This window comes from Heterodontus francisci, chromosome 6 (assembly GCF_036365525.1).
Source record: "Heterodontus francisci isolate sHetFra1 chromosome 6, sHetFra1.hap1, whole genome shotgun sequence".
Classification (NCBI taxonomy): domain Eukaryota; kingdom Metazoa; phylum Chordata; class Chondrichthyes; order Heterodontiformes; family Heterodontidae; genus Heterodontus; species Heterodontus francisci.
This window is the reverse complement of record NC_090376.1, coordinates 128,337,223-128,475,135: the sequence shown is the minus strand read 5'-3', so window position 1 is coordinate 128,475,135 and position 137,913 is coordinate 128,337,223. Positions and strand designations below refer to the sequence as shown.

The 137,913-nt window shown below is 42.7% G+C and overlaps 1 long non-coding RNA gene across 2 annotated transcripts; it reads left to right on the top strand.

The window, feature by feature from the left end:
- The first annotated feature begins 70,359 nt into the window (after positions 1–70,359).
- On the top strand, positions 70,360–132,802 carry LOC137371030 (uncharacterized). 2 transcript variants are annotated; one of them, XR_010975168.1, is made up of 3 exons: positions 70,360–70,632; positions 73,108–73,209; positions 130,954–132,802. It is a non-coding gene; the product is annotated as an uncharacterized lncRNA (long non-coding RNA). The 2 variants fall into 2 exon arrangements; XR_010975169.1 differs by lacking the exon at positions 130,954–132,802 and adding an exon at positions 75,113–75,187.
- Positions 132,803–137,913: the final 5,111 nt, after the last annotated feature.

Sequence of the window (137,913 nt, the reverse complement as noted above, 5' to 3'; positions counted from 1 at the left end):
AGTACTGCTGAGCAATTGCCTGTATTTTAAATCATTTGGGTTGGAATTTTATGCCCCTCCCGGGTGCGGGCTGGAGGTGGGGGTGGGCGTAAAGTCGAGTGGGAGGCGGTGGGGTGCCTACCCACCTGTTGCCTACCCACCCCCACTGCCATTTTACCAGCAGTGGGGAAGGTGGCAAATTGCCTGCCCACCCCAGGCTAATTGAAGCCCTTAAGTGACCAATTAGTAGCCACTTAAGGGCCTCTTCCCACTGCCGCTGATATTTTACCAGCTGCAGCCGGGCACCTCGACAGCTGAGAAGGCCACCCAGTAATACTAGGTGGCCTCCTTGCGGGCTTGGTGAGGGTGGACCCACAAGGGCCCCTGCAGCAGCACAAGCCACCCTCGCTATAGCACCTCCCCCTGCCCTCCTAATTGACCCCCACCCCCTTGCTGGGGCCCTGCCGATGGTCTCTGGAAAGGTCCAAAACCCCACTTACCTTTTTTAGGACCGACATCCATGTTGCTCCTCACACTGGGTGCTGTCCCAGCACTGGCCACCACTCCTGGTGGGACTAAAAAGCAGCCAGCCGCTGATTGGTTGGCAGTTCTTGGAGGCAGGACATCCTGCCTCAGAGGGGTGGAAGTCCCACCTGAGGCCAACTGAGGGCCTGTGTTATGCAAATTCGCTGCGTGGCTTCCAGGCCCGGCAGAGATGGGATCGCCCCAACTTTTAAGCCAGTGGGTAGGGCCTCCGCCTCCACATAAATTTCTGTCCTTGGAGGACAAAATCATAGAGATAATAAGCCAAATTTCTCTGTCAAATTAGCAGTGAGGCAAATGGCAGTCATCTTTATTTATGTGTAAATGGGACCACCTTCAGGCAAGGGACAAATGTGTGATTAGATATGAATATCCAAATTTGCTGCCCGAGTTTTTTTGGATTCACCGCTAGACTCACCAAAACAGAATTTCACTCTCTGCCTCACCATTGACATGCATTGAATGTCCTGAAGTTATATTTGTGTGGTTAATATGAATTAAATCTGCCGCAGATATTTAGGGCCAGTAATTGCAAGTGTAAGTACCCCTTTAACAACATGATAAGTGTTAATGACTGTTATTCAACCTCTCTAGGTCTGAAAAATCACTATTATATGTGTGGAGTCTCATTCCTTCAGATTGTGAATTGCTTTAGGGAGATTATAAAAATGGCAAATGTTAGATTTTTAAAAAATCTTACTTTTCATTACTATCTCTTTTTTTCTCTCTCTCTTAATCCAAACCTTCTTTCCCTCTCTTTATTTCTCTTTGCGTACTTCATTTGACATAGAATTCACCCCCTTTAATTTACCCTCATTCTCAGTCCTTCCGCTGCTTCGTGCCCAATCCTAAAATCTGATTGTTTAAGGAGATACGCTGTTGGTTGCCCTGTTCACTTCCATCCCAGATGCCCTCCTTCCCTCATTGTGCCATTATCAGCTCGTATTTCAGCAACTTAGTAGGCAAACATTCTTTGAGCTAAGGCCATTAGATGCCCTACGCCAGCAAAATCTGGTTCATCAAAAGAGCTAAAGGGCAAACACATGAATATCAGCTCAACTGAAGTCATATGGACACTACCTTATTAATGATGTGTTAATATTGGGTAGTGCCATATCACTTACTGGAAAAGAAACTATTAGCTATTAAGCTAATAGAGGCCAGGCTGGCAATCTTGGATATAATTAGTTTAAGTAGCTTTGTTATGCGTTTTATTAACTTCTCTGCATATTTTGCTTTTTGATCAGGATATTAAGTGGGATTTTCTTTGGAATTTTTTCCTCCAACTATTTCAAAATTAATGTAATTTATTATATGTTACGAGTTATCCTACAAGTAGAATTATAATAGGCTCCAGCTGTGCATTGTTTGGGAACTTAATGCCAGCAGTAAAGTACCAGGCAAGAAAGTGTGGAAATATCTTCCTGGTATGTGATCAGTACTTTTATGCCTGCAGACAGTGTGACTGCAGAGGTTAACCATGTCTACAACTATCCCTTCAATGGCTTTATTTATGAATCCATTTGGTTGCAGAATATAAGATGGAAATGACTCTGAACAACATGATGGTACAAATGTTTCAATCCATTTTTACCACAGTCCTCTCTCTGCTATTTAAAAAGCACCATTAAAATATTGGACAGAGGAATCTGGTATGATTATATTTAAGTGTTTATCATAGAATCATAGAATGGTGTTACGGCCAGGTGAGGAGGGAGTCTCAGGCTCCCCTCTAGCCCTTCCTCTTGTTTGACCACAACAGGGTCTATTCCTTTTTTAAACTGTGGTTGTGCTTACCACCTCAGTGAGTTTTTTACCTTTTCCTTTATAATGTGATTGTGAACAAAACAATTGGACTGGTTTTCTTGAGTTGAAACAAGAAAGAGGTAATACTTAACATTCTAACCCCGATTTAAAAATACTAAAAAATACACTACACATTCACACATTGTGGGAATCACACACACACAAATAGATTACAACCCTGATTTAAAAATACTAAAAAAATACGCTACACATTCACACATTGTGGGAATCACACACACACAAATAGATTACAGAGGGCAAATAGATTTGATGAAAGCAAAATACTGCGGATGCTGGAAATCTGAAATAAAAACAATAAATGCTGGAACCACTCAGCAGGTCTGGCAGCATCTGTGGAAAGAGAAGCAGAGTTAACATTTCGGGTCAGTGAAGGGTCACTGACCTGAAACGTTAACTCTGCTTCTCTTTCCACAGATGCTGCCAGACCTGCTGAGTGGTTCCAGCATTTATTGTTTTTATTATAAATAGATTTGATGGTTGGATTAAAGTCCAGAATAAATGGAACTTAAATACACAGTCTGTGACATGGGTGATCCGGTAGTCCTTGGCTGAATCTGTATTCTTGAAGTCCTCGCTGGTCAAAGTGCACTTTGTGGCTGGCTTGCTTTGCTCAGGGTTTTCTTGAAGGCAGGATTGTAGTTGGTTCTCTTCCCCTGGTCACTGGCTGTGGCAGTCTGTAGGCTTGGAGGATCCACAGTCGCAGACGGTTTTCAACCTTGATGTTTTCTGGGGAGAGAGAAAGGATAGCAGGCAGCTTTCTGCTGCTGCACACTCAGGCTGGAATTTTATCACTCTCAGTGGCGGAAGCGGGTGAATAACTTGGTCCCACTCTGTGCCTCGTTGCCGCCGGTATCATGCGCGGAGCATTCAATTAGCGGTTCCACGGCGTATTTCTGAGTGAAAAGGTCGCACACAGGTGGGAGACTGAGTATCGGGTGGCACGAGAGCTGGAAGAGTTTGCTGAAAGCCATTTAAAAGGGATTTCAGCAATCTCTGTGGCTCTGAAAGGTTTACCTGAAGCAAGGAGGACGTTGAGAGGCGACACTGCACATCTGCGAGGGAATAACAAGGCACTGAGGTTGAAAGAACTTTCGGAGGACTGAAAATGCTCACCAAGCCAACCAAGTTGAGAAAAAACAGAAGTCCACCAGAACCTGCTTGCAGCAATGGAAGGGAGAAGTAGCCACATGGTCCCCCACTTCTCAGAGGAATCCTTACATGTCCTCTTCCAGGAGGCTGAGGCAAGGCAGGAGGTCCTCTTCCCATCCGACAGAAGAAGGAGGCCTTCCCAAGTCACAAAGAAGGCATGGCTGGAGGTAGCGGAGGAGGTCAGCAGCTGCTGAGTAGTTCGGAGGACATGGCTCCAGTTCCGCAAGCGGTTCAATGACCTTCTGTGCTCTGCCAAGGTAAGGGGCATTCCGCATTCGTCTCATTTTAATGGGTGCTGATGCTGTAAGGTGGAAGCCATCCATGTTCAGTGATTGGCTGTAGCCATGCCTTGGGCCGCATAGTGACATATCTGTGACGCACAGTGGTCCAGATGTGTTCCGTCCATGCATTTCACTGGCTTTGGTTTGAGATGCAGCACTCAGCCCAAGGGATGAGTACGTGATCTTCCAAGTGATATATCTTAACTAAGTCCTTTATGTATACACAGGAGGAGAGGGCACATAATGCCCGAGAGAGGTCCCGGACCGATGGCGGTGTGACCAACCTGGCATATTTGAGCAGACTGGAGGAGGATGCGTTAATGCCAGCAGGGGAGGATGGAGGACGCGCTCTAGCTGGTGGTGAGGAAGGCTCACCTGGCCAGGAGAGTGAATTCCCTAGTGTGTGGTTGAGGGGCATCGGGGAGGGGTGGGGGGTGGGGGGGTGGGTGTGTCAAGCACTGAAATGTAAAATTGCACACGTGCCCCACTGCAGTCTATAACATGTCCTCCAGTCAGGAGTGCTGATCACAACTGATCATTCTGATTTTCCCTGCAGGTGAAACACAGCAGCGGCCAAGAAGGATCTCCGGAGCTCATCCGTCCATCTCTGAGGAGGAGGAGTGGATCTCAGCGGGTGCAGCGTCACATCCTCGCCCCGCACCAAGCACCAGCTCAGAGACATTCACCTTGGTTGGGATGCATGTCTACTTGCAATCGTGGTCACAACCTGGTGCCAGTACCAGACAATTGCCGGACCAGCTTCCAGAGGCAGTACCGGCCGATGCCATTAACAATCAGAGGACTGTGGGAGGCCAGGCCAGTGCAGAGCCACAAGCTAATGACGAGCCTCTGCTGACATCCATTCGGCGGGAGATGCTGCACGTGCAGCATGCGGTGTGTGAAGATCTGGCGGAGTTACCAGAGACTTTGCGTGCTATGAGATGTCCATCCAGGGCTTGAGAACCCCTCATTCTCTGTCATCTGTCCATCTATCTCCTCCATTAACAGATTGGCGGCTGCAGTGGAGGGGCCGATGCTGGATACAATGCATAACCTCACAAAGAGAGTGGCCTCCATGGACCAGAGTATTAGAGATATGACTCTGATGCTCAGGGAACAGTTTGAGGCTGCTCAACCCTCTGAGGTTAGCATAGAGGACAAAATGAGCCTCAGGAAGGCACAGGGGCAGCAGCAGATTTCAGATGGGAGCTCTTCTCAGGGTGCTGCTGATGCATCTTGCAGCTCCTTGTCCCCTTTGCCAGTGACATCAGCACTGCATACTCCCAGGGTGTCAGAGAGTGTTCCTGAGGCTTCTCAGGGTCACCTTGAGATGCTGCGGCCCACACCGCCTCGGGCAGGCGGAGGACGCCCGGACAGCCTGATCAGCCACCTGCCTCAGGTGTGGCTGGCAGAGAGGGATCATCCACAGGCGTGAACATTCGCAAACGTTTAAAAAAATCACAGTAACAGCACTCCGGGTTCACTAGTGAAATTTGTAAATATTTATTTGATGTATAGACACACTAAAAGTTATTACATTTTTCACTTGGCATTTTTACATGTCACAAGTCATTGCTGATGTTGTAGGCGAGCTGGTTGCTCTGCATGAGAAGGATTATTTGAGAGGTGACACATTTGGGCTGGGTGGTGTTTGATGGAATGGTGGCCTGGTTCAGATCAGATTTCCGCCTGAAGATGAGTGCCTTTGCCCTTCCAGCTCCTGTTAATGCCTGCTCTCAGACTGCCATGTCAGTTTATGGTTGATGAGACTCTGTTCAGGAGAAATGCCAGAGTATTAGAGTCTCCCAGGTCTCTCTTGCACTCAACTCCACCTGACCTTCAGCTCCCTCTCCCCACCATTCAGGTGGCTGCGGCCCCTCTTCCTCATCCATATCACCATCCTCATCTGAGGAAGCCTCGCGCTGACCTTGATCATCTTCCAGGGCCTCTCCCCTCTCCATCGCCAGATTATGTAAGGCTCAGCAGACGACAATAATTCTAGCGACCCTTGATGACGAGTACTGCAGGGCTCCACCTGGGTGATCGAGAGACCTCAATCTCATTTTGAGAAGACCTATAGTCTGTTCTGTGGTCTCTCTGATGGTCGCATGGCTCTCATTGTAACATTCCTCTGCCTCATTCCTTGGGTTCCTCACCGGTGTCATCAGCCATGTTTTCAGCGGATAACTCCTGTCGCCAAGTATCCATCCTTGCAGACATGAGGAGGACTGAATAGTGCTGACACCTGGGGGTTCTGGAGAATGAAAGCATCGTGACTGCTTCCAGGGTAAAGAGCATACACCTGCAATATTCCCTTATGATGGTCACAGGTGAGCTGAACATTCATTGAGTGGAACCCCTTGCAATTAATGAATGCCCCTGACTGACCTGCAGGTGCTTTAATGGCCACATGAGTAGTGTATTACGCCCTGGACCATGGGGAACCCGGCAATTGTGCTGAAGCCTCTGGCTCTCTCGGCCTGACTGGCGGTGTCCGTCTTGAATTTGATGAAATGGTTGGCACGGCTGAACATGGCATCAGTCCCAATCTTTATGCAGTGAGGCGCTGAAGCCTGGAATGAGCCTGATGCATAGAAATTCAGTGTTACCTACAGTGTGACCGGCATTGGATGGCCACCCACACAGTTTGAAACAACCTCCATTGCCAGTATCTCACACGGAGATGTGACAGTCTCCTGTAACAGGCGCAGTCTTCTTCGGCACTGGCGTTCTGACAGTTGCAGGAAGCTCAAACGTGGGCAGTAGACCCTGCCTGCTGGGTAGGCTTGTCTCCTCACAGGTAGTTGCACCCGGGCCACTCTGCCACCTTCTCCCCTTCCCCCAGTACGAGGCTGCACTTGGCCAGCAGGTTGCGTGTTCCCCTGGCCAGTTGTCCTCCTGTCCCTCCTTGGGGCGTAGTCCTCTTCATTAGATGAGCCGCCTCCAGAGTGCACAATTCCCGTTGCTGCTGTGTTCCAGAGATGCTATTACTTCAGGTATTACCAGCCTGCTGTAAGGACAGGTACACACAACCCCCTACCCTTCACCCAATTAATCAATACTGCTAGGGCCCGATCAGGAGTAAGTGACACTCAGATGAACACTGCTGAACAGGCTGAAACTACCACAAACTGTAAAGAGACATAAATAAGTAACAATGAATAAATAACCAACAAAACAGTGCCTCCAACTCCCTCACAGATACACTGCCTGCCACTCTTTTAAACCTGCTGGGTTTCCAAAATGCCCCTTGACTTGTTTTACGGCCATAAAATCTGACAGCCAATGTAAAATTGCTGTCGATTGGTGTTTTAATGAGCTAAATTACTCTTTAATTGATTGAAAGCGGACAACGAGCAGCACCTCAATCTCGCCCACCGTCCGATGTGCGTAAAATGGCGTTTGTGCATAATGACATCGGGGATCCGACCCGAAGACATCGACTGCCATTTTACGCCTCGGACGCCTGGTTGGAGTCCCGTTTTTCACAGGTAAAATTCCGGCCTCAGTTTCTCCTTGTCTTCTGTGAGTGTAACAAAACTTCTGTTTTTTTGAGAGATGGTCACATGGTTCTCTCAATCCCCTTTGTTTTTAATGAAATACAAGGTTCAGAATTGGCTCCACAGGTTCCAGGATGTCAATATTTACACTCGGAGGAGTTTGCTCTTTCAAAGTCAATGTGTCGTGCTAATGAAGCAATCCTAGCTAATTCAATTACTTACAGCAAGCCATTGTTCTGGGTCCAGGGCTCCTCAGACTTCTGTCTGCAGTTGGGCCTTTGAATGTGCAAAGCGGTTTCAGATGCAAATTGCGGTGGCCATCTTGTCTGCCAGTTTTTTAAAAAGTTACTTTCGGATTTTTTCCATTAAAAGTCTAATGTAAATTTCCAACCGATTAATTAATAATTTCTCATTTGGCATATGGGGTTTCTTGACAATGGTTACAGCACAGGAGGAGGCCGTTCAGCCCTTTGTGTCCATGCTAGCTCTCTGCAAGATCAACTTAGCTAGTCCCACTTCCCCACCCTTTCCCAATAACACTGCAATTTTTTTTTCTCTTCAGATGCTTATCCAATTCACTTTTGAAGGCCACAATTGAATTACTTCCACCATACCCTCAGGTAGTGCGTTCCAGACCCTAACTACTCACTGCGTAAAAAAAGTATTTCCTCATGTCATTAATGATAACATTGCCAACAGTATCTCTATCCTTCTAATGCACAGGTATTGAGTCATCATTCCAAAAAATTCTTCTGTCCTATTAGGACTGCAACATTTCTTCATCATTTGGACACATGAAGGCCAATGTTCCCTCATTTTCTGCCTGAGTAACAGTTATTTCCTGCAAAAAAATTAGAGGAAAAAGTGGTGGAGTCCTGTGACACTAGCAAAGTGATTTTAAATCACCATTCCAGGTGGGAACATGCGGCCACAGTTAAAATCATCTCTGAAAACTTACTGCTGTGTTTCCATTTGATTCCAACCCACTGCCACCTTAACTGGGTCCTTTATTTTTAAGCTGGCCGAGGAGCTGCCTGAGCCATGTGACAGTCTCGTTAATACATGGAAATCGGGATCCTTCAATGTAATTAGGAGCCCGGTATCATTAGGATCCCGATGGAGTGCCTGCCAAAGCCATTCTGCTCAATGAAATTTGATCTGCAGGAAAGTAAATGTTAAGAAAAGAACTTGCATTTATATACCACCTTTCACAACCACAGAATGTCCCAAAGCGCTCTACAACCAATGAAGTACTTTTGAAGTGCAGTCACTGTGGTTAAAGCAGGAAACACGGCAGCCAGCTTGCCCCACGGAGGGGCCCCACTCAGCAGCACTTGCCGCCCCCATTAAAACTGCCTCCCCGCTCTACCTTGCGACCCCCATCCATCTCGCCAGGGCCCAGCTGATTGTCCCTGGCAAGGCCCAGACCCCACTTACCTTTTCCCAGGCCAACATCTATGGTGGCTCCTCTCACTGGGTGCAGTCTCAGCAGTGGCCACCACTCCCAGTGGCGCTGCTGGGATGGAGGAGCTGCCGACCCCGATTGACCAGCAGCTCTTGGAGGCAGGACTTCCTGCCTCAGAGGTGTGGAAGTACCACCAAGGTCAATTAAGGGCCTGGGCCGTGTGAAATTTCTGCGCGGCTTTCAGGCCTGGCAGAGGCGGGCTCGCCCCCGACTTTTCAAGCAGTGGGTGGGGCCACTGCCTGAACAAAAATTCTGGTCATGGTCATTACCACTTATGCAGCGTGTGATTGACTTTGCTCCCTCCGTTTCCAAACATAGGGACTAATCAAGGGGCATATTCAGCACCAGACGTACACCAGGCCTATTAAAATGACCTAAACCCAATATTAAGGTTAGTGGGAGGACGTCTCAGGTGCGTTCTGCCTGGTGTAACTCCAGGTGGGAAAGGCAAGAGGTAGGAAAATCCGCCTTTAATCTCAAATTCCCTTCCTAAGCCAGCACATTCCTCTTCCTCGCTCTCTTCCTTTAAGAGGCTGCTTAAATCCTGCCTTTTTGAACAAAATGTTGGTCACCTCTTTCAATATCTCCTTATGTGGCTCAGTGTCAATTTGTTTTCTGATAATGTCTCTGTGAAGCGCCTTGGGCTGTTTTACGACGTTCAACTTGGGATGTTTACTACATTTGGCAAAAGTAGAGTTGAGGTCGAAGTTCAGCCATGATCTTATTGAATGCTGGAGCAGGCTTGAAGGGCTATATGGCCTACTCCTACTCCTATTTCTTACGTTGTTAAAGGCGCTATATAAATACACGTTCCTGTTGTTGCTTAGTCCTCTTTCCTGCAACATATTCTAAGAAATTGACACAAATGTGGAGCTTTGCGCCTGTAGTGTATAACTTTTCACAAGATTTGGCCACATAACTAAACACACATGTCTCGAACTTCCTCCACATTTTATACTTAAGCCATGGGCAAAGCTATAATCGTTACATGGCCTTGCCTGTGGGGTAAGGGTAAATTGTGGAGAATTTCCAGACATCAGTATTCATTTTATATATACTCTTTTTTTTGTAATCCAAGATTCAATGGGGCTTTATACAGTACACCAGCGAACGACACGCAACCTGTAGAGATGACACGTTACCTACAATGCTCCGCAGGCAGGAAACACAGCAGCTGCCCCTGGTGAATGAAGTAACATTACAAATTAGATTTCTGTGCAGCATCATTGTAGTTCAGAACACTTGCCAGTGGATTTTGTCGGTAAATGTTGGAATGTTTTTAAATAGCATTGAGATTCCATGTAACAGGTATTTAATTAATGGAGTTTATTCCTCTTGCCTTGGATTTTACATATCAGAATATTTCTATTAGATTTAATAGTCTCTGCGTGACACGCAATTACCTTCATTTCATTTACCTAGGTCTAGAATGTTGGGTTAATTTGCACTTTTGTTACCTTAAGGACGAAAATGCCTCAATGGTAACAATGATTACTGATCACAGCAGTCTATTAAAGTAAACATTCCTTACAAACTGAATTATATACTTCCTATTCAGCCTTCAGACATCTTTTATGTCCTATTAACCTTTTACAACATTTGTCTGGCAAATTGCTGTTTCTGTTAGAAGTACAACTACAAAATAACACACTTGATGAATTGACTTGTTTAATTGAGAACTGACTCGCTCTCAGAAAATTCACACTTGCTGATATGGGATCATGTTACATCTGGGCGTACAACTTACACAGAACATTTCAATCCTCATAGTCCGCCAGTGGAAAGAATATTTTTGGACTGATAGGCTGGCAGGGAAAGGTTATTGAGATTTCTAACAGAACTAGAGTATGACTCATGCAAAGCACATCTTTTAAATCAGACAGAGCCAATATTCATCAATCATCCAAGTGACTGTGATTTGAATTTTTTAAATATTGTGGTAACACTTTTTCCTTAACTAATGTACTTAATTATCTGACAAAAAGTCTCTATTAATATTTCAAGTGTTACCTCCCATTGGAACTGCTGATAGAAGACTGCCAGATGAAGCCTTAGCACATTTTTCACTTTCAGATGCTGACTGATCTGCTGTGCATTTCTAACATTTTCTATTTTTTTCAGTTTGGGGTTTTCCTTTCTCTCCTATTTTAAGTATTCCAACTATAGTGATACATCATGAAATATAAACCATAAAAAGGTTGATTTTAGTTCGACCTGTAAATATATAAGTTGGTAAGGATATCAATAGTCATCCACGCTCCTCACAAGACACACGCACACTCAGCTGGACATATCATTTCTGCATGTTTGATTTTATTTGCTTTATGTATAATTGTTCATCAAAGTTGAGAGTTAATGATGCTTGCGAGTGCAACACTTTTTTGAGCCCAGTTTTAATATCAGATACTCCCAGGTTGGGTAGAATACGCTATTCTATCCCAAGTAATGCATCCGCCATTGTAGCAGTTTGACATTTCCTCAAAATTGACAGCCTTGCCTCAGTGCTGATCTCTGAGTCAGAAGGCTGTGGGTTCAAGCAGCACTCTTGAGCACATGATCGGTCTGATACACCAGTGCTGTACTGTCAGAGGTGTTGTATTTTGGATGAAGCTGAGGTGCCTATCTGTCCACTCAGATATAAGATCTCATGGCACTATTTCAAAGAAGGGCAGGGGAGTTCCCTTGTTGTCCTGACCACATGCATCCCTCATCCAACATGATTCATTATTTTAATGATTAATAGTAGATTAGCTGGCCATTTACCTCATTGCTCTTTGTGCGATTTTGCTGTGTGTGCACATTGGCTGCTGCATTTGCCTGTGTCACACCAGTGACTACACTTCAAAAATACTTTGTTGGTTAGAAAACACTTTGAAGACGCCTTGAGGATTTTAGGGATTCTATGTAAATACAAACTGTTCCCTTTTGTGACTTTTCTCAATTGCCATATTAGGGTGAGAATCTCAAATAAGCCTTTGTTGCATGCTATTTAATTACATCAGCTCAAAATTGTGCCCACTCACACTATGACTGGTAAAAATATTATCACTTAGGATTCAAAAAACATCAAACAAGGAGGGAATTTAGCCAATGCTTCAGTTTGATTTGAACTAACACAGAGCTAAAAGGCAATATTGTGATCTAGTACAGTTTCAATGAAGGTTGTTCACAACTGTGTATATCCTGCAACTTTTGGAAGCATTATTCCAGAATTAAGTAAGATGACCATGTATGTTGCTCACTGAAATATGAGGCAGTCCTATTGGCCAAAGCTATTGGACGAAGCAATCACATTCTTCTAAACATGACTACGACATGATTAATTATCTGTCTGTTTTGCTTCTTTCTTCTAATCTGAAATCTTCATTGCAGCAAATTAATTTAGCAAATGACTTAGTCCCTTAAATAAAATGATAAAAGCAACAGTTCAAAGAGTTATCAGGCTTCATGCAAACAGACAGTTATTTCATCTGTGCCAGTCCAAACATCAGCAACCAGCTGCCATCTGCCAGATAAACAGAAAGAAACAGAGAACAAACCTAAATAAAGAATCTTTTCATTTTAATAGAACGTTCATGGAAGTGCTGGCAGCTTGTTACAATCACCCATCTGTTTGTTATTTAATATGTGTGAATAGATGGGGTAATGAGTTTGTTTCTGGAGCATTCGGTAACAATGGAACACAAGTATCCTTCAGATACACAGTAGTTTACATGAAATGATGCTCTTTTAATCCCACACAAAGCCAGTGACAAATGAAGTTTCATAGTTGATTCAGATGCACACTTTACAAAGTATTTACAGCACAGATACAGGCCATTCAGTCCAACAGGTCCGTGCTGGTATTTATGCTCCACACGAGTCTCCTCTCACCCTTTTTCATCTAATCCAATCAACATATCCTCTTATTCCTTTCTCCCTCATGTGTTTATCTAGCTTCCCTTATCATACACCTATGATACTTGTCTCAATGACTGACTGTAGCACTGAGTTCCAAATTTTAACCACTCCCCGAATTTGATTGCTTAGGAGTATCATGGTCATTATTTGGTGTCAAAATAATGGTGATACTACCAGCGCTCAGTGTTATTTATGTGCAAAAGCTACAGCAACTTCAAGCGAGGGCAGTTGTGCGATTAATTGTCAATGGTGAGCTCTATTGATAAGGAAACCCACAGACTTTAGTGGTGACTGACATTTGTTCGTCTTGGAAGTACTAATGTTAAATTCAGTGTCAGCTGAAAGAAAGACATTTTCTTTAATTTTGTGTTAATCATAATGAGAATTATATGAAGTTGCATATGTAAGAACATAAAAACAGAGAAATAGGAGCAGGAGTAGCCCATTCGGACGGCAAGCCTGCTCCACCACTCAATAAGATCATGGCTGATCTGATTGTGACCTTAACTCCACTTTCCTGCCCACTTCCCATAGCCCTTGACTCCCTTTTAGATCAAAAAACCAGTCTAACTCAGCCTTGAATATATTCTATGACCCAGCCTCCACTGCTCTCTGGGGTAGAGAATTCCAAAAATTAACGACCTCCTGAGAGAGGAAATTCCTTCTCATCCCTGTCTTAAAAGGGAGACCTCTTATTTTGAAACTGTGTCCCCTAGCACTAGGTTCCCCTATGAGGGGAAACATCCTCTCAGCAGCTATCCTGTCATTATGGCTAAGCATCATTTGCATCACATTTAAGACCTCAATGTGCTTTGTTTACTGATTGTGAGCTGGCTCCGAGCATGCTGTTGCTGGCTGGCTGTATTTTGGCATGGTGAATGAGTCAGGTGCACTCTGAGCTTCAGGCCTCTGCACCTGATAACACAGAGAGCCTGCCATCAGTCTCCTAGAGAAACTTCCACTGCACTCGAATAAACAGCAGTCAGTACAGGCACTTCATTCCATAACACTTAGCCACATTCATTTCAAAAAGTATTTTCTTGGAGACTTTTTTGGAGCGAGAAATTTAAGATAGCTTCATGATCAATTAGAGTTATAAATGATATATTTTTCATAATTAAATTTGGGTCCAAATTCAATGAAGCAAACCCATCAAATTTTAGATAAAAGTAATAATGGTATGCATGAGGAATTAAGTTGGTAGCAAATAATAAAATGAATACTATTGAGGTTGCAATTGCTCCTAATTGTAAATTTTTAACAATATTTTGAGTCAAAATGGAGGACTGTGTAGATCAGAGACTATTAATACTGATAAATATAATTTTAAAATAAAGAATATACTCAGTGTAGGTACAATTGAATTTTGTTAAGATGCAATATATTAGAACTTTGGAACGTGCAATTACAGTGATTAAGACACTTGTACAAAAGTAGTTCCAGGCATTTGGGGAATAATTCTCCTCAGGATCTGAATTTGAATACAACCAAGACTGATGAGATGGAAACTTTATTCTCTCTAATGTCCTAATTATAAGGTTACCAAATAAAATGAGCCACCAACCAGTTCTTATCGGATCCGCAACATCAAACTCTCAGTGCTAAAGTATCATGTATCTGCAGCTTGCTGCACGAGTCACAACGACATATATTTTTGATCAATTGTCCTTCATGTATGTAAAAGCACTAAGGATTGAAAAAGCACGGTAATGATGGGTTGTGCAGATGATTACCCATTTGTCTTTTGGCTTTGAAAGAATGACATTTCAGACCCACTGAAACCAAGTCTGAATTCATAATTCAAATAAAACTTGAACCCCCTTTGTGTTTGTGGTGTTGACTTACTTTAATACTCATCAACACACAAGCAGTAGCATTGCTCATTCGCATCTTTTTTATTCGTTCGTGGGATGTGGGTATTGCTGGCTAGGCCAGCATTTATTGCCCATCACTAATTGCCCTTGAGAAGGTGGTGGTGAGCTGCCTTCTTGAACTGCTGCAGTTCATGTGGTGTCGGTACACCCACAGTAAGGAAGGAAGTTCCAGGATTTTGACCCAGCGAAAGTGAAGGAATGGCGATATAGTTCTAAGTGAGGATGGTGTGTGGCTTGGAGGGGAACTTGCAGGTGGTGGTGTTCCCATGCATCTGCTGCCCTTGTCCTTCTAGGTGGTAGAGGTCGCGGGTTTGGAAGGTGCTGTCGAAGAACCCTTGGTGAGTTGCTGCAGTGCATCTTGTAGATGGTACACACTGCTGCCACTGTGCATCAGTGGTAGAGGGAGTGAATGTTGAATGTTGTGGATGGGGTGCCAATCAAGTGGAATGCTTTGTCCTGAATGGTGTCAAGCTTCTTGAGTGTTGTTGGAGTTGCACCTATTCAGGCAAGTGGAGAGTATTCCACTTAGGGGAGCCTGAAGATATCCCTGGATGAGGCTCGCCCTGGACCTTGACGCCAGCAGGGCCCAGCCCAATCCTTCCGGCAGTGGCGAGGCACCGTGGAGGCCTCCCAGCCGCTGGGCAACAGGACCATAATTTGAATATTTAAATCAATTAAAATAATTAATTTAAATAAACTCACATCGCTGCCTGATGTCCCGCTGGGATCTTCAGTCCAGCGGCTGGCACTCCCATGCATTCGGATCCCCGTCCGGGGAAACGAGATGCAACACTGGTGGGGAGGGAGGAGAGGTAAGATCCCAGTGTAGGGGGGATGGGAACGGGGTCAAATTAATGTCATGGGTGTAGGGATGGTGGGAGGTGTTGTAGCTTAAAGTTTGAGCAGGTTGGGAGGGAAGGTCAGATGGTAAAGTTAAGTGTTTTTGGGGGGGGAAGGGAAAATAATTAATTTAATTGTTATTAGGAAGTGGGAGAGGGGCAAAAGAGATGTATTTTTTTAAATTTCATTAAATCTTTCTTGAAATATTTAAATATGCCAGTAGGGCTAACAGCCCTTTAAAAATCGTGTCAGCGCCTGCGCACAGGCAGCTGACGCCATTGTCAGGGACAGACAGCCTGCCTGCTCCACGTGATCAGTGGGTGGGGCGGGACGGCCCGCCCCAGCTATTTAAATGAGCCGCCGCGCTTGGAATTGCAGCAGCTCTTTGGCGTGCGGGCTGCCATTTTTCTCGGCTTATAAATTTCAGCCCAATGTTTCTGCAAGCTTTTGCACTAGTTTTAAAAACATCACACTGGGGGCAGGCTCCACCCACAAACCTAGCCACACCCCCAGGGTGAATTAATCATCATTGCAAGTTTCTACTAACTGTTCTTGTCAATTCAATTCAATTAATTTCTGTTGATTGCTTTCTGGAAGTGCAGTGGGGTGGGGGAGGGAGTGGTGCCTCAACACTACACCCTCTGAAGATGCGTAGAATCACTGACAGCAACTTCTGGATTTCCGTATTATTGTGCGCATGTGTGACTCCAGGAGTACCAGAGGAGTAATGGCAGCGAATGCTGACAATTTCACTATCATTACCATTACTAAATCTGGGCCATTACATTTTTCAAAGACTAGTTAATTAAATTTTTTGAGTCCCTTTTATCATTCCTTGTTATTTTACTCCAAAGATCAATAGGACTACCTGTTGTGTTGGAGATGCAATAGTATTTAATTACAGTTGATTTCTGACCAGCTTTGAAAAAGGAAAAGAGAACTACCTCATATCCCTTGACATGTAGGATGCCATGGCACAAAAATATTCCACTGGTGTGCAAAATAAGACATCCTATTTGAATTCAGAACTTAACTATTGACAATTCCTAACTAGTGTAAACTACTTGACCCACTTTTCTCCTGTTGATAAAGAATAAATAATGGCATCTGCAGAGGTCACCTACACACGGGCTTTGCATATGTTTGTGGAAGAACCTACAAATTTACAGAGTAGTCCTCAACTGAAATGTCCATCATAGAGGCTTATCACTTGGATGTATGATTGAAAGGACAGAAAAATTGAAGTAACTTAACCACCCAAAGTCCTCTAAAGCACTTTCATGAATTATGCTGCAAAGCCAAGGGAAAAATAAATATAAACTTAAGAACCACAATGCAACATGTCAATACTCCTAAGGGAAAATTATAACCTGCAGAAATACAATATTCTACCTTGTGAATTATGGACTCGTCTCCACACACTGCATGTAATGCCAGCTCCCGTTAAAATGGAGCAGTTCTGGAATGCTTTTCAGCAGAAGAGATCCAAAACCTCATGACTCAAGACTTCAGGAGGCTGAAAATACATTAAAGAAATAAGGATATTTCTTAAAGGTAAGAAATAGCTTGATTTATTTGACAGAGAAAAACAGCAGAAGTTGTTTTTGCTTTGCTTTCTTTAACTTTCTCTTTATTATCGCAACATCACAGAAAAACAGAAAAATGCAGACTTCATTAGTTTTTTTTATGGTTACTGAAAATCTCCCCAATTCCACAGAATGTCTAGAGGGTTACATATAAAACAATTTTAAAAGCAAAATAAAGACACCTGCTGGAGTTCAGAAATATCCTGTAACCTGCTGAAAGAGAGAATTGAAACAATATGCTTTACACAAAACCTTACTTTTAAGTTGTAATATGTTCTAATGAAAAGAATATGACAAACTAATGAGACAGTGAAGATTTGGATAATTGTTCCTTTTAAAGTTGGTAACATTTCCAACATTATTGGCCAACAAAACAAAACTAATGGGGTTTATTAAACTAGAGGCAACACATCTGCAAAACATTTCCTCACATTCCTTTTGATAATCTTCCCTTCCTTTTTATAGTTTAATTAATATAAGTGCCTAGCACATTACTATAGCAGTAATGTATGAAATTCTAGAAGTACAAATTGTGTTACTAATGTCCTGAATTCTGAAATATCTATTTCCAACACTCATTACTATTCTTTCTCTCTGCCAGTAACAACAAAAGTGCCACCAATTTTATATACAATGGTGTACTTTTCCTTGAAATGGTTAGATAGTAATTATGAATTTCTTTAGACGATAAGACTAGAATGCAAATGAAGTAGTACCGTACAGAGAACTGTCTCAGTTGTGCTGCTGAGATATTTTAACCAATCAAAGATTTAAGCAAGTGACTATCTTTTGCCGACATATCAGTGGCTGCACTTCAAAATTAATTCACTGGTCATAAAACACTTTGGATCTGAGAAAGACAAATCAAAATATTCTCTTAATGGTAATGGACTAGGAACTGCGGAGGAGCAAAGAGTTTGTCTGTCCATCTACACTAATCAGAAAAAGTGGGCAGGTACAAAGAGGAATCAAAAGTGCTAATTGAATGCTGACTGGAATAAAGAGAGGAGGACATTATTCTACTGTTGTTCAGAGTCTTGTTCACACCATACTATGTAAAAATTTGGGCACTGTACTTCAGGCAATATATAATACATTGGCCTTGGAGTGGACGCTGCACAAATTCACTGGGATGATGCTGGGGCTTAAAGGGGTAAATTATGAGGACAGCTTGCAAAAACTTGACTTTTATGCTTGGTGTTTTGAAGGCTAAGGGATGATCTAACTGAGGTGTTTAAATTGATTTGATCAGGTAGATGCTTGTTGTTTTCTTGCTGTAGTCCCAAAAGACCACAAGCATATCTCTCCTTTCGAGAGAGATAGTTGGTAATGTATAGCTTGAGGGGCACAGCAAAGAGACAAGCCTCCACAAATGACCACAGGCAGTACAGGGATTGAACCCACACTGTTGATATCTCTCTGCCTTGTACTTATAGCTGAAATAAAAACAAGAAATGCTGGAAATACTCAGCAGGTCCGGCAGCATCTGTGGAGAGAGAAGCAGAGTTAACGTTCCAGGTCAGTGACCCTTCTTCAGAACTGGCAAATATTAGAAATGTGAAAGGTTATAAACAAGTAAAGTGGGGGTGGGGCAAAAGATAACAAAGGAGAAGGTGTAGATAGGACAAGATCACAGAACAGCTGACCTTCCATGACAGTGCTTCTGATATGATTAGATTAGATTAGAGATACAGCACTGAAACAGGCCCTTCGGCCCACCGAGTCTGTGCCGAACATCAACCACCCATTTTATACTAATCCTACACTAATCCCATATTCCCAACAAACATCCCCACCTGTCCCTATATTTCCCTACCACCTACCTATACTAGTGACAATTTATAATGGCCAATTTACCTATCAACCTGCAAGTCTTTTGGCTTGTGGGAGGAAACCGGAGCACCCGGAGAAAACCCACGCAGACACAGGGAGAACTTGCAAACTCCACACAGGCAGTACCCGGAATCGAACCCGGGTCCCTGGAGCTGTGAGGCTGCAGTGCTAACCACTGCGCCACTGTGCCGCCCCTTTTCCTTTTTCCTCAACCGAGGATTCCCCCCCCCCGCCCCACCCCACTGTGGTTGACAGGGTCCTCAACCGTGTCCGGCTCATTACCCGCACCTCTACCCTCACCTCTTCCCCTCCCTCCCAGAACCGTGACGAGTTCCCCTTGTCCTCACTTTCCACCCCATCAGCCTCCTTTTCCAAAGGATCATCCTCCGCCATTTCCGCCACCTCCAGCGTGATGCCACTACCAAACGCATCTTCTCCTCCCTTCCACTGTCAGCATTCCGAAGGGATCGTTCCCTCCGTGACACCCTGGTCCACTCCTCCATTACCCCCACCACCTCATCCCCTTCCCATGGGAATCCAGAACTAATGGGGCATGATCTTAAAATTAGAGTTAGACTGTCTAGGAATAAAGCCAGGAAGCACTTTTTCACACTAGGAATGGTGACAGTCTGGAACTCTTTACTCCAAAAGGCTGTGACTGCTGGGCAAATTGACATTTCTGAGACCTAAGATTGATTTTTTTAGATAAGATTATCAAGGGATATGGAGCAAAGGTGGGTAAATGTGGTTGATGTACAGATTAGCCATGATCTCATTGAATGGAGGAAGAGGCTCAAAGGGATGAATGCTCTACCCCTGTTCCTATGTTTCTGTGTCCCTTCATTCTAGACTCCCCAACCAATGGAAATAATTTCTGGAGCTCGGAGGGCTGCAAGTGGGCCAGTCCATTGTCAATGGTGAGATGAGAGTAGAGCTCCAAGAAAGTGCATGGCAAATGGATGAGCACAAGAAAGCCTCTGGGGAACATGAGACATAATGCTCATGTCTCAGCCACTGGTCATATGGAATTCCTCAGGACGTGATGGAATACACATTGCCCTTTAATCACTCCTCTCTCACGCAGGTCAAAGACAGGAGCAGCCAGCTGCAGTGACAGGGGGACAGCTGTCTATCTCTGAGGAGGAGGAGGGGACCTCAGAGTGTGCACCATCAGAGCATTTCTCCCATATTTTCCACAAGCCCAGACACTCTCAAATCTGTGGGTATCTGTCTGCACATCGATTCGGGATCACAACTTAGCGAGCAGAGCACAGATGCGCCCGAGCAGCTGATGGAGGCTGTGACAGCCGAGGCCACTGGCACCCTGATGACTGTGGGGAGGCCAGGGCAATGTTGAGCTTTAGGCTGATGACAAGCCTCTGGAGTCATCAATCAGGACACAAATACTGGGCCTGCAGCATGAGGTGCATGAATATCTGGCAGAGCTTGCAGAGGCTATAGGCACCCAAGTGCGGACGATGGAGGGGTCCATCTGGGCCATTAGTGCTGCCATGCCTCTGGTGTGTGTGTGCTTGGCTTCTTCCATCGTGAGATTGGTGACCTTCATGGAGAGCCACATCTAGAAAACCAGTCAGTGGATGCTGGAGATTTGCAGGGACCTGCATACCATTGCCACCTCCATGAGCTCCATGGAGCAATGGCTGAGTGAGAGGGGCCGAGGCACCTACAAGTCACCGCTAGGTCCTCGGACTGCTCAGCTGAACAGGGAGCAACAAGTGTGCCCTGAAAGGGAAGGGGAGTGGCTGCCTAATGCATTCGTGGGCTCCTCTCCAGGTGGTCCTGCTGTGGACAGCAGCTCCTCAGCCCGTCTGTCAGTGACACCAGTGCCTCACATAGCCACCATGACAGAGGTAGCTCCTGCACTTGTGCAGGAGGCCCTCAATGTGCTGGGGCTCTCCAGGCCTCAGGCAGCCAGAGGACAACCTCCAAGGTCATCCAAAGGTCAGCAGCCTGCCTCCACTGCAGCTGACCGAGCAGGGGGAGCACCATGTAGGAGATCACGTCAGCTTTTTAAGAAGACCACCTAGCTGCTCTTGGGGTTTACGGGTTTATTTTTTGTTAATGCATGCTGCCTTGCAATCTTTGTGCTTTCCAATAAATGTGTAATGTTGCAAGGCAATTGGAATTCTTCCAGTTCTTGTGGGCGGCTGGGCCTTTAGCTCCCTCAAAGGGTGTGTTGGGAAGGACCACGCCGCCTGAGATCAATGCATTCCCCATACCGCTGTATTAATGATGCAAGTAAATGACAAGGGCAATGAAGGAAACAGCAACAGTGCTGGAGAGTGCTGTAGCTTTATTGGATTGCATGGATCTGTTAGTAAAGATCATCTGAAATGTGCCTGTATTAGCATGACGCAAACCTCCCTCGCATGTATCTAATTGTGCCTTGCCTGTGGTTTCTGGGGTTCTTCATCATGCAACAACTGGTCAGCATCTTCTCATGACCAACATTAACAGTGGAGGCATCGCACTCCAAGATATCCTCATTATTCAAAACCTCTCCCCTCTCTAGCGACAATTTGCACAGAGCATAGGACAGCAGCACAAAATGCAAGACTCTTGCTGGGGAATACTGAAGAGGTCCACTGGATCTATTGAGGCATCTGAACCACATCTTCACAAACCCTATAGCCTGCCCGATGGTCACTCGAGTTATCCCGTGGCAGGTGTGGTATATCTGTATATCTCCTCTGCATCAGTGCTTGAGTTCCTCACAGGCGTCAGTAGCTGTGTCTTCAGTGGGTAGCCCTTGTCACCAAGTATCCATCTTTGAAGGCCCACGGGGATCCTGAAAAAGTTGGGCACCTGGGACTGCCTTATAATGTAGGCGTCGTGGCTGCATCCCGGGAACCGTGGACACACCCACAAGATGCACTTGCGGTGATCACAGACCAGCTGTAAATTGAGTGAGTGGAAGCCCTTCCTGTTGATGAAGGCTGTTGGTTGGTCCATGGGAGTCTTGATGGCCACATGTGTGCAGCCAATGACACCCTGCACCTGGGGGAATCCAGCGATGGCTCTAAACCCTGGAGCTCTTTCAACTTGACTTTCCATGTCAGTACAAAAGCACACAAATTGGATGGCCCTCTTGAAGATGACATTGGTGACCAACTTGATACAGTGATGAGCCACAGACTGGGAGATCCCACAGATATCTCCAATGGATCCCTGGAATTATCCTGAGGCATAGCAATTCAAAGCGATGGTGACCTTCAGCACTACAGGCGATGGGTGGCCACCACTTCCCATTGGCTCAGCTTGTCATCCAGCATGGTGCACAGTTTGGTGACAGTCTCCTTGTTGGGCAACCTCCTCTGCGCACAAGAGACCCATTGCATGCCGCTCTATACCCTCCTTCTCCATTTTCCCTCTGAGGGTGCTGTAAGCCAATCCCTGTGGCTGTCGCATTTTCTCTCTTTGATGCTGCTCCTCACTTGAGGTCGCAAAGCCTGAGTGAAAGAGGTCCATGGCAGATAGTTGCACTCAGTTTTCGGGGCCTCTCACCATCACCCCCTCCCCCCAACTCTGTTCAGACAAGTGCCACACCCGTGATGGCACCAAAGCAGTTAGCTCCCTCTGCGCTGGCAAGTTTGGCCCTGTTCCTGACTGCCACTGCTCTTGCTGTTCCACACCCACTGCCAAAGCACGCCACTATTCACAATGGCTGCTGTCTGGAACCAGAACTGACCTCCTGCCAATCCACCACCTCCTTATACGTGGTGAGGCTCTGAAGCCCCATTGTGCCCATTGTAAAATTAGAAATCCATGGTAAAATAACAGTTAATTGCCCATCAAACAAGCTTACTTACTTCCTTCCTAAGGTGGGGTCTAACCAGGGCTTTGTATAGCTGAAGCATAACTTCTATCCCCTTGTATTCTAGTCCTCTAGGCCAGCATTCCATTAGCCTTTTTGATTATTTTCTGTACCTGTTCATGACATTTTAATGATCTATTTACCTAACCCCCCCAGTCTCTTTGGACCGTCACTGTTTCTAACTTTTTACCATCTACAAAGTCCTTTTCAGGTCCAAAGCCGATGACCTCATATTTACCTCCATTTGAAATCCATTTTCCACCATTTTGCCCATTCACTTAATCTGTCAATATTCCTTTGTAATGTTTGGCTTCCATCTGCACTGCTTAAAATGTTGCCTAACTTTATGTTATCGACAAAATATGGATATGTGGCTTTCTATCTCATAATCTAAGTGGTTACTAAATACCATGAATAGTTGAGTCCCCAACACAGATCCTTGCAGGACACCACTGGTTACATCCTGCCGAGTAGAGTACCTGCCAACATTCTTACTCTGTCTCCTGCTGCTCAGCCAATTTCCTAACCAGGTCTATAGCTTGCCTTCAATTCCATCAGCTTTAACTTTAGCTAACAGTCTCTTGAGGGATATATCGAGTGGCTTCTGGAAGTCCATATAAACAACATCCATAGACATTTCTCTGTCCATTACGTTAGTCACCTTTTCAAACAATTCAATCAGATTCGTCAGGTATGACCTGCCCTTTACAAATCCATTTTGGCTCTTTCTGATTAGCCGAAAAATTTCAAGCTGTTCAATCATCCTACCCTTAATTATAGGCGCTGGTAATTTCCCCACAACAGATATTAGGCTAACTGGTCTATAATTCCCTAGTTTCCCTCTCCTGCCTTTCTTAAATAGCAGAGTGACATGCACAATATTCCAAACTAAAGATATAGATCATACTTCTCAGTTCATACTTCTCCAATTAGGAAGAAATGGGCTTCTGCATGACCACACTTAAATACATGCATAAAGCTGTGCTCTCCGTATCTGAATGACAGTGAATGCTTTAATGTTGCTATCATGTGCATTTATCTGACTTTTTATTAACATTAACATTTTATCATTCAGCAGCTTCTGTGAAGCCCAAATGGTGCATCATGCACTTTTGTCCTTCATAACCAATGTCAAAATCCAAAGTGGCAATGATTTGGTTGCAAAATAATGCACACCTTTTTAAATGTTTAGTATATTACAACTGCTGCTTTAAGAATGCTCTGAAAACATTAGTTCCTGCCAAGTGCATAGTAGGTTATCTAAGTGCTTTACATAAGTCCAAAACTGGAGAGTATTGGTTGAACTCAATTATGCAGTAAAAGTTCTAAACTCCTCATCTCAGAGCCTGCGTGTTGTTGTTTTATTAATCCGTTTGCATAAAAGACACTTGCACGCATTACAGTGGCAATGAAAGTGCAGCACCTGTTCTGAAAACATATTGAAAAGGAAATCAAGGGACAAACACATGCTGCCCGTAGCCTGCAAAAACATATAACTGGCAGAGAGAGAGAGAGAGAGAGAAAAGTCGTGATGCTTTTTCCTGACCTGCCTTCCTGCTTTCTTTCCTGGCCTTTGAAGTAGATGAAGAAGTTTATTGTCTGCCAAACACAGAGAATAAAAAGAACTATGAACAAGTGAAGGTAGCATTTACAAATAATCTCTTTCACAAGAACAGTCTTGACTTGCCTATGCAAGATGACTGCCATCTGTGAGTATATAAATGTGGATAACAAGATTGAAATTCATACAGTACAGGGGAATTTAGCAGCAAACTTTAACCGAGCTATTAGCCACCACTTGAATGAATCAGACATTGAAAGCAGAGGCACATCAAATAGAAAATATTTATATGACTGGAACTACTGTGCGCCAAAACCACAGGCCACTGCAAACAGGCTAGATGGACAGAGTCAGCATATGAGCAATACAAAGAGCAAGTGATTTATTGGGGTACAATTTTCTGTGACAAATCGCAAGCTTTTCACCCAACAGAACACGTTTCCCTATCGCTATCTCCACTCATCAGCAGCTTAACTTTAATCAGCCTCCCGTTTTAAAAAAAAGTGTTATTGCACATCCACCTTCAACTCGCATTAAAATGAAGGAAGTTCCCAGATGGTTGATGGTTGCACCAGCCGCACTTTAAGTCACAGTCTTAAAAAACAGTGCCAAGTGAGCTGACCATTGACTGCCTGGTGAGCAGCCTTCCCAGTAAGCAGCTCACACTTCCTTTACTTCTTGCTAAGCTGAGTAAGAAGAGGACCAACACTTTAAAATAAAGCCACCAATTAAAATTTAAAGTGTCGGTGAGGTCGAGCGTCACCGAGATGCCAGCAAGAGTACCTGTGCAGCTGACCATGAGTTCAATCATTTCCCTTCAACTGCCCTGTGATTTTCAATAATATGTTCATAATCCACTTTCCTTCAGAAGATACAAATGCTTACATTTCACTGTTTGTTGAAGCCTATCAGAAAGAGGGGCCATAAATATATGATAGTCACTAATAAATCCAAAAGGGAATTCAGGAGAAACTTCTTTACCCAGAGAGCAGTTAGAATGTGGAATTCACTACCACACGGAGTAGCTGAGATGAATATCATAGATGAATTTAAGGAGAAGCAAGAAAAACACATGAGGGAGCAAGGAATAGATGGAGATGCTGATAGGAAGAGGGTAGGAAGCTCGTGTGGAGCATAAACACCGGGCATGGACCATTTGGGCTGAACGGCCTATTTCTGTGATGTAGATATTTTGTAATACTTTTGGAATACCTGCTGCAGTCAATATCGTGGTGCTACCTTATGATTCAACACAAGCCAGGGAGAACATAATGGGGTAGAACAAAAGCAAAATACTGTGGTAGTTGGAAATCTGAAATAAAAATAGAAAATGCTGGAAATACTGAGCAGGTCAGGTAGCAGTTGTCGAGAGAGAAGCAGAGTTAGCATTAGGTTGATGACGCTGAATGTTCAGCCCTCAGCAAAAATCTCATCTCCTTAGGTCCGCAACTTAATAAATTTCGAGCCTGGCATGACACTGAGCTCTTCTTAAGCTGCCTTCATCTCCATGTCCACTTCTTTGGCCAAGAGTCTTCCCCCTACACCGTGGACCCTTTCTCTTTTCTTCAGAATTCTCATTCCACTTGGACCCCTCCCTCTGGCTTCTTACCCTCTCTAGATCATTTCATTGGGCACTGTCGACGTGTCATTGACTGTTTCAATTTCTCTGCTTGCCTCACTCACTCTAAGCTATGGGAAAAAGTTCTGATGAAAGGCCATCGACCTGAAACATTAATGCTGTTTCTCTCTCCACAGATGCTGCTGTTATGGGGTAGATGCTCACCTCAGGCAGTGACGCAGAACGGACAATATTAGGCCAGCCACCTGTTATACACAATGCCTGGTACTCTGTTCCTCTGCAGCCAACAGAATTAACTATCAGGCATTGTGTATAACAGGAAGCCATTCCAATATCGCCCACTTTGTACCACTGCCCGAGGTGAATTTCTACCCCTTTGAGTTTGAAGGAGTATTTTAAATACTAAGTGACTGCAGTATGAATGCGGAAGGAATTTTCCCAATCTACCTTCCCAGAAGTAGTCAATTGGATAACAGGCACAAAACATGGCACGAGGCTGAAGAATTCCACTGAAGCCAAGTTCTGTGAAGCCTTTTTAAGTGATATGGATGATTTATCTCTGATCGCAGTGCAGCGATTTTTAGAGAACTCCCAATGAAGCACCAGCCATGGCAGTGAATACATGAATATTGAGAAGCACTCAATACTTAAAAGAGAAAGTTGATAAGCGACTTTGTAACGGCTTACTTTGATACTTGGAAAGACCTGCATTGTTATCGCTGTCAGTCCCATGGGTCTCAGAGTGCAAATACAAAACAACATGCAAGCCTAAATCTACATAGGAACATAGGAGCAGGAGTAGGCCATTCAGCCCATCGAGTCTGCCCTGCCATTCAATATGATCATGGCTGATCATCCACTTTGATGCCTTTTTCCCACACTATCCTCATATCCCTTTATGTCATTGGTATTTAGAAATCTGTCAATCTCTGCTTTAAACATACTCAATGACTAAGCTTCCACAGCCCTCTGGGGTAGAGAATTCCAAAGATTCACAACCCTCTGAGTAAAGAAATTTCACGTCATCTCGGCCCTAAGTGGCTTCCCCCTTATTTTGAAATTGTGTCCCCTGGTTCTCGACTCCCCAACCAGAGGAAGCATCTTAGCTGCATCTACCCTGTCTATCCCTTTAAGTATTTTGTAGGTTTCAATGAGATCACCTCTCATTCTTCAAAACTCTAGAGAATACAGGCCCAGTTTCCCCAATCTCTCTTCATACGACAGCGCCGCCATCCCGGGAACAAGTCTGGTGAACATGATCGCATGCTCCTCCAAAATGTTCTCGCTTGTGTATAGTATAGAGTTGTCTAATTTTTATTGTACTTGGGCAGTCACAGAGTCACCCAGTCTCCATCACAAGTTCCTTGAACTACTTTTGAACATCCGTTCATCAAAGCCACCAGCTCACATTGAACAGTGGTTACTGAAATTTCAATGTTTATGATTACAAAGTGGCTGATTGATCAGGAAAGAATAATCCTTCTGGATAACCTTGTGAGGCATTTCATGAAGTTGTCAAGTGCAGAGTTTTGGGCAGGAATTGATCTTTCTGAAGCCCATGTTTGTTTCATCCTCCTGAGTATAATTCCAAAAGTCACGACAGTAGATGAAATCTGGAATGAAACCATCTGATCCCTATCTCTAGTCTGAACTTGATGCCGTTAGGGATGAATGGTAGAAGCAGTCACTGAATCAAGTGCAAAAAAATGCTTCTAAAAGGTTGAGCAAGTGTTTTCTTATGTAAAACACACAGAGAGGCGATTTTAATCCTTGGCAGGGGAAGCAGTGGAAGGGGATAACACTCACACAAGAGTCATCGTCGGCAACCTGATCATTTTTAACTGCCAGGTCTCATAAGAATGCCACTGGTGGGATACTTGGCTTTTCTTGGCAGAAATTTACCCAGCAGTGAGCAAACAAAGATTGTATGGCTTAAAGATCACTTGTCGACTTTGAGAGAAACCTGTCCGCAGCAATGTAAATACATGAAGCGGGGGTCACAATACTCTTATGGCTGGGGGAGAGGGAGCCCGAGCCAGCGGAGACTTGGACTTTCCTGGTGGAGCCTGAAGTAACAATTTTTTAAAAAAAAACCTTACTCAAGTGTCAGCATTGCTGGCTTCTGGACACCAGGACAGTTACTGCAGGCAACCTGTATATTAGAACATAGAATATAGAACAGTACAGCACAGTACAGGCCCTTCGGCCCACGATGTTGTGCCGAACTTTTAACCTACTCTAAGATCAAACTAACTACCTACCCTTCATTCTACTATCATCCATGTACCTATCCAAGAGTCGCTTAAATGCCCCTAATGTATCTGCTTCTACTACCACCGCTGGCAGTGCATTCCACGCACCCACCACTCTCTGTGTAAAGAACCTACCTCTGACATCTCCCCGAAACCTTCCTCCAATCACCTTAAAATTATGCCCCCTGGTGATAGCCTTTTCCACCCTGGGAAAAAGTCTCTGGCTATCCAAAATTAGAATTCCATTCAGATCGTATATATGTCATAGGGTCCCAGTTTGCATTGATCAATGAGATTTACCAAAAAGCAAGAGCAGTAAAATTGACGATCAGTAAGAATGGAGCCGAAAATGTAGCCGTTTCATTTTAATAGCTCCCCCTCCTCTGTTCCCACCAACATGGGACAATTAAAATCCTGCCTAAATTAACTGCCTCTCACAAAAGTGGCTTACGTCTCCATGGTAAAAAGCCAGTGCTTCCAAAGAAGTTACGGAGCAATACCATTTCTGTGTTCCATAAAGGGACACCAGATCGATTTGCTCAACCATTCCCCCGCCTCTGACTTTGATGTCCTTTTCCTCAGCAAAATGTTTACTCTCATGCATCCTGGTCATTTCCCTTTGAATGGCCTGAATCTTTCTTCCCTCATGTCCAAGGGGCTTAGACTATAGTGTATCTGGTGAACAATTGGTCTCCCCATCTGATCTGGTTGGACCACATGTAGTGCTACCAGGTCTCAATTCCCTCTGCCAAAGCCACCAACATTCCAGGATCACCCTGGACAGCAAAGATACCTCTGGCTTCTTTTCTCCACTATGAATCATCTCATTAAACCTTTCTCTCCTATCCTTCCGCCATACCTCGGTGATACTAAGGTAAAGTGCAGTGATCAAAACTACAAGAACTCAACGAAGAGTTATAAAAATGAACTTTTCTTTTCAAAAAGTGGACAATGTTCTCCAAAATGGCTGCCGAAGGTCAAAAGACCTAGCTTGGTATATTCAAACTGTCTACTGTCTAGTATGAACAAAAGAATACATTCAAAGCTAAGAGGTGTCAATTACATCCATACTGAAACCATCAAGAGACATTTTTTGAATTGAATGGGTTCTTCTGAAACAAAGAAGGTGTGAAGTAGCCACATCCTGGGCCATTGTTGATCACCACAGGGAGGAAAATCTTTGGCTCCCAACAGAGGCGAGATGTGAGAGAGTTTCGCTCTCTGGAGAGAGAGGGAGGGAGACCCAGGAAGAAGCATCACCAAAGCATGTCCAGCTGAGAGCTAGGAGAAAATGCAACAAGCAATAAAGGGGGGTGATCTGCTGTGAATTGTACATTTTCAACAGGTGCAGCCAAGAATTGGAAGAGATCCTCTGTCTTCAAACTGAACCTTCAATCAACAGATAAATTGACAAACACCTTAGGCCTGCAACTAAAGAGAATTTGACCTGCGAGAGAATTCAACAGGTTAACCATGAGCAACAAAACACAACCTCACTTCAAGCCACTTACCTTTTTTCCTTTCTCTCTCTTTTTATGTGTTTGTGTGTGTGTGAATGCTTGAGTGGGTGCAGTTGCAACAATTTTGAGATAAGGCATATTGCTCAATAAATAATTAATCTTTTGTTTTAAACCTACAAAATAACCTGTTGCTGTTTGTTTATTTGACAAATAGAACAAAAACCCTAATAACAAAGACATTTGCTGCAGTCAGGTGGGAGTTGAACAGTCCACACTTCTCATCATGTGGCCGTAACAGCTCCAACAACCCATGTGAGATGCTCCTGGACTTCTTAGTCACTAAGTTCATCTATTCAGCTGCCCCTACTTCTTCCTTCCCCAGACTCTCCCCTGCTCCAGACCTATACCATTCTGGTTTATCGCCCAGCTTTACTCATGCTCTCTCCCAGCTTATCTTGTCCATGAAACCCTTCTCCAGCTCCCTTGTTCTTGTGTACCTTATCTACCCTTGACACCACCAATACATTCCTAAAGCTGCCTCGGCTCCACACTCTGGAATTTCCTCAAAGTACACGCTCTGTTTTCCTTTCACACCTTTGTGAAATTCCTTGTGATGTTTTTCTAGATTCACCAATTCTAATGCAAATTGTTGTTGTGCCACCAAGGATCTCCAACATTGATCAGAAATAACAACTTCATCTATGGTTGAGCTGCATCAGCATTGCACCTCTTTGGATTTGCTTCCCTGAATTTATTCCAGTGAAATCAGACAAAACAGATTGAGTTGGAAGATGCAGCATGTACTCATCTGCCTTGGCGTGCATCCATTGAAGGCTGGCAGCAAAGTCTCTTCACATGTACTCTGAGGCTCATACTGGTGCCAGACTTTGTAATAAAGAGCATTAGCAGGAATTGCTATTCAAATCCAGTACTGGCAGAAAAAGATATTGCGCAAAGTGTTGACCCGATTAAACCCCACTACAACTATTTTCCTTTAAAAATAAAGCCTCTTTTCAATATGAGCCAAAGAGATGAGATTTTCAATGGATGTGGATTTGGCAGTTTTACTTCAGTTCTCTACAATAGTTGTACAAATCAGGACTGTAACAGTAGTGCTATGTGCCTGATTTAATGAAGAAAAATGAGGTGATGGCTTCCCTCAGGCCCAATTACTTGGAATTCTAGAAATTGTAGAAGGCGAAAAGCAAATTGGTTGATAACATGGTATTTACTGCTCACTTGTAAACGAACATTAATGTGCAATTAATGTGATGTTGTTATGTACTGTGATCTGTAGAAGTTCACAACAGGTGGAAAGTTAAACATCGAACAAATCCATTTTTGGTAAATCTCGAGGTAACAGGATAGCAAACAAATCCTCACAGATCCAAATCAGATGTGATGCATGCTTTAGTTAATTGGTCATCTATCATCTTTATCCAGTCTATGGGTAAAAAGTAATCTGAGGAGAAACATGCAGTTTCATTAGAAACACTCTATGGCTCATCATATGGTTGGTGATATGAGCTAACTAAGCATGAGGCAACAGCTTTATTAAGGACTACTAATTGATGTAATATTTCCAGGTGATATGAGTTCAAAGAGGCTCATCAACACCAGTCCTTGAAAATGATTAACCCGCATTGAAATACATAGTTCAATATAGCATGAGATTGGTTCCTTTACAGAAGTAATATAACTGTGCTTTGTTGCCCAGTGATTGGCATATTCTATTTAATACTTTGTTAACAATGTACACTTACATATTTACATACTTATATCATATGAAGACTCATATACCTGCTATCTGTTCGTACTTTGTGTCTACATCCCTTGACTCAGGAGATTTACAATGATGTTGCCAGGACTGGAAATTTTTGGCTCTGAGGAAAGATTGAATAGACTAGGGTTGTTTTCTGTGGAATAGAGTATGAGGGGAGATTAAATTGATGTGCCCAAAATTTGTGGAGGCCTAGTTAAGGTCGATAGGACGGACTTATTTCCATTGGCAGAGAGGCCAATAACCAGGGAGCATGGGTTTAAAGTAATTGGTGGAAGGATTAGAGAGGATGTGAGGAGAAATATTTTCATCCAGATGGTGGTGGGGGTCTGGAACTCAATACCTGAAAGGATGTTAGAGGCAGATACCCTTATCACATTTAAAAAAAAAACACTTGGCTATGTACCTTTGGTACTGTAACCAGCTGTGCTATGGACCAAGGGCTGGAAAGTGAGATTAGGCTGGATAGCTCTTTTTTTGTCAGGCACAGACATGATAGGAACACAGGAACATAGGAGCAGGAGTAGGCCATTCAGCCCACTGAGCCTGCTCCACCACTCAATGACCATGGCTGATAATCTGCCTCAATGCCACTTTCCCACATTATCCCCATATCCCTTGATGTCACTAGTATTCAGATATCTATCGATTTCTGTCTTAAACATGCTCAATGATTGAGCCTCCACAGCACTCCGGGGTAGAGAGTTCCAAAGATTCACCACCCACTGAGTGAAGAAATTCCTCCTTATCTCAGTCTTAAATAGCCTACTCCTTATTCTGAGACTCTGTCCCCTGGTTCTAGACTCATGAGCCGGGGGAAATATCCTATCTACATCCACCCTGTCAGGCCCTGAAAGAATTTTGTAAGTTTCAATGAGATCACCTCTCATTTTCGAAACTTTAGAGAATACAGGCCCAGTTTCCTCAATCTCTCCCCATAAGACAATCCAGCCAACCCAGGGATTAGTCTGGTGAACCTCCAATGCACTCCCTCGATGGCAAGTAGATCCTTCCTTAGATGAGGAGACCAAAACTGTACATAATACTCTAGGTGCGGTCTCACCAAGGCTCTATACAATTGCAGCAAGACTTCTTTACTCCTGTACTAAAATCTCTTGCGATGAAGGCCAACATACCATTTGCCTTCCTAATTGTTTCCTGCACCTGCATGCTACCTTTCAGTGACTCATGAACAAGGACGCTCAGACCTCTCGCCATTTAAGAAATACTCCACCTTTCTGTTTTTCTACCAAAGTGGATCACTTCACACTTATTCACATGTCTAGTTATCACATCCTTTGTAACAAATTCCAATATTTTTCCTACTACTGACATCAAGATAACAAGTCTGTAGTTCCCCATTTTCTCTTTCCCTCCTTTCTTAAATAGTAGGGTTATATTTGCTACTTTCCAGTCTGCAGGAACCTTTCCAGAATATATAGAATTTTGAAATAATGGGCCGAATGGCCTCCTTCTGTGTTGTAAATTTCTCTGAGTCTATATGGCAAATGCACATCTCCAGCTGGAAATCTGCATGCACTTCCCGTCTGTAATATTGGGGGCTTAGTATGCCAGCTGTAGGGTGAAATATGGTCAGTGCATATACAGATTGAGAGGCCTAATGCTTTAAAACAGTGACTAAAGTCCTTCTGTGCCACCTGGTCTAATCATACCACAGTCCCATTTATATGTATGTGTGTTTGTGTATGTCAGTGTGTGTTTATGTATGTGCTCCTTAACAAAGATTATAGAAATAAAAAAAACTAATAGCTTATTTGAAAATAAAGTTTAATTTGTTTTTCAATATACTTTACATGGCAGATATACGTTGTCTATTTGTAGTAGGTTGCACCAGCTTTTTGAAATGGATGAGGAACTAGGGAAAAAGGCAGGTCTTCATCTGAAGATATATGCCAAAATATCATTTAAACTCTTGTATCCATTGTATAGTTGAGGAGTTAGTGTACTGCAGTGTAATTGCCCACATGGGATTTCAAATATGTCATCCCTACTGAAAAGTAACACACTTGCCAAATGATTATATATTATAAATGATTTTCTTGTTGGGAGTTTTCGACTTACAGCTCACAAATTGTAGCTGATGTAACCAATTTATTGATCTTGTTGGTATTTCGTAGAGTGATGCAGAAGGTGTAAGGCTCATTAATTTTAAGTTTAGTGCTAGCAAAACATAATTCCTGTTTCTTGATGTTCAGAAATCAAGGTGCAGGTGGATTATTTGTGCAAAAGCTAAGACAGGAACTTTGGGCCAATGAAAAGAAAGGGATAAAGAAATGAGAGCAGAGTACTGGAGGAAACAAGAAAAAACAAAAGTGAGAAGAAATCAGAACTGTGATTGCCTTCACTAATAGTTGTTTATGCTGTAGCTTAGCTTTTTAATATTCGAATAGTCAGTTACTGTAGCATTTTCACTAATTTGTTTTATCATTAAATGCTGTCACAAAATAGAAGATATTGAAATCTTGGCTGGGATTTTGCTGCAACGGTGTTACTGGTGACAATTGGCAAAAGCAAGACCATTCTTTGACCTGATCCTCCAGTGCCAAATCACAAGAACACAAGAAATACGAGCAGGAGTAGACCATATGGCCCATTAAGTCTGCTCCACCATTCAATATGATCATAGCTGATCTTTAGGATTCAACTCTGTTTTCCTGCCCACTCGCCATATCCCTTGATTCTCTGAGAGACCAAAAATCTGTCTATCCCAGCCTTAAATGTATTCAACGATGGAGTATCCACAACCCTCAGGAGTAGAGAATTCCAAAGATTCACAACCCTTTGAGTGAAGTAATTTCTCCTCATCTCAGTCCTAAATGATTGGCCCCTTATCCTGAGACTGTGCCTTGTGTTTTAGATTCCTCGACCAGTGGAAACAATCTCTCAGTGTCTACCCTATCCAGCCCCTTCAGAATCTTGTATGTTTCAATGAGATCACCTCTCATTCTTCTAAACTCCAGAGAATATAGACCCAATTTACTCAGCCTCTCATAATAGGAAAACCCCTTCATCCCAGCGACCAATTTAGTGAATCTTCGCTGTACCGCCTCCAATGCAAGTATATCCTTTCTTAAATGTGGAGACCTAAACTGCACACAGTACTCAGTACTCCAGAGGTGGTCTAACCAAAACCCTGTACAACTGTAGCAAGACTTCTCTTTTCCTGTACTCCAATCCCCTTGTAATAAAGGCCAACATGCCATTTGCTTTCCGAATTGCTTGCTGCACCTGCATACTAATTTTCTGCATTCCTTGTACAAGCACACTCAGGTCTGCTTGAACATCGAAACTGACAAGACAAAATTTGCTGAGAAGCTCATTGCGCCAGAATTTGCTGGAAAAACAATGAGTTTAATGCCACTTGCCATTATTGATGGGGTATATCCTCCAGCGACTTGTGGCAAGGAAGATATTCCCCATGAATTGTGAATCACTACAAGTTGCTGAATGGATTGCATTGCTTTACCAGTAACCCTGTGGAAACTGCAGCTCCGCCCTTAACTTCTGCTGCCCTCACCAGGCAGTTATCAGCTCACACTTCTGGCAGCTTGAAGAGCAAAAAGTATTTGAGCTAAAGAGTGAGAGATGAAATCTGGCTAATGGGGCATGGCATGAGCTGCCCTTCCCCAGCAAATTCTGGACCATCATCATAAACACAGCAATGATAGTGGCTATCCAAGGAGCTTTGAAGCAGGCCAGCTGTATACACAAACCAAGTTCATCTGGAGGCATCAGCTCTTCCTCAGTTGGGATCCTACTGCTGTTTATAAAACAGAAGGAAACAGCAGACCATTCAGATTGGCACATATCAAACTTCCTTGCATGTTCTTGAAAAACACCCTTGTAGTTCTCTCCAGGTCGTTGTTGATATTCACAAATCCTTTAAATGGCAGGCAAATCATAGGTGTAATTAGAAATGATATGTACCTTTCTGTTATTGGTTCAACATCTTTAATGGTAAATCTGACATTAATTCTGAAACCTGAGCAGTGATTACCAGCATAGCCCATTGCTTGCACTGGCTTGGTTGGCTATCATTTGAATAAAGTATCACAGCCTACGGAGAGTGTTCTACTTTTAAACTGAGGCCCCTTAAAGCTTCAAAATGGCCTCTTTGGCACTTGCACACGCTTCCAAAATCGTATCTGCCAGACACCATATTGGACAATCTACAGCAGGCACCTCAAGGGACTGTAGAAATACCACCAATACTATCTCTGTCCTCCTCCCATAGTATACTGAGAGGCTGCAACCTGTGTAAAACCCCTCGGGCTCGATGCACCAAAAAAAGTTTTTGGTATGTTATACATATGTATATTGCATATAAAATGGAATGGCAAGAGTTGTGAGGCAGCTCATATTCTGTATCGAAGGAATCTGATCTCTATTGCACTTTATGAAATGTCAAATTTGAACTGTTTTGTAATGTATTTTTTACAAATTTTTATGAATAAAACATAATTTTAGAAAAAACATTTGTTAGCAGGATAGGGGGTCTAATGTCAACATCCTCTCCCAAGCCAATATTCCCAGCATCGAGGTGCTAATCACCCAAAACCAGCTTAGCTGGGTGGGCCACGTCACTCACATGCCTGACTCCAGCCTCTTGAAGCAACTGCTCCACTCTGAGATTTACTGCGGCAAAAGACTCCCAGGAGGACAGAGGAATTACTTTGGGGACGTTCTCAAGGCATCCCTGAAGAAATCCAACATATACACCGACTCATGGGAGTCCCTGTCCCTTGATCAGCTAAAGTAGAGAAGGTGCATTTGGGAAGGTACCGAGCACCTTGTTAGATTTCAACGGGTACATGCGGAAGCCAAGTACAGGCAGCGGAAGGAGCGCACAGCCCCCCAAGTAACTCACTTATCCAGCTCTTCAAACACCACCTGTCCCAATATGCTGGAATTTGCAGTTCGCATATCAGACTTGGTAGTCATATCGAATGCACTGAGCCAGAGTGTAATCAAGTTATCCTTGGTTCCGAGGGACTGCCTAAGAAGAAGAAGAAGAAGAAAGGGTTAGTATGTGCACGTAATATCCGCCAGAAGTACACAGAGCAAGCAGATGATTTTCTATACAGGTTAATCATTCACTGTCTTCCTGCTTATTCTCCACTCTATGAGCAGGTGACAGTTCTTGGGTATCTGAAAGGAAAAAGGAACAAGGATAGGGCTGTGATAAAGGGACAGGGGGAAGTATGTGCTTACACCATCAGCAGCTTCTCTGTCAGAGAAAACTGTGAGATAAGGGAGAAATGGGATGAGAGGAGGATTGAGTAATCCAATAACCTCATCTTCAATGAATTCTGCGCCACAACTGACCACAGCCTGAGCCCTGGCCCTAGAAGGTGCATTCACTGACATTGATCATTCGTGTGAGATCATTAAATTTTTTCTACTAGTGCATCCAGATCCTTGAGGCTATAATCCTGGCTTTGACCTTCGCAGCTTTTTGTTGCCACTGCTTTCTCTATCTGTGTGTAAGACCTCCTGGTCCGCTGAGGATACATGAGGATACAAGACATCTCTCCTCCTCCATCAAGACCTCGAGTGCAGTGACTGAAAACCTGGGTGCACGCACTGTCCCATAGTCAGCCATTCTCCTTTCTTTCTCAGGTCAGATTCAGTTGTGGAATGACTCCCAGCACCTGCTGCAGCCACAATGCACCTCTCCTTTAAAAGGTGTAGGTTAGCTTTAAGAGGTACATGATATATCAGCCAATGGGCTGCACAGGGAGCACTGACTGCACGCAAATATTATAGTTATCAAGCAGTACAAAATTGGCGCGCTGCCACTCAACAGGCACAGGTTAGTCGTGCATTGTGGTCCTGCACCTGTTTTTGGAGGCAAACCAATTTATAGCTCTGATATCCAATGTAGTGTTGTTGAAAGTATGATAAAGTGTTGATATGACATCAACTGTATTTAGTTTCATAAGTTGTCTATAAATTAAAATTGTGATTTGAAAAGCCGAGTTGTCCCAACATTCAATATTTCTACAATACAAAGATTTTCATTAGAAATTGTTTCTCGATCTGATTTATTACCTTAAAATTCAAACTACAACTGTCAGTGTAGCACAATTGTCCCAATAATAACAGATTTATTGAGCTCGACTCTGCAGCGCCTTTCTGAAACAGCGTTTCCACAAGCGAAGATAAACTTGGTCTGAATGCAGAAAATTGACCCTAGCAACTGTTTTCAATAGGTGTAAGTGTGGAGCTTGCAGTCTGATCCTTTGCAGGTTTCAGTGCTAATTCTGCTGGAGCAGAGCTGAAGTCCCAGCAGATTAAGGCCTTACTCAAACAGTACATTTAGTCCCTCATGCCATCATTTCCTGGCACTTCAGTGGCAATAGCAGTGACATTCACTGTTACTTCACTATTGCTATGGTGCTAAGGCCCAGCAAATTCCCAGCCATTAAAAAGCCAAAGGAGCACAAAATAAAAGGGTTGTTCAAAATGAATTCTGCTTGAAGGAACTCTGCGAACATTATGTGATGAATTGTGACATTAAATAAAATAAATCAACGTTATTATTGAATAGCATTTAACTGATGTTGATGTATGTAGAGAATGAAAGGGGATTTCTAGCCAAGATTTCTGTTTTCGATTAATGTTAGAGGATAGGATGTCAACTCAAAAGGAACAATATAATCATCGCCTTGTCATCGAGCCTTTGTTTCAACTATATGTGAAAACATTGCCTTGGTCATCAACACCTGCGATTATTTGAAGCCCTGTCAGATAAGACTCTTCAAAATGTCTTTCAGTTCTTAAAAAGACCCCTTGGGTTTAAGACAGAGGAGTAAAGAAGCAGCCATAAATTGACAATGTATGTTTAGCACAACAAAAATGCTTTACAGAATTCTTTCCTAAGGTTCGTTGGCAATCTGGACAGGTACCTATCCCCCAGGTAAACCAATCATCTCATAGAAAGAAAAGTTGACAAACTTTTTTTCTTCTGTTATAATGTAAAGCACTATCAGGCTTTACATTATAACAGAAGAAAAAGCCATCATGCATGAAATGCCAGCATGAAGTCAAAGTAGCATCAATTCAGCTTTTCCTTAACTAATTTAATGGAAAATCAAAACAAAAACAAGGTTTATTTTGACACAGCTATGTTAAGATGTGGAAGTATAAATGTGTACCACACCTATGCTTTCCTCATCGGAGAAGGCAAACAATTGTTATGGGTTGAAATTCCTCTGGGCAATATTTGGAGTGTTTCATCATTTTCCATTTGCGATGCCCCCTTTAACTTCAGGTGTGAGGTAGAACTGAACCTCTACCACACCTCTTACATCAAGCAAGCATATCTGGGGAAGTTCTCAGGGATCCAAAGGAAATTCCCCTCATTTTGCTCTTACATCAACTCTTGATGCCTCTGATGTCCCAAGACAAGCTTCAAAACCTCCTGAGAGAAAGCTAGTGAATCTTATGGAGACCGATTACCATTAAAATGCCTCCAAAGTGCTCCCTTAGGAACAAAAATAAACTTACCTATAGCTTTAATTTTAAAAATTCATCAATAAGAAGCACCTATTTTTAACCTTATTTCCCTGTTTCCATCTTTTGATACAAAACATTAGTTTACATTTGCTTTCCCATCAATATTTGTTATTATGCTATGCAAGAGTCTTCTAAAATCTACCCGGGAAAAGTATTTCTCATGTTTGTCGTTTATGATATTTTTAGATTTCGTGGAAAAAAATGTAATTGCCTCATATGTATCAGAGCTTTTCCATTCAACCGAAAAGCTTGGATTCCCCAACAGCAAGTTAAATGTGACTGATCAGTCTTGCTTTCAGTTATAAATAAAATAAATAAAAGCAAAATACTGCAGCTGCTGGAAATCTGAAATAAAAACAGAAAGTTCTGGAAATACTCAGCAGGTCAGGCAGCATCTGTGGAGAGAGAAACAGAGTTAACATTTCAGGTCTGTGACCTTTCATCAGAACTGATGAAACAAACTCTACCTCAGAAAAAGATCCCAAATTTCATAGTTCATATTGATTTTTATCCAAAAGAAATCCAATTACCTCACTTGCCTCTGAGGACTTCCACTCAATTGCATGGAGTGGAGTTTATTGACAGCAAATATTATTATAGAATCAAAGAATAGTACAGCACAGGAGGAGGCCATTCAGCCCATCAAGTCTGCATTGGCTCTTTTGAGGAGCAATCTGTTAGTCCTGCACCCCACTCTTTTCCCATATCGCCACAATTTTTACTCCTCCAAGTTTTTAAAGACTACCATGACTCTGTTTCCACCACCAGAACAGGCAGCCTATTCCAAATTGTTACCATTCGCTTTCTAAAAAGGTTTTTCCTTCTGTTAGCTCTGGGTTGTTTTGTCAATCACCTTAAATCTGTGCTCTCTGGTTATCAAACCTCTGGCCGTTGGATCTCTCAATATGCATTTAAATCAAATGGGAAATAATCTTTACTACATCAGAGCCAAGGATTTGGTACGATGGGCAGTAGCTAAACAAGAGGAACCAACACAATATTACAACATACATACTGTTAACTATTCATTCATTTAACTTTGTACTTTGGGCTGTCTCCAAAATAAATTTAAGTAGTTGGTAAAATGATAGTTGAAATATGAAACTTAGCTGAAAATGTACTCTTTAATCGGAGAATTCATTTTCCAGATTGGTTTGAAATAATTTGGAAAAACAAAGCAACTTAAATTCAAGTTAAACATTGCGAAACAGCCTCCTCTGGCAATGATGGAATCCAGCCGAGTCTTGTTGGAAACTGCTTCATTTGGTTAACTTGAACCAATTCTTTTCCAGATCGTTATGAGGTGTTGTGAAAAAGAAATCTCAAACTCTTCCACATTTACAAATGCCCCAAAAATCTCTTAATTGTAGAGCTCTAAATTCTTGAAAAAATATTTAGGTTATTGAAGCTAAGAGTAACTGTGGTCAGGTATCAAGTAATAAAAAGAAGTCATGCATGGTAAAATCGTTTAGCAAGTTATTAACAAGAGATTGGGCTGAATAGTTGAAACAATGGGTTATATTCACAAAACTGTCTATGAACTACTTTTGAAATATTTCCATAAATGGCAGAATCTTAATTCAAATGTCAATTTGGGGGGAAAATGAGATTTATAATATTTAAATAAATTACCAAAAAAGTTTATCATTATAATTCATGGGACTTGTATACCAGAAGTAGACTTAATGAGGCATTCATCTTACACTAGACTACCCCTTCCACTAGGCTAACTGTAATAATGCAAAAAACTAAAGTATCAATTTAGCCAAGAGGTCATCTGGCTGTAATCCATGAACAGAAATAATGGGTTTTCATGGAATTGAGAATCATAAGACAGGCAAATGGTATATGCATCAAAGTTTAGAGTAATACAAAAGCATAACCTATGACAACTTTTATGAGGAACCCCAAAATAACCAAGTTAAAATAAAAAATGTCAGGATGACAAGTTGGGTGATGACATCCGAGATACTGCTTTCAATTACTGGTGACACGATGTTGCAGAAAAATCCAGAATCCTGATGACATATAGGGGAAGAGATTTGTTTGTGTAGCAACACTTCTAGTGGCACTACGCAGTCTATGTAAATCCCCTGGGGGGTGGGAGTAGGGGCATGCAGTGTTGTAGGTCGCTGCCTGCATGGTTCACCTGGCACTCGTCATTGATATCAATGAATTTTTCCTCCATAGAGATTTAATAATGTAACATAGGAACATAAGAAATAGGAGCAGGAATAGGCCATATGGCCCTTCAAGGCTGCTCTGCCATTCAATAAGATCATGGCTGATCCCTGACCTCAATTCCACTTTCTCACCCAATATCCAAATCCCTTGGTTCCCTTACAATCTAAAAATCTATCGATCTCAGCCTTGAATCTACTCAATGACTGAGCATCCACAGCTCTCTGGGGTAGGGAATTCCCAAGTTTCACAACCCTCTGAGTGAAGAAATTTCTCCTCATCTTAGTCTTACATGATTGACCGCTTATTCTGAGACTGTGCCCCCCTAGTTCTAGACGTTCCAACTAGGAAAAACAGCCTCTCAGCATTTATGTTAAACCTGTTCAAAATCTTATATATTTCAATGAGATCATCTCTCATTCTTCTAAAGTCCAGACGGTATAGGTCGATTCTACTCAACCTCTCATCAAAGGACAACTCTTCCATCCCAGGAGTCAGTCTAATGACCTTCACAGCACTGCCTCCAAGGCAACTATATCCTTCCTTAGATAAGGAAACCAAAACTGTGCACACTACTCTGGGGCCTGAATTTTGTGTTCGCGCCGTTGGTCCAGGTGGCAAGCGAAAAATATGGCCGCAGCATGTATGGGCTGCATGCCACCATGCCACCATGATCTTGAGCACAGTGGCTCATTTAAATATGCAGGACGGCCGCCCCCACCCCACCCCACCCCCCTCCAATCATGTGGTAGGGCGGCCTCAGTGACATTTTTAAACGGCTGCCATCTCTGCTTAGCGAATGCAGAGTTGAACCCCGTACCCACCCCACTACACTGAAAATAAATGCATGCCCCATTCCCTGCCAATACACCAACATTGCAGAGTTGACCCCTTCTCCCCCCCCCACCCCACTGCACTAAGTGCAGAGTTCACCATTTACCCCCACCACCCCCCCACCACTAAAAATGCAGAAGTGACCCCATCACCCCCACCACTATGCTAAAAATCCTGAGAACCCCCCTTCCCCACCTTGGTGGCACCAGCTTTCCCTGAACGGGAAAGTGAAGGCATGCGAGTGCCGCCCGTCTCACAGAACTTCCGGATCCAATGGTAAGGTCATGGGGAATTGTATTTAAAGGTATTCATAAAGTTTATTTAGATATTGAAAGTTGAGTCCTGTTGCCGAGCAGCGGTGGGAGTGGGGGAGGAGGTCGCCATGGAGTCATGCTGCCACCAGGAAGATTGGGCCCGGCAATCCAGACGTTGGGGCCATGGCGGGCCGTGGCTGCTCCAATCTTCCGACAGCCCCCGCCACGGAGCCGGACATCGGGAGCTGAATAAAATTCAGCCCCCAGGTGTGGTCTCACCAAAACCCTGTACAATGGTCGCAAGGCTTCCTTTCTCTTGTAACTGGACAAAATAAAGTAACACAATCCTCCTTTATAATGGACTATCTCCAGCAAATTCACAAGCTCCTGTGTTCTAATGCTCAACTACTTCCTTGACTGTTTTTTGCATTAAATCGTTTAAAACTAACACTGTAAGAACAGTGGAACAGATTTTCCCGATTGCCTTGCTGCGGTATAGGTGTTAATCAGAAATCTATTTGCTTCTGTGAATACATTTATATAAAATAGTTTACCTAGAATTAGATTTCTGGCAGAGATCAGGAATTTAAATTACTACTTGCTCAAAATATATTCTGAATGCCAAGAAAAAAGTCCGCACCATTTTAATTTTCAATGATATTATCAAAAAATACAATTTTGTGTAATAATGTCATTTGTTTCTCTTTTATTTCCTCCAAGTTTTCTTTCTCTTTCCCTTTGAAGGCACCAGTCTAGATTTTATTGGTGGATATGACCTCTGCCAAAAATGCAGCAAAGTCCCGACTTGACAGCATAAACAGTGACCTTGACATAGCTTCTAAGAAAAGCATGGTATTTAATTAATGCTAGTTCCAGGTATTGAAGCACCTTATTGGGAGTTTGAGAGTAGGAAATAATGTGTCACTGCAAATTTTAAACATCTGCATCAGTTTCAAGGAGATAAAAGAAGAAAATAGCCTGAGAAGATATCTTGCTAGTGACTACAAAGATCTTCTGCACTGATTGTTTGAGAGGTTGCCTATTGAGGACAGTGCGCCTAGATGTAGAAGTGATCCTTTACTTTAAGACAGATGTGAGGCCCCAATTGGAACACAGAGATGAATAATCTCAATGAGGGCAAATGGAGGAAAGATCTGCCATACTACTTTCCCAGTGCAAGGTAAAGTTTAATGACATCCCTAAGTCAGGCAAGACAGAAGGAGTCAGGCTCAACATCTAACATCACCAACAATTTATATTTATATTGTGCCTTTAACATAATAAACCATCCCAAGGTGCTTTGCAGGAGCATTATAAAATAAAATATGACACTGAGACATTTAAGGAGATATAGGTCCGATATCCAAAATCCAGATGTCCAAAAACAGAACATTTTTGCTGCAACATCTCCATCATTACAAAGAGCATTTCCTCTGATTCTGACTATAATTTGTGATTATATTTTTCATATTTAAAGCCACGATTCACAAAAGCAAAGTATCAGGACCTGAATGAAGATACTGTGGGGTAGATGGAAACCTGCACCAATTTTTCTTTCTCCTGAGAAACATGGAACTTGCTAGGGACAAACTCTAGGTCTTAAAAACTTTGAGTCTCATCAAGCAGAACATAACAACAGAACCTATGCTTTGAGCTTTGTGTTTTAAACATATTTGGAAGTATTGATACTCTAGGTTTGTAGATGACTCCTAACTGATAATCTGACACACAGTATTTCCCAAATGCTGACAATATTGTTTTACTAATTTTGTCCAAGATATGGGAAAATCCAAAATTCAGCACTGTCTCAGTCCCAAGGGTGCCGGATTTTGGATATCGGACTTGTATTAGGTTAGATTTCAAAAAGCTTGGTCAGAAAGGTAGGTTTTAAGGAGTGTCTTAAAGGATGATAGTGGGGTAGAGAGGTGGAGTGATGTAGGGAGGGAATTCCAGAGCTTGGGGCCATGGAAGGTGCAGCCACCAATGGTGAAGCAATTAAAATCGGGGATAATCAAGAGGCCAGAATTAAAGGAGTGCAGGTATCTCGGAGGACCCTGGGGCTGGAGGAAATTACAGAGATAGGGAGGGGCGAGGCCATGGAGGGATTTGAAAACAAGGATGAGAATTTTAAAATCAAGACATTGCTGACCAGGAGCCAATGTAGGTCAGTGAGACAGGGGTGATAGGTGAATGGGACTAGATGTGAGTTAAGACATGGGCAGTAGAGTTTTGGATGAATTCAAGCTTACACAGGGTAGAATGTGGGAGACCAACCAGGAGTGCATTGGAATAGTCAAATCCAGAGGTAATAAAGGTGGGAATGAGAGTCTCAGCAGCAGATGAGCTGAGACAGAGCGAAGTCGGCTGATGTTACGGAAGTGAAATAAGCGGCCTTAGTGTTGGCACGAATATGTGGTCAAAAGCTCATCTCATGGTCAAATGTGACAGCAAACTTGCAACCATACTGGTTTAATCTCAGACTGTTGCCAGGATAAGGGATGAAATCGGTAGCCAGGGAATGGAGTTTGGAGCAGGGACTAAAAACAATGGCTTCAGTCTTCCAAATATTTAGTTGGAGGTAATTTCTGCTCATCAAGTACTAAATGTCAGGAAAGCAGTCTGATAATTTAACAATAGTAGAGGAGTCAAGAGAGGTCGTGAGATAGAGCTGGGTGTCATCAGCATACATATAAAGATTAGATTATTGTTTTAGAAGAGAGGGGAGATGAGGAAAATTTTTTCACCCAGACAGTGGTGGGGGTCTGGAACTTACTGCCTGAAAGGGTAGTTGAGGCAGAAACCCTCAACTCATTCAAAAGGAGTCTAGAAATGCACTTCAAGTGCTGTAATCTGCAGGGCTACGGACCAAATGCTGGAAGGTGGGATTAGACTGCGTGGATTGTCTTTCGGCCGGCACAGACACGATGGACCAAGTGGCCTCTTTCTGTGCCATAAACTTTCTATGATTCTATTCTATTCTATGTTAAAAATAATGCTGTGTTTTCAGATGATGTCGCCAAGCTGCAGCATGTAGATAGGAAATAGGTAGGGGCCAAGACGATATCATTGGGGGATACCAAAGGTAATGGTATGGGAGTGGGAAGAGAAGCCATTTGCAAGTGATACTCTGGCTATGATTAGATAGATAAGAATGGAACCAGGTGACAGCAGTTGCAGTGGATTATACTCTTAGCCCCTTTTTTGGGGATATCCAGATCAGGCCTACTTCTCCGATGATCGCTCTCACTTAAGGTTGAGAAAGACACGTCCTAAAGACACTTAAATGGGTCTGAAGGACTGACCTAACTCTCCCTAAAGGAAAGGAACCAACAAGTGAGAATCCAACCATCTCCCCTTGACATTCAATGGCATTACCATCACTGAATCCCCCACTATCAACATCCTGGGAGTTACCATCGACCAGAAACTGATCTGGACCAGCCATATAAATACTGTGGCAACAAGAGCCTGTCAGAGACTGGGAATTCTGCAGCAAACAACCCACCTCCTGACTTCCCAAAGCCTATCCACCATCTACGAGGCAAAAGTCAGGAGTGTGATGGCCTGGATGAGTGCAGCTCCAACAACACTCAAGAAGCTCAACACAATCCAGGACAAAGCAGCCACTTTACTGGCACCCCATCCACTACCTTCAACAATCACTCTCTCCACCACCGACACACAGTGGCAGCAGTGTGTACTGTCTATAAGATGCACTGTAGCAACTCACCAATGATCCTTTGACAGCACCTTCCAAACCCGCAACCTCTACCACCTAGAAGGACAAGGGGAGCAGATGCATGGGAACACCACCACCTGAAAGTTCCCCTCCAAGCAACACACCATCTGACTTGGAACTATATCACTGTTCCTTCACTGCCGCTGGGTCAAAATCCTGGAATTTCCTTCCTAACAGCACTGTGGGTGTATCTACCCCATATGGACTGCAGCGGTTCAAGAAGACAGCTCACCACCATCTTCTCAAGGGCAATTAGGGATGGGCAATAAATGCTGGCCTGGCCAGCGATGCCCACATCCTGTGAAAGAATAGAAAAAAAATTAGTGCCACTCTCCTGCTCTTTCCCCATAGCCCTGTAAATTTTTCCCTCTTTGAATATTTAGCAAATATTTAAGGATGACCAACTAATATATTTCATAATTGCACCTTTCCATACACAACTATTTTTTACTCATATAGACATTCATTTCCCTCACTTAACTTAAGACAGCACTACACTGGTTAAATTCCTCATGAAGAGTTTTATGAAAAAGCAGCAAGAATGAATAGTTCGTCAGGGCTGACTTTGTTTCATGTTCACTTATGGCAGATGTGTGTCATAAATAGTGATTCCCTGAGCAATATCTTAGCAGATTTCTCAAGGTGGGCTATCTTCTTCCTGAATTTCTTCCAGGTTCAGAAGGTTCACATTGACTTGCTTAATGATTTCTTCCTATGCATGCTCAACCAGCAAGTGGGGGTGTGAAGATGCTTCTCCAGCTCATCAATGGATTCCATCTGTTCTTTCATCAGAGCCTCAGTTATCTGATCATCAAAATGGGACTTACACTGCGGCACAGTGGCGCAGTGGTTAGCACTGCAGCCTCACAGCTCCAGGGACCCAGGGTTTGATTCTGGGTACTGCCTGTGTGGAGTTTGCAAGTTCTCCCTGTGTCTGCGTGGGTTTTCTCCGGGTGCTCCGGTTTCCTCCCACAAGCCAAAAGACTTGCAGGTTGGTAGGTAAATTGGCCTTTATATAAATTGTCACTAGTACGGCAGCGAGGCCTGGACAACGTATGCCAGCCAAGAGCGTCGTCTCAATTCATTCCATCTTCGCTGCCTTCGGAGAATACTTGGCATCAGGTGGCAGGACTATATCTCCAACACAGAAGTCCTTGAAGCGGCCAACATCCCCAGCTTATACACACTACTGAGTCAGCGGCGCTTGAGATGGCTTGGCCATGTGAGCCGCATGGAAGATGGCAGGATCCCCAAAGACACATTGTACAGCGAGCTCGCCACTGGTATCAGACCCACCGGCCGTCCATGTCTCCGTTATAAAGACGTCTGCAAACGCGACATGAAATCGTGTGACATTGATCACAAGTCGTGGGAGTCAGTTGCCAGCATTCGCCAGAGCTGGCGGGCAGCCATAAAGACAGGGCTAAATTGTGGCGAGTCGAAGAGACTTAGTAGTTGGCAGGAAAAAAGACAGAGGCGCAAGGGGAGAGCCAACTGTGCAACAGCCCCAACAAACAAATTTCTCTGCAGCACCTGTGGAAGAGCCTGTCACTCCAGAATTGGCCTTTATAGCCACTCCAGGCGCTGCTTCACAAACCACTGACCACCTCCAGGCGCGTATCCATTGTCTCTCGAGATAAGGAGGCCCAAAAGAAAGAAAGTATAGGTAGGTGGTAGGGAAATATAGGGTCAGGTGGGGATGTTTGGTAGGAATATGGGATTAGTGTAGGATTAGTATAACTGGGTGGTTGATGGTCGGCACAGACTCGGTGGGCCGAAGGGCCTGTTTCAGTGCTGTATATCTAATCTAATCTAATCTAATCTTTGCTCCATCCTTTCCATCAAACTACTCAGAAATAAAGCTGGATATTATTATTTTAAAACCTTAAGTAGCAGCTTAGTGCTACAAATGGGTGCTATTGTGATCGGTGAAGCTTTACATTTTGAAATGAAATACACTGTTTTATGTTATATTATTTATACATCTTTAACTGCTTCCAAGCAGCTTCAATTCCTTCATTTATGTGCCTTTGAAAAGCAAGTTAAAAGAAAACAGGAACATTTTGTAAGGACTTTTATTATGGCTTTGAGGGAGGTCTGAATAAAAAAATGTTGAATTTAAACATGTTCAGTTACTCAGCTGTTTAGTGGTGGTAAAAAGTGTTGCAGACACTTGGCACAGAAGGAAATTCAACTAAGTCTAATCTTTCCTTATATTCTTGTTTTTTTATGAGACACAGCTTGTCCAACTGATATTGTAGGTAAGAAGTTATTCTTTCAATCTCACTCAGGTAATCTACCAGTCAGGATGATACTACATCTATGCAACTCAGTCAATTCCTTCAAACAACTTAAGACATTGCCAGGTAGTGGGTAAATATAGCCCAGCTTGGATTCAGAAATGCTGATAATATTTGCAGGACCATCTCATGCCCCAGTACACAGAAGTATAAGAACACAACTTTCCTATTGGATTGATAGGTATGCATGGCAGTTGAGTTAGAGCTGATTGTATGGAGAGCATGGTGTTATGCTCAACAGATAGGACTATTTCTTCAGGGGTAACATTATTGATTTAGAAAGACTTGCATTTATATATCTTCTTTCACAATCTCAGGATGTCCCAAAGTGCTTTTGGGGTGTACTCACTGTTGTCATGTAGGAAATATTAGGTGGCCCTGTTCTGACTGCATGTTACCTTCAATAATTTCTTCCTATTCCTCCTCCGCCAATGATCGATGCCTCCTAGTCCTCTTATCCTCTGCGTGATTATTCCTCCCTGGATGTCAAGATAGTGCAAGATGCGTACAAGGCTATGATTCTGGAGACCTTGACAAGAGCAGGACCTGCTCCTTCTCCAATCTTTCCATGCAGTGATATCTCTGCCAGACTATGCCAGTAGATGTTCCACTAGAAATTAGGTGGAGCCATGAGCTTTATTTTATCAATGTTCTGCAGCTGTTTTTAGGACAAGGCTCCAGCAGACATCCTTGTTCCTACTCATGCAGATAACAGTGATATGGTGGACTAGCTAATGATAAGGGATGGTTCGTGGCTGCTATCAGGGTACAAAATATTCACTTGTACAACTTGGTTATTGTGGTGCTGCATATTAAAAGAATGGAGTTCATTACTCTACATATAGACCACAATGCTGTAAGTTATGTCATGGAAAGACACATAAGTTGTATCCACAAAGCTGTCCACTTTACATAAAGCAGCCATCTAGTAAAAGTGTTGTGTCCTCACAAGCTACTGCCTCCTTTTAAATAAGTAGTCATTAAAATCTTTTGTCTCTGGCTTGATGCATCACTGCACAGACAATTGACATTTGGCAAATGTCCTGATATGATGGGGCAGAACGTTGATGCTGTGGTTGGTTCCAGAGCCATTGACAGAGATGCCTTTGTGATGGAATTTTTCTGAAGATCAGGATAAGGAGCTGACTTAAGGTGATGCTATAGTCACCAACTGACTGAAGCAAAGGTGGTGCAAGCATATCTCTTGTGACATATTTTCAAGCATATGGAATATGAATATGAATATGGATGTGAATGCAAGGGGCATGATTAGTAAGTTTGCAGATGACATCAAAATTGGTGGTATAGTGGACAGTGAAGAAGGTTGTCTAAGGTTACAACAGGATATAGACCAACTGGGAAAGTGGGTAATGGAGTGGCAAATGGAATTTAACGCAGACAAGTGCGAAGTGATGCATTTTGGGAAGTTAAACCAGGGCAGGACATTTACAGTGAATGGCAGGGCCCTGGGGAGTGTTGTTGAGCAGAGAGACCTTGGGGTGCAAGTACTTAGTTCCCTGAAAGTGGCAACACAGGTAGACAGGGTGGTGAAGAAGGCATATGGCATGCTTGCCTTCATCGGCCGAGGCATTCAGTACAAGAGTTGGGACGTCATGTGACAATTGTACATAACGTTGGTTAGGCCGCATTTGGAGTACTGTGTGCAGTTCTGGTCGCCGCCCTACAGGAAAGATGTGATTAAGCTAGAGAGGGTGCAGAAAAGATTCACAAGGATGTTGCCTGGTTTGGAGGGCTTGAGTTATAAAGAGAAATTGGATAGGCTGGGTCTGTTTTCCCTGGAGCAAAGGAGGCTGAGAGGGGACATGATAGAAGTATATAAAATTATGAGAGGCATAGATAGGGTAGATAGCCAGAGTCTGTTTCCCATGGTAGGGGGTGACTAAAACTGGAGGGCATAGATTTAAGGTGAGAGGGAGGAGGTTTAAAGGGGATCAAAGGGGTAAATTTTTCACACAAAGAATGGTGGGTATCTGGAATGAGCTGCCAGAGGAGGTGGTGGAGGCAGGAACAGTAGCAACATTTAAGAGGCATCTGGACAGTACTTGAATGAGCAAGGCATAGAGGGATATGGAATTAATGCAGGCAGGTGGGATTAGTACAGATAGGCATTATGGTCAGCAGGACGCGGTGGGCTGAAGGGCCTGTTTCTATGCTGTACGACACTATGAGTCTATGACTCTATATCTCTTGTGACAGTGGAAAGTAATTTTGCTTCTTGGATGAGGGTGCCAAGCACCTCAGATGCAATTGGACTTGTTTTTCTTTTTTCAGTTTTACTCTTGAATGTGGTGACATCAGCAAGGCTCCATTTATTGCCCATTGCCCTGAGAAGGTGGTGATGGGCCTTTTTCTTGAACTGTTGCCATCTTTGTGACAATAGTGCTCCCATGGTGGTGCAAGGGAGAGAATTCCAGGATTTGGATCCAGCGACAATGGAGGAGATTCCTACATGGCTCCTACAAGGCAAGTGCACAGAAAAGGACAAGGAAATTCAGCCTCCTTTGCTTCCCAGGTGAATATCTATTTCTAAATAGCTTGCTAATTTGATAGTCTACTATGATAGCCAAATTAAAAATAATTGTTTTGATCTCATCTGGCTGATTTCCAAGCCTACATGTGTCAGAGAGTTACAAGAAACCACACTGTGTGCCAAAAATGAATTATCATAAAACAGGAATGGAAGTCAAATTTATGGCTGTCTACTCAAAGTAGAAATGTATTCTGTCTCCCTCCTGTAACCTTGAGCATGACTACTACACCTAACGTTTCATTGACTGACTTATTGTTCAACTGGTCAACCATATAATATCTTATGCTAAATAAAAACAGTAGAACAACAGTAACACACTTGCTTTATAAGACTTGCTCATGAACCCTTAATTACCACAAAAAGTGTGATTTCTCCAAGTAGAGTTAATAAAATATCACTTAAGTTTAACAGTGGCACAGCTTGTTATGATTGTATACTTTACCTGTCAGGAGCAAGTTCCACACCATTCCCATCTCTTAGTTGGGCCAATTATGCGGTCCCATTGCAGAATCGGCCAATCGCAAAGCATCACGCACAAGTAACAAGGAGAGATGGTTTCATGCTGTTTTGCTCCCCGTGCAGCTTGGCTACTCTGCAGGAACTGGCTGAGTGGGCAGGTGATGTAGCCAACCAGTCATCAGCTCTTAAAGTATTGCTGCTTCAGCTTCAGATGAGCTGCACATTGTTAATTTGAAGAGTTTACCGATAGCAGTTCAGGCTGGCAGCAACAAGAGCCAGGAGTAGGACATGTTAAAGGATGCTGCCCTGGAGGTGTTACTCCACGACATGCTGCAATGGCGAATTGCTATCTTTGGAGCTGGGAGACACCCTGCTATCAGGGATACAGCTCAAAATGCCAGATGGAAGTGGCCAAGCAAATTAATGTACTCTCCAACATCCATAAATTAGGGGAGCAGGTGTTCAAAAGATATTTTGGGTTTATGAAGATTGCCAAGGTAAGATTACCCAGGCTTTACACTGTTTGGTGTACAGGCTTGTGATGAATGCCAACAAAAGTCTGTTCCTTACCTTGGCGCTGCTTCACCGAGATGGCACGCAAAGCAGTCAGGCAACATTTCAGCTGGTTGACACATGTTTGCATGCTTATGTTGCTGCAGGGCCCACTTTGTTGCCAGCACAGAAAAATGCTTCTAATGGCATAATCTTTGCAATTTAGGACTAACATATACAATGCCAAGATGAGCTACTTATACACTGCACGTACATTAACTCACACATGTTGACACTTAGGTGTCAACGTCTTTGCTCTTCCAAATTCCGACATATGTACATTTTGTACCAGCTGATAGGTGGGAATAATTATGGACGACAGAGTTTCCCTTGCAGCTCTTGTCCATTGATTCCCTATGAAGAAATGGCTCTCCAAATCCTGGGGCTGGAAGCCATTAAGGGAGCTGAAGAGATTGGGTCTTACCCAAATTCAACACTATTATCATCCTTTGGTTAATATTATTTCTCCCGCTACTCACTGACACTCAGGACAATGCATCAGTGCAGCTGCCTAAAACACAATACATTGCTATGTATGCTCTGCTTGGAGGGATGTCTCACTGCCAACATTCTAACATATCTTCTTCTGAACCTATAGGTATTCAGCAGCAGGGCCAACACTCAGGATCAATGTCTGCCCTGTCCTCAGGCCCTCACAATGTCCTGCAGTAGCCAAAAAAACATCTTGCAAAAAACCCTGCAAAGAGTCTTACCAAATTCCCTTCAAACCTTTAATTATACTATTATCCATTCCTTTAAATGACTTGCACATTCAACACAGCCTCTAACAATCCTCGACACCTATTTCATATGGGTTAATTGATGAAACACTGTACATCTGATGTAAGCTGGAAAATTGCATAGATAATTAAATGATATTAGATTAATTCTAGCATGTTACAATTAAGCTCCTGCCTGTTTCAGGCTATAGATATAATTGGGGCTATATTTCAGGCTGGAGCTCCCTGCTCCTGCCAAATTTCTGATCAGAAAGACACATGAAGTGCATTAAAGAAGAAAAGACTTATAGAGTCATAGAGTCAAAACGGCATAAAAGGAGACCATTCTGTCTATCGAGTCCATGCCAGCTCTCTGTAAAGTAATCCAGTCAGTCCCATTCCCCCGCTCTATCCCCGTAACCTTGCACGTTTATTTCCCATCCAATTTTCGTTTGAAATCATTTGTCGTCTCTGTTTCCACCACCCTTGTAGGCAGTGGTCCAGCTCATTACCACTTGCTGCGTAAAAAAGTTCTCTCTCACATTCCCCCTGTATCTCTTGCCTAAAATCTTAAATCTGTGTCCCCTAGTCCTTGTATCATCAGCTAATGGAACAGCTTTTCTTTGTCTACTCCATCCAAACATTTAATAATTTTGTACACCTCTATCAAATTTCCCCTCAATCTCCTTTGCTCCAAGGAAAACAACGCCAGCTTCTCCAACCTAAGCTTGTAACTAAAATCCCTCATCCCTGGAGCCATTCTGGTAAATCTCCTCTGCAGCCTTCAAGGTCCATCACATCCTTTCTAAAATTTGGTGACCAGAACTGGATGCAATACTCTAGTTGTGACCTAACCAGAGCTTTATAAAGATTCAAAATAAGTTCTCTGCTTTTGTTCTCAATACTTCTATTTGTGAAGCCCAAGATCCTATATGCTTTGCTAATTACTCTCTCAATGTGTCCTCCCAACTTCACATGAAGCCCCCAGGTCCCTCTTGTTGCATTGTTGGGTTTGTATTAATAGTGTTGTAGGGCGTTCTAGAGAAAGTCTTCGACTCCAGTAAAGGTTAACTAACAACTCATTAGTTACTATATACACTCTCAGCAAGCCACCTAAGCTAGGATCCTGCTATACCTTCTTCTTCTCAAGCCTATCACATGTGACTGTTACATCATCGCTCATACAGTGGGAGGGGTCTCTCTGACTGTCTTCAGTATTAACCCTTTATATCCTTATACCAAACCTCTGTCCCTGCACACTCTTTAGAACTGTGACTGTGTCATTTCGTTTATATTGTCTTTCCCTATCCATTCTGCCAAAATACATCACCTCACACTTCTCTGTATTAAATTCCATCTGCCATTTGCCTGCCCATTCAAGTAGGCATCTATGTCTTGTTGCAGTCGCCTGGTATAATCCTCACTGTTTCCAAGTTTGCTATCATCGGCAAATTTTACTCTGTTTTCAAATATCCAAGTCATTTATATATATCAAAAAAGCAGAAGTCTTAGCACTGACCCTTGGGGAATACCACTGTCTACCATCCTACAGTCTGAAAAACAATCATTTAACATGACTTGCTGTTTTCTGTCCTTAAGCCAAATTTTTATCCAAGCTGACACTGACCCCTCTATTCCATGAGCCTCAATCTTGTTAACCAGCCTTTTATGTGGTACTTTGTCAAATGCCTTCTTAAAATTCATAGAGATAACATCTACTGTCTGCCATTCATCAACCTTTTCTGTTACTTCATCAAAAAAATCAACTAGATTAGTCTTCCCTCGTATTGTCCAATGCTGTCAGTCCTTTATGCACCTAATTTCTCTTTTTTTAAATGCGCTCTTGGGATGTGGGTGTCGCTGGCTAAGCCAGCATTTATTGCCTATCCCTAATTGTCCTTGAGAAGGTGGTGGTGAGCTGCCTTCTTGAACTGCTGCAGTCCTTGGGGTGTAGGTACATCAGACTTCATAGCAGTTTGATACAACGGAGCGGCTTAGTAATGTGCTAGGCCATTTCAGAGGGCATTTAAGAGTCAACCACATTGCTGTGGGTCTGGAGTCACATGTAGGCCAAACCAGGTAAGAATGGCAGATTTCCTTCCCTAAAGGACATTAGTGAGCCAGATGAGTTTTTACAACAATTGACAATAGTTTCATGGTCACCATTAGACTAGCTTTTTTTAATTCCAGATTCTTTATTTATTGAATTCAAATTTCACCATCTGTCGTTGTGGGATTCGGACCCACATCCCCAGAGCAATAGCCTGGGCCTCTGGTTTGCCAGTCCAGTGACATTACCACTACGCCACTACCTCTCCCTTTTCGATTTCCATATGCTGGCGCCCCTGCCAATTTAGTTTAAACCCTCTCCAACCACAATAGTGAATCTCCCCACAAGTCCTGTTGAGGTATAACCTGTCCCTTTTGAATAGATGTCTCCTGCCCCAGAACTGGTCCCAATGCCCCATGAGTCTGAAGCCCTCCCTCCTGCACCATGCCTCAAGTCACGCATTGATTCTCCTATCTTCCTATCTCTACTCTCGCTAGCATGTGGCACTGGGAGTAATCCGGAGGTTACTACTTTTGAGATCCTATTTTTTTAACTTCCTCCCTAGCACCTGAATTTTTGACCATAGCACCTCAACACCTGCCCTCTCTATCTCATTGGTACCGACGTGTACCACAACTTCTGGCTTACTGGCTTCCCCCTGCAGAATATTCTCCACCCTCTCCATGATGTCCTTTACTCTGGCACCTCGGAGGTAACATATCTTGCAGGACTCACAATAACAATTACAGAAATGCCTGTCTGTCCCCCTCAATATGGAATCTCCTATAACGACTGCATTTCTACTCTTTGCTGTTCCCTCTTGTGCAGTCCCTTGCCCATTGGTGCAATGGTCTGGACTGCACTCCTTCAAGATGTCATCACTCCCAGCAGTCTCCAATGCTGAGTATCGGTTTGAGAGTGGCACATAGCCCGAAGAGTCCGGTACCTGCTGCTCTTCCTACTCTACCAGATAGCCACCCATCTACTTTCCTGAACTCTCACTGGCTGTGGGGTGAACACCTCCTGGAAAGTACAATTCAGGAAACTCTCCAGCTGCCTGATGCTCAGCAGTGACTCGGAAACCCTGAGTTTGAGCTCATGCATCTGGAGGCACTTCCTACACACGTGGTCCCCAAGCCACAAGAAATGTCCTGAAATTCCCACATGGCGCTGGAAATGCAATCAACAGGTGTCAGCTGCCCATCCATGATCTCAAACAAAATCTCTATTCCCTCTTTTAGAAATTAGTTAGTACCTTGTTTAACTATTACTATTAATTAATGCCTCTAGACTTGCTCTTTGTTAATAGTCATTCTTAATTCTCTTACTGTTATCCTTACCCTGATTGCATTTTTAAATTTCCCAGCTCCTAGTCCAAACTAATGCCTGAGTTTAGAGAGAAAAAAACAAAGTGAAATACTCAACAACTAATTACTTACCTGCCTTCCGGTGATGCCACATGTTGATTTTTTCCTTCTCTCGAAGCTAGTCCGTCCGCTCCCAATTGCTGCTCTATTTATCCTCTCTGGTCTAGCTCAGTTCTCACTCCTGGTCTTATTTATATAGCATCTTGCATGGTTTCAGGAAGTTCCACAGTGCTTTACAGTCAATAAAGTATTTTTGAAGTGTAGTCACTGTTATAATTGGAAATACGGTGGCCAATGTACATAGCAAGGTTCCACAAACAGAAAAGTCATAATGACAAGATAATCTGTTTTAGTGATGTTTGTTAAGGGATATATATTGATCAGGCCACTAGTTGGAACTTCCCTGCTCTTCCTTGAAATAATGTTATGGGATCATTTGTGTCGATCTGAGAAGGCAAACGGGGCCTTGGTATAACGCCTCATCTGAAAGCCAGCAGCTCAGCCAGTGCAGCACTCCCTCAGTACTGCACTGGGGTGTCAGCTGAGATTTTGGAGTGGAACTTGAATCCACAACCTCTGAAGAAGGGTCACTGACCTGAAACATTAACTCTGCTTCTCTCTCCACAGATGCTGCCAGACCTGCTGAGTATTTCCAGCATTTCTTGTTTTTATTTCTGATTCTGAGGTAACTTTGCTACTACTAAGCAAAAGCTGACACTGAATGAAGATGTGGAGTAACTGATCACACTTCCAGTTGCTTACATTCTTGTTATGAGCTGTACAGAGCAGGGAGCTCCTGGTTTAAACTCTGGCCTGTCTTTAGTTAGCAGCAGTAAGGTTGCTGTAATAAGCCTTAAACTGGAGGGGAAAATCAGCCAGCATGCCTGCTCCTGATTATAATCCAGGGAAAGCTACTAGAAATCCACATGTGTGGACGTTGTGTAATTGTGTTCATGATGGAGCAGGCTCAGCTGTAATGCTCTGTGACAGAATAGTGTCACTGTTGCATGAATAATAGTCACTTGGACAATAGAGGGTAACTGGCACCCAACCATGTCCAGCAGGGAGTCAATTCCTTTAGGAAAGTAGAGACAACATTAAGAAGAAATAAACAAAACAGAGACAATAGAGGAGAACAATGACTCTGGATACTCAGACACAAGAGAAAGATTCAGTCCTTAGACATGGACAGAGAAGAGCCACAAGGCAGACCACTAGTCTGTGTGTCTCAGTGGGTGGCACTCTCTCCTTTGAGTCAGAATTTTGTGGGTTCAAGTCCCATTCCGGAGACTTGAGCACATAATTCTAGGCTAACATTCCAGTGCAGTACTGAGGGAGTGCTGTACTGTTGGAGGTGCTGTCTTTCAAATGAGTCATTAAACCATGGTGCTAACTTCCCTCTCATGTGCATGTAAAGGATCCCATGGCATTTTTCAGAAAAGTGTGCGGGAGTTCTCCTGGGTGTCCTGGCCAATAGTTATCCTGCAACCAACATCACTAGAACAGATTCGCTTTTTATTATCACATTGTCTTGTGTGGGACTTTGCACAAACTGACTGCTGCATTTCATGCATTACAACAGTGACTGTGCTTAAAAAGTACTTCATTGGCTGTAAAATGCTTCGGGACGTCCTGAAGTTATGAAAGGTGCTATATAAATGCAAGTTTTTTCTTTTATTTACATTTAGTTTCAGGGAACTGAGGGAAGACTGGATAAACTTGACTTCTTAGTTATGAAAGGAGGTGACTGAGAGTGGACCTCCAAGAGGTGCATAAGATAATAAACTGTATAGAAAAGGACCAGAAGAAATATTACTTGCAAATAAGTCATTACAATACGACAAAGGGAGAATAGGTTCAAGCAGCGAAGGCAAGACTAAGACTGAGGTTGGGAAATCATTAAGAAACATTGTGACCAGTATATAGAATGCCTTCTGCACAAGGTATCAAAGGGAAATTTTCAGCAGTCATTTAAGAAACAAATGGCTGCTACGACTAGAAAACTGTAGATTAAATTGGATAAATCTGCTAACATGGGCTGAATGACTTCCATACCTATCTATGATTACATAGAACGATATATAATTTACAGCACAGAAACAGGCCATTCAGCCAAACTGGTCATTACAGGAGGTTCTGCCCAACACAAGTCTCCCCCCATTGTACTTTATCTATCCTCCTATTTCTTTCTCCCTCATGTATTTATCTAGATGCCTCTGAAATGAACCAATGCTATTCGGCTTCACTAATTTATGTGGTAGCAAGTTCCACATTCTTACCACTCTTTGCATGAAGAGATTTCTTCTGAGTTTCTTATTGGGGTCAATCCAGGATGCAAATGTACTGATCCTACCATTGCACTAGATTAGATTAATTCTTGTATCACCAGCATAGATTGGGGGATTGACTCTGGCACCTTCTTGGTCTTTATGGGTCAGTTCCAAATTGTGTAGTGTATTATCAATGGAATTTCTCTCCCAGCCTTACGCGACCACCGCCCTGGATGCCGCCATCTTTGATCTTTTGTTGCTTTCATTGATCTCACCAAAGCCTTTGACCTCGTCAGCAGACGTGTTCTCGTCAGACTACCAGAAAAGATTGGATGCCCACCAAAGCTACTAAGTATCATCACCTCATTCCACAGTGCACAGTGGCGCAGTGGTTAGCACCACAGCCTCACAGCTCCAGGGACCCGGGTTCGATTCTGGGTACTGCCTGTGCGGAGTTTGCCAGTTCTCCCTGTGTCTGCATGGGTTTCCTCCGGGTGCATCGGTTTCCTCCCACATCCAAAGACTTGCAGGTGATAGGTAAATTGGCCATTGTAAATTGCCCCTAGTGTAGGGAGGTGATAGGGAATATGGGATTACTGTAGGGTTAGTATAAATGGGTGGTTGTTGGTCGGCACAGACTCGGTGGGCCAAAGGGCCTGTTTCAGTGCTGTATCCATAAATAAAATAAATAAATAAAATATGAAAGGTACAATTCAGCATAGTGGCGTCTCATCAGACCCCTTTCCAATCCTTTCCAATTCCAAACAGGGCTGTGTTCTCGCACCTACACTGTTTGGGATCTCTTCTCCCTGCTGCTCTCACATGCGTTCAAGTCTTCAGATGAAGGAATTTTCCTCCACACAAGATCAGGTGGCAGGTTGTTCAACCTTGGCATCTAAAAGCGAAGACCAAAGTACGGAAAGTCCTCATCAAGGAACTCCTCTTTGCTGATGATGCTGCATTAACATCTCACACTGAAGAGTGTCTGCAGAGACTCATCGACAGGTTTGCGGCTGCCTGCAATGAATTTGGCCTAACCATCAGCCTCAAGAAAACGAACATCATGGGACAGGACGTCAGAAATGCCCCATCCATAAATATCGGCGACCACGCTCTGGAACTGGTTCAAGAGTTCACCTACCTAGGCTCAACTATCACCAATAACCTGTCTCTCGATGCAGAAATAAACAAGCGCATGGGAAAGGCTTCCTCTGCTATGTCCAGACTGGCCAAGAGATTGTGGGAAAATGGCGCCCTGACACAGAACACAAAAGTCCAAGTGTATTAAGCCTGTGTCCTCAGTACCTTGCTCTACGGCAGCGAGGCCTGGACAACATACGTCAGCCAAGAGCGACGTCTCAATTCATTCCATCTTCGCTGCCTCCTTGGCATCAGGTGGCAGGACCGTATCTCCAACACAGAAGTCCTCAAGGCGGCCAACATCCCCAGCATATACACCCTACTGAGCCAGCGGCGCCTGAGATGACTTGGCCATGTGAGCCGCATGTCCCCAAGGACACATTGTACAGCGAGCTCGTCACTGGTACCAGACCCACCGGCCGTCCATGTCTCCGTTTTAATGACGTCTGCAAATGCAACATGAAGTCCTGTGACATTGATCGTGGGAGTCAGTTGCCAGCGATCGCCAGAGCTGGTAGGCAACCATAAAGGCGGGGCTGAAGCGTGGCGAGTCGAAGAGACTTAGCAGTTGGCAGGAAAAAAGACAGAAGCGCAAGGGGAGAGCCAACTGTGTAACAGCCCCAACAACCAATTTTATCTGCAGCACCTGTGGAACAGTCTGTCACTCTAGAATTGGCCTTTATAGCCACTCCAGGCGCTGCTTCACAAACCACTGACCACCTCCAGGCGCTTACCCATTCTCTCTCGAGACAAGGAGGCCAAAGATTATCAATGGAGTCACAAGGGGAGCCAAAATTTCTTTTTTGGATATTTCTCTCTCCAGCACTATTTTCACTCACATTAGCAGCCAGTGAAAAATTTACACACAGGTCTTTTCACTCCTGACTGCTGGAATCAGACATCCCTAATGGACAATTCAGATTCCGTGCCCAATAGCCAAGGAATCATTTCAAGGATAAAAACAGGAAATGTAGGAAATACTTAACAGGGCAGGCAGAATCTGTGGAGCGAGAAACAGAGCTAATGGTTCTGATCGATGATCTTTCATCAGAACTGGGAGAAGTTAGAAATGTAATAGGTTTTAAGCAAGTAAATGGGGGGAAGGTGGGAAAAAGAACAAAGAGGAAGGTTTGTGATAGGGTGGAGGGCAGAAGAGATTAAATGACAAATGGGTTGGTGCTGCTGGGCCAAAGGGAGTGGTAATAGGACAAATATAGAAAGAGGAGGTATGAATGGCAGAATGATGAGCAGCTGCTGTCCAAAAGCAAAAAATGAGAAAAACAAGCAAGTAAAATCAAAACCAGCCGAGAAAAAGGAAACAAAATAGGGGCAGAGATTATGGTCCGAAATTGTTGAACTCAATGTTGAGTCCAGAAGGCTGTAAAGTGCCTAATCGAAAAACGAGGTGCTGTTCCTTGATCTTGTGTTGAGCTTCATTGGAACACTTCAGAAGGCCAAGGACAGAGAGATCAGAGTGGGAGCAAGGTGGAGAATTAAAATAACAGCCACCCAGAAGCTCGTGGTCAAGCTTGCTGACTGAATGGAAATGTTCCACAATGTAGTCACTCGATCTGCTTTCGTCTCCCCAATATAGAGCAGAAGGCATGGTGAGCAGTGAATACAGTATACTAAATTGAAAGAAGTACACACAAATCACTGTTTCACCTGGAAGGAGTGTTTGGGGCCTTGGATGGTGAGGAAGGAGGAGATAAAGGGGAAGATGTTGCAACTCCTGCGCTTGCATGGAAAGGTGCCGCGGGAAGGGAGGGTTTTGGGGGTGATTTGGAGTGGGCCAGGGTGTTGCAGAGGAAATGGACCCTTCTGAATGCTGAAAGGAGAGGGGAAGATGTGTTTAGTAGTGGCATCACGCTGGATGTGGCAGAAATGGCAGAGGATGATCTGCTGAATACATTGGCTGGTGGGGTGGAAAATGAGGACAAGGTGAACCCTATCATGGTTCTGGGAGGGAGGAGAAGGCATGAGAGCAGAAGTGTGAGAAATGGGATTGACACAGACGAGGGTCGTGTCAACCACAGTATTGGGGGGTGATGGGTGGTGACGGCGGGATCCTTGGTTGAGAAAAAAGGAAGACATATCAGAAATGTTGGTATGGAAGGTTGCATCGTCAGAACAGACAGAGATGGAGAAACTGGGAGAATGGATAGAGTCCTTACAGGAGGTGGGGTGTGAGGAAGTGTAGTTGAGATGGGACGCAATGGGCTTAAAGTGAATATTGATAGCGTATCCCCAGAAATGGAGACAGAGAAGTTGTGGAAAGGAAGGGAAAAGTTGAAGATTGACCATTGGAAGCAAAGTTGATAAAATTTTCCAGTGCAGGGCGAGACCAGTAAACTGATGCAGTCATTAATGTACCAGAAAAAAGGGTGAGGGAGTGGGCCTGAGTAGGACTGGAACAAAGAGTGTTCCACATATCCCGCAAAAAGGCAGGCCTAGCTAGGAATGTTTGCTTTTGAATCATTTCAAGGAAACTTGACTAATGGTTAGCTTTCCTCTGAACAGTACGAAAAGATTCCTCTGAGCAAAACTCCATGATTCCACAAATGATATTTATATTTTGCTTCATTAATATTCTACCATTCTCTGATTAACAGTCAGAGTTTTGCCTGAAAAATATGCAAGATTTGGTCTTTGATATGCAGGGTTTAATCCACAATCTCATGAAGTAAGAGAAACCCAAATAAATCCTATTTTAATAGGAAGATTAACAAAACTTGCAAGACTTTCCATGAGAGTCAGGTATGACTTTTACATGTATGGTCATGTTCTTCTCTACTGCAATAAATCCAGCGGAACAATGAAATTCATATACAGTTATTTCTACAATTAAAAAACCATTCAATGGGGACAAAATTTATATTGGGGTCCTTCAGCAAGTGTTAGGTCCCTCATTAAGATTGGTCTTATTTGTGCCTGTTGTACATGTGAAAAGCAGGCACAACATCGACCAATTTCTACCCGACTGTTTTTACAGATGGGACCAGGAAGCGCAAATTTAAGATAATCACAAAAGGAGTTAAAGGAGAGGCATGAATGTAGAATTCTTTGCCTTTAAACCAATGTTGAAGCAGAGACATAAATGCTTTTACAAGGGAATTAGTTAATTGTTCCGAAAATAGGAATATTAGCGGAATCTGGGAATCACACCAGAGAATAGGTGAAGAAAAATACTAGCCTAAACTTGATAGGTTAATGATTGGTTTCTGTACTTCAAGATTCTGTGAATCGGAAGTTCTTTGATCAATGAAAATGATATTTGGATCAACATGATGATTAGACAGATTATTTGAAGTTAATTGCATTTATTAACTAGGGCATATAGTAATTGTCCAGATTTTGCAATGTAACACCTGTTACGAAATATATTTAAAAGCAGTAGGAGAGAGATCTAGGTTTAAGTTTGAGACAGAAATGGTTGTCTGTGGACTGTCTCATAGACTGATTAGGTGAGCCACATGACCTTTTGCCATTCTATTTTCTTACATTCTAAACTACAGCCCACTTCACAATGATTACAATCAGTGCCCAAAGTTCAAAAGAGCATGCCCAACAATGGGACTCAATCCATAACATAGTTATTCTTTTTAATTGAACTTCAAAGTGATGAATATGTGCATTGTTTTAAATATTTGGGAAAACAAACTCTACAGAATAAAAGGTTTCTTTTTTTCTGACAATATCATGCACGTCTATATATGAACACAATCTTTTCATCACAGTTTCAAATTAATTAGTTGGAGTACTTCTAAACCCTTTCATCTCGGCTATGATATCTAAGAGCACGCATTAGGCATTTCCTGTTTACCCCTTTCTTTTTACACATTTTGAAAGGAGCACTTCCATGTTCAATGGAAACTGTTGAAAGTCTTAATGCATAATATTGACAGACTAATACAACAACAAATTACACCGTAGGCTGGATGCCAAAATGATTAAAAATCTGTTTAAGCAGAGCATAAATAGACCAGATCATCTTAAGTTCAAGTAACGTGATGATTTTGTGGATCATAGCAGTCCATTAAGAAATCACCACCATGTTGTATTTTTCAATTTTTCAATTTTTTTTAAGCTAGGTTTGTGAAACATGTTTCTAATTCCGCTGTATCAATGCTTTTGATTTCCATATTCATGGCTGATTTGAAATCTGCTTTGTAGTGTACCAAAGTACAATATACCACATTGTTATGTTGCAATCAAAGCATGGATGCTTCATAGGCAGGATAGTTATTGCTTAATACACAAACTCCTTAGAATTGAGCATTTGACTGTTTAGTTAATTAGAATATTGTTGTCATAAGGTGACGTTAACATCTATAACAGTTTTAAAAAGACTGCAATAACTGGATTTGTCAATTGGTGTTAAATTAACCTCAATTGATTGACAGTAGTTTAAAACCAGTGGTAATCCATTTAAAATGAACTGTTGCTGGTAGTTGAGTAATGCCAATCAAAATTCAAGGCCTTATACTTAACTGCTGAGCATAATTTGTGGTATTTTGTATCACATGATATACCTCGAGGTTTGCACTGTTTCATATACAAAGGTGCTTTTAACTTTTCTGCAATTTCATCTTTTGTGTCCTTAGAAAAAAATATGTTCCTAGTTAGAAATGGCAAACTTAAAGCATTAGAGGATATTTTTTCCAAATGTGCACTCCCTGCATGTTGCCTTGCATATTGGAAAATTATAGGCCCTAAGTCAATAGTTTTTCATCCATTAAATCATGGTTGTTCATTTGTGATTTCCTGCCAGGGAAAACTACACAATGGTAGTACATTTCTGTATTTATTTTACTTTTTACAAATTTCCTCCACTAGTTTTGACCTCTTCACTTTGGTAGGCATTGATTGGCTCGGGACAGGGGCAATGTTTCAGGAGCATTGGTCATCATTTGCTACTTTACCCAATAGTCATGCGTGGGTCTTGATAATAAGTATCACCAGGCTCTTTGAATGTGGGACCATGACAGTCAAGCCTGATAAAACCCTGCCATCATTCCATCTTACCTACACTTAGGGGCACTAGACGCAACTGTAGCTACTGTTGCCTCAGCTGAGATCAACTTAACTCAGTAGAAACCTGGATCAAATCTAGAAGCCTCTTAGTCTGCGCAATCCAATTACTCACTGGATTAACTGGCTGAACCGTCATTAGAACGACGAGCATCATTTCAACAACTTTACAACTTATACCATTATGGATCAAACGTACCATTACAGATCAGTGAGAAAATAGGTCCAATGTGAATTGTGCAAAACAAAAACAATTTTAGTACAATTAACATATGCTACAGCAAATTTGTTCATCCTGAAAATTTACAGCTTAATATACTTGAAAGTCAAACTGTGCTGATTTGCATTCTTAGTTAACATACAGTAAGGGTTGATTTGCCTTTGCCTGCACATTTATTTGATGTTTATAATGTATACTTAAAATATACATGGATGAATATGTAAGTGTATTGTGCAACAAAACATGAATTCCAAGGTCTTAATTCACATCATGGCTGCAAAACTTTATCATTGGTCGAATTATTTCTATTATAACAATCTTGAAAATAATTATTGCATGCATAGTGCTGAAGTTCAGTCATGTGGAATCACTTTGTGAACCAGCAGTTCATTTTGTATTCAACTGCATGTATTTTTGTAAACCCCTCTTGCATGATGTTTAGATACTGATTTATAGTTGCAGTTACCTTCATTAGATGAAATGAGCTCGTAGCCTTATTATACATCTATGCTTGCTTCAAGAACTCAGTTTAATCCATTCATAACTCAGTGCCAATTCCCTCCAGCAACCTGGTTTGAAAACAGGAGCCAAGTTTTTGGGCTGTGGAGCATTGGATCCAATTACACTCAACAGTTGAAAAGCACAAAGCTGATTTTAATAGGATTTCAGTTAAATAGGGATCAAAAAATCAAAAGCACGGGCAAAGTATTTTTCCATCTGTAATCGTAAAGTGTCCAGTACAGAATTAGCATTACATTTTTTTTCCGATCTAAAAGGACTGCAGGGATTTCAAGAGTTTGAAGAATTATGCACTTGTATGGAGAAGTGAATGATATGTTAAGTATCAGTGTCCTTAGCCAGAAAACTTCCCTACGATGAATGGATTGTACTACGATATAATCTCAGAAACAACTTTTAAGTGCTTTTCTTACCTTCGCTTAAAGAATGTATGTCAATAACTGTTCCTTAAACACCTTTTGATTTTGCTGAGGAAATTATTTTCTGTTGAATGTGGTATTTTATTTTAAATCAAAGCCCCAACATTTCTGTCATATTTTCAACATCAGTAATGACAATGCTTTCAGGCAGACAGTGTCCCAGAAATGCCTGCAACATAAGGGTCAAGAAATTGGGGTCATTTGTGCCTGATTTTTGTGCCCTTAGAGGTTCAAAACGATGTCCATGGTTCGCATGCACACTTTTGGAACAAATTGTGCTGACGTGATATTTGTGAGGGCATTAGCGTGTGCTTGGCCATGTGAGCCGCATGGAAGATGGCAGGATCCCCAAAGACACATTGTACAGCGAGCTCGCCACTGGTATCAGACCCACCGGCCGTCCATGTCTCCGTTATAAAGACGTCTGCAAACGCGACATGAAATCCTGTGACATTGATCACAAGTCGTGGGAGTCAGTTGCCAGCATTCGCCAGAGCTGGCGGGCAGCCATAAAGACAGGGCTAAATTGTGGCGAGTCGAAGAGACTTAGTAGTTGGCAGGAAAAAAGACAGAGGCGCAAGGGGAGAGCCAACTGTGCAACAGCCCCAACAAACAAATTTCTCTGCAGCACCTGTGGAAGAGCCTGTCACTCCAGAATTAGCCTTTATAGCCACTCCAGGCGCTGCTTCACAAACCACTGACCACCTCCAGGCGCGTATCCATTGTCTCTCGAGATAAGGAGGCCCAAAAGAAGCGTGTGCACAGTGTACAGCTACTGGAAGTATGCTGAGTAGGCAGATCATGACATCAATCAGCGTGCAATGCTGATTTGCTGTTAGCGGTGCCATTTTGGAGATAAATGCTCCAAACAACGCCCTTTGTTAACTCTTTGCAGCTGAGCACACATTCAGGAGCAGGAAGGACCCCTTCCCCTACCAGCGCTAAAGGATCACCAGGTACTTATAGGTTAGTTGCTGTTTGATTTCTTCGGGCTGTAGTTCAATTCTACAAGTGTTTGGTGTTTAAAGTTGCAAAAGTCGACAGGGAGCGGTGTGGCAGGTGCTCAAGGAGTTTTTGCTGACTTCAAAGCTTCTGCAGAAACAAGTTGCTCCCAGACATGGGTGCACTAGTAAGCAGTCCCCTTGGAATGTAGTTGGAGAATAAACAGAGGCCATGCAGAGCAGGACAAGCTGATGGAAGAGGGGGGAGGAGAAGGGGGAGCAATAGGACATATTCACCCAAAGCCTTCAGGGAGCAATTCTCCGACCTAACCCTCAGCAAGGAACAATGTGTGAGATATCTGTGCTTTAGTCAGGACATCCTCACTGAAATCTGCCACCCGCTGCAGCCAAAACTGCAAGCTCAGAGCAAGACAAGGACTGCATTGTCAGTGGCTATGAAGGTGTGTTGCCTGCATCGCAAATCAGGGAGGGCCTCTAAGCCTGCCAGGAAAACTGGACCCCTGGTCTGCAGCTGGGAGGACACTTTCCGCCATCTGCAGAGATCTGGAGGCCAACTAGAAAATCCCACTGCGGGAATCTGGCCCGGGAGTAAGATGGAGATGGGGAACCGGCAACTGGCCAGCAGCACGGGATTTCATGCCCGCTCCCACTTGAGGCTAAAAATTCAGCCCATGGTTCCAATTCATAATGAATCATATTATTGACAATATCATCTTGTATTTTTCTAAGTTTGCATTAACTTCTGCCCTACAGCAAATGTTAAAATGCACTCCTGTTTTGTATACTTTCTAGTGGACATATAAACAAACTGGAAAAACAGTTGGTGTATGTTACAAGGATCAACTGGAAAGCAGTTTGTTCATCTTCTATATGTCCAGACAATTAGAGTTCATATTGGCTTGGTAGTCTATGATTGCAACTATTATTGACGAGAAGCTTAGGGACTTTCCCTCAGTTTGCAGATTTTGATTCTTCATATTAACTTGACAATTGATTCATGACTTTTCAGGGTAGAAATTGTTTCTCATTGCACTTGTTTTCTGGGCAGAAAACAGGGACAAAAGGTACTAATTTCATGGGGTTATGTCCCAGAGATAGCTGAAATATGCCCCATCCCATATTGGCTTGCATGATTTTTCAGCAGCCACCAGTGGCCGCCTAAGCCAGGAGTTAGGCCTCTTGTATAAGATAATGAGAAGCCGAAAGCCTGTTTCAGGATCTCTCTGCAAGATTGGGCTCCCCTGAGTGGATCAGGCTTCAGGCCTACTCCATGCAGCTTTTCCTGTTATGGATTTGGCCTAGCAAGCAGCACCAGGTAAGTAAACTCATTTCTTTTACAGCTAGCTATGGATCCAGGGAGAGCCGGAATGGTCTTCCCATCTCCTCAGCATTCCTGTGTTCGTCACATCCTCTCTCTGCCCTGTTGTCCTTCTCTGCTCCTCCTGGGACGTGCCTGAGGTGCTGCTGCCTTCAAGACTTGAAATTGATCCCCTGGAAATAAGACAATTACCTATGGAGGTGTGACAGGCACTGGCAATGTGTTCAAATTCTACCCCTTTGTCATCTAATTGTGTTCTCGTCCCCTGAAGGTGGTGAGTTACATAAGTGGAGTACATAGAATGTACACCACAGTAACAGTCCAACTAGTGTTTATGCTCCACTCTCCCATACTATTTCATCTAACCCTATCAGAATAACCTGATATTCATTTCTCCCTCATGTACTTACCTAGCTTTCCCTTAAATGCATTTAACTTCGCCATGTGGCAGCAAGTTCCACACTTTAACCGCATTCTGGTTAAAGAAGTTTCTCCTGAATTCCTTATTGGATTTATTAGTGACTATCTTATATTTGTGTCCTTTATTTTTGGACTCACCCACAAGTAGAAACATTTTCTCTACGTTTACCATATTGAACTACTTCATAATTTTAAAGACCTTTATCATGTCACGTGTCAGCTTTCTCTTTTCTAGGGGATGGATTTACAAATGGTGATGCATCTCTACATACATCATCCAAGTGACCACCCTTCACGTGGGAGCCTGGTTGTGCTTGCAAAATTCACAGCCAACCTTAATCCCATCTTTACCTCACCCTGCTTGGTGCATATTTTCAAAAGGAATAGAGAGCAGAAACAGAAACTATGGGCTGGAATGAGCTGGGAGGCGGGAGGGTCTATAAAATAAATGGGAAGGCGTGGGTGGTGCTGGTGGCATGCCCATCGTCTTCCCACTGCCACGCGATCTTGCCAGTGGCGGGGAAGGCAGCAGATGTCCCTTTCACCCAAAGTCCAATTGTGCCACTTAAGTGGCCCACTAAGGGCCTCTTTCCACCTCCACTGGCACTTTATCAACGCCAAGGGAGCCCTCCGCCATGTGGAGAGACTGCCAGATAAACTCTGGCCATCTCCCAGTGGGCTCTGTGGGGGTGGGGTGGGGCTGGTGGTTCTGTCCTTTTTGGGCATTCTTTGTCCCATGGAGGGCCTCCTGGCGGCAATGGACACCCCCGCAGCAATGGCACCGCCTGGACTCACCAACTTCCCCGCACCCCACACCCCTCACCATGGCCTGCCTGACTGGCCCTGGCACCCCCAGACTGCTCTTGCCTGGTTGTAGGGGTCCCCGTCCATCGGTGTGTGCTCTTCCTCCAGGTGCAGCCCCAGCAGTGGCCCCTGCTCCCGATGGTGCTGCTGAGGCTGCTGATTGGGCAGGAAGCACCTGGGGGCTGGGGCCACTCCTTAATAGGGACAGCCAAATAATTGGTTGCTGCTGACAAGATACAGCCTCAGGTCCCACTGACCGCCAAAGCAGGGGCCAACCCCCACAATGCTTTCAGGCCCGGGTGTGGGACCTCTGCTGACTGCTCTAAATTCAGTCCCATGTTCCTGTTTTCTCTAATCCAGGAATGTTGAAGCTTGTTGTAATTTCCCTCCCCCTCAGTTTAAATGCCACTGATGAACATTACATTTCACCATTGACAATTTAGTTTAAATCTATTTTCACATTACACACCTTTTTCACAGCGTTCTACCACCGATCAGGGGATCTGCATCTCAGACCAGTTTTTCTCAAAGCTTGATGAAACAATGCTTTGAACATGCCAATTGAAAACAGAACCTCACCATCTTTATACTAAATAATTGTCACAAACACAACAGCTCTTGCTCCCCTCAAGGCAAGTTAATGTTTATTCACTACTGCGTAGAACCTGCAGATGAATAATTGTCTCAACAGAAATCAACTTCTCTCAATGTTGGTTTAACAACTGCCAAAGTGGACACAGTACAAAAATGGTACAATGAACAGTGACATCTTCTGGTCGGTTCAATCAATTGTCCTGAAGGAACAAGTTGTTTTCATTGCCTCAGCTCTTGCCACGGCTGTTCAGCGATAACTCCGAGAAGTACTAGGGAAAAACTTCCACCTTCACTGCCCGGGTGGAAATCTGGTAGAGCGGATCATCTGATGGTTGTAGAACGAGTCCTGATTTTCATCCCATTGATTGTATCGGAATGAAAATCCAGCAGGTCGCTCAACCAAGTTATTGGCCAAGGTGAAAATTACCCCCACAGTGCCCATTAATTTGAAAAACACACATTGAGACAGTTCAATTTGCTTTGGCATATACTATAAGCAAAGACCCCCACGGAATTCTATAATTTCCTAGCTACACTGTTTTCCCACATAAATTAACAGTCTGAAAAATTTGCTTTTCTCTCTGGGTCTTTTAAAAAAAAGTGATTTTCTAAGCATTTTTTTTTTGGCAGATCTATAGCCTTAGGATGTTGTTTATTTTTAAAGTTCCCTTTTACTTGCTTACAAACAATACACAGAGCGGAATGTAATTGAAATCCTGTGAGTAGCAATTAAAAAGGAAGCTTTTCTCTTACGTGATGAAACAGTTCTTTCAGTGAATGCTTTTTTTTAACGTAAGGGAATTAAGTGCTTGAGATGCACTTTCTTCAATGAGCAGCTCAGAACAAGCTGATGAAATGCTCGTTACGCCTTGAAGCCAAGGGACAGAGGCAGCATTTCTCTCAGCTACCTTGAATAGTTTAGAGATTCCTTTATTAAACTGTTTCATGCAGTTTCATGTTTGCAAAGCATGAACACATTTTTAATCTGCACCGAATTTAAGAGGATTTAGTATCAAAACTCCTTATTCATTTTGTTTTTCCAGATGCTGAGAAATTCGATTTGCCTCAACAATAATATTGCTTTCGGCGTCTAAATTCTTAGTTGTCACGAAACCAGCTGGCTTTGGTGACGTGCTTCTTAAAGAGGTAAGAACAGTGCGATTTCAATACAAAGCAAGGAAGCAATCAGTAATGTGATGACAAATGCTGTGCCCTTGACGTCAGAATTCGTCACTTTTTAATTTCTGTTAAGTTAAAAGCAGAAATAAAAATATGAAAAGAAAATTAAAATCATTCCTCATCAATATTAGGAACAACTGTACAGGTTGGGGCTCTTTTCTCTAGAAAAGACTGAGGGATAACCTAATAGAGGCTTTTTAAAATTATGAAGGGGTTTGATAGGGTTGATGTAGAGAATATGTTTCCACTTGTGGAGGAGTCCAAAACATGGGGCCATAAATATAACATAGTCTCTAATAAATCCAATACGGATATCAGAGAAACTTCTTTTCCCAGAGAGTGGGGAGAACGTGGAATTCTCTACCCAAAGGAGTAGTTGAAACTAATAGCATAGATGCATTTATGGGGAAGCTAGGTGAGGGAGGTGAGGGAGAAAGGAATAGAAGGATATGCAAATAGGGTGAGATGAAGTAAGGTGGGATGAGGCGTGTGTTGAGGATAAACAATTGGGTATAGACCAGATGGTCGAATGGCCTGTTACCATGCTGTAAATTCTATGTAATCCCCTTATTATAACTCAACACCTTCAGGCAAAGGGAGCAAACTTGATGGAGAATTTGTTTATGGTCTCAATTTCAGGCACAGAACCAATGTTTGTGTAAAACTGGACCTTGAGCCTCATTTGAATACTTTGGTTGAGCTGCCAGTGTCTGTTGCACTTCCAGAGGCACTTCACGCGTTTCCAGGGGATTAATTTCAAGCCTCGACAGCAGTGGCCCCTCAGGGAAATTCCAGGAGGAGGAGAGAAGGACAATGGGGCAAGGGATGGGGTGTCAGTTGGGGTGGGGTGGGAGGGGAAGTGCTGCTGTTGGGTAGCAGCAGCCCTCAGGATTGCTGTGTGGAGCATAAATACCTGCAGAGACCAATTGACCTGAACGGTCAGTTTCTGTGCTGTAAATTCCATGTAATGTAATTCTATGCAATGTGTACTGTGTTCAATATGGTACTTTTGCATGAGCAGCTTTGAGGCAATTCCTGACTGTTATACGAATGGTCCTACTGCAGAACTAGCTAACACAAACTCTGATCCTTTAACAGATAAAAGGCCAGTTGCAATGTTACAGCCGATGATGAGGCCATTGTTACGACCCGGTCAGAAAGAGGTCTGGGGTTCCCTTTCAGCCTTCACCTGGTCTTACCGTAACAGGCATTAATTTTAAACACACCATGTTTTTAGCTCCCCCTTGGTGAATCATTGTTCACTGCTTTCCAATTATAAGGCAAAGAAACCAGCACAAACAGGTTTTCTTAGGTTTAAAGACGAAAGATTGAAATTATTAAACTTAAACTCTAATTCGGTTGACGCCTACGGATACACAACGCGCCCATGCTAGCATGCATATGCAATACACACATGCAAATAGAGACAGAAAAGAGCAGAAGAAAAAATAAAGTGGAAAAGTTTGAGGCAATATCTTAAGAGTTTTTGTTACGGTTCTTCAAGCTCACTGTAGAATCCTTGATTGTAGATAGTTCATGCTTTTCGTTGGGGCCCAGTATTCTTCTTAAACCTTGTTCACTGCAGGAGACTTTTCTCCCTTGGGTTTCTTGTGTCTTCAGTGGATTCAGAGGCTCGTGAGAAAGAGCTGGGAGCAGTCAGGAGAGATCTTCTCAGTACAGGAGCAAGCAGTCTTTCTGAGTTTAACCTTTTTGTACAATTCAGAAAAACCCAGGTTGCCAAACAGGTTAGTCATGTGACTAGCTGATCTGACCGCGTCTGTTTGTGAATTCGACTATCCCAGCAGTCATCCTGAAATTTGAGCTCCCTCACCTTCAATGGCTGGTGCTCAAAGTCCATTGTGGGTCAAATGTGTCAAGGAATGGTCCTTTGTCCTTCCAAGCACTGTCTGTTAATATGCAAATGTATTTTCCAGCCATGGAGGTTCTGTTTAACAAGTCATTTCATCGCTGCAGCAACAGTTTAAAATCAATGTTCATGGCAAAATTAATGTGCCTCATTCTTGGCAGATGGGGGCTGCATGACACCGTATTTATAAAGAATCTGTGGGTAATCTGTTAATGCAAAAACACATCTGTGGGTTTCTAAAAAAAAATCTCAGTCTAAAATTAATATATCAATTACACAGCACAACATGCTGATAAGACAAGTCACTGGACCCAAAAATACACAGGGCAGGAGCATGATGTTCACTGACTTGCATTGTGGCGTACATGGGGCTTGGGGGAGGCGGGTGTGGTCACCCAATTTAAATATGGGTGCCTGCAGCCCGCCTGGTCCTGTTAATCCCTCAAACCCGCTGGGGTTTGGTGAGGAGGGGGGGTGCGGCGTGATGTGGAGGGGGTACAGTGAGCGGGAAGGTGCTGGAGAACCCCCTGAAAAAATTGATCTTTTTTGTAACTATTTTTTCTTTAATTCCATAGACATTCATTCGCCATGGAACAGGCGCATTATTTCCACCTAAAGCCAAGAATATACATTAAGATGTGGTTAATACTATGGAATCTTAACACCCATTTTGTGGGGTAAGCTGTAAAGCTAGATGCTTCTGCTAAACATTGATTGGAAATCTTGATGTACGGTATTCGGTAATGTCAATCCTGGCTGTTCTGGGAATTGTTAAGGTCCCATTCCTTGTCATAATCAATTCTTACTTCATCAACTTAGATTGTTTAGTGTTTTTTTCGTCATTTTGAAATATTGTGAGATAGTGAAATACGGAGGCCTACCAACCCTCCTCCCTTTTACAAATTGTCGCCTCTTGTTAATGACCAATCAAACTGATATTGGTCAAGGTAAGAGCAAAAATGTTTCTATAAGGTCCAGAGCTACTTGGACAGGTTTGAAAAAAACATAGACTACATTTTCCAATACTACTCTATTCTTCTATGTTTCTCAACTGATTCCTGGGATGAGGGAATTGTTCAGTGAAGAGAGATGGAGTAGACCAGACCTACATTCCCTTGAATTTTGAAAAATGAAGGGTAACCTCATTGAAATATATAAAATTCATCAGGGGTTTGACAGGGTAGATGCTGAGAGGCTATTTCCTCTGGCTGGAGATCTATAAACAGGGGGTCACAGTTTCAGAAAAAGAAGTTGACCATTTAGGACTGAGATGAGGAGAAATTTTTTTCACTCAAAGGGTTGTGAATCTTTAGAATTCCCGTGGATGCTCAGTCATTGGCGATATTCAAGACAGAGAGTGATAGATCTTTGGATACTGAGGAAATTAAGGAATTAAAGCCTAGTGCAGGAAGGTCGAGTTGAGGTAGAAGATCATCCATGAATCATATTGAATGGCAGAACAGGCTCAAAGGGCCAAATGGCCTAATCCAGCTCCTATTTCTGATGTTCTTATTAATTGCAAGGTGTTGGCTTTCTTAATATTGTTATAGTTTTGATGATTAATGAAAAATTATTGTGCTTTCTATTCTGAAAAAAGAAATCGCTTTTGAAACAAGAGTCATACATGATTATGAAAGCTAGAATTCCATAATTTTTAATGTTAACGTCTAAATATTTTAAAGCACTTATGAACTACCGGACCCCTTCTAAAATTGAACCATTAGATTTGACTGAACATTTCTTGATGATAGTTAAGTTTTATTGCACAGACTTTACACACACACATTTGTGACCAGAGGAAGACTGTTAATCGCTTTTACATTGGCAACATTTGAACATACCAATGACGGCTTTATTGTTATGGTGATAGCATTCCATTATACAAACAAAATGATTCTTGGCAAGGCAAGTTGTCTCTCACTGTTTTGCTCCAGTATGCTGGTTGATCTCTTGGAAAATGTGTTTCTTCCTTTTTCAACATCCCACACAAAAGTTTGGTTTGGAGGAGGGCCCCTTACATTTTACTACACAATGAAACTAAATACCATCCACTTAATCTGGTGCCGAATCCATACATGTACAGAAGTAAAAAGACAGCTTTGCAATAGGTAATATAAAAATAGTTGGGAATAAGAGCCGAGATCTACTATTGCCACTGTGCAGATGACCTTTTACTTGGGCCACTGACTAGCACTCAGGTCCGATGCAAAGTGCATAGGTTGCATAGTGTGGATCCCACCCCTGAAAGGCTTATCTTTTCAGTTGAACATAAAATTCATCCTGTTGGTTACTGCCTACTTACAATGAATTGATTCGTTGCAAGGTCAGGTGATACCAATTCATTTTAAGAAGGCAGTGGGTTGAAACTTCATTCCTCACAATTAATTTATTGACGTCAAGTGAATGTGCCAAAGTAACTAACTCCTGTGGAGCGTTGGGGGTAATGACAATGTGTCACAGTGTAGTCTTGGGAATGCTAAATTGGAAGTTTGTAAATTGAATTTAAAATGATACCTTTGTTATGGTGATGCTCAAATTTAATCTGTTAACAATATCATGATTGTGCTGAATGTCTTGCAGATTAGAGCAAATATCTATTTGCTAAAACGATTGAGTCAAGGTCAAATCATCTTTTGAAAGGCAAACTTTGAATGAATTCATTGTTGGTGAGTCCAAGTTTTTTTTATGAGGAGGCACAGAGGAAATAGGTAAAGGATACTCACATCTTTAGCCAGTGAATGTGGAGGTTTTCCCAAATATAAGGATAAGAAAATGACTAACAATCATTAAAGAACATTGAATAACTCGTGAGTGAGTTGCGTAGGTTTCCCTCACATGAGAATATGTTTGCTATTGAACAACTAAAAGTAGATTTATTTTTGATGACAGATTAGTACCATCAGAGTTCCTGATAGTTCCTAAGGCACCTTCCACATTTCTTCAAAATTTTGGTTCAGAGTGCATATCAGACAGGCAGTGGTCTGGGTGTGTGCTGTGTCCACATAAAGAAATTGACATGGGGTCTGTATCATTTTCATGGCTAAGCTTAATTTAATTAACTTGGTGAGTTGTCATTGCAAAATGCACTCCCTTGCTGTTTAGGAGAGTAGGCAAGCCGGAAGGGTGGCCGCTAGTTAAAGCCCTGCAGCAGCATTTAAAGGGGAGGTGCTTTTTTGTGGGAGACAGCAACAAGTGAGATAGTGGAGCAGTAGGGAAAATAACTCCCATTAGGGCTCCTAGACCCTCTGATGTAGCACTGCAGGGGCTGACGGAACAAGTGAGCGGCAGGCAACAGGTTCTCTTCCCAATTGATGGTCACTGGAAAGAGGTGGTGGAAAATCTCAATACCAACCACAGTGTCCCCAGGACTTGGCTGCAGTCCAGAAAATCGGGCAAAGGATGTATTCATGATTATGGTGATGTTAAAATCTGTGAAAAAGTTTGCACTGCGGATTTTTAAGAAGATACAAAAGTATGCCAACCTCAAAATCTCTCTCTGTCTCTCAGTTTACCCAAGTCCCTTTCCAGAAGATTTTGATGAAGTTAAAAGTTCTAAATAAATTAAATATTAAACCGGAGCACTATCTACTGGTCATAAATTCTTTTTTTTAACAGTTTTGTCTGCAACAGATTAAGAATTACTGCAGCATTGCAGGTTGTCATGGAATCATAGAATCTTAGACATTTATGGCACAGAGGAAGGAAAATCGACCCATCAAAGTCTATGCTGGTTTTAAAACAGCTATCCTACCTAAATCCCATTTTTCAGCTTTTGGTCAGTAGCCTTGTAAGTTACAACATTTCAAGTGCATGTCCAAGAATTTTTAAATACAATGAGGGTTTCTGCATCTACAACAATTTTAGACACTGAGTTCCAGACTCTCACCACTCTCCGGATCAAAGAAGTTTCTCCTCAACTCCCCTCTTCTACCAATTACTTACTTCTCTGTTTAGGGAAATAGATCCTTCCTAGCCACTCTATCCAGGCTCTTCATAATTTTATGCACAAAATAAACTAATACATTGTTGTAAATACTTGAAAAGAATTATCCTCTTGAAAACTAATGGCCAGGTTTTGAGTAATTTCAGTAAGCTATCTTGGAACATAGAGAAAACTCTCAAAGGCAATGATATTCTGACTAGCAAGGAATGAAGTCCTTTGTGTGCCGACAAACTCCTGCATTTACTGCTCAGACAGGAAAGCTACAATCTCTGAAACACAAAAGGTGCAAAACCTTAGTGTCCTTCTTGAGCCAAACTCAATTTTCTTCACTATAATTTTTCTGTTCAAAAATATTTTCTTCTACTTCTGCAACATTACCCATTTCTCTCTCTCCCTTCAACCACCAAAACTCTACTTCACCCCCTAAAAGATCAGCATTTCCATAACACTTTTAGTTGATTTTCATACTGTTATGGCACGACCGCACAGGACAAAGCCCCCAATCAAAATATATGATTCTGATTGCGGAGGGAGCAACGCACTGTCAATTCAGTCCTGTCACTCCACAGATCACATAACATATCTTTAAATTTACCTAAATCAAAGAAAGCCACAGCTGAGTTGAATAATCTATTAACACCTAAATGATGTGGAACCAAACCAGGTATCTTTAGATATCATCAAATTAACTGTTTATTAGAAAAAACTAAAATCTTAAGCACTACTAAGATAAAACAAAATTAAAAAAAATAGGAATAACAATAAAGTCCTTTCAGATTTACACTTCCTGATGAAACTGTCCTCTGATTTCAAAGTCCACTCGCAATCTTTTAGGGTCCGATGAGGAATTCAGGAATCCAGTCCAACATCCGAAGCTTCAAACTCCTCTTCCGTCCAGCGATGACCACAACAGATCAATGACTTACAACCACTTTCAAAAGAATCAATCTGGCTTAACTTTTAGAATTTTGAGGGGTAAAAAATAATGAATTTACATTCACTTCCTTCAGTTCAAATTGACTGAAAGATCTCTCCTATTTCCTTCAGTACATGCTGACCCAGCTGTATCTGTATCTGTCTCTCAACCGTCTCTGCAAAAGCCAGTTTTTCAGCTAGTTTCAAAGTTAAATGGCAACATTGTATATCCTGTTCTCTGTCTCTGAATGGTTGTATCCAGGGCAACCAAGATGCACTTTCCTTGGTAATGTATGCGGCTGGCTTGTTCTCCTTCTCTACATGGTTGTATCCAGAGCAACCAAGATGCACTTTCCTTGGTAACTTCTGATCTTGCTGTCTTAAAGCAGTACTGATCCTTTGCTGTCTTAAAGATACACTGCATATTTCCTGAAAAAACCCCAGCAGTATCATGACAATACACTAACCCTACTCAAGCAAAATATCACAGCCCTGTCATCATCTGCACTAACCACCAAAGCCTCCCATCCTCCCAGGTTTCAATGGGTCCTTATGTCCTATGTAGCATTTGATTGATCTGGGTTTGGTTGTATTAGTCTGTCCACTTATCTGTGTTCACTGTGTTTGATTACTTAAGCCTATGCGTGGAGCTTAAGAGTTAAGAGTGAAACTACAAGACACAGCTTGGATCTTCTACAGTAAACACACTGACATAGAAACATAGAAACATAGAAAATACAAGCAGGAATAGGCCATTCGACCCTGCGAACCTGCACCTCCATTCAATACGATCATGGCTGATCGTCCAAACCCAGTACCCTGTTCCCGCTTTCTCCCTGTATCCCTTGATTTCTTTAGCTCTAAGAATTATATCTAAATCTTTCTTGAATATATTTTATGATTTGGCCTCAACTGCTTTCTGTGGTAGAGAATTCCAACGTTTCACCACTCTCTGGATGAAGAAATCCCTCCTCATCTCAGTCCTAAATGGCTTATCCCTTATCCTTAGATTGTGACCCCTCGTCCTGGACTCCCCCGCCATCGGGAACATCCTTCCTGCATCTAGTCTGTCCAATCCTGTTAGAATTTTGTAGATTTCTAAGAGATCCCTCTCATTCTTATAAACTCTAGCGAATACAAGCCTAATCGACCCAATCTCTCTTCATACGTCAGTCCTGCCCTCCCAGGAATCAGTCTGGTGAACCTTCGCTGCACTCTCTCCTTGCAAGAACATCCTTCCTCAGATAAGGAGACCAAAACTGCACACAATACCCCAGATGTGGTGTCACCAAGGCCTTGTATAATTGCAGCAAGACATCCTTGCTCCTGTACTCAAATCCTCTCTCTATGAAGGCCAACATACCATTTGCCTTCTTAACTGCCTGCTGCACCTGCATGCTTACTTTCAGCGACTGGTGCACAAGGACACCCAGATCTCGCTGCACCTCCCCCTTTCCCAATATATCGCCGTTCAGATAATAATCTGCCTTTCTGTTTTTGCCACCAAAGTAGATAACCCCACATTTATCCACATTATACTGCATCTGCCATGTATTTGCCCACTCAGCCAACCTGTCCAAGTCACACTGGAGCTTCTCTGCATCCTCCTCACAGCTCCCACTCCCACCCAGCTTTATGTCGTCTGCAATCTTGGATATATTACATTTAATTCTTTCATCTATATTATTAATATATATTGTGAATAGCTGGTGTCCTAGCACTGATCCCTGTGGTACTGCCTGCCACTTGGAAAAAGACCCGTTTATTCCTACTCTTTGTTTCCTGTCTGCCAACCAGTTCTCTATCCATGTCAGTACCCAATCCCATGCGCTTTAATTTTGCATGCTAATCTCTTATGTGGGACCTTATCGAAAGCCTTCTGAAAGTCCAAATACACCACTGGTTCTCCCTTATCTATTCTATTCGTTACATCCTCAAAAAATTCCAGTAGATTTGTCAAGCATGATTTCCCTTTCGTAAATCCATGTTGACTTTGTCCGATCCTGTCATTGTTTTCCAAGTGCTCTGCTATTACACCTTTTATAATGGACTCTAGCATTTTTCCCACTACTGATGTCAGGCTAACCGGTCTATAATTCCCTGTTTTCTCTCTACCTCCTTTTTTAAATAGTGGGGTTACATTAGCTACCCTCCAATCCATTGGAACTGTTCCAGAGTCTATAGAATTTTGAAAAATGACCAGCAATGCATCTACTATTTCAAGGGCCACTTCCTTAAGTACTTTGGGATGTAGATTATCAGGCCCTGGGGATTTTTTGGCCTTCAATTTCCCTAACACCATTTCCCTACAAATACTGATTTCATACAGTTTGTCCTTCTCACTAGACCCTATGTTCTCCTCCTTTGTGAAGACAGAACCAGAGTATGTATTTAATTGGTCTGCCATTTCTTTGTTCCCCTGTTTCTGACTGCAAGGGACCCACATTTGGCTTCACTAATCTTTTTCTCTTCACATATCTACAGAAGCTTTTATAGTCAGTTTTTATGTTCTCTGCAAACTTACTATTATACTCTATTTTCCCCTTCTTAATCAATCCCTTTGTCCTCCTTTGCTGAATTCTAAATTGCTCCCAATCCTCAGGTTTGCTGCTTGGTCTGGCCATTTTATATTTATCCTCCTTGGATCTAATACTATCCCTAATTTCTTTTGTACGCCACAGTCGAGCCATCCTTCCTGTTTTATTTTTGCGCCAGACAGGAATGAACAATTGTTGTAATTCATCCATGCGTTCTTTAAATTCTAGCCATTGCCTATCCTCTGTCAATCCTTTAAGTAACGTTCCTCAATCTATCGTAGCCAACTCGCGCCTCATACCTTCATAGTTTCCTTTATTTAGATTCAGTATCCCAGTCTCGGAATCAACAGTCTCACTCTCCATCTTAATGAAGAATTCTATCATGTTATGGTCACTCTTCCCCAAGGGACCACGCACAACAAGATTGTTAATTAATCCTTTCTCATTACACAATGCCCAGTCTAGGATGGCCTGTTCTCTAGTTGGTTCCTCAACGTATTGGTCCAAAAAACCATCATGTACACACTCCAGGAATTCCTCCTCTACAGTATTATTGCTAATTTGGTTTGCCCAATTTATATGTAGATTAAAATCACCCATAATTACAGTTGCACCATTGTTGCATGTGTCCCTAATTTCTTGTTTAATGCCATCCTCTACATCACCACTGCTGTTTGGCGGTCTATATACAACCCCCACCAAAGTTTTCTGCCCCTTGGTGTTTCTTAGCTTCACCCATACAGATTCCACATCAGGATTCTCTGAGCTAATATCCTTCCTCACTATTGTGTTGATTTCCTCTTTTATTAACAATGCTACTCCACCTCCTTTCCTTTTTTGCTTGTCCTTTCTAAATATTGAATACCCCTGGATGTTCCGTTCCCATCCTTGGTCCCCTGTAGTCATGTCTCCGTAATCACAACGATATTGTATCCATTTACATCTATTTGCGTGGTTAATTCACCTACCTTATTGCGAATACTCCACGCATTGAGACACAATGCCTTTAGCCTTGTCTTTTTAACATTCTTAATCATCTTAGCATTATTTCACACTATGGCCCTATTTGTTTCTTGCCCTTGATTTCTATGCCTTCCACTTTTTCCTTTTTGTTTCCTGTCTTTCGTTTCTATCCTTGTTTCCTCCTCCTCAGTCTCCCTGCTCAGCTTCCCATCCCCCTGCCATTCTAGTTTATATTCCTCCCTAACAGCACTAGCAAACGGCCCTGCGAGGTCACCAGTTCTGGTTCAGCCTGGGTGTAACCCATCCCACTTGTGCAGGTCCCACCTTCCCCAGAACCGGTCCCAATGTCCCAGCAATCTAAATCCCTCCCTCCTGCACCATTTCGCCAGCCACGCATTCATCCAGTCTATTCTCCTGTTCCTATACTCACTAATACGTGGCACAGGAAGTAATCCTGAGATTACTACCTTTGAGGTCCTGCTTTTTAATTTATCTCCTAACTCCTTAAATTCATCTTGCAGGACCTCATCCCTTTTTCCATCTATGTCGTTGGTACCGACATGTACCAAACCACTGACTCTTTACCCTCCCACTTCAGAATGTCCTGCAGCCGCTCCAAGACATCCTTGACCCTAGCACCAGGAAGGCAACATACCATCCTGGAGTCTCGTTTGCGGCCACAGAAATGCCTGTCTGTTCCCCTTACAATTGAATCTCCTATCACTATGGCTCTCCCAGTCTTTCCACCCCTACTGTGCAGCAGAGCCATCCATGGTGCCACAAACTTGGCTGTTGCTGCTTTCCCCTGGGAGGCCATCCCCCCCAACAGTATCCAAAGCAGTATATCTGTTTGAGAGGGGGATGGAGACAGGGGACTCCTGCACTACCTGCCTGCACCTACTACTCCATCTGGTGGTCACCCATCCCTTTTCTGCCTGTGCAGCCTTTACCTGCGGTGTGACCACCTTGCTAAACGTGCTATCCACAACGTCCTCAGCATCACGGATGCACAGTGAATCCACCCACAGATCCAGCTCTGTAATGCGGGTAGCCAGTAGCTGCAGATGGATACACTTCCTGCACACATGATCATCAGGGACACTGGAAGCGTCCCTGATCTCCTACATAGCGCAGGATGAGTATATCATGGGTGCGAGCTCTCCTGCCATGACTTACCTTTAGATTATTTAGTTACTCCCTGTAAAAAATATTAATTACAGTAGGGGCCTTGTTCTACTCCAAACACTACCCACTATAATCTAAAGTTCCTAATAAATTACACTAATTAAAAAAAAACACACTTTAGTAGTATTCACCTTATCACTTATATGGTAGGTTTTGAGGTTTTTTTCAAATAAAAACTTTCCCCTTTTTTAAAGCTTTTTAAATGCACTAACAGCTGTTACCTACCCAACCAATCACCTTGCAGATTTCCCGTGATGTCACTGTAATTTTTTTCCCCCACTTTCGAATCTCAGCATGCGCCGGCACAGAGAGAGAGAGCTTGCTGTCATTCCTGTCTCCAGCAAAGTAAGGACCTCGAGCGCCGCGCTATTTTTCAGGTCCCACTCCAGATCAGCCTCCTCCCAGGTCTGCCTGCCACCGCTCTGGTCTCCAGGTGAGTGACTGTTATGAGGAGACATGTACTGGAATCGTGTAAGAACTGTTATAGTTTAATGTGCTGTAAATTAACCAGTTGGTGATTTAATACAAATGTGATATCTGCATTGTTCTGAGATAAATCTGATATACATACTTTATCCAGCATCCCAGCTAAACATAACACCCTATATCTTAATTTAAAAATACTCAACTTTGTTTCCGCCTGCTTTACTTCTTTTCCAATACCCGCTCCTTTAATAACAGATTTCCTTTCACACTCCCCACTCCCTTTCCTCCATCACTCATAGTTTCTTATGCAGCTACCACCATTCTGCTTTCTGGAGATCTCTACTCTGTGTTGCCACTTGCTGTTCTGCTTCTAAAACTCTCCTGTTCAACCATGTCTTCATTTGCCCATCCTAACATCTCTAATTCCCTTTCCCTTGCAAATGTCTGGTGAGCATAACATCTTATTCTCCTTTATTATAACATGCTCTTCTACATGTGAGGAGCTCAAGAACAATGCAAGTTGCTGACGCTGTTAACACAAGTAACTGTTAATAAGCCAAAGCTTCTTAGACCGCACTGCCCAAACCCATGACTTCTAACTACCCAGAAGAACAAGAGCAACAGGTACATGGAAACTCCCATCACTTCCAAGTCACAAACCATCCGGATTTGGACATACCAGCAGTTCCTTCATTGTTGCTGCATCAAAACCTCGGAATTCCCTACCTAACAGCACAGTGGGAGTACCTTTCACACAAGGACTGCAGTGGTGCAAGATGGCGACTCACCACCACCTTCTCAAGGGAAATTAAGAATCAGCAATAACTAATAAACAATAATCTGAAACAAATTAGCCTATCAAGCTCATTCCTTCCACAGATCAGGCTGAATTTTATGCAGGCACTGAGGATCCCAAATGCAGGACCAGAAAGGCACGGAGAACCCCGCATCAGCCAATTGGGCCAACCCCTTCACCCACCCCCCCACCCCTCAGCTGCATTTCACAATGCTTAGGCAGTTAACTGCTTGGTGCTGGGGTCCCTGTTCCTTTTAGGACGGGGATCCCGCCTCCAAGGGCTGCCAGCCAATCAGAGGACTGGCAACTGAGCAGCCTTGTATTAGGCCCAGGACCAGGAGCAGCCAAGGAGCCTCAAAGGGTCACAATTGGCTTTGGGGCAGGAAGGCTGTCCTCGGCCTTCCCCACCCCTGGCAAAATTGAATGGCATCAGCAAGGCATTCCGCCACTGCACCCCTCTCCTTCCCTTGCTATTTTAGGGGCTTCCCCTACCTCCCTGCCCTTCCTTCGAGGGATGATAATATTCAGACAATAGTGTGCAATATTTCAAGCCTGTCAACTGGAGCTGAGACTTGGTCATTGTGGTTTAAAAATATAAACCTAAAAATTACTGCAAGCAATGCCATTTAAAATAAATGGGTTAACAACACCATTAAAATAGTCGGGAGAAACTTGATATGAGATTGTTAAGATTTCATATGATAACTTCACTCAGTAATTTCTAGGCTATAAATAACCTTGATGTCTTATCACTAAATAACACCCCACTGGAAGTGGTTAGCAAATTCTGCTACCTTGGGTCCACGGTGACAGATAATCTGTCCCTTGATACAGAGCTCGATACATGCATAGGGAAAGCAGCTGCCATCTTTGGACGATAACAAGCTGACCTTCAGGACCAAGCTGATGGTTTATAAGGCATGTGTTCGCAGCACCTTGCTGTATGGGTATGAAACCTGGGCGACTTACAGCTGCCAGGAAAAGAAGCTCAATAATTTCCATCTTCCCTGTCTGCGGCACATTATGGGTATATCCTGGCAGAACAAAATCACAAATGTGGCAGTCCTCTCAAAGGCAGAGCTCCCAAGTGCATTTTCACTAATCAAACAGAGGGGGCTTCGGCAGGTCGGACACGTCTACAGGATGGAAGACATTTGCATACCCAAGGACCTATGGTGAGGTAGCTGGAGCCAGACAACCAGTGGGGTGCCCAAAGCTCCTCTTCAAGGATACTTGCATGCGTGACATAAAGACTCTAAATGTCAACTATCACATCTGGGAGTCACTGGCTGGTGAATGAGGGAAATGGTGACGTGTCCTGTGGACTAGTGTGCACTACCAGGATGACCAGTTCCTACAGCAGCTTGGCAACAGGCACCAACGTCAAAAACAACAACTCAAAGCGTCACTTGGCAGCTTCACATGCAGCATTTGTGGCAGAATGTGTCTCTTAAGGATTGGCCTTCACAGCCATCAGCAAAGGTGCACCAAGAGAAGACACCCCACCTAAATGGATTGTTTGCTGCGTGTCCATCATCTTCCGTAGATGGAAGGATGCCAACCAACCTTACATACTTAAGGATAATGCCAATTCTTTTTTAAATGGATTTGCAATTGTTTTCAATCTACTGGATCACAGATTTACTCTTAAACTTTTTCAAATGTTGACAGCCCTAATTTAGCTAATCACTAACTTTGGCCCACCTGCTTAATAACTGAAAGAAAGTTGTGCATAAATATTGACCAATCTGATAATGTCTTCCACAGGTATGATATCAGTTGTCACATGTCTCAATGATGCAGCCACAACCAGCTTTATTTCTTTGTTTTTCTCAACGCCAGGACCACCTCTGTGTGGTTACTCTGCCTACCTGAAGTTAATTCATTCATTGGATGACACTGCCTCCATTGCCAAAACCAAAATCATTATTAGCAAAATACTGTGGATGTTGGAAATCTGAATAAAACTATTCTGAAGAAGGGTCACTGACCTGAAATGTTAACTCTGCTTCTCTCTCCACAGATGCTGCCAGACCTGCTGAGTATTTCCAGCATTTTTTGTTTTTATTTCATTATTTTTAGGGTCTGCTATAAACTCCAATCTTGATTTCATCCCTTTATCAAGCTACTCACTTAGTCAGGCTATATGCAACCACAACATCCTATTCAATCCAGAAGAGCTTCAAATTTCATATCTGTCCATAACTAAGGCTAGTTAATTTGCTACCTTTGACGTGTACCTCAACCCAACCCACACTAAAACCCCGAACCTTTCATTCAACAGGGGAATTTTATGCTTTCCTCTGCATCAGGTTTGGAGGCAGGGAGAGCATATAATCAGATGGGAGTAAGTCCGGCGTGGGAAGGCCTGTGAAAGGCTTTCCTGCGCCACTGCCAATTGAGGCCCCTAAGTGGGCAACTAATGCCCAATTAAGGATCTCATCCTGTTGCCGCCGGAATTAGCCCAGTGGCGGGTAAGCCTGCTACCGCATGGGGAGTGTTGTGTAATTGCCTTAAGAGTGATGTCCCTTTAAGATCTCAGTACGCTAAGGAGCTAAGTACTAGGATCTAGTCATGTGATTCAAAACCAGAGTCATTCTGCAACTGTAACACCCAGATGAAAGTTCTGTAAATAGTTTGCTCTGTACTGTATATAGTAGTTTAGCAGTTGACAAACCTGTTTGAGATCTTCAACAAACTGGACTCCATGCATTTCATTTATGTTGCATCAGATAACATAAAAAATTCACTACAGGGAGCATGCCAAGAAAACCCTTGTTAAAAGACACTCAGGAAAGGGTGGGGAGCTGCTGAGACCCACCCCCTGCCCTTGCTACACCATCCCCTGTGACCCCCACACTGCAAAACCCCTCCTGCCCAGACTTACCTGTGCCCTGGGTCCAGGGCCTTAGGTGAATCCATTACTGGCAGCAGCCACAGCCTCCATGGTGGTGCAGCTCAGTTAAAGAGCTGCCGGCCTCCGATTGACTGGAAGCTCTCAGCAAGCAGGACTTCTGATCCCAGGGACGGGCTTCCACTGGCTATTTATGTGGCTAGTTGGCAGTTGATCTGGCATGCCTTCCCCAGAGGCGGCATTGCGGGGCTGTCGAGGTGCTTTTGCCAGTGGTGGAGAACGCCGTCGCCCGGATAAAATGCTGATCATCATGTCTCGGCTCAAAGGTCAGGATTTTATCTCCCTGCAGGCACCCCCTTCCCAATGCCAGGGTCTTGATCAGGCACTAAGTGCCTTTTAACGAGGGGCCCACCCTGGAGCCTGCAATCAACCTGCATGGGTTTTATTGGCATGCTCCCCATTCGGCCACAGGCTCGATAACCATTGGTATAATTCTGGCAGTGGCGGGATAGGGTCCTTAATTGGGCATTGTAATGAGTTCTATTTATGTTGTCTAATGTAACATTAATGAGATGTGTGGAGTCCTGTTGGTTGAAGATCTCAAACAGGTTTACTAAAGCTAAATTATTATACAGTACAGAGCTAACTATTAACAGGACCTTATTCTAGATGTTACAGTGGCAGAGTGAGATTGGCTTGTAGTCACAAGACTACATCCTGGCTCTTAGCTCATTAGCACATTAAGATCTTAAAGGTACATCACTCTTAAAGGCAATCATATAACAGGGATTAATTGCCCACTTAAGGGCTTCAATTGACAACGAGTTGGGAAGGTCGTTCACAGGCCTTGCCATCCCAGATTTAATTTGGGTGGAGGTGGAAAGGTGGCGGGATTCCCTCCAGCCATCATCCCACCCGATTATATGCTCACCCCATCTCCAAACCTGACGCAGGGGAAAGCATAAAATTCCCCCCAATTTCTCCATTTACAGTCTTGCAGGCTTTCCATCCTCTACCCTCCAGAGTTTCCAACTTGTCCTCAGTCCTTATATTCAAATCTTTCCACTGCCTCATCCACCATAACTCTCCAACCTCCTCCATTATTACATTCCCTCCAATCCCTATCAATCCCCTGACTCTGGCCTAGAGTGTACCACACCTTCATCCCAGTATTCATGGCACAGCCTGTGCCCACCTTGACCGTACTCCCTGGTACTCTCGCTAAATTCTTCCATCTCTTATTCTCTTTTCACCTTAAAAGGCCTTCTTGAAATCTGTCACCTTTCGTCACCTTTCCAAACTCTTCCTCCAAGGCTTGATGCCTGTTCATTTCTAATTACTCTGTAAAGCACTCTGAGTGTTTGTCTACTTTGAAGGTGCTGTATAATTGCAAGGTATTGTTGGGCTAGAATTTTACACTCCCCCAGCGGAGCAGGCTGGGGGTGGGGGTGCCGTTCCTGTCGCCTTTCTGCCCAGGCTGCAAATTTACGAGCGGTGGCGGAGATGATAAACGACCCGCCCGCCCCAGGCCAACTGAGGCGCTAAGTGGCAGACAGGCATTTCACCAGCTGCGGAGGCTACCCAGTAATATCTGGCGGCTTCTTTGTGGGCCTGAGGGAAGTCCCTCCTGATCAGGCACCCTGTGCCCCATAAAGTGCCCCCCAACCACTCCCGCTGGTGGACCTCCCCCCGCCCACCTGATCGACCTCCCCCCCGAACCCCACTCTCGCCGGGGTCAAGCTGATGGTCTCTGGTGAGGCCGAAAACCCCACTTAACATATTCGGTGCCTGTGTCCATAATACCCCTGCGGGCTGGCAGCTCCTGGAGGTGGAACTTCCTGCCTCAGAGAGGTAGAAGTCACACCCGAGGTCAATTAAGGGCCTGGCCTTAAATCCGGGCTCGGCGGAGGTGGGCTCACCCCCGACTTTTAAGCCAGTATGCGGGACCTCCGCCTTAATGTAAAATTCTGGACTTGATCTTCAAAAATAATCAAATAATCACCCGGAACAATACAAGTAATAGGTGTATTTTTTGTGTCTTGAGTGTCATTTTCTCTTCATTCATGTTTTTCAATCCAAGGCCATGTATCATTCAATGGATTCTTCACAATAGTAGCTGTTCACCCTTTAGGTATAATGGGATGATTCCTTCAATATTCAGCTACATTTGAAACTTTGAGGGCAATTTTGCCCTAAGTCTTCAGGTGGGAAATGCACGGAATTGGGTTTAACACTGAATTTACACCTGCCCAATATTACTCATTGGCTTCGATGGAGATTAAAATCAGGTGGGGTTTAAATCCAACATTGCATCCGATCCATCAGTTTTCCAACTGGCATGATAGGTTAAAATTACCTCCATTGGGTGGGGTATAAAATCGGCGTTACACCTGATCCTGTGGGTTAAAATTGGCCCCTTTTAGCCGGTGGCTGCTGCTGATATTAACGTATTTGTTAACTTTCCATGGGCCTCCTTCTCACCTCCCGTACAACTCATATTAATTGAGGAAAATTACACGACTTCACATAATTTCTGCCTTGTCTCTTTAATAAATTTGAAAGCTTTGCACCTTTTGAAAGTGGAGTCTTTCTGATCCTGCCTGCCCCATCCTGGAAACTTGTGTTAGGAGCAAATAGGGCTGTGACCCATTGTAATTGGTCTTCACCGCAATGATTCCCCAGAAACAGGTGCTAATAGGGTCTGCAGATGGCTTATGAGGAAGATGTACAGGTTTCATTCAGTTGACAGCAGCCTGTTGTGTCTCAGAACAGGATCGAAGTTGCTCTGCGAATGGCTGGCATGCTTCTTTATACTATATTACATATAGTTCTGGAATTAGACTCCAGAACCAGTCCTACAATGGCAGCTGCTTGCTGATGGATCCATCACAATGCCCATTGAGTTCTCTTCCAGCTTGCAATCTGGTCACTGCCAGAGAGCGAATTAAGTTTGAGTTAAGAACAGAAAAGGCTAGAAATATTCAGCAGGTCTGGCAGCATCTGTGGAGACAGAAATAGAGATAATGGGCTGGATTTTCATTTCTGGGTCCCGATCCTACCTTCGAGATGAAATGCGGATCAGAAAATGCCGACGGTAGGACCTTGAGGGAGATTTTGCAGGATGCGGACAATTAAGTGGCAGCTTCTGGGAGCCCCAACCAATTAATGAGTCCATCCAGCACTGAAAGATTGGCAGCCCCACCATCAGTGGTGGGTACTGTTGAAGTATATAGGGCAGCATGAGGGACCTCCATTCCTGATCACCGGGGATGTAGGAAGGGCCTAAAGGGTTAGGTCTATCAGACAGGAGGAGGAAAACCCCCACAGTAACCGGCACTGCTGCGTTTGTGGCCATTTATTAGCGTGGCGCCTTCCCCATTGAATGGAGCCTCCGGCTCCAATGACTATCCGGCCTGCAGCTGGGTGGCCACCACCATTTCACAGACAGCTCTTTGGTCCAATAGGTACCATCCAGCCAGCATTGGGAGAGTGCCCTTAATTCAACCCTCAAGGGGCTTAATTGGTTGCCCATCACAGCCAATCTGGTTACCAGTCCCGCTGTCACTCCACCTCCTGGACAATTCCTTGGAGGCGGAAACATGTCGTGGAGCCAGGCCAATGGATATCCCTCCCCTTTTCGTGCCTCCCAGCCTTCAGCCTCCAGCCTCCATTGACCCTTGAAAGTTCAGCCCAACATTTCAGGTCAATAACCTATCACAGAGCTGGGAGAAGTTAGAGAGGTTTTAAGCAAGTGAAAGGGGGAAGGTGGGATAAAGAGCAAAAAGGAAAGAGGGGTTAAATGACAAAAGAGATGATGGCACAAGGCAAAAGGGAAAAGTAGAGAAGCAAAAGATGTGTCTAGAGGCAATGTGAATGGTAGAATCATAAACAGCTACTATCTGAAAGTAAAATGACAGAAACAAGAGAGAAACAAGAGAGGGAATAAAATAACAAAGAAAAAAAGAAACAAAATGGGGGCAGAGGTTACAATCTGAAATTGTTAAACTCAATGTTGAGTCAAAAGGCTGTAAAATGCCCAGTCAAAAATAAATTTGGGATCTCTCCCCAGATAAAAATGTATGTTTGATTCTGTGAACGTCTTTCCTTAGAGAAAGAAAGAACTCACATTGCTATAACAACTTTCACAAGCCCGGGACAACCCGAAGTCAATGAGGTAATTTTAAAGTTAGGTCATGGTTGTAAAACCGGAAACACAGCTGCCAAATTCCACACAGAAAGTTCCCACAATCAGCAATGAGATAAACAGTGAGATCATCTGTGTTTTTTTGGTGATGTTGGTTGAAGGATGGATATTTGTCGGGGCATAGGAGAAGAACTCAGCATAGTGTTATGGCATCTTTTACATCTTTTAACTGTCTTAAACTTAAATAAAGGCCATTACAAGGGTATGAGGACAGAGTTGGCTACAGTAAACTGGGAAAATAGATTAAAAGGTAGGACAGTAGAGAAGCAGTGGCAGACATTTAAGGAGATATTTCATAACTCTCAGTAAATATATGTTCCATTGAGAAAGAAAGACTATGAGAAGGATACACCATCCGTGGCTAACTAAGGAAGTTAAGGATAATATCAAATTGCAAGAATAAGTATACAATACTGCAAAGATTAGTGGTAGGTGAGAAGATTGTACAGATTTTAGAAATCAGCAAAAAATTACTAAAATAAAGGGAGAAATTCGAGTATGAGAGAAAGCTAGCTTGAAATATAAAAACAGATAGTAAGAGTTTCTACAAGTATTTAAAAAGGAAAAGAGTAACTAAAGTGAGCGTTGGTCCCTTAGAGAGTGAGACTGGGGAATTAATAATGGGAAACAAGGAAATGGCAGAGGCTTTGAACAGGTATTGTATCTTCACTGTCAAAGACACAAAAAAAATCCCAAGACACTTGAAAATCAAGAGGTAAAATGGAGGGAGGAACTCAAAACAATCACAATCATTAGGGAAACGGTGCTGGGAAAACTATTAGAAATAAAAGCTGACAGGTCCCCTGGACCTGATGTCTTGCATCCTAGGGTCTTAAAAGAAGTGGCTGCAAAGATAGTAGATGTGTTGGTTGTGATCTTCCAAAATTCCCAAGATACTGGGAAGGTCCGAAAGGATTGGAAAATTGCTGATATAACACCTCTATTCAAGAAAGGAGGGAGACAGAAAGCAGGAAACTATAGGCCAGTTAGCCTAGCATCTGTCATAGGGAAATGCTACAATCCATTATTAAGGAGGTAAAAGTGGGACAGTTAGAAAATCATAATGCAATCAAGCAGAGCCAACATGATTTTGTGAAAGGGAATCGTGTTTGACTTATTTATTAGAGTTCTTTGAGGAAGAAACAAGCAAGATGGATAAAAGAGAACCTGTAGATGTGGTGTACTTGGATTTCCAAAAGTCATTAGACAAGGTGCCACATCAAAGGGTACTACACAAAGTAAGAGCTCATGATGTAGGGGGTAACATATTAACATGGACAGAGGATTGGTTAGCTAACAGGAAGCAGAGGCTAGGAATAAATGGGTCATTTTTGGGTTGGCAAGCTGTTACTAGTGGAGTTTCACAGGGATCGGTGCTGAGGCCTCAACTATTTACAATCTATATGACTTGGATGAAGGGACTGAATGTATGGTAGCTAAATTTGCTGATGACACAAAGAGAGGTAGGAAAGTAAGCTGTAAAGAGGACATACTGGTGGAATTTTATGTTCTGCCCCATGGCAGGTTTGGAGTTGGGGAGAGCATAGGGGGGACCCCACCACCATCCTACCTCTGCCAAAATTTAGCCTGTGAACAGCCTTCCTTCCTGCCCTGCTGCCAGTTGAGGCCGTTAACTGGATAATTAACCCCAATTAAGGACCTCTTTCTGCCGCAGCCACAATTACCCATGCGGCGGGTTGCCCTGTTGCTGCATGGGAAGCATGGCACGAAAAACAGTGCAGGCTGATTTCTGGCTCTAGGGGTCAGCAATGGGGTGGAGGGGGTCCCTTGTTCAAAGGCACAGTATCTGAATGAGGGACTTGACATTGGGAAGGGGGGCCCCACTGAGGGCTGGCCCCGTGCCCTTGCTGCTGACCCCCTCCCCCCTCCCCCATGACCCCCATCCTGCGAGCCCCCTCCCACCCTGACCTACCTTTGTACTGGTTTGAGCGCCAGTCCTCGGTGACTGGTGCTGCAGCTAAAGCAACAGCCACTGCCTCCGTGGTGGCACTGCAGCTACTGTCCGGTTAATTGCCTGATTGGCACGAAATTTGGGGGGCCTTCTGGCAAAGAGGTGATGTGGGGATCTTGGCGTCGGTTTCCCCTGATGTTAAGACCCCCGCCGCCAGCGTAAAATTCCCCTAAAGAGTCCACAAAAGGATTTAGATAGGTTAAGTGAATGGGCAAAAATTTGGCAGATGGAGTATAATGTGGGAAAATGTGAACTTGTCCACTTTGGCAGGAAGTATGGGAAAGCAGAATATTATTTGTATAGAGAGAGACTGCAGAACTCCACGGTACGGAGGGATCTGGGTATCCTGATACATGAATCACAAAACGTTAGTATGCAGGTACAGCAAGTAGTTAGGAAGGCAATTAGAAGATTGGTGTTTATTGCAAGGGGAATTGTGTATAATATTAGGGAAGTGTTGCTCCACCTATACAGGGCATTAGTTAGACCACATCTGGAGTTTTGTCTACAGTTTTGGTCTCCTTACTCAAGAAAGGATATAATTGCATCAGAAGCAGTTCAGAGAAGGTTCACTCGACTGATTCCTGGGTGAAGGAGTTGTCTTATGAGGAAGGGCTGAGCAGGTTGGGCCTATACTCATTGGAGTTTAGAAGAATGAGAGGTGATCTTACTGAAACGTATATGATCCTGAGGGGGCTTGACAAAGAGGATGCTGAAAGGATCCTTCCCCTTGTTGGGGAGTCTAGAACTAGGGGAAACAGTACAAAATTAGGGGTCTCCCATTTAAGACTGAGATTAGGAGAAATTTGTTCTCTCAGTTGGTCGTTAGTCTGTGGAATTCTCTTCCCCAGAGAGCAGTGGAGGCTGGATCATTGAATATAGTCATGGCTGAGTTAGACAGATTTTTGATCAACAAGGGAGACAAGGATTATGGGGGGCAGACAGAAAAGTGGAGTTAAGGCCACAATCAGATCAGTCATGATCTTATTGAATGGCGGAACAGGCTTGAGGGTAGAATGGCCTACTCCTGCTCCTAATTCTTGTGTTCAACTAGTCACAGAATATATCACATGATGCACATGCATATCCAAATGGCATTGTTTGTTGTTGCTTTCATAAGCCAAGAGTAGATAATGGGAGTATAGTTCTCTTATGATTTCTAGCATTATAGCTGCAACCAAAGCACTTTAATATGGACTAGAAATCTCCAACCAACAAATAGAAATTACCACAGGAAGTCCCACAAGACAAAGAGGAATTTATATAATAAGCCAGTACAGCTGGAAGAGACAGTATCTCATTATTGGATATTGAAATTCATAATATCCTAACAGGCTTGCCAAGCTAATTTGATTACATTCTAGAAGACACGGAATGATTCTTCTTAGAAACAGAAGCTCTCCAGAACACACAGACTCCTCTAAACTGCACCCAAGACATATCATAGAAAACACTCCATAACCAACAAATACATTTCACAGAAAGGGACTGATAGAAAGATCACTGCAACAACAGCAGACATAAGATAAGCTTGTTACAGCCATTAAGCCAGCCACAACACCACTACATACACTGCAACCCCAACAGCCAATTCAGATTGACATCACTGTGGTCACAACTACCCCTCTGAGTGAGGCTGCTAAAATACCACCAATTCCTGACAACTTTTGTGCAGTGTTGTTCTATCAGCCCATGCCCACTGGAAGCTGGGATTGAAGCTACCCAATCTCTCTTCACACAGGGCTGAATTTTACCAGTCCCACGATGCTGTGGGTCACAGCAGGGGGGCGGGGGGGGTTCGGGGGGGGACCCGTAAAATACCACGGGGAGAGGCCCGCCTCCACCCCCAACGTTGAGAAATGCCCATCGCATATTATCGGCGGCGGGGGGTGGGGGTGGGGGTCCTCGGTGCGGCCCCCCCCCCCCTCAGTGCTTGGCAGCAGGGCCTTCATCTAAATATTTAAATGCGCAGTAATTAAATGCAAATGAACTTACCTGCCGCCGCCGGCCGTCCCACGCTGATTTTACCGCCGCCAATCGTAACTCGCGTGCCTTCAACTCAAGCCCCACACACCCATCCCTCTGTGGTAAAGTCAACACATGCTCCATTTAGTGTGCACAGCTCCACAGAGAAACCTAGTCTGAGGGGGAAAGAGAAAAGGTAAAAATGGAAAGCAAATCAAGTAGAGGATAAAACACTTGGCACATGAGAAAAATGATCAGTTGTGCATTACGTTGAAAATGATTCGATTGGCATCTTTGGATTGAGTGAGAACGTGAAGTGGAGGGTGAGGATCAGCTATGATCTTATTAAATGGCAGAGCAGGCTCAAGGGGCCAAATGGTCCACTTCTACTCCTATTTCTTAGACTCTTTAGTTGTAATCACTTAAACGTCCTTGACATTTTTCAGTTCTTAACTAAAAGCAAATTAAAATTCTGAGGCAAAAAAAAAGATTATATTATCCAGGTGAAAATGGAGTGGGTTGGGGTGGTGGGGTGTGTAAAAAGACTTAAAAATATAATTTCTTCTGGTTAATGGACATAAAATTGTGGTCTGGACATGCACAATTTGTGATATGCACTCTGAGCATGTTCCAAGGAGCAGCACAGCTGACCCTTGAACCTTTAGTCTTCTTGTCTAGCTATATGAGGTTAGAAATGACTGTTGTCAATATTGAGAGATGAAAACGTGATGTGCTTGTTTCACATTTCTCTGTCTGCAAATTTTATTGAGACGTTAACCCATTTCAGATGATCACTAAGGGTGCACCCAGTCGCATAAGCAAGAGCCATTTCCTGACTATAGTTTCTGAAATACATTCATGGTTTCCTTTGCAGAGCTTTTTAGCCATGAGCTCGGATAGGTCAGACTTGGAGCAATGTGAACCCTTCTGGCCTCCATATTATAAAAAGGACATGGAGCATTGGAGAAGCTCCAAAAAGGATTTACTGGAATGCTACCAGAACTGAGAGGTTATACCCATCAGGAAAAATTGAACAGGCTGGGGCTCTTTTCTCTAGAAAAGACTGAGGGCTAACTTGATAGAGGTATTTAAGACTATGAAAGGGTCCAATGGGGTAAGCAGAGAAGATGTTTCCACTTGTGAATGAGACCCAAATTAGGGGCCATAAATATAAGACAGTCACTAATAAATCCATTCAGGAATTAAGGAGAAACTTCTTTCCCCAGAGAATGATTAGAATGTGGCACCTGATACCACATGGAGTAGTTGAAGCAAATAGCTTAGATGCATTTAAGGGGAAGCTAGATAAATACATGAGGGAGAAAGGAATAGAAGGATATGCTGATAAGGTAGATGAAAATGGTTGGAAGGAGGCTTGTGTGGAGCATAAACACTGACATGCCCCTATTGGGCTGAATGGCTTGTTTCTGTGTTGTAAATACTCAGCAACACTAAGGAGAATATACAAGTCGACATTAACAGATGCAAAGTAATACAGAACAAAATAACAGAATATTAACACAAGGCTGGCAATCTGATCATCTGATACAATTGTATCCTTTGCCAAATGCTTTTTCAGCAACTGGAAGAATTAAAGAAAGGATTAAAAACCACGTTCTCCCTGCTTGGAGGATGGGAGTGCAAGCCAAAAGGATCATCAATAACGGCACATGATTAAAATACAGACCTCCGAAGCAGCTGTCCTAACCTTTTCACTTTTCTTGGGTCAAAAGGCCTGCTTAAAGAAATCGAGAAGAAAAGGGGATACAAAACATAATTTTCTGAGACTGCATCACTTTCTAAAGCCAGCTGCACACTGTGATGATGACAACCTTGCACTATATGCCTATTCTGTTTTGATTATGTACTCTTTAAAATAAAACTATAGCAGGTGAAATCATAGCAGGTGAAACCAAAATTAAAACCGCTACTGCCGATCCATTCTTAAACATACAGCCACTGAAATAAAACTATATCAAAACTAGAAAACCAAAGTGAAGCAAGCAGACATTAACCTACACACCCCATTCTCCAGCAATGCAGTGATTAGATAACACTGTATCAGTCAAAATTATATCATTCCTTCATCATACATAAAACTGAAACAGAGAAATAGACGTATTCATCAGTGTTTGCTTGGATGAAGATTACTGATAGAAAACTTAAAAGTGTTCATGTTTGTTTGAAGTTATAACTGCTTTACAATTTCTTTAAAGATAAAATTTCTTTGCATTCAAATATTTGTTTTCAACTTTTTCTACAAATCACAATTATTTACCCTTTGCTGCAGCTCCCATTGATAAAAGACAGCTGTTATTATGATCAAAATTAGGAAAATCTTTCCTCCATTTTCTATGACTTCACACAGCATGCTTTGCTCAGACTTCCTCCAGCTTATCAGCTACCACTGGACTACATCAGTACAGAAACTCACATGGCATATACTCATCTTGTGAAATATGTATCCCAACATCCTGAGCAAGTCTGTTTCTGACCTCATATAACATGTGATATAAAGAAGATATACATTGGCCCAGAAGCAATAACACTCACCACTGGCATCAAAGAAAGCTGTCTACAAAGATCTAGCCATCTCTGTGGCATGGACTTCCCCTTTCCCGACGTCAGTTTGAATGTGGCTGCAAGCCAAGGGATCACCAGGTGTCCAGCAACAGTGACATCATCAAGCAGGGAAAGCAGTCAATCACATTGAGGTATTCTCACTGCCAGCAAACCAGAAAGTAAAATACACTGAATTTTTTACTTTTAAATTAAGATTTGAGAGGGTGAAATAAATGATTAGGATAAACACATGGGATTAGGTAGAAGCTGAAATATCATAAACTTTAAAAAATACTTTTTTTATTTTAAAAATGTGATTTTTCCCCCCATTATTGATAAATTTGACATTCCACAAATATAAAATTACTCTTTCAGGGTCAGTGAGGCTGTTCAGCAGTAGTTATGAACTTAGTACGCCATTAAATTCCCAGTTCCACCTCACTCAAAAAGGTGTAACTTTTTCAAGGGTCTCTCAGCAAGACATAATGCAGAAAAAGGAAAGCTCTCGCCAGTTCAGTGATTCCTATTTGATTGCAGTCTGTGGGGACTTCAACAGCACATCCTATATGGAAGCATAGAATCAGTGACAGCAACTTCTGGATTTCCACATTTAACTGCACATGTGTGGTCTCCAGCATTTGCTGTCATTTTCAGAGGAGTAATGTTGGCGATCACTGACCATTTCACCATCATTACTACCATAAAATCTGGGTCTCCAATCATTTTAATGGGGTCCAAAATAGAACACATTGAAGCAGTGAGTTGTAAAGCTAACAGATGCCTCAGCTGTATGACTCCATGTAAAGAATAAAAAAAAGAGTTCAGGTTTTGCAGTATGATTCTGTGCTGAAATATATCCTTCTATGGGCAGAGGTAGTCTGGATGAGGAGTACATAGAATGTTTTCGGGATATTTTCCTGGAACAATACTTTTTGGAGCCAACCAGAGTGCATAGAACATAGAACATAGAACAGTACAGCACAGTACAGGCCCTTCGGCCCACGATGTTGTGCCGAACCTTTAACCTACTCTAAGATCAAACTAACTACCTACCCTTCATTCTACTATCATCCATGCACCTATCCAAGAGTCGCTTAAATGTCCCTAATGTATCTGCTTCTACTACCACCGCTGGCAGCGCATTCCACGCACCCACCATTCTCTGTGTAAAGAACCTACCTCTGACATCTCCCCGAAGCCTTCCTCCAATCACCTTAAAATTATGCCCCCTGGTGATAGCCCTTTCCACCCTGGGAAAAAATCTCTGGCTATCCACTCTATCTATGCCTCTCATCATCTTGTACCCCTCGATCAAGTCACCTCTCATCCTTCTTCGCTCCAATGAGAAAAGCCCTAGCTCCCTCAATCTTTCTTCGTAAGACATGCCCTCCAGTCCAGGCAGCATCCTGGTAAATCTCCTCTGCACCCTCTCTAAAGCTTCCACATCCTTCCTATAATGAGGCGACCAGAACTGAACACAATATTCCAAGTGTGGTCGAACCAGGGCCTTATAGAGCTGCAGCATAACCTCGCGGCTCTTAAACTCAATCCCCCTGTTAATGAAAGCCAACACACCATACGCCTTCTTAACAACCCTATCAACTTGGGTGGCAACTTTGAGCGATCTATGGACATGGACCCCAAGATCCCTCTGTTCCTCCACACTACCAAGAATCCTGTCTTTAAGCCTGTATTCTGCATTCAAATTCGACCTTCCAAAATGAATCACTTCACACTTTTCCAGGTTGAACTCCATCTGCCACTTCTCAGCCCAGCTCTGTATCCTGTCAATGTCCCGTTGCAACCTACAACAGCCTTCCACACTATCCACAACTCCAGCAACCTTCGTGTCATCGGCAAACTTGCTAACCCAGCCTTCCACTTCCTCATCCAAGTCATTTATAAAAATCACAAAGAGCAGAGGTCCCAGAACAGATCCCTGCAGAACACCACTGGTCACCGATCTCCATGCTGAATACTTTCCATCTCCTACCACCCTCTGTCTTCTATGGGACAGCCAATTTTGTATCCAGACAGCCAACTTCCCCTGTATCCCATGCCTCCTCACTTTCTGAATGAGCCTACCATGGGGAACCTCATCAAACGCCTTGCTAAAATCCATATACACCACATCCACTGCTCTTCCTTCATCAATGTGTTTTGTCACATCTTCAAAGAATTCAATAAGGCTTGTGAGGCATGACCTGCCCCTCACAAAGCCATGCTGACTGTCTCTAATCAAACCATGCTTTTCCAAATAATCATAAATCCTGTCTCTCAGAATCCTCTCCAATAATTTGCCCACTACCGACGTAAGACTGACTGGTCTATAATTCCCAGGGTTATCCCTGGTACATAGACCTGGTATTGTGCAATGAGATAAGATTAATTAATGACCTCATAATTAAGGCGCCCCTAGGTAGCAGTGATCGTAATATGATTGAATTTTATATTCAGTTTGAGGGAGAGAAGAGTAGGTCCAAGACATAGTATTTAAATTTAAATAAGGGCAATTATGAGGGCATGAAAGCAGAACTAGCTAAAGTGAACTGGCAAATCAGGTTAAGGGATAGGTCAATAGAGATGCAGTAGCAGACGTTTAAGGGAATATTTCAGAATACACAGAATAGATACATTTCAATGAGAAAGAAAAATTGCAAGGGTGGGACCCGCTACCTGTGGTTAACTGAAATAGTTAAAGATAATATCAAACTTAAAGAAAGAGCCTATAATTGTGCAAAGATGGGAGGCACATCAGAAGATTGGACAGAATATAAAAAACAGCAAAGAATGACTAAAAGATTGATAAGGAAGGTAAAATTAGAGTACAAGAGAAAGCTAGCTAGAAATATAAAGATGGATAGTAAGTTTCTATAGATATTTTACAAAGAAAAGAGTTAACAAAGTGAGTGTTGGTCCTATAGAAAGTGAGTCTGGGGAATTAATAATGGATAATAAGGGGATGGCAGATGAATTGAACAGACATTTTGCAACAGTCTTCACTATTGAGAATACAGGTATCATCCCAGCAATTAGCTTAAGTCAGGAAATGGAAGGGAGGGAGGAACTCAAGAAAATTACAATCACCAGGTAAGTGGTACTGAACAAATTGTTGGAGCTGTGGGCTGACAAGTCCCCGGGTCCTGATGGACTTCACCCAAGGGTGTTAAAAGAAGTGGCTAGTGAGATAGTTGATGCGTTAGTTTTAATTTTCCAAAATTCCCTAGATTTGGAGAAGGTTCCGTTAGATTGGAAAATAACGAATGTAACTCCTTTATTCAAAAAACAGGAAACTGCAGGCAGTTAGCTTAACATCTATCTGAGGGAAAATGTTAGAAGCTATTATTAAAGATGTTATAGCAGGGCATTTAGAAAAATTCAAGGTAATCAGGCAGAGTCAACATGGTTTTGTGAAAGGGAAATCATGTTTAACCAATTTATTAGAGTTCTTTGAGGGAGTTACATGTGCTGTGGATAAAGGGGAACCGGTGGATGTATTGTACTTAGATTTCCAGAAAGCATTTGATAAGGTGCCACATCAAAGGTTATTGCAGAAAATAAAAACTCCTGGTGTAGGGGGTAACATATTGGCATGGATAAAAGATTTGCTAGCTAACAGGAAACAGAGAGTAGGCATAAATGGGTCATTTTATGGTTGGCAAGATGTTATGAATGGTGTACCACAGGGATCTGTGTTGGAGCCTCAACTTTTTACAATTTATGTAAATGACTTTGATGAAGGGACCGAAGGTATGGTTGCTAAATTTGCTGATGACACAAAGATAGGTAGGATAGTAACTTGTGAAGAGGACATAAGGGGGCTACAAAGGGATATAGATAGCTTAAGTGAGTGGGCAAAGACCTGGTAAATGGAGTATCATGTGGGAAAGTGGGAAATTGTTCAAGAAGCATATTATCTAAATAGTGAGAGATTGCAGAGCTCTGAGGTGCAGAGATCTGGGTGCCCTTGTGCATGAATTGCAAAAGTTTGGTATGTAGGTACAGCACGTAATTAGGAAAACTAATTGAATGTTATCGTTTATTGCGCGGGTAAGTGAATACAAAAGTAGCAAGGCCATGCTTCAGCTATACAGGGCATTGGTGAGACCATATCTGGAGTATTATGTACAGTACTGGTCTCCTTATTTAAGGAAGGATGTAAATGCATTGGAGGCGGGATAGAGAAGGTTTATTAGACTAAGACCTGGAATGGGCGGGCTACCTTTCGAAGAAAGATTGGACGGGCTAGGCTTGTATCTGCTGGAATTTAGAAGAGTAAGGCGACTTGATTGAAACATATAAGATCCAGAGGAGTCTTGACGGGGTGGATGTGGAAAGGAACCTTCCCCTTTTGGGAGAATCTAGAACTAGGGGTCACTGTTTAAAAATAAGGGGTCACCCATTTAAGACAGAGATGAGGAGAAATTTTTTCTCTTAGCAGGTCGTGAGTCTTTGGAATTCTCTTCCTCAAAAGGTGGTGGAAACAGAGTCTTTAAATATTTTTAAGGCAGAGGTAGATAGATTCTTGATAAGCAAGGGGGTGGAAGGTTATCAGGGGTAGTTGGATATGTGGAGTAATTAGTTCAGCAATTAACTTATTGAATGGGGGAGCAGGCTCGAAGGGCCGAGTGGCCTACTCCTGCTCCTAATTCGAATGTTCGTATGTTCTTTAAGTTGTGATAGGTTTTAGTGCTTTCTCAAGTTTTCCCAAGATAGTGATGCAGAATTTCTCCGAGTGGCATGGGACTATGAATTTTAAAGGGGCAATGCCTTTATGAAAGTTTTTGGTATGTTTGAACAACGCTCTGCTTCAAAAATTCTCCTAACCAATTGCTTTTAATTCTGGTGTTGTGAAACATTTATGCCCTAGAGTTAACTACTCATTGACCAGTTTTCCCTATTCACCATGTAAAACCTCTTCATAATTTTGAATCTCAATCAGATCTCTTCTTGACTTTCTTCATTCAAACTCTTCTAATGAAAAGACTGTCACCAGTCTCTCCTTGAAATTAAAGCTTCTCATTAGTGGTATCATCTTAATAAATTTATTCTGCTACCTCTTCAATTGCCTTGACATCCTTCCCAAATCAAGATGCCCAAAACTGGACATAATGCGTTTTTCTCTCAGTTGCCCTTGTTTTCTCGGCATAAGTTGCACAGCATTAGCATAACCATTGCAAAAGATCACAGAATTTAAGTGCTTCCATGATCTTTTCCTCTGGTTTAAAGAATATGATGCTGGAAGTTGGCTCTGCCCACAAAACTGGCAATGCCCTAAGGGTAAATTAATCACTATTGGGAGTTTCTGCTGATTGTACATGTTTCCATGTCTTTGTGTCGGCTCTAAAAATTAAGCTGGTTCTTTCAAGGACACTGTTGACATGTTTTAAAGTCTTTGAATACGATATTTTAAAAAAACTGAAGAAACTGACTACTTTACCCCCATATAACTAACAAATGGTTCTGCATATTTTTTTCAAAAGTGATTTTCAGTAATTTAACATTGGGTTACTCACAAGTGAAGAATTGACAATGTGATTAATAATGCTTATTTTTTTGTGATAAAATTGTTTTCAGCAATATTAATAAACTCCACCAGGCTACCACTCTTAAATATACCAAGAAGTATTTCCACAATCTAGGTTGGCACTCCCCATCCAGAAGTGACTGTTACAATTTGGAAGTTTTATTCGTAGGATGAGATGTAAAACTAAGACCCCGTCTGATAGTTGCTACCAAAGAGGTCAATCTTGGCTACAATAACAATGCATGCTCCTGTCAATGCTAGATTGAAAAGTACAAGTGTACCGATACCAAAACCCGGGTGCCATTGTGTTTTCGCAAAACATTGCTTAATTCATTTTTGATTAAAACAACTATAAAGTACAACTTCACTGGAGATCTATTTTTGTTCTTTGACTCTCAAAAACAATTATAAGACCACAGCCAAGCAATTGACAGTTCTACTGTCTTTACAAACATATTTGTACATTTTTGGATGAATTACAAATATTTATAAAACAGCACCATACTCAAAAGATCCTCATAATTCATTTGCCAAAAACTGAAATACAAGAATTGTATCTCAAAGCCAATACCTCATGAATAAACATTTCAATCCCAAATCCATATAAGGTTTGATTGCTTTGTATTTAGTGTCCTAGCCATGCTCATATGTAGGCTTAAGGAACAGACATTTTTCAACCTATAGTTCTCTTTGCAAATTGGCTTTGATCTGAATTCAAATTCATAGCAGTGTGGCTTTCTATAAATGTTGACAGAATAAACAAAGTGCAAACCATTTACAAACTTAGAAAAACAACGTTTAAATAATTATGCTAACAGAAAACCCTATTCAATAGATAAGTTAATAATCAAAATTCAAATCCAGGTTGAAAGCTACTAATATCATCATATGTGGCCAGCGAAATGTTTAAGAATGTAACAAGATTAATTTGAGTTCAAGGTATGACTATGTGGTATTTTGTTAATAATTCTATTGAGACTGATGAGATACAGAAACTCTGTGATTTTTCAGCTACATGCTGCTGTTCCTGAAATGCTTTATAAATTTTGATTACTGAGAATCCTGGTGCCTTTTACCACACAAGGACTGCCCTTGTCACGATTGGTGACATGTGGAAGATTCTGTATGACAGGCAAGTCAATAAAAATAAAAACAAAGATGGAAAAATGTTGCCGCGTCAGCAGGAATCTCTTTCAGAGGGCAAGCAGCTAGTGATGGCCCATCATGGTACTTGGTTTGGCCAGAGAACTCATTAGTGAAAAACTAGATTAAATTTTTTTTGTTCTTTTAATGTCTGATGCTATCAATAACTGGTTTAAATCGACACTGATAAGGATCAAATACATTGAGAAAAAGTATTAGAAACTAAATGAATCAGCCAGCTTGAAGGCATAGAGAACCTGTTTCCCCTTGCGGGTAAGTCCAGAACAAGACGGTGTGAATATATGACGGCTGTAAACAGATCAAATTTAGGAAGAATTTCCTTTCAAAGACAGTGGTGAGAATGTGGAACATGTTGTCACATGGAGTGGGTAAAGCAGATAGCATTGATATATATGAGGGAAGCTTGATGCAAGCATGAGGGAGAAGGGCATAGAGGGATCTGGGGGTGGCATGGGAAGAGGTAATTAGAATTGGGGAAGGCTTGTGTGGGGTGCAAACACTGGTAAACACCAGCTGGGACAAATGGTCTGTTTCTGTGCTGTAGATTCTGTGTAATTTTATGTTAAAACATTCTCTCACCAAGGAAGGACAGAGAAAGATTGTGCGACCAGGAAAGATTGGAGTGGTGGATATCCCTCAGAAGGCATTTAAACAGAAGGAGCATTTCACTCTCTTGATCATTATCTCGGTTCACAGCCCCGCTAACATTTCAACATCTCAAGGCCTTTTGGCGGCACTCTGCGTTCTGCAAGCGTTAATATATGTGGCGATCAGATTTAATGCACAAGTCTGATGTAGCAGGTATAACACAGCACACTTCAAAGTGCAGTAGAAAGAGCAAGCCTTAATTTTCAAAGTTGGCATCATTTACTATAAATATCAGTTTCCTTTTCTTTCCTCGGTGATACCAACATAGGACAAAATTGACAACTATCAGTTGGAATAATTTCTTGCTATTTAGGAACTCTTTTTAAAGGAATTAATTGACATAAGACTGCCTGTTCCTTATTCCACATAACCTCTATCTGTGGGCTGGATTTTACTTTCCCACCGCCACTCCTGGTGGCGGGTGAGAAAATTGGTGGTACACAATTGGCGGCACAGTGGCGCAGTGGTTAGCACCGCGGCCTCACAGCTCCAGGGACCCAGGTTCAATTCTGGGTACTGCCTGTGCAGAGTTTGCAAGTTCTCCCTGTGACCGCGTGGGTTTTCGCCGGGTGCTCCAGTTTCCTCCCACCACCAAAGACTTGCAGGTGATAGGTAAATTGGCCATTGTAAATTGCCCCGACTGTAGGTAGGTGGTAGGGAATATGGGATTACTGTCGGGCTAGTATAAATGGGTGGTTCTTGGTCGGCACAGACTCGGTGGGCTGAAGGGCCTGTTTCAGTGCTGTATCTCTAAATAAATAAATAAACATGCACGAGCCGCACGGTGGCTCATTTCCATACATAGAGCGGTCCACCCCCACTCCCCCAATCACGTGGCGGGGGTGGGATGTGCGACGGCGGAAACAGCGTCAGCTGCCTCTGCGCAGGTGCTGGCACCATTTTTAAAGGGCTGCACAGAGGGGAAAAATGTCAACCCCAGAACCATTTCCCCCGCACCCAACTGCACTGTACATAAATCTGTGACCCGTTCCCCACCCCCACAATACACAGAAAACAAATGGTAGCCTCATTTCCCACCACCCCCCCCAAACACTTATATTGAACATTTGACCTCTCCCTCCACAACTGCACAAGTGCAGAGGTCACCCCTTTCCCCCCCACCCCCCCCACTGCACTAGAAATGCAGAGTTGAGCCCGTTCCCCCCCCAACCTCCCCCTTAACTACACTAAAAATCCTAAGCTCCCCACTTCGCCACCTTGGTGCCGCCAGCTTTCCCAGGACGGGAAAGTGAAGGCGCGTGAGTGACAGCAGTCGCACGGAGGATTACAGACAGCCAGTAAGATCGCGGCGAATGGTATGTTAATTTATTCATGTCCTTTATTTAAATGTTTAAAGTTGGCTCCCGTCACCAAGCAACGGGGGAGGGGGGTGCGGGGTGGGGGGGGGGGGCAACCACCATGGAGCCTCTCTGCCGCCAGGAAGACCAAGCCTGGCAATCCTGGCATTGAGCTCTGTGACGGGCCTCTGCCACTGCGATCTTCCGCACCCCGCCACCCCCTTCCCCTCCCTAACCACAGAGCTCGACTTCGGGAGCTCAACAAAATTCATCCCTATATGTGGAACAACAACAAAAAATTCTATTCTGACTGGAAGTTTGCCAGCTTTTAGTTTGTATCTTCTACTTCTTTTGTTAACTTTCATTTGTATTATCAATGTTTTGACATTTAATAACATGGATGATGTTTTTTATTGGAGAAAAGACAGAAAACTACAAATTCTTCAGAACCTTTGGATTGTTTGTCACTTTTCTCAAAACTCACTCCATTGTGTAACTTTCAAATGTGGTCTTAGCCATGAGATGTATGGGCATCCAACAGATAGTGGAGGAGAAATTCATTCGCATGGCACTGCTTCTCGCTATGCAAACTTATGTCAATTTCCCGAAAGCAGCTAATGCTGCAGGCCACTGCCTGTGTGGTTTTCTTCATTGATATTATTGAAGAATGCCACGCGGGCAATGCAAGTGCCAACCTATGGCACTGCCTGCCTCCAGAGTATTGACATAAGTCTGTATCACACCAAGTGGCACTACACAAATGAATTTCTCTCCCTTAACGCGCTCACTCTAATTTCAATGTGTCCTGTTGTTTACCCATAAGCAATAATCTATTTGAAATAACAGGGGCTTAATGTAACAAAATGCATTGAGGAATTAACCAGTCTACTGAGTGTCTGTGAGGGAACAATGCTAGTTGAAAAATATGCCCATAAAACATAAAGTAACTTAGTTTGAGTATGAGCTTTGCTAAATCTCAGTTTTCTTTCTGTTAGTTTTTGTTTTAATGTAACAACTTTACATGAACTGAATCCTTTCAATAAATAGTTGATAATTGTGCCACATTCCTCACTACCAATGATGAAGCACCAGGAAAAGAGTCACTGCAGAAAGGACAGTGAGAATTCAGGAAAGGATGGGCCATGTTTGTGCTACCAAGGGGATAGCCCTGGTGACTTGTAGTCCTTGGAGTCAGTGTTGGATGGTAGATTAACTTTTGTTCCCCTGATAATTTCTCTACTAAAGAAAGCCTTTGGAGTTCTTAGGAATTGCAGTTCAGGGAGCATTAATAGAGCAATTCATCCATGTTGTTTATCAGGGAAGGGCCAGAAGGGAAGAAACCAAAGCCTAGGTATTTTTGATGTTGGTGGAGTCCACACTTGACTGAGTATTGGCTGACTTTAAGCAGAATCAACTGCAAATGTGCTCTAATTATGTTTCCACCCCTGCCACAATCGCAAAATGGCTCTTATCAAAGTCACAAATGACAACCTTTGTGACTGTGACAAATGTAAAATATCCCTTCTGTCTGCAGCCTTTAACTATACTATCCTGCTCCACTGCCTCTCCACAGTCATCCATCTGGGTGGGACTGCATTGGCCTGGTTCCAATCTTATCTATCCAATCGTAGCAAGATAAACTTCTCACTTCACAATAACCAATGTGGCATTAACTGGTGTGAAGTCCTCTAATTTTTTTTTGAGTACCACAATTACATCAACTACCTCTCTCAGTTATAGTTCTGTATTTCTGGCATGCTTAAGAATGTTAACCAATGCTTTGTTTATTCACTTAGCCATTTCCTTGAAGATTGTAGGATAGATACCTTTGGTCCAGGTGTCCTTTATATACAGTTAATGCTTTGAATTTATTTATAACACATGCTTGACTGACCTCTACATATGCTATAGATTTCTGAGCCAATTTAATTGCACCTGGAATATGTCCACAGTTTTCATTTGTCAGGACTGATACAAGGAATTAATTTAACCCATCTGTTACTTCATGATGTCCCATAATATTTCTATCTAGCGAATACCTTTAAAGGGCCCATCTGGTCTTTAATTCTCTCATTACTCTGTGTGTAGCTCAAAAAGTATATTTGTTTTTTTATCATGTAACTACCTACTCGTCATCTGTCTCTTACCTTCATATCACCTCTAATTTTCATTTGGTTAACTTCAGATGATTTTGGAGAACTGAAGTGAGTCCAGTTTATTACTTTTTGGACACATGCAGCAGTAAACCAACAGAGCTGAATAATTTTTCATCAGACTTCAACAGAAACTTCACGTTAGTTAGGATTGTTAACAAAACATCTACAGATGCTTTAAATGGCACTGTAGGATACCAGCACATGAAGGCTAACAGATTTGCCTAAAATTCCTCTCTTTGGTGTTTTAACAGAAACATTAACCCAATTATTTTAAATAGCTTGACATATCTAAAACTGAGATTAGAGGAATTTCAGACAAATTGAGTGTTGGCATGAATGTATCTGACAACGCCAAAGTAGAACGTTGCATTTTATAACAAGTTAGTTTAGTTTCATTCATTTGGTTTACATTGTATGACTACAATTTTCGACTGTCCTGTTTAGGAGAGACCTGTGCCCATGCCTGGACACTATTTCCGACAAACAACTTCCACTAGTTGCGGAGTCTAGGACCAGGGGGCATAGTCTAAAAATTAGAGTCCGACCTCGGGAATAAAATTAGGAAACACTTCTACATGCAAAGGGTGGTAGAAGTTTGGTACTCTCTTTCACAAACCGCAGTTGATGCTGGATGAATTGTTAATTTTAAAACTGAGGTTGACAGAGTTTTGTTAGCCAAAGATGTTAAAGGTTATGAGGGAAAGGCGATTATATGGAGATAGGTCACAGATCAGCCATGATCTCATTGGATGGCAGAACAGACTTGAGGTGCAAAATAGCCTACTCCTGTTCCTATGGCCAGAATTTTGCACCTCTCCACAGAGGTGGGCTGGTGTTAGGGTGGGGGGGGGGGGGTGGCAGGGAGGGGGGGTGTTGGTCGTAAAATTGGGTGGGAGGCAGGGGGTGCCGTTACTGATGCCTTCCCACCCCTACTGCAATATTACCAGGGGCAGCAGTGGCGAGAAAAGCTCACCCGCCCCAGGCCAATTAAGGCCGTTAAGTGGCCAATTAACTGCCACCTAAGGGCCTCCTCTTGCCGCTGCTGGTATCTTATCAAGTCTACCAACCCACATAATCCCCTGAAAAATAACCTGCAAAGATGTTTCATAAATTTTCATGAGGTAAATTAAGGAAAGAAAATATAGTATTGGTGAGATATTTAAGGGAAGTATCCCTTAACGTATTTTCTGTCACAGGCTGGCATGATCTGAGGTTAGAAATACAAGCAATCAATACTAATATATACAACTTTAAAATAACAAGCTTGAATAGTACAAAGGAAGCATTTAAATTAATTGACTGATAATTATACTGGTAGCAGAATTCAAGAAAACTTCAATTTGCAGTTAAATTGAATGGATTTAACAAGATACTGCTGAGCATTCAAGATAATGGCATATACCAAGGGCTAAGAAGCACGGACTAAACAAATAAAACCCCGAACTGATTAACAAGATAATCTGAAGTGAAATAAGCAAGAAAAACAAACTAGAGAGAGAGAAGTGAGGAAAGATCATTGTGGAGAATACAGAAATTTCCAGAAATAGTTCTCTTCAGGATACAAAGTGAGGTTGAGACTGAAGGTGAACTAAAAATCTGATAAGTTAAATGATTATTTCCTGGAAATATTCACTAGAGTACATGTTAGCAACATAAGACTCAGAGGAAATTCAATAGATATACTTAATTTCAACTCTCTAAGGTGGTGACACTCAACAGGCTCAATGTAAATAACTGTCCAGTGACAATAAGTTTATATCAAAAGTTGCTAAATCAGGCTAGGGATGACATTTATGAAGTGCTGTTTGTCAGCATACAGAAACAATGATCACAGTTGCTGCGTGGTGGGGGATGTTGGGCTGGATTGAAAACTTCTAATTATTTTCAAAGGAAGAGAGACACCAAATCCCAGTCTTACATCAATAACCAGCAAACCAGTGACTGATTATTATGATTAAATTAGAGAATTATCCACATGGAAATTGTCCTAGCAGCAGTGTAGAGAAAGGATGCATGGTTAATCCCTACCGTCAGATGACTGAGTTATGAGGATAAGCTCAAAAAAACTCGACCATCATCCTTGAAAGTAGATGATAAATAAAGATAATTCTGGAACATTGTTTTTCTCTTTGGGATTTAGTCTTCATCCTACCTGTTATGCCTTTTCCCTCTCCTCCCCCTAGATTTTGATCTTTTGCTCATGGAATTAAGGGAAAAACAGTGCTGAATGACTTTCTGATTTTCAAACAAGGAGTTGGAGCTTAATGAGTCAAGGAATAATTGTAATGACTAACGACACACAACATGGAAAAACTGTTAACTCTAATAAAAAGAGGTCCTGAAATTTTGCTATGGACCTCCCAGTCTCCTATCATCACTTCTTAGAATTGTAGGCCCAGTGAGAATGAGAATTATGGAATAAAAGTTAAATATAAACAATTAAGATGCTCCACGAACCATAGGTGACAATGATGGAGGAATAGCAACTATGCAAATGACATATACATCACACCAACTCATTTAATTGCAGGGAAAGATAGAATCACCACATTATAGCTGGGACACAATGAAGGCTAAGTGATGTTATTTTATCATACAATGGTGAGAAATTGTGCCTCTGAGAATAGACTATAATAATGAAAACTTTGCAAGTCATAATCAGCTGGATTATTATATGCATATATACAAATGGAATTCAAATAGAAATTAATGATAAATGGAAGTTCTGTTTAGTTCTTGGCCTTTCTGATTTTGACGTGGCTGCACTATATATTACTAATAAATCATGATTTTGACAAAGCAAGATTTCAATTAGTCCTATTAATTGCATCTAGAAAGTATTCAAAGTAAGCCAAACATGTCATCATGTTAATTTCTAGATATACAAAGTGAATCCTGATCAATATTTCTTGTATAATTAAGGCATTTGAGGATTTTTCAGCTAGCTGCTTCCTGGATATGAATTTCCATTAATGAGACTTTCAGACTAGAATATATACACTCATCTTTCTTGTAAATTTTAACTTAAATCCTCAAAGACAGACACCTTATAATTTTAGATCAAACATATCTTGCTTAGTTAATGCCATTCTTTCAGAGACAAACATTGACTCATGCCGATGATATGTATGATGAAAATTGATGTCAGGGGAAAAATAGCATGCAAGAAGATGTAGCCTGTACACTCCCTGGAAAATTAGCTAGATTTACAAACTGTTTTTCAAGGCAAATTTCCCCTAAAGGCTTAGTTATTTTTGTAACAGAATCATGAAATGCACCCAAGATGATGACAGAATGTATTCAAGATAGTTTTCTAGATTAGTAAGTCAAGGATTCAATAGGAAACAGGCTATTTTAGAACTAGTATTGTGCATGAGACAAAGTTGATTCATAACCTTGCAGTATAGGAGCCTCTGGGGAAGAGTGATCATAATATGATAGAATTTTATATTCAGTTTGGAAGTGATTTAATTAAGTACAAACTAGTGCCTTAAATCTGAAGGAAGCAAACTGTGTAGTTATGAGGGATAAGTTGGTAAGATAGATTGGGAAACTAAATTAAAAGATGATGATGAATAAGTTATAAGAATAGCTTATACTCTCTGCTTCAACCGTGGTAGGAAATTGCACATTATTAGTATCATGAGTATAAAGATTTTCTTCTAATCACCCCTTTAATTTCTTCAATGAATATCTTAAATTTATACTTTCTCAATATTGTCTTGCTGATCACTGGAAACAGTCTATCACTATATACTTTATCACAACACTTCATAATCCTAAAGACCTCTATCAGGTCATCCCTTAACCTTTCCAGTTCTTTGAAGAAAATTCTAACTTCTCAAAAAACTCTTCATAACTGCAATCCATAATCTCTGGTAACTTCCTGGTTGATCTAAGCTGTTCTTTTTCCATTGTTTTAGTACCGTTCTTATAAATAGGTTCCCAGTACTATACACAAAACTTATGCTAACGCCTAATAAATCCCCTTTCAGCATTCTGAAGGAACCATTCCCTTCCTGATACCCTGGTCCAATCCTCAAATTACCCCAAACACACCCTTCCTTTCCCACTGCACCTTCCTGTGCAGGCACAGTAGATGCAATACCTGCCCTTTTACCTCCTCTCTTTCCACTATCCAGGGACCCAAACATTCCTTCCAGGTGAAACAGTGATTTACTTGTACTTCTTTCAATTTAGTATACAGTATACTGTATTTTCAGTGCACAATGCAGTCTCATCTACACTGGAACATAGGAAATAGGAGCAGGAGTAGGCCATTTGGCCTGTCGAGCCTGCCCGACCATTCAAAGAGATCATGGCTGATCATCTACCTTCATGCCATTCCCCCCCCCCCCCACCAAAACTATTCCCATATCCCTTGATGTCATTCATATCCAGAAATCTATTGATTTCTGTCTTGAACATGCTCAATAATTGATCTTCCACTGCCCTCTGGAGTAGAGAATTCCAAAGATTCACCAACCTCTGAGTAAAGAAATTCCTCCTCATCTCAGTCTTAAATGATCTTCCTCTCATTCTGAAAATGTGTCAATTACAAAAATATTTCCAAGCCTTAAAGGTTCCAGCTATGAGGAAAGATTGGATAGGCTAGGGTTGTTTTCCTTAGAACAGAGAAGGCTGCGGGCTGACTTAATTGTACAAAATTATGAGGTGCCTAGATAGAGTACACAGGAAGGACCTGTGTCCCCTAGCGGAGAGGTCAATTACTAGGGAGCACAGACTTAAAGCTATTGGTAGAAGGATTAGAGGGGACATGAGGAAAAACGTTTTCATCCAGAGGGCAATGGGTGTCTGGAATTCACTGCCTGGATCAATGATGGAGGCAGAAACCCTCAAGGCTACGGACCAGGTGCTGGAAGGTGGGATTGGATTGGGCGGAGAGTTTTTCCAGCCGGCGTAGACACGATGGGCTAAATGGCCTCTTACTGTGCCATAACTTTTCCATGGTTCTTTGGTTTCTATGGTGTCCCCTGATTCTAGACTCACCAGCCAGAGGAAAAATACTATCCACATCTACCCTGTTACGCCCTGTAGGAATTTTGTAAGTTTCAATGAGATCACTTTTCATTCTTCGAAACTCTAGAGAATACAGGTCCAGTTTCTGCAATCTCTCCTCATAAGACAATCCCGCCAACCCAGGGATTAGTCTGGTAAACCTCTGTTGCACTCCCTCTATGGCAAGTATATCCTTCCTTAGATAAGTAGACCAAAACTGTACACAATACTCTAGGTGCGGTCTCACCAAGGCTCCATGCAATTTCAGCAAGGCATCTTTACTCCTGTCCTCAATTCCCCTTGCAATGAAGGCCAACATACCACTTGTCTTCCTAATTGCTTGCTGCACCTGCATACTAGCTTTTAGTGACTCATGAACAAGGACACCCAGGACCCTTCGGACACCAACACTTCCCAATTTCTCACCATTTAAGCAATATCCTGCCTTTCTGTTTTTTCTACTGAAGTGGATCATGTCACACTTATTCACATTATATTCCATCTGCCATGCTCTTGCGCATTCACTTAACCTGTCCATGGCCCCTTGAAGGCTCCTTGCATCCTCCTCACAGCTTATATTCCCACCTAGTTTTGTGACATCAGCAAATCTGGAAATATTACATTTGGTCTCCACATCTAATTCATTTATATAGATTGTGAACAGCTGTGGCCCCAGCACTGATCCTTGGGGTACTCCACTAGTAACAGCCTGCCATCCTGAGATTAATCTGTTTATTCCTACTCTCTGTTTTCCGTCTGTTAACCATTTCTAAATCTATACCAGTATATATTACCACCAATCCCATATGCTCTAATTTTGTTTACTTACCTCCTGTGTGGGACCTTATCAAAGGCCTCTGAAAATCCAAATACACCACATCCACTGGTTCTCCTTTATCTATGCTACAAGTAACATCCTTAAAAAACTCCAACAGGTTTGTTAAACATGATTTCCCTTTCATAAATCCATGTTGACTCTACCCAAACATATCATTATTTTCCAAGTGTTCAGTTATCACATCCTTTATAATAGATTCTAACATTTTCCCTACCACTGACGTCAAACTAACAGGTTTGAAGTTCTCCGTTTTCTCTCTTGCTCCCTTCTTAAATACTGTGCTTATATTTGTTATCTGCAAGTCCGCAGGAACCGTTCCAGAACCTATAGAATTTTGAAAGATAACCACCAATTCATCCGTTATGTCTATAGCCACCTCCTTCAATACTCTGGGATGTAGCTCACCTGGTCCAGGGGATTTATCAACCTATAATCCAGTTAATTTTTCAAGTAAATTGGGGAGACCAAATGCAGATTGGATGACTGCTCTGCTGAGCAACTCCATTCAGTCTGCAGGCATGACCTTGAGGTTCCAGTCGCTTGTCATTGTAATTTTCTGGTCCACTCCCGCTCTGAGCTTTCTATCCTCGACCACCTATACGTTTCCAATGAAGCTCAACAGAAGCTTGAGTAACAGCACCTCATCTTTTGATTCGGCACTTTACAGCCTTCTGTCCCCAACACTGAGTTTAACAATTTCATATCATAACCAATGCTCCCATTTTCTTGGACAACAGGTGCTAGCAATGATTCTGTTGTTGCCATTTACAGCTACTCTAGACTCATTTTTTTTTGACTTGTCCCATTACTGCCTCTTTTTGCCTTGCACCATCATCCCTTTTGTCATTTAATCTCTCCTGCCTTCCACCCTATCACAGACCTTCCTTTTTGTTCTTCCCTCCTCTCTCCCACCCTTCCTCAGTGCTTGTTTAAACCTATTACATCTCTAACTTTTGTGAGATCTGATGAAAAGTCACTGATCTAAAATATTAATGGCTGCGGTTGCTGACAATGCAATCATTAGGTGGTGCAGTACTTGCACATGTGCAAATGCAGCCTCATGCACTGAAATGTCACTGTCTGCGATGTTTTAGGCAGCTGCCAGGATTAAAGATGGCGCTGCTCAATTTATCAAAAAAACAAATTAAATTCAATAGTGCGATTCCCACCCCAAACAATATCCCGCTTCCCTTCCCCGGGGCTGCCTCCCTCGCCCGTTTTCTCGCTGCTCATTCCCAGCCTCGCCGCTACCTTCCCTCAATCCCCAACGCCACCCCCCCCCCCACCACCTGTCAGCCATTTGTTCCCCCTCACCACTTCATCCCCATCACCTGCTTGTTTCGCTCACCGCTTCAAACGTCATCCCCCCACCCCCCCCCACCGTCATCGGCCACTCACTCCAGGCCTCGCCACTTCATCCCCATCAGCTGCTCGCTCCTGCCTCTTCCAGCTCCCCACGCTCCCTCCTGCTTCCCCCCCCACCCCCCGCTCCCTCCCACTTCTCTCCCCATCCCCCCCAGCTCCTGCTCCCCGCGGGGGAAGCGGTGGGGGTGGAGAGAGAGAGAAAGAGAGTGGCAAGGAAGGGAGAGGCAGAGGAGCGGAGGGAGACTGCGAGCGAGAGACTGGGGGAAGTGGTGGGGGGGCTGGATGACGTTCCAGTGTGGCTGCGCGATGACATTTTTGTGTGCATGTGCGAATTAGTCCTGACAAGAATTTTAATGAGAGCATGAGACCATTCTGGGCATGTGTGCAGCTGGGAGCGCTCTGATGACGTCGGCGCACCGGATGCATTGTCAAGAGTCACTTTGAGTATTAATTCTGCTTCTCTCTCCACAGATGCAGCCAGACATGCTGAGTATTTCCAACATTTTCTGCTTTTATTCCTAATAAGGAGGTGCCCAACACTTTAGCTGAGGCCTAAGTAATCTTATCATTAACAAGAGCCAGAAATGGCTGAACAATCTAGCAGAAAAGTGGGAATCCTTAGATAAATCAGCCATTCTTATCCCCATAAGCAATTCCATCAGTGTTTCTGCTAACCTTTTATTAGTCCAGTGGTTGAAGTTATACCATTCCTTTGCAACTCACAGAGAAAACTAATTTCTTACTTCTGGATTCAGTGTAGTCCAAAGCCATGCAGACGAATGAACTTGGTAAGGATAATCAAACCATGCCAGTATCAATCATTTTCCCTGTCGTTAGTCCTCAGTAATATCATTACAGTAACAGCAGTAGAAGAGTTGCGAATGCTTAAGCTAGCAACATAACAACTCATTTAACTGTTCCTTAACAGTCTGTGCCAGTCTAGAAGTCCTGTATGGAAAAGCAACAGCTCAGTTTTACACATTACTTCTCCTGCCTGTGGAACTGTCATCTGGTGGTGTTGTCATTTGGAATAAAGTCCTTTGTATATATTTATTACAAGGACAACTCTTATTCTATGAACTAGGATTGCTGAAACACCCTATAGGCTGTGGGCTATCCGTTGGCTCCCCAACATTATCTGTGCAAGTCTTACTGTGCTTTCAGTATCTACCGTGGTTAATTTTGTGAGATATCTGAGCTGATTTTGCTGTTATACCATCTAATGTACAACGATAACCTATATCCACATTAAACAGCTGTAGATCACCAGATGATTCACACCAATCCTAAAACTAAATAGCATGTACCATATATAGATTTGCTCTTGTATTTCCAGGCCTCCAGGAAATTATGCCGAATGTATTTTGAAATTCTGAATATTTTATTATCACAAATCTGGCAGCAAATAGGATTAAACATAAATTACATGAAAGCTCCTAGGAATCGTCATTTGAGCAGTTAAGGGATCAAGTGAAATATATATGGCTGTCTTGTTCGTTACCTTGAATAGCTTATTTAAAAACAGAGCTTACTAAGCATAACAACATGACAAGCCAGAACTCATTATACTGGAAAATGTCTGCCAAAGCATAATGAACAACGGCACTCATTAGGAATCCAGAGTCACATGCCAAAAAACTAAATGAGTTTGTAATATTAGTGTAATGATTATATAGCTTGCTGTATTTTGCTGTGACAGAATTAAGTTTGCTTTGTTTAGAGGACAATTGATCGTTGAGAATTAAAGATTCAAAGGGTTGAGATGACACTTTAGCCCAGACAAATAAAATTCAGGCGGTTTATAAGCACCATCTGAACTCCAAAATGTTCTACTACCAGTTGATCTTTCATGGTGCTGCACACAAGAAGTAAGGCCAATTGCAGGATTCAGCTGAGTGATAATTGAACCAAATTATGGTACTATATTTGGTCCTTCTGTTTATTTGTTCATAGGATGTGGGCATCACAGGCACAGACAGTCCATCCCTAATTGCCCTGGAGAGGTGATGAACTGCTTTCTTAAACTGCCACAGTTCATGTGGTGAAGATGCTCGCACAGTGCTGTTAGCTAGGGAGTTCCAGGATTGACCAGAGATGATGAAGCATGTGACTTGGAGTGGAACTTGCAAGTGATGGTGTCCCATGCGCCTGCTGTCCTTGCTCCTCTAGGCCATAGGGGTTGTGGGTTGCAGCCTTGGTGAGTCGCTGCAGTGCAACTTGTAAATGGTACACACGAGCACCAGTGGTGGAGGGAGTGAATAGTTTAGGTGATGGATGGGCTGCTAATCAAGCTGGCTATTTTGTCCTGGATGATATCAAGCTTCTTGAGTGTTGCACTTGCACTTATCCGGGCAAGTGAAGAGTGTTCCATTACACTCCTGAGTTGTATATAGTGTCAGCTGTGGCTCAATTAATAGCTCTCTCACTTTTAAGTCATGCTATTGTGGGTTCCAATCTACCTCCAGGCCTTGAGTGCAATAATTTAGGCTGACACTTCAATGCAGTACTGTGGGAGTGCTGCAATGCCAGATGTGCTGTCTTTCAGATGAGATGTTAAAATGAAGCCCCATTTGCCTTCTCAGGTGGATATAAGGGGCGGCACAGTGGCGCAGTGGTTAGCACCGCAGCCTCACAGCTCCAGCGACCCGGGTTCAATTCTGGGTACTGCCTGTGTGGAGTTTGCAAGTTCTCCCTTTGTCTGCGTGGGTTTTCTCCAGGTGCTCCGGTTTCCTCCCACAAGCCAAAAGACTTGCAGGTTGGTAGGTAAATTGGCCATTATAAATTGCTCCTAGTATAGGTAGGTGGTAGAGTAATATAGGGACAGGTGGGGATGTCGTAGGAATATGGAATTAGTGTAAGATTAGTATAAAAATGGGTGGTTGATGGTCGGCACAAATTCGGTGGGCCGAAGGGCCTGTTTCAGTGCTGTATCTCTAAACTAAAACTTTGCCTCTGTCTCAGTTCGTCTCTGCTGAAACCCTCATTCATTCCTTTCTTATCTCTAGACTTAACTATTCAAACACACTTCTGACTTTTCTCCCATAAGTAACCTTGAGGTCCTCCAAAACTCTGCTGTCTGTAGATTAACTTGCACTGTCCCATTCACCTATCACCTCTGCACTTGTTGACCTACATTGGCTCTCAGTCAAGCAATGTCTTGATTTTAAAATTCTCATCCTTATTTTCAAATCTCTCTATGACCTCGCCCGTCCCTTTCACTGTAATCTCCTCCAATAACACAACCCTCCGGGATATCTGCACTCCTCCAATTCTGTGTGGAAAAGATGTTTACCCTTGTGGGAGCATCTTGAACTAGGGATTCATGTAAAAATAAGGGTTGGCCATTTAAGACAGAGATTAGGAGAAATTTTTTCTCTCACAGGGTCATGAGTCTTTGGAATTCTCTTCCTCAAAAGGCGGTGGAAGCAGAGTCTTTGAACATTTTTAAGGCAGAGGTAGATAGATTCTTGATAAGCAAGGGGGTGGAAGGTTATGGGGGGTAGGTGGAAATGTGGCATAATCAGTTCAGCCATAAACTTATTGAATGGCAGAGCAGGCTCGAGGGGTCGAGTGGCCTACTCCTGCTCCTAATTCGTATATTCGTATGTTCGTATCCCCGATTTTAATTGCTCCGCCATTGAGGCTGGGTCTTCAGTTACCTAAGCTCATAGTTCTGGAACACCCTCCCTAAACCTCTCTGCCTCTCCACCTCACTTTCCTCCTTTAAGACACTCCTTAAAATCTACCTCTTTGACCTAGCCTTTGGCCATCTGACCTGATATCTCCTTATGTGGCTCGTTGTCATATTTTGTTTTGCAATGCTTCTGTGAAGCACCTTGAGACATTTCATTACGTTAAATACACTATATAAGTTGTTGTTGTTGTTGTTAAAGAGCCCATGCCAATATTTTACAGAAGAGCAGGGAGTTATCCCTGGTACAATAGAAGCAAAATACTGCAGATGCTGGAAATCTGAAATAAAAATAGGAAGTGCTGGAAATACTCAGCAGGTCCAACAGCATCTGTGGAGAGAGAAACAGAGTTAACATTTCAGGACCTTTCATCAGAACAGTTATCCCTGGTGTCTGGGTCAATACTTATCTCTCAATCAACAACACAAAAAAAAAATTACCTGGTCATGATCACACTGCACTTGGTGGGAGTTTGTTGTGCACAAATTGACTGCCACATTTCCTACATTACAGCAGTGACTACATTTCAGGAAGTAATTTACAGGCTATAAAAGCACTTTGGGACATCTGGTGGTCATGAAAGGTGCTATATAAATGCAAGTCTTTCTATTTGTATATGGTGGAAAGGCTTTGGGATGTAGGAGGTGAATCAGACCGCAGAATTCCCAGCCTTTGATCTGCTTTTGTAGCTATAGTATTTATTTGGCTGGTCCAGTTAAGTTTCTGGTTAATGGTGACCCCAAGATGTTGATAGTGGGGGATTCGGTGATGGTAATGCCATTGAATGCCAAGGTGAGCTGGTTATACACCTCACCTTAATTCGAAGTATAATGCTTTCTATTGTACTGTTAATTTTTAATATATACGATACTTACAAAGAGGATTAGGGTTGGCTGGAATATCATGGATCCTTTGCAGTACAGTTGAAAGAGCTGGAAGATGCAAGCCCAAAATGCTACAGCACCACTGCTGGTAGGAGGATGCAATTACAGTGTGACAAGTTTACATCGGCAGTTTCCACTTTCAATGTGGACAGAGGAATGAATAATGGAAAAAAATGTTTCAAAGAAAGTCCATACAGAGGCAAGATTTTTAACTACGCAGTTTGCAAAAAAAAATGCATTATTTACAAATCATATGATTCCTAGAATTTTAGAACACTACAGTACCTGCTAACTCTCCATACACTTTAATATTTCCCTTTTTCAAGCAACTATATAATTTCCTTGTTTAAAAGAATTTTTGGACTCTGCTACAATAACAGTTCGAGGCAAAAAATTTGTATTCTAAATGACTTCAGCATAAGATTTATTTTTAAGCTCCTCTTTAATACTTTGGATCATCTTAAATTTGAGCCATCTGATTGCCAGTTCGACCAGTTGAAATCACCTATCACTATTTATCTCGTCAAAACTCTTTTTTAATCTTAAAGCCTCCTTTCAGGTTACCTTTTAAACTTCTCAGTTCTAGTAAAAATAGTCCAGTCTTCTCAAGTTCTGTGACAATATTCTACCTATATTTTTTAATCCAGGCAAGGTTAATGTAATATTATAACTAATTGCAATAATTCTATAAATCACAATCGTCTTTGTGTGTGATGCAGAAATATATGGTCACCTTGTGGCTTAGTATTTTCTTACAGTAGGAAAGAATTAAACTCTACTTCTAATGTGACTTTGTTGCTCAAAAAGGTTAATGTGGAAAATAAACAACATCATTACTGGGCTTATTGAGCATATTCTACCCTAAATTACTGGTTTACTTACTGATTTTCTACATGGGTGGCAATGTTTTAATGCCTGCAGTTAATTCACAGTGCAAACAATGAGTCAGATGCAATAATGTGCAAAGTAGATTTAATGAATAGAAATCAATTTTCCACTCAGTGTTCATAGTACCGAAATAGTGGTGCACAAAGGGCAAGTCCACCTAAGACATATTGCAATTCCCTATCATTGTACCAAAATAGGGAGCCTAGAGACCAGGCCTGCCTTTAGTATGTAGAGAAAATAGAACACGGAAAAGTCTCATGGGGAGTTTCTGTTGATTCAATAATCACTTCTACAGTAAAGTGATACAGTAGAATTAAAGTAAAGGGTACTGTTCAACATTTTAAAAATTCACTTTCCTTGGTGAAGATCAAATTAATTTTGTTTCACTAAATAGTTCAAACATCCTGACTTGACATTTTCCTTTTATTACATCAAAAAATCTAGGGATTAAGCCAAATGTGAAAACTAGTATGATAATCTTAGCACATGTGTGAGGCAAGAGGCCAGTCTTAAAGGCCCCCAATATTTTGAAAGGCATGATTAAAGCACATTTTTGAAAACAAAACCTAAAAATAATGGGCAGTGATTTACTGAAATTTTTCAGCAAAAATCTTTCACTTGGACAGAACTTTATGCGAAACCAGTCCAAGTAAAACAGGTTTTTATACTCTTAACTGAACACAGCCAATTCAGCTTTAAAAATCAAAATAATTTGAAAGTTTCTTTATTTATCTTATGATGAGGACATCCATAAAACTTAATGGCATGCTAAGTAAATGCATAATATTACAGTGTTTTTATTCCCTTTATAGAGACATTTTTCATTTCCCACTACAGAGATGTGAGCACAAGAATCTGGGCTGACTCCAATGCAGTACTGACAAAGTGCTATACTGTCAGAATTGCAATCTATCTGATGAGACAATAAATGGAGGCCTTGCCTGCCCACCCAAGTGGATGTAAAGATTCCACGGCACTCTTTCAAAGAAGAGGAAGGGTCTTTTCCCTGGTGTCCTGGCCAATATTTAACTCTCAACCAATATCACTAAAACAGATAATCTGGCCATTGCTGCTTGTGGGACCTTGCTGTGCATAAATTGGTGGCTGTGTTTGCTACATTAGAACAGTGACTACTTTAAAAAAATGTTTCACTGGTGGTAAAGTGCTTTGGGGCATCCTGAGATCATGAAAGGCAGTATATAAATGCAAAAATGTCTTTCTTATGCAAGATTGCTCTCTGTCTTAATTTATTTAATCAGCAGTATATGTTCTTATCTGTGGACCATTTACCTCTCAGCTGGGAGCTGATACTATGAATAATTGAATTGAGTAACTTTCTGAACTGAAATTATGGTTCAGGTTTCTGCCCAAACTCTCTTGCATAATCGCAAATGTAAAATCTTCCATGAACCAGTGCAGTCAGGCAGCATAATAGAACATAAATGTTTCATTTTTATTTCATTAATTAAAAAGTATTCCTTGATGTATTTAAGAGTGGGGTTTTATTAATACAGCTGAAAATGGGTTTATCACAAAGTTTTAGCAGGGATTTTCTTTTTAGGCAGGACCTAAAAAGCAGCATGAAGAGAAACATGAAATAAAACTGTGTCCAAAAGATTAAAATCCAAATAATCACATAGAAACTGGGAAGAAAAAAGATCGGAATTCAGCACTCTCAGCTAGAAACACAACTAGTGCAAACCTACACCATCATTTGTACTTCCTCAAGATTGAAAGCATTTGGATAGACTGGAGCCTGAGATTTAACATCACATTTTATATATACTTGGAGATTCCACACACAGCTACAGACATTAGTTGACAGAACAAATTAGTCCTTAAAAGGCATTTCTATCACTGGAATGACATTTTATTGTGTACCTCTTTAATATTTATCAATGCTATCCTTCTGTAATGCAAAATGCTTAAGACCTTCTGTGGAATCTTTCTGCTTATGAATTCCATCAAAATATTGGCCCAGACTTTGCGGAAGTAGTGACAGTGAAACTGTTAGCATTTGCTGCCATTAATCCTCTGAAACGGACAACAACTTCCAGGGCTGAATTTTTGGGAGCACCCCAAAGGCTGGAACAGAGGCGGGGGAGCCCGAAAAATACCAACGTCGGCTGGCGTGTCTGTTTCAAGATGTCGTCGCCGACAGGGCAATGTTCACCAGGGCGGGGTGGAAGGTGGGAGAGGGATCCTACTCTCCTCTCAATTGAGGCCAATTAAAGCTGTTTAACAGCTTGTTAAGAGCTAGTCAAGGTTGGATGTTGACATTTTAAAGGTGTGCAAGGGTTACCCATGCCTTCAGAAACAGATTAGTTGAAGGGAGACGGGTAATGAATGGGGAACCAGTCATGGCTGTTCCAGGGCACCACCTCGGCCCCATGAAGAGGGCCAACGAGGCAAAGGGAGTCTGGGCATTTGGTAAAGGAGTACCTTTGATGCTATGCAGGTGGCAGGGAGAGGGGACACAGCACCTGAGCATTGAATGGACTCGATACCCCACTGGCATCGCAGGGCAGAAGAGCAGGGGTAAGACCGCCAAGGTCAATTGGCCACCTGACCAGAAGTAAGGCTGTAGCTGGCAATGGGGGCATGACTGTCAGATTATGGGCCCAATTACGATGGAGGGGCAACACCTTTTGCAGGATTGACAGTACCCTGGGCATCAGGAGGACATGGTAGAGGAAAGAGCGGCAGGAAGGCAATGGTGGCCAAACTCTCAGCACAGCATCTACCACCGAAGATGGAGCTACCTGGAGATGACCAAGACTCAATGCCGCAAAAGACTGCGTCTCTCCAGGCAAACAGTCACAGCGATCTGTGCCCATGTCGCCAAAGACCTCACACCTCACAGCACTGATTACCATGCCGTGCCAGCGGCTGTGAAAGTCACTGTGGCCTTGAGCTTCTTCACTTCTGGCTCCTTCCAAGGATCAGCTGCAGACTTTAATGGCATCTGGAGAGTGGCTGCCCATCATTGCATCTTGCTGGTCACTGATGCTCTCTTTGCCAGAGCTGTACAGTACATTCATTTCATGACAGACATGGCCTCACAGGGACAGAGGGCATTGGGTGTTGCCCCCATCGCTGGATTCCCCCAGGTGAAGGGCATCATCGATATGGTCATCAAGGCACCCAGTGACAAGCCAGTGAGATCCATCAACAGGAAGGGCTTCCTTCCCTCAATGTCCAACTGCTCTGCGACCGCAGCAATAGCTTCCTCCACGTGTGTGCTCACTTTCTTGGCAGCTGCCATGAATCCTACATCCTCTGCCAATCCATGCTGCCTCAATTGTTCACTCCAAACCCGAAAGTACATGGATGGAGCCTAGGGGACAAGGGCTATCCCTTGAAGAGATGGCTATTCACTCCTCTACGGGAGCCACAGACTGAGGCACAGAGGCAATACAACCAAAGCCATCTGGTCACTGGGACAACCATTGAATAGGTTATTGGGTTTCTGAAGATGCAATTCCGGTGCCTGGACCGGTTGAGTGGTGCCCTTCAATACCCCCCTGCAAGGGTCTCGGCTACTGTGGTGGTCTGCTGCACTCTCCAATACATGGCCCTCCAGAGAGGTGCGGACCTTGAAGATGGTGAGGCCTGGAAGGACACAGCTTATTGGGGGAGGAGCAGGAGGTAAAAGTGGAAGAGGAAGATGAGATAGAGGGAGATGATGCTGAAGAGAGAGGTGCCCCTTCTGCCGATGAGGTGGCCTCCTCCTGCCATCAGGGAAGAGAACCTCCCTCCTCTCACTCATGGCTTCCAGCATTAGATCAGGTCAGCATTGATGAAGTGAGGGGCTGCCCTGCCCCAGGTGCCAGGCCTTCGGCTCCCTTGTGACATCTCACTCTCTTTTGTGGGACCTCCAATAATATAACATTAACATCTGAATCATTATCTAAGATGGAGAAAGGTGAATCGGTAAACAGGTATATATAGTTTCTTTTTACACCCTTCCGAACACAATATTGAGTTCAACAATTTTAGAACATAACCACTGCCCCCCGTTTTTTTGTACAGCAGTTGCTGGTATTGATTCAGCAGTAGCCATTTACAGCTCCTCTAGACCTATCTTTTATTTCATTTCTTGCTCCATTTGGCCATCCCCATCTGCCTTGCACCATCATCTCTTCTGTTATTTAATCACTTCTGCCTTCCACCCTATCACAGACCTTTCCTTTTGTTCTTTCCCCTTTCCCTGCCTCTCTACTTGCTTAAAGTCTGTTAAATCTCCAGGTTTTTCCAGTTCTGACAATAAGTCATCGACCTGAAACATTGGGCTGGATTTTGTTGTCCTGCTGCTGAGAGCGGTGGCAGGTGTAAAAAATTGCGGCTGGCACGCACGGGCCGCATGCTGCCATGATCTTGAGCCCGGCGGTTCATTAGAATATGCAGGGTGGCCGCTCTCCCCCAATCACGTGGTGAGGATGGCCTCAGTGATGCTGTGAACGGCGTCACCTGTTTTGTGAGCAGGTGTGGTACCATCTTTAAAAGGCAGCCAGCGCTGCATTCAAGCTCTACCTGCATTGTAGGGAATCGTACTGGAGCAGAAAGGCCAGGTGTGTATTACAAACATCAGCAAAGTGCAAGCAGCACCCCTGGGAATCCCTGTGGCAATGTTGGATGTCCGAGCAAGGGTGACCCCACAGTTTAGCAATGCCACCCTGCTCACTCTCCTCCAGGCTGCAAGGGAACGGCGGGAGGTCCTTTTCTCCAGCGAAGGCAAGAAGAGGTCCTCCCGCGTGACCAAGCAAGCCTGGACGGAGGTCACAGAGGAGGTTAGCTGCTGTGGGGTCATCCGAGGATACTGTCCAGTGTTGGAAGAGGGTCAGTGACCTCATGCGCTCAGCAAAGGTAAGTGGCATGTTTCAAAATTGGTCGGTGTGATCTGGTTGTCCCTACCCAGTATGCCACATGGGTGCCACTGCCATTTCAGAGACAGGGGGTGTCAGAGGATAGATGGCACATGACTGGCTGCATATGTGCATCAAATCACCCTCGTTTGCACCTCAGAGCTTGTCACACCCATGACAGGGTCAGTCCGTACACGAGACAAAGCATCCCCCAGCTGTTGACGAAGCGCCCATGTTGGTACAACCGTGATGTTGATGCTTGGCAATGTTTAATATCTGCATCCTTGTTCTTCCAGGTGAAGGGGGCCCACAACAGGAGGGAGGTGTCCAGGACCAGAGTTGGGGTGCCTGACCTGAGGCCTCTGTTGCAAGCTGAAGAGGTGGTGCTGGAGTTAGACGGGAGCCAAGGAGCCATTTCAGATGTGGAGTTTAGGGTCTCAGTTGAAGAGAGTGATTATTGCTAAACACAGAATGATTCCTAATTATATTTCATATGCAGATATCATGCTGTCATCACTGCGACATTTATACCATAACACCTAAATGCCTGTTCTTCACATTGTGTCCTTCACGGTGATCCTCCAAGTTGACCTTGGAGACCCTGGAAACTTGAGCACCTCTAAGGAAGAGACACACTCAGAGGATGTATCATCCCATGACACTCCTGCACCTTCCACCAGTGCAGATACTCTCACCTTGGTGGGTAAAAGATCAGCATTAGATGCAGGGTCACAAGCTGGTGACAGCATCACACATGCACGCAAACTGCTGGCTGCGGCTGAGACAGCCAAAGCCTCTGACAATCAGTGGACTGTGGGTGGCCAGGCCCAGGCTGATGACGAGCCTCTGGTATCAACAGCACAGGACGTGCTGGAGCTGCAGGGAGAGGGAAGGCAACATCTGACATAGCGTAGGGTGGACGATGAGGAAGGTCATCCAGACTATGACAGCTGCCATGTCCCAAGCATGTGAATGCATGGCTTCATCCATTGAAAGGTTGGCAAGCCTCCTGGAGAGCCAGACTCCACTGATATGTGCAGACCTGCACACCATCACCTTGGCCATGAGCTCAATGCAGCAGTGGCAAGGTGGGAGAGGGACCACAAACCTGGAGAGTGTTCCTGCTCCTGGTCCTTCTCTGGAGCGCAGGGAGGTTCCAACAAGCCATAAGAGGGAGCAGGAGAGGCTGAGCTCCACATCTGGGGTCACCCCTCAGGGTAATTCTAGTGTGGACACCGGCTCCTCAGCCCTTCCACTAGTGAGTTCAGCTCCAGCAGCCACGATGCCTGAGGACAGTCCTGCACTGGTGCAGGAGGCCCTCAGGCAGCTGGGGCCCTCCAGGCCTCAGGTGCGCAGAGGATAACTGCCGAAATCATCCACGCCAAGGGGCGTCCTGATCAGCAATCTGCCTCTAGTCCAGCTGCTAGTGCAGAGGTCACATCGTGAAGGAGCACCCACAAAGATATTGAAAAGACACCTTGACACATATGGGTATTCATGGGTGAGACGGCTTTGTCATTTGCAGTTTAATGAAATGTGCTTTTCTGACAACTTCAGCCTTTCCTGTGTGAATGATGTATGCCACCATTTATTGATTATGTGCCTTTCCATTACATCATAAGCTTGACAGTACTGTCAATGTAAGGAATATTGCCATGCCAATATGCATGATGTGGCACTGCACAGATGCAGTCATATGGGCAATGACTCAGTTAGCTGCTGCCAGTCATGCTGGAGAGGTGGATGTTACAGAGGCAGAAGACTTCAGATGAGATGCATGATGATGGTATATAGTGTGAGGAGCATATATTGCACTTCAGGGATTGTGGAAGTGATGACGAATCAGATGTTGTCTGGCCTCCCTTGCTCGCTGCTCGCCATTTCTGCCCTCCATCACTGCTCTCTGTGTTTTCATGTGTGGTTTCATCCTGCAAGGCCTCCCTCTCTGTACTGCAATGTTGTGCAGAACGCAGCACACAACAACAATGCAACCTACCCTGTCTGGTACATACTGTAGGCCTCTACCTGATCAATTGAGGCAGCGGAAGCACATCTTCAGCACGTCAATGACCTGCTTGATGTAGCTTGGGTAGAGCCGTGGCAGGCATTGTAGCACTCTCTGCATCTCTGCTGGAGTTCCTCACTGGCATCATAAGCCATGTCAGCAAGGGGTCACCCTTATCCCCAAGAATCCACCCCTGAGGCTGAGCTAGTGGAGTGAACAGCAGCGGCACCTGAGACTGGTGCAGGATGAATAAGTCATGACAGCTGCTTGGGAAGTGGGCACACACTTGCAGGAAGCACTTCCTGCGGTCGCACATGAGCTGCATGTTCTGTGAGTGAAAGCCCTCTCTATTTAGGCATGCGGGAGCCTTGGTGGCCACATGCGTACAGTCGATGACCCTTTGCACCTGTGGGAATCCTGCAATGTCCCTCTCGGCCTAACTCTCAGGTCTGTCCTGAAGTGCACAAAGTCACCAACCCTCCTGTACAAGGCATCAGTGACCCCCTTGATACAGCAGTGTACTGCTGATTGTGAAACCCCACACAAGTTTCCCTATGAATCCCTGGAATGATGTAGAGGCATAGAGGTTTAGCGTCACTGTCACTTTGATGGTCACAGGCATAGAGTGACCACCAAAGCCCAGTGGCTGCAGGTCACTATTCAGCAGGGCGCAGATATGTGTGACTGCGTCTTTGGACATCCACAGTTGTCTCTGACATTGGCGCTCCGACATCGGCAGCTAAGTCATCCAAGTCCTGTAGACCTGTTGGCGCCTCTGGGCTAGTCTACGCCTTGGTGGCTGCTGCCGCTCGCATTTGGGAGCTTCCACGTGGGCCGTACCTGCCTCTTGGTTCCGCCTCTGGCAGGTATGCCTCATCACAGCACAAAGATCCGGAAAGACAGGGTGGACCATCCCCATCTCTATCCTCCAGGTAAACTCGGTTCCTTCACAAGGTCAATGGCACCTATCCAGGCAGACAGTTGTGTAAATGTGTGCGTCAGCTGTGTTCCAGCATCAGCTGTATGGTATAGCATGATGTTGCCTGTATCAACTTTAAATAAGAGCGAGTCAGCCCGACTACTGTAATATCGTTCAGTTGCCTGCAGTGGACCATCGGCAACAGGAGTGTATAACCTTTCAAATTTGTGCCCTCCCCCCATATAAATGGCTCATCCACTTCCAGTGTTGCCCCCCGCCAATGAATGGGTGCAGAGTGGCCCCCTTTATGTAAAAAGGGTGTGTGGGGATCCTCCCCAGCCCCCAATCATGGATGCAGAGTTCCAACCCCCATCAGGTAATTTAACTTGGCTTCGCAAAGAACATGGAGGAGAGCAGGACAGTACTTACCGACCTTCACAGGCTCCGAGGACTCTCACCTCAGTGGCACCGGATTTTCTCGGACACAAAGGTGAAGGCACGTGAGTGCCGCACGTCCAGCTGAAGATCATGAACTGCTGGTATAATCACAACGGGATAGATGATAATTTATGCAGATAGGCTTTTTGCATATGCAAACTCAGGTCCCATCACAGAGTGAGCGGAGGGCCTGCCACGGAGCTTCCCCACCGCCGGGAAGATCAGGCCTGGCAATCTCGCCGTTGGCTCTTTGATCTTCCGGCCCCCACTGCGCCCCCCCATTCCCCCCCGCCCCCACCCCCCTGCACTGCCATGGAGCCCGACGTTGGAGCAGAACAAAATTCAGCACATTAACTTTGTCTCTTTCTTCACAGAAAGCTGTTGAGTATTTCCTGAATTTTCTCCTTTTATTTTGTATTTCAAGCTGGTACAGTATTTTGCTTTTATACATAGCTTATCCATAGTGTCCTAGAACATGAGGTGTACAGGCTGAGCAATTAACTGTAGCGGAGTATAAGGCACCAACCATGATGGGGCAGATACTTAATTAGCCTCAGATAAAGTGTTCTTACTTTGGTAATTCAGTTTCATCTCTCTCTCTCGCGCTCAATGATTCAAAGAAGCAGAGTTAAGACATTGGTCACATCAGCATTGATTGTAAACACTAATTCAGTTCTCTCACTCTCTCCAGGGAATTAGATTTTCATTGTGCAATGGGTTGTGTGATCACAGACTGAATCTTTGTAAACAGGTCTACTATTTAACGACAGCCTTTGAACAGAGGAAAGCTTCCCCCTAGGCCAGTTAGTCATTCCAAGCTGTTTACAATATCACCATTTAAATCTTTTTTTTTGAAAAATCAAAAATACAGTACCAAATAAAATGATTAATCACAATAATTGTAATGAGTTCCTTATATTGTCTGATGCAACATAAATGAGATGCGAAGAGTCCAGTTTGTTGAAGATCTCAAACAGGTTTACTATAGCTAAACTATTATGTACAGTACAGAGCAAACTATTTACTCTGGGTGGTATAGTTGCAGAGTGACTTTGGCTCTGGGTCACATTACTATATCCTGGTACTTAGCTCATTAGCATACTAAGATCTTCGAGGGATATCACTCTTAAAGGCAATCATACAACAATAATGACACCTACTGTCGGTTTCTGTCATCAGAAAGAACAAAGGCAGGCATTTAGATAGTGCCTTTCACAACCACAGGGTGCTCCAAAGTGCTTCACAGTCATTGAAGTACTTTTGAAGTCTCATCACTGTTATATCTATTAAAAGGAAGATGAACTACATCTTTGAACCACAGTTTACTTCTTTCAATATTCATCTGTCACAGGAATTGTCATACAAAAGAATAGCATGTTTTGGGGAATAAACAAGACATTGAAACAATTTGCACTATCTTGCCACAGTATTCCTACCAGAATTTAACTGACAAGAGGCTAAATGTGATTGAAAAGTGTTGATAATAAATGAGTTAATATGCTCGTGTGAAATAATTTTGTCGGCTATTTTAGTGAAGCCATTATCTCATTTATTTGAAAGGAGTTAATGCCTTTTGTTAAAATGGTGCACAGAGGAAATCAATACAAATGCATTAATGTGTCTGTTATTAATATCACACAGTGTAATTTCAAAAGTTGTTTCTCTGACTTTGATTTTTTTTTTGCTACATCAGCAATCTATGTTTGCGACAAGAAGGAAAATGTGGCAAGATGAAAGTCAAATTTTCCAAGTTGTTATACAATTTACACATTCTCCTGATGTACAATTCAAGATCTCCATCACTTAGACTTTTCATTTTAAAAGAGGCAGTATCTTCTTGCAAGTCTTGCTTACACAAGATGATATAAATTCTATCAAGATGGCAACACTTTCTCCTGACGTCACCATGATGCACAAGATACCTAGCTCTCTCTTTTCCCAAATAAAGACACTTTGGACAAATACTTCTTTTGCATGGTGACAGTGTGCCTTTAAATGCTCAAATTTTAGTGTAAAGTAGCAAAGTATGCTGCTGAAATGTCAGGTAAAGTGAAATGCTGATTTGTGAGAGACCCAATGGCTCAAGTGAATAGCTGTCATTTAATGATTCATGCTTTCTTACAAAAACTTTGTTTTCCTCTTTCAGTTGTTCACTATAGGTGTTAGCTACATTACAAATGAATCATGGCAATAGATTCACAATAAATACATCTTCAATAAAAATAACACTTAGGATTGAGTATACGAAATAACTTACCTCCAAAACACTTTTTTTAACCTTTATGTTGAGTTATAGCTGTATTTGTTGAGACATGAAAAAAGTTAAATATATTCTATTCTCCCTTTATCCTACAAGTCCTTTTAACTTTTGGATGTTATTTGGTTCCTGACAGACCAAGATGAAAAGCATTCTTCTGCAATCAATGTTCTTAAAGGACCAGTGTTCTTGCTATTGTTTTGTAAAGAACAGATATATTTTAAAAAAGGACTGTTTCAATTTCCAGAGAATCTGGAACAGGAGAAATGTAAATATTCAGCAGCAATCTACAATTCACGAAGGGAAAACAATTCACGTGAAATCAGCCCAGATGTGACACACTTCTGAAAACGATTGAGAACCTGTTTTGATTTATCAAGGAACCATTTTGTCCATTGACAGAATCTATTTGTTCAAAGAGCATTGTTCCTACAGCAAGAACACTGCAGCTGTACTTTTGTCTGCTGCAAACAACTGGAAGAATCATGGAAAGAACAGCGAGTCTTTCAAACAAAAAGATCAAAGGCCAGAGGGATGCACAAATGCAGCTCCAATCAGGATACAGATGTTTGTAGTTTGCTATCAAAGCCAATTTTTTCAATACAGAAATTAATTCTGACAGCTAACATGACACTGACCACAAAACAAACTTCAGCAGAACTTCAAAAAATGATGGAAAATAACTAAGAAACTGTGGGAAATGTACAGCACTATGGAGGCTTGCACCTTCTTTACACTGAGAACTTATAACATATATTGATATTTAAATTTGTGTGGACAGATTGATTTGAGATTTCATATTAATTTTCCAGACAATGTATTGGCCATGCTAAAAAAATTTTGAATGGTGACACAATTATATTGTGCACAGAGGGATGCCAGATGTACATAAATATATATTCATATGCATACTAAGCAAGTTAATAAAAACAGAAAATGTGGAAAATATACAGCAATTGGGCCAACACCAGAATAACATTTCAGATGTGATCCTTAAGCTCCAACGAAAGGTGACAAAGAAAACTTTAATCTATTTCTGTCAGACCATGGTCCATTTCCAACATTTATTCTTCATTTCATTTCAAATTTCAGATTTACAATTTTATTTTATGTACATTTTTATTTGTACCTCTTTAACGCAACTACTATTTTTGTGGGGGCATCTTTAGGTATTCTTCACTCATACCTCCCATCTCTCATAAATAGGGGATGGATGAATATGGTCACCATTTGGTTTCAAATTTGCCTTAGAAAGATACTGGCATACATCTGATTCAGAACTTACAAAATGAACTTTATGGAAGGTTCAGGTAATGTTGCCATACCATTTAATTTGTAGAATTTCAATCAATCTGTGACAGCGGGAGAACTCATATGTAACCATATTGTGGGGTCATTCAGATATTTGTTTGCAATTCATGAGATCAGAAGGGCTGGATATGAACTCTGTACCTAACCTCAACTGAAAGACTCATTGATGGGTTTTTTCACTCTTTCTCAGACAGCCAATTGTTGGATTGAATACATTTCAGATGGTGAGGGAAAAATAATGGAAGGAAAAGTCTGTCCTGTTCCATTAGAAGCATGCTTGCCAGCTAGTGTGGGCCAATACTGGGGTCTACTACATCCAAAGGCTAGAGAAAAGGCAATATAATAACAGAGAAGTGTGAAAGAGATATTACAGGCTGAATTATACAAATATATCTATATATTTTGACTGCCTAACTATTGAAAAAGACTATAATGGAGTTTTACTTTGTGCATTAGATGTAACAAAATCATAAAGCCATTTATAAAACATAAATTTACAATTTCATTACATGCAGCACACAGAGGAACTGCTGTACATTTCCCCAATATTGTGTTTGAAGGTTGAGATTGACTATCTGACTTCATTATCTGACCAACTTTTTTCATAATGTTTCTTTTAACATCTCTGCAGACTACTTCAATTACTGCAGAGAATGTCAATCCTGTGCAATAAAGTGATTTGAGAAGTGGTGGCATATCTTCAATTGGTTATTTTGTAACCTAGGTGTAATCCCGTGACGCACTTTAGGTTATGCAAAGTCATAAAATCACCAGAAAAAATATTAATTAATAACATGAGAAATAAATACAATCAACCATAAAGATTCAAAACATTTGCCTGTTTCTCCATTACTGTTAGAAAATCCAGAACTAATATCCCTGATGAAGCCTTTTTAAGGGCAGGTATTGGAGGCTGACTGGGATTTCCCAATCCACAATGGTGGCTGGCTGCTTTCTGTATTTTTCTATTTAAATTTTTTAAAAAGTGGCTGAGAGGGCACCTTCTTGTTGAAGTGCTCTACCAGTTACTTACCTTGTACTGCAGCCAAGTGCTGCTTTGAAGCTGAAAGGCCTCTGACTGCCTTCCAGCTTTGAGAACCCACCTGCTGCCCTTAATTGGACAGGAAACCTGTCTCCATGTCAATTAAGGGGGTGCCCCAGTCAAAATTCCAGGTCAGTAACTGTTTCCCCCCTGGGAGAAGGCTCAGGACCTGGAAACAGTCCTGGCTCCTATTTCCAAAGCAAAAATGCAGCCCCACGTACCTGGTGACTCTATGATTTATGTGGAACTGATGGCACCCAAATGGTACAACACAGTGACATCTTTGCTGCACTCAAAGTATGTTCTGAGATCACTCATGATAATTCTTCTACAAGATTCTCCTAAGCATCACATTCCTTGAGTAATTATGTGATGAGTTCAGTAGGATAAATCAAAATATTAAATTAGTGCAGTAAATGTCAGCTGAACAGACAGTGCTGGAAATGCATAACAGATTGATCAACTTTTGAAAAAGAAAAATAGGTTAGTCTTACAGACTTGGTCTTTCAACAGAACCTGCTATGCATTTCTCGCATTTTCCATTTTCACACTAAATTTCCAGTACTTATACTTTACTGTATTAAGCACAGTAATTCATTTAGCAAGCACTAGAATGGACATGGATTGTCGCTCAGTTTATTTATCTGAGCTGTTCAGAATTCAAAACAATGTTTTCACTTGTTATACTGTTAGAAAATGTATTTGTGTATTTTGAAAGCTGCAATGGAATTTAGTAATCAAAGGGTTATGAGATCAGCAGTAAAAATACAATCCTGTAGTAGACTGGATTAGTTACATCAGATACATCTGTTATAAAGCACATGGCTAGCATTGCATCATGCACATTCCTAAAATAGAAGATAAGTGAACACAAGATGTTAGCAATTTCAAAAGATTCGTAAATAAGTACACAATGCAAACAGATGTATATTTGCCACTGTATTATGTGTTAGCTGCAAATTAGCCAAGGTCAGAATACACATTAAGATAATAATCAGAAAATGCTGAACAGGTAACTGTGGTCCTTTGCCATTGCTGTCTGTAAACAAAGTAAATTATCTGTTTTATTAGGCATTTTGCAATAGGCATTGGTCATCACAGATTTTGCCTGCTTAATTTTTCATATGAATGGATAAAGTATTTAACTAATACACAAATCTCACCTCCAAGCAATGCTAATTACCTGAGATTTTGCCTTTAAAGAGCTAGTTATAAGTTGCAAAACAAGACTTAATCATCCAGCTTTTCCTCTAGGGTTCTGAATTAATTAAGGACTTAGACTTTCTAACTGGTGCAAAATAAATGATAAGCTATGTATATATATCAAACGATGTTCTAGTCAATTAAAAACTATTAGAGTTACATAGCATAGCATAACATAGATTTACAGTAGCTATATTCTTCAGCTGCGGCTCAGTTGGTAGCACTATTGCCTCTGAGTTAGAAGATGGTGGATTCAAGTCCTATTCCAGGGAATCCACTCCATAAAATCTAGGTTGACACTCCCATGCTATATTAAGGGAGCACTGCACTTTTGAAGGTGCCATCTTTCAGATGAGATGTTAAGCTGAGACCCCAGCTGTTCTCAGGTTGTTGTAAAGATCCTGGGCTGAATTTTACCAGCTCCTCAATGTCAGGGGTCATGACAGGGGGGCCCATAAAATATTTGCGGGAGAGGCCCGCCGCCACCCATGACACCGAGAAGTCTCCGCTGCAATTTACTGTCCATTCTAATGAAATGAAGGCCAAGTGGCGGGGCCTTCATTTAAATATTTAAATGATGAAAACAAAATACTAATTTACTTACCTCATCCCAGCGGGTGCCCCATGCCGATTTTACAGCTTCCAACCGCAACCCGCGCACCTTCGGAACTGCGTTCGGAATTCCGAACTGGGACACTGGTTGGGAGGGGCGAGGACTTAAATCATCAGGGCGGTGGGGGAGTGCGGGTAAAACAATTCTTATTGGCTATGGGTTTGGTGGGAAGGGGTTGAAGGGCAAATGTGAAGAGGTTGGGGGTGAAAGTGCAGGTCGGGACTGAACTAGATTTTGTTCATATCAGCCAATAAAAAAACCACTGTGGGTGTTGGGAAAGGGCCTCCAGCTTTTAATATGTCTTTTTAAATAAAATGACCGGTGTTAAACCTTTAAAAATTCAAATCTATGCTAAGGGTTTGAGGCCCTTTAAAAATGGCGCCGCGTCTGTGTGGTGGTGCCGGATGCCATTGCCGGGGACGGAGTGGCCACCCCTTCTATGTCATCAGGAGCGGCTGCTCCACCCCCTCCATTTAAATGAGCCCCTGCATGAAATATTGTGGGGTTTCAGCGGCAGCACTTCTGCGCCTGAAGGCTGCTGAGTTCAAAGCGTGCTGCCACAATGTGCGGTGCACCAATAAAATTCAGCCCCCTAGTGCCCTGTTTTAAAGGGGTGGGTTATCCATTGTTTCTTTCGACAGTCATTCGATACAAAATTGTTTTCTGTATTTGAGACTGCATTTTTGAATTGTCTTCACAATGCCCCCAGAATCAGGATCATAGATATAGTTATAACAGTCCCCATCTGAGACACTCATGGTTTGTATTTACTGATGATTCCAGCCTGATGAATCTTAGAAACTGGGTCACTATTTATCCCTCAATCAACATCACTAAAAAACAGAGGCCGGGATTTTACAGGGCCCCCAGTGTCGGGCTCCGTGGCGGGGGGAGCTAAAATCATTCTGGCAGGGGCCCACCATGGAGCCAGACACCGGGAGGGCCAGGCCCAATTTTCCTAGCGGCGGCGAGGCTCTATGACGGCCCCTCCACTGCTGTGCGACGGGAGCCGCTTTAACATATGGAAATTAATTAAATGAATAAATTAAATTACACTTACCTACCATTTTATGGGCCTGCCGCGATCTTGAGAGGCGGCCAGCACTCCCGCGCCTTCACTTTCCCGTCAGGGGAAAGCAGGTGCCACACTGATGGGGAAGGGGGAATGTAAGATTTTCAGTGTGGGGGTGGGGAACAGGGTCAAGTTCTGTGTAGGGGATGGTGGGAAGGGATGACCTGTGAACTTTGTTCAGTTTGTGGGGGCAAGGTCATATTTCAAAGGTAAATGTGTCGGAGGGGGATTGGGATTGGGAAAGGGGCGATGGAATTTTTATTTGAACAGTTGTGGGAGTCGTTCCCTTTAAAAATTTAAATCTACCGGCAGGGCTGGCTGCCCTTTAAAAAGGGCACCAGCATATGTGCGGGCCGCCATTTTCTTCACCCGCCACCGCTCCTGGCGGTGGGCCCATAAAATCCAGCCCTGATGATCTGGTTAATTTCTCATTGTTTTTTGTGGGAGGTTGCTGTGCACAGATTGGCTGTCACCTTTCCTACATTACAACAATGACTACACTTCAAAAGTATTTAATTAGTCGTAAAGCACTGTGTGAAGTCCTGAGTCGTGAAAGGCGCAAGTCTTTCTTAACTTGTAGAATTACAGCTGCAATTCTGCTTAATTTGTGGAATGATTGTGTTGAAAGCATTGGAAGCTTACAATAACATATCACTGCTAATTATTGTAATAAGTGCACAGGATTAATAACAGAGCTTTTGTATAATTTACAATGAAAAAGAAGCATCTGGCAAGTTTGGCGCACTTTGCAGGCAGTATTGCAAATCTGTTTCATTCTAGCAATAAAGATAATAAATGGTTTCTGGAGCAGTGCAGGCTTTGTTTGCAAGAGGAAACAGACAGAATAGACACTGCCTCCTTTATAAAGTATATTCTGTTATTCCTGGATAGTTACTAGCCCTGAACATTCTTGTGTCAAAGGCATTTTTGACATGAAAGCATGATGAATTCTCCTTTCAAAAATAAAAAAGAATATTTTCTGTCCCAGTATCTTCAACTAATAGTAGATTTAATTAAAATAAAGCAACAGAAAACTAAATACAGGAAACTTCACAATAATAATAGGATGCAGGCGGAAAGTTATTGATAAAAAAATTTAAGAAAAAAACAGCAAGGGTAAATCAAATCCAAAACTTTCCCAGCATTAAGAAATGTATCTTTACTATTTAAAATAATCTTCTTGCAGATGCTTTTTGGCAATTTTGCTTTTTCTCTCTTGATTTTTTTTTAGCTTTAACAAAAGGTGCAGAATTACAATTTGGCGGCTGATTTCAATGAAATTTCAGGTCCCATGGCAGCTCCTGTGGCATTGAGTTTTAACTGGAAATTACATAACTCATAATGCTAATTGTTGTGAGTCAAAAGTACATTCTGCCAGTATTAAGTCATTCACATATGAACAGTTTTTAAGATTTAACAGGCTGGAGTCACTGGTAAATCTATAGTGTCTCAGATGGGAGCCATTATAAATATATTTATGATCCTTATTCCGGGGGCATTATGGAGTCAATTCAAAAAATGTAGTTACAAGCCCAAAAAACAATTTTGTTTCGAGTGACTGTTGAAAGAACAGATAGCAACTGCAGTCCAAACGGTTGCATTGCGGGGGGAAGTAAACTGTGTCAGGAAATATTTGTAAATGTTGATAGCAAAACAGGATCTAACTACTTCAATTATGAAGTAATGGCAAAGAGAACAAAAAAAAATGATTTGATAAATGGCAGTTTTGACAAAGCTCTTCCTAACTGTAAAACAATTTCACAAGGTGCTCCAAACCACATTGTTATCACCATGGCGCAACTACAAAATCATGCTTTATTCGCTGCCTTCTTTGAATTTTAGTTAAATTTTGCAT